Genomic DNA, 144,179 nt, shown 5'->3' with positions numbered 1-144,179 from the left:
TTCGAACAAAACAGCTGGCATGCTTGCTTAGGCCTTTATCGAAACTCTTTCTCATGCAGAAATTTCAAAACTTTAACCATAATTATCTTTGAAACGGTTAGGTTTATGAAAAAAATCACAAGAATGAAATCGTCTTAAAATTACTTTTTCTACCAGAATACATCATAAAATACAGGGTGTTCCGTAAGAAAAATCAAAGTTGGCGGCCATATTAGAAAAATGGAGGCTAAAATAATTTTTTGACTTGACAACAATTTTTTAAATAAAAAGTCCAAGGCACTTACCATTTAACTTTTTTTGATATCTCTTATAGTTTTCGAATAAAACGGCTGGCACACTTATATCAATCACCCTGTATGTCTTGAGTTTGTAGGGTGGAGTCCGTAACCATGTCAAGACTATCGAGGAGTCACTCCATAGATAGATATTTTTGATGGCAATTTTATCTGAGAAGGGAGAATGACAATGTGCTACTAATTGCGCGAGAAGATGAGCAGCACAAAGCTAAAGGCGAGGAAGAGTTACTCTTTTGAGAGGAGAGACGCGAGTCTTTGAGATTATTGGGTGAATGATGGTGTCACCAATAGACATCTGACAGCGGAAATATACGACAGCAGCGTAGCCACTCTCTGACGCATCTGCGAAGCCATGTAATTCTACGGTGCATGACAGGGAAAACTGTAACGCTCGAGGAATAGAAATTTGAGATAAATATTGAGTATCGATTAGGAATGAATGCCATTTTTCGGCGAGGTTAGTGGGCAGGGGATCATCCCAGGATAAGCCTGTGGTCCATAGTAACTGCATAAAACATTTTGCTTGCATGATGCAGGGAGCGAGAAATCCACAAGGATCGTAGATTTTTGCTATGATGCTCAAGATCGTTTTGATGGATGAGGGTCCATAGGGAAGTTAAGGTTGTAAGTGAAGCAGTCAGAGTGGGGAGACCAATGTAGGCCAAGTATTGTGAAGTGTGGCTGTTCAGAATCTTGGAGAAAGACGGGAGTCTCAAGATGCTCCTTGGGGAAAGCTTGTAGAAGACGATCAGAGTTGGAGACCCATTTACGTAATTCAAATCCTCCTTTTCGTAACAGGTTGACCAATTGATCTTGAAGTTTCAAGGCCGTTTCCTCAGTATCCGCACCAGTGATGATGTCGTCAACGTAGGTTTGCGTTCTTAGTACTTGCGCTGCCTCGGGAAAGTAGTCACCTTCGTCGTCGGCGTGTTGGTAAAGAGTCTTTATTGCTAGGTAAGGAGAGCTATTCATACCATACGTCACGGTGTTCAGCTGGTAGGTAGTAAGAGGTTGAGAGGAAGTTTCACGCCAAAGGATGAGTTGAAATTTTCTATCGTCAGGATGTATTTGGATCTGTCGATACATTTGACGAATATCACAAGAAAAAACAATATTGTGTCTTCTAAAATGCATAAGTATGTCACAAATATTGGATTGGAGCTTGCGTCCAGTAAGCAGAATGTCATTGAGAGAAACCCCTGTGCTTGTTTTTGCACTAGCATCAAATACTGTTCGGAGTTTGGTTGTACTACTACTCTCTTTAAGAACCCCATGATGAGGGAGAAAGTAGTGTGAAGAGGGAAGAAGGAAATCTTGACATATGGTCATATGGTCAAGAGAGATGTAATCATCTATGAAGTCGTGGTAAAGCTGAGAGAAGCGGGGTTGGACTGCGAATTTTCGCTCGAGAGAGTGGAATCTGCGTTCAGCAAGCGGTTGAGACGCTCCAAGAGGGGGGTGAGCTTCCTTGAAGGGAAGTCGAACGATGTATCGTCCTTCAGAGTCTCTGGTGTGCGTAGACTCGAAGTTTGCGTCGCAGAGTTCTTCTTCTTCAGTTTTCTTTTGACAATTTGGAAGTTCTTCCTGAGTCCAGAATCGCTGAAGTGAGGAATGAAGGTCAACATCATTAGATGAATGAAGGGAGATGGTGTGACTGATTAAGTTTGAACATTGTGGTGTGGGATTTGTGGGTATTTCACAGGGTGCAGAACCCATCACGATGTATCCAAAATGAGTTCCTATTACGTGGGGCATATGTTGGCCAAGAGAGTAATTTTCATGAGTTAGTAACTTAGGGAAGAGAGAGCAACCAAGCACGATATCAATGCGTCCTGGCAGGTGAAATGATGGATCAGCTAGACAAAACCGTTTAGTGAGCGATAACACTTCCGGAGAGACTGGAACACGAGGTAAGTCGACAGTCAATTTGTCTAAAATGAGCATTGGATGTTGCGGAGATATGAGAAATCCAGAAAGAGTTTCAAGATTGAGGTAAGTTTGCCCATTACTCTTAGCTGCATTTTGGCCAAGTCCAGAAAGTTGAACATTTGACTTGTAGCGTCGAGCGTTTAAAAGTTGAGCTGCTCGTTCGGTGATTAAGTCGCACATGGAGCCGGAGTCAAGTAAGGCACGGAACACATGAGATGTGCCTTGAACTGAAGTGACCTTTATCAAAAAAGTTCCCAAGAGTATAGTAGAGCTTTTAAAAGGTGGCTGAGAGTGATCTTGTGAAGTTGACGTCATTGAGGTTTGAGTAGGCTCATGTGGGTAACTCACATTTGCATTGACAGGCTTAAAATGATTTTGATCAACAAGAGGTGCAGGGAAATGTAACAAAGTGTGATGTTTCTTGTTACATGTACGACATGAAGTTTGTGAATGGCAATATTTGAGGTTATGATGGCCTAGACACGAGACACAGCGATGATTTTCTTTGACGAGGTTATGTCGCTCATGCGGAGATTTATTTTGGAACACACTGCAGGCATAGATCTTGTGTTCGTTTGAGTTACATGCAAAACACTGCCAATGAGTCGGTTTTTTAATGCCTGTTGAGTGAGATGACTGATGGGGGGAAGTGTGGGTCGTGGCCATAGCAACGGTTCTTGAGCGAAATTGTACTTGCTTTTGTGTAGTGTCTTTGGGTGCATGAGCAAAAGTGTTATTAATTTTATTCAGTGTGGGAGCGCTGTGTAGATTTGCATCCTCAGCCTGAGAGCATTCAGTGTTCAGATATTTTATTATATCTTTGACCTCGGGAAGTGAGTGAGAATTCGGCTGATTTTCGGTTGGAGACCGGAACATTTCAAGCTTTTTGCGTAAATCAGCATCCATCTTACGCAGGAGCAGTGCGGAGAGAAGGGGATTATTATTTGTAATGTCACATTCCAAAGCTTTTAAAGCTTGCGTGTGTTCAGTGAAACAATTTACAAAATGGCGAAGTCCTGTTATAGTAAATGCTGGTAGGAAGGTCCAAAATGTGATTGAGGTGCAAAGATTGTAAGCGGCGTTCATTGTGATATCTATCACGGAGGAGATTATATGCAACCAAATAGTTAGCTTCAGTAAGATTCAAACTTTTGACTAAGTCGAGGGGTTCTCCGTTAAGTACACTTAAGAGGTACTGAAATTTCATGACACTGGAAAGCGATGCGTTGTGGTGTATTGCAGTATCAAACAAATTTATAAAACTTGTCCAAGTTAGTGGGTCACCGGAGAATTTTGGTAAATCCAATTTTGGAAGGCGTACTGCTTGCGAAATCGGTGTTTGGTGAAGAGAAACGGAAGAAGAGTCACTTAAGATAGCAGAATTTGAAGGTTCAGGATGGGACATTAAGAACTCAATAGTAGCCACGATATGAGAAATTAAACTTTCAATTTCATCCAGGTCTTGAGACAATGTCTCGTCAGAGATAAGATCCTCTTCTAAGATTAAAACCCGTTGCACATTGTTGTCGAATTCTTCTTTTCTTTTACGAATTTCATTTAAATGAGCATTTAGTTGTTTAATTTGAATAGGGGTGAGTTGTTCCGTTGAGGTAGAGTATTCATCAACAGTATCTTTAAGCTTATTAAAACGAGTTTTAATTAGGGATGTTGAGCGAGTGTATGTAGATGACTTAAAATCTGAAGTTTTAGGAGCCATTGTAGTAGTAGAACACAAAATTTACCAGCAGCACACACACAATATAAAAAGGTCTTGAGTAAACACAAAATCTCAGTTTGAAGTCAAAACAATGAATTGTACATCAAAGATACAGATAATAAGTTTCTTTCAATAAAGTCTTTAACTAAATGGAGGAATGTATAGTCTATTAAGTGTACAAAAAATTAATAAACTTGAGCTTGTTTGATTGATTGGCACCAAAAATATAGTATTAAAGTAAGTAAAGAGTTTATTTCATATCGTGATCTGAGTCCAAAAAGATTATAATCGGGTAAACTTCAAAAACAATAAATTAATAGTGGACTGTAAGGAAACTGAGTAGAACATTTAGATTATAAATGGGGTAATGTTAACAAGGAATGAATATAGTTACCAGGTTTTCATCCGGCTGCGAATTAGGACCAAATGTTGGATTGGAAAATGGTAAAATTAAGATTATAAAAAAGAAACCATGTTGACTTGAGCAATAAAAACAATGTAATGAAAAGGTAAACAGTAAGAAAAAATAACATATGATAAATAAATATACACATGTTAAATGCAGATCAAGGGGGAAAAGTCTTGAACACTCATCTTGCCAAGAAACCCTTCCAAAAGAATTGAAAAACTCTTTAAAGTTGTCCCGTATTATAAAGTTTTCAGTAGTTGCTCGAATTCTTGATGGTGATAGAGGGATGAGCTGGTTAGGTGGCATTTCTTCTATCTCAATTTCATGTTCGACGTTAGATCGAACGGTTTCGCTACGCCAGTAGTTATGGATCACACAAGCTGCCTTGACTACTTTATCAACAGTGTCCAGTTTTATTTCAAACGGTTTTCTAAACACTCTAAATCTAGATGCCAATATTCCAAACGCACATTCAACAGTCTGCCTTGCTCTCGATAGTCTGTAATTGAATACCATTACATCATGACAACCACGAATACTTCTTTTCGGATATGGGCGCATAAGATTTTGCATGAGAGGAAATGCCTCATCTCCGACAAATACATGAGGCATGTTTCCAAGAGCAGGGTTGTATAACAGATCATCAAAAGAAACTAAATCCTTGGAAGGAGGAATATGGAGTGTTTTGTCTCGAACTCGCTTTCCAATAGTACAGTTCCAAAAAATATTACTGTCACTAAACCTACCCATTGATCCTACATCAATCAACGTAAATCTGTAATGCGCGTCAACGGCAGCTAAAAGAACAATTGAAAAGTGTCCCTTATAATTAAAATAACTAGAACTGCTCCCTGCTGGTTTGGCTATTGTGTAAAAACACATAATTTACATAGCCTATATACAATTATTTCTCAAAAAGACTATATTTATCAATGTGTGATTCAAATCATATGTTTTGTTTGTTTATACATATTTTAAAAACAAACTTATAATTATTCCAGTCCACTGCTACTTTCAATAAACATGTACTAGATATTTTCTATCTTTTATTTTACAATTAATTTCAATTTCACTTTACATTTTGGTCCTTCGAGCCGGATTTTAATCCAGTATGATTCATTACAGTTTTTATTATTTTCAGTAAAGTATTTTTTTTCATTTTTCAATCAACAAACTGACAAAATTACAGAGTTTGCAACTAGCTTTTCCAAGACAAAATGGACGCATTAATAAAGAAAAGAAGCACAATCAAGGCACAATTAACAAGATTTGAACATTTCTTGGAAAATTCCATTGATTCTCCCGGATTTTTTAACGAACTATGCGTCAGGCTTCCCAAGGCAGAGACACTTCTTGACAAATTCGACCTCATCCAACAGGACATCGAACTGGAGGATGACGAGGATGCCCAACAGGTAGAAAGGGAAACCTTTGAATCGGCATACTACAAAATAATAGGTAAGGCCAAATCATTCACTACGAACAATCAGAATACTTCAATTCAAATGAAAACTTCAGACAAGGTTTCAGGGCCTAAACTAAACCTACCGGTATTAAATCTGCCATCCTTTGATGGATCTTTTGACGATTGGTTTCCGTTTTCTGATATGTTTTCGGTGATGATCCATAACAATGAATCTCTAACAGATGTTGAAAAATTGCACTACCTTAAATCTTGTTTGAAAAAGGAAGCTTTTGACGTAATTTCATCTTTGGAGTTAACTTCCACTAACTATGCAGTAGCTTGGAACCTCATTCAAGAGAGGTATAACAACAAAACATTAATAGTTCAAAAACATGTTCACTCTCTGTTCAATCTACCAAAGTTAGAAAAAGAATCTGTCCAATCTTTAAGAGAGCTGATCAACAGTTCCAACAAGCACATTCGTGCATTGAATGCACTTGGAGAACCCACTGACAAATGGGATACTCTACTTATTCATTTGATTTCTTCCAAATTTGATCCTGTCACATTCAGGAATTGGCAAGATAATCTTAAGCCTAATAGCTTTCCAACAATGCAAGACCTAAATGATTTCTTAAATCATAGGTTTCATATACTAGACTCTATTCATTACAATAACAGTAAGCCTTTAGTTGCTCCACTGCCTAAACATAATGATGTTAACTTTGTCAAACATAAACCTACTTCTGCTTCTGGGTTTCAAAACAAGTCATGGTCATCACGACAGCCATGCTTGTCATCTTCAGAACCTAAATGTGAACTGTGCCAGTCCTCACATTTTTTATTTCAATGTGAACAATTTCACAACCTAGCAATACCTGATAGAATAAACAAGGTAAGAAGCTTAAATTTGTGTAACAACTGTCTGAAATTTCACAAAACTAATCAGTGTAAAAGTAAGAGTGTTTGCAAATCTTGTGGAAGAAGACACAACACTTTACTTTGCCTTAAGTCAGTATCAATTCCTAAAGACAGTTGTGGTAAGAGCAGTCAACCACACTCAGATAACAAACAGTTATCCACTGCGGATAATAAACAGGTTATTTCTGTAGGCGCATCAGCCAATGATCAATCCTCTAGCAGACCAACTCAGACTATCCTTTCTACAGCTATTGTTGATGTCATCAGTCCTAGAGGTAAGATTGTTTCATGTAAGGCATTACTTGATTGTGGATCACAATCAAACTTCATTTCAGAATCACTCTGTAAGCGATTACAAGTAAACAAAAGACAGGCTTCAGTATCAATAACAGGCATCAATTGTAATACAACTTCTGTCAACCATGTCGTAAATGTTACAGTCAATTCTAGAAATTCAGAATTCACTACACAAATGGACTTTCTAATTCTTCCCAAACTTACAGAAAAGTTACCAGGGAGTGTTTTATTCAATCATTCAACTCAGATTCCCCCTGATGTCGCTCTTGCAGATCCTTATTATTATAACCCATCAAAAATAGACATGATCCTAGGGGCTCAAGCGTTTTGGGACGTTCTTGGTGACAAAACAATACAGTTATAAGTCAATGGCCCATCTCTTAGGGAAACTAAATTAGGATGGTTAGTCACAGGGAATGTAGAAGTAAGAAAACACGTTTCTGACGACAATCATACATACTTTGTATCATCTCTAGACTTGTTAAACAGTAATATTCAACGTTTCTGGGAATTAGAAGATTGTCAATCTCAATCCACTTTAACTGGGGAGGATCTTCTTTGTGAAGAACATTATGAATCTACAACCATGCGCGACACAAGCGGTAGATACGTCGTAAAGATTCCTTTAAAGGATACTGTTTCCGATCTAGGTGATAACAAACAAATCGCTTTCAAACGGTTTGCTACTCTTGAAAACAGACTTGCCAAAAACTTTAAGTTGTACAATGACTACAGGGATTTTATGAGTGAATATGAAAGGCTAGGTCACATGCAATGTATTGGGGAACTCAGTTCAGCTAGCATGCCTCATAAAAGTTCATCACGATCTTATTTTATTCCACACCATGCTGTTATTAAGGAATCATCTACCACAACAAAATTACGTGTTGTTTTTGACGCTTCTGCTAAATCTTCAACTGGTCTTTCACTTAATGATGTTTCAATGAATGGCCCCAGAGTACAAGATGAACTATTTTCTATTATTTCCCGATTCAGAATGCATAAATACGTCTTCACAGCTGACATTGAGAAAATGTATCGTCAGATACAAATCGATCCCTCTCAACACAGCCTTCAATCCATTTTGTGGAGATCACACACTTCTGAACCAATTAAGGTCTTTCAACTAAAGACAGTCACTTATGGAACCAAAAGCGCTCCATATCTAGCAACCCGAACACTCCAACAACTTGCACTAGATGAAGTTTCAATTTTTCCAATCGCGTGCAAAACATTGCACAGTGATTTCTATGTCGATGATGTTCTAAGTGGAGCACATACAATCGAATCAGCACTACGTCTTCAAAGTGATCTTATAGAACTGCTATCCAAGGGTGGTTTTCATTTAAGAAAGTGGTCATCAAATCATGTTGACTTACTAAAGAACGTTCCTGAATCAGATATTGAAGCTCATCCTGAACACAATTTAGACATAAACAACTCAATAGTCAAAACACTGGGTTTAATGTGGGATACCGCTCATGATGTATTCAAATATTCACTATCACAAGATACTCAACCACAAAACATTACAAAACGCCAAGTTCTGTCGGAAATAGCCAAGATATTTGATCCTTTGGGATTAATTGGACCTGTCATTCTCTTAGCTAAACTTATAATGCAACAACTGTGGAAGGAAAACTTAGATTGGAATGACAAAATTCCCTCGCATTTGAATAATCGATGGCAACATGTTCAACAACTCTCGCAGCATTTTTGGAACCGCTGGTGCAAGGAATATCTGAACCAACTGCAGAAAATGTCAAGGTGGAATACATCAAGACCTAATATAAAAATTGATGATATAATGCTTATTCAAGACGACAATTTACCACCTTGTACTTGGAAAATTGGGCGAGTGATCGCAGTGCATCCAGGAAAAGACAATTTTGTGCGAGTTGCTACATTACAAACAAAGGATGGACTGATAAAAAGATCTATTTCAAAACTGTGCCCTTTACCAGGTCAAGAAATGGATTGAAATAACAAAATTTCATATTTCAAGGGGCCAGAATGTGTAAAAACACATAATTTACATAGCCTATATACAATTATTTCTCAAAAAGACTATATTTATCAATGTGTGATTCAAATCATATGTTTTGTTTGTTTATACATATTTTAAAAACAAACTTATAATTATTACAGTCCACTGCTACTTTCAATAAACATGTACTAGATATTTTCTATCTTTTATTTTACAATTAATTTCAATTTCACTTTACAGCTATAGTCACATGTTTTCCGTCAATGCTTCCAATACAATTAGGAAAATTCCATTTATCTTTAAAATCTTTTTCTATATTCATCCAAAACTCTTGCGTCGGCTCTGGCATAAACAGCGGCTGCATTCTATCCATATAGCTTCAGATACATCACGAACAATGTTTGATACAGTTCTATCGTTCATTCTATAACTGTATGCCAAACTTTTGTAGGAGTCACCAGTAGCAATGTATCTGGAAAATCAAACGATAAAATTGTATAATAATATTAATGAGAATAAGTTAATATATATATTATATATATGTGTGTTTGTGTACAAGCCGATTATGTTTTAGGTAACGAAGCAAAGAGCATGTGGCTTAAATTGAGGAGCTGTCATAGAGAAGCAATTAGAAGGAAAACGACGAAAAGTGGAAGTGCTGCAAAAAATACAGACCATGGAAATATAAACAGCAAATGCAGTTCCTCGTCAATTACATGGCAAATAGAAGCACTTGTGGAAATCTTAATCCTGTGCAAGGAGATGAGGAACCACCACATGAAGAATTGCCAGAGGATGTTTTAGAGAATGATGCAAATTTAGAAAATAGTTTGGAAAATAACAGGTCCAATGACGACAGGGCTGCTGAAAACGTCAGGCATACAATAAAGGAATGTGCAAAAACAAAATTTAATACAACTACTGTCAATGCAATGATGGTTAAAGCTCTCCAAGAACATCGAGATAGAGCCGCTTTACGTCAAAAAAATCTGGAAAAGCAGAAAAAAGATGATGACCTATTTCATTTCTGTATGTCCATTTACAATACGGTGAAAAAAATGCCCACTACAAGTCAAATAAAGTTGAAAAGGAAAATCTTCAACGCAGTGTCTGATGAAGAAGAAATCTTGTGTAGACCTACCAATACTTCCAACAACTCTATATATATAGACACTCAACCTCCGGAAGCTCAACATCAGTTTCACCCGGGCCATCGAATTCAACGACCTCAAACTGTAGACCCCAACCTGGACGATCCACTCTGCCATCATCACCATTCACCCCACATTCACCAGAACCATTGCCTTCACCATCAAGCGAAACGCCAGACATGTCCCCATCCATCCTCTTATTTCACGGTCAAAACGCCAACCTGGAATCTGAGCAGTTAACTGTATTGGACTTGAATGACTTCGTTAAACATTTTGGGAAAAATTAACTGCTTTGATAGATACTTTGTTGTTGTTGTTAATTTTTCTTGTTGTTGTTGTTTAAATATATTTTTTATTGTTTGTATGTCAAATGTAAATATATAAATTAGCTTTTCCGTAATAAGTTTTCGTTTTTTACACTAATAAACTCGATTTTTACTATTAAAAAGAGTAACTTTCCTAATTTGTGACGTTACTTATTTACTCATAATTGCTAAGACAAATAAGGCCATAAATATTTTTACGCAGTTCAATCACTTTCTAACAGTCAAAGGTTCAGTACAATCAAGTAATATAATAAAATTAAATAACCTCATAAATATTGTCAGTTTTTCTTTCGTACTGATAGGCTCCAAACAGTTGCACCCTTCTTTGAAAATGTCATCTTCAATCAATGAATGGATATAGTCAAATTGGTTCCTGGTGAGTCTTGAGTAGTTGTGTCACTTAGTTCTCTTGTTAAAAGGAATTCGCCGTGTGTTTTTCGATTCTTCATATAATCACTCTGTGATAGAAAATATTCCCAGCTGTTGTTGGACATTGTTATTTTATTTGTTTATGTTGAATGTTTGTAATCATTATTCCATTCTCTAGATTTAACTCTTACTTATGTATTATGAATTACTTAAGAAGTTTATAGACCTGGTAAACTGAATGTAGCTGCTGACTCTCTATCACGAGTGTGCTCGATGAGCGACAAAATGAACAGACTTCATCAATATCATGAAAGAATGTGTCATCCTGGTGAAACTCGTATGTATCATTGGATAAGAAGCAAAAATTTACCATACTCCCTTGATGAGGTAAGAAGAATGACTGCTTCCTGTAAGGTATGTTCTGAAGTAAAACCAAGATTCTTCAAACATGATGGAAAATTAATAAAAGCAACATCACCGTTTGAACGTCTTAGCCTGGATTTTAAGGGTCCTCTTCCCTCTTCTACAAGAAATCGGTATATGCTAACAATCATTGATGAGTACTCACGATTTCCATTTGCGTACCCCTGTCCTGATATGTCCTCTTCGACTGTTATTTGCAAACTGAAACAGTTATTTTCATTGTTCGGTACTCCTAGCTACATTCACTCCGATCAGGGATCTTCTTTTCTTTCAAAAGAACTAAAGGAGTTTCTCGCTTTAAACGACATTGCTTCTAGTCGGACTACTGCTTACAACTCTCAGTGTAATGGCCAGGTTGAGAGATATAATGGTATAATCTGGAGAACAGTAGAACTTGCCCTTAAGAACTATCAACTTGACGTGACAAAGTGGGAATTAGTTCTGGATGAAGCTCTTCACTCTATCCGATCCTTGCTTTGTACTGCCACGAATTGTACGCTACATGAACGAATTTTTGGACATCCCAGAAGATCACAAAATGGTGTTTCCACACCAACCTGGTTGATGACTCCTGGAAAAGTGTTGATGAGACGTCCTATCAGAAACTCTAAGTATGAACCAATAGTGCAGGAGGTGACATTGCTGGAAGGAAACTCTGATTACGCTCATGTACGATTGCCAGATGGGCGTGAGACAACAGTGTCTACACGCAACTTAGCTCCTTGTGGAAAACAAGCCGAGAGAACAGATTTTGATGATGAATCAACACCGGAGAACCACACAATGGAACTTAATAGCGATGTAAACTTAGTAGACGAGACCCAGGATGTGTCTCATCCCGATGCAGAGGTGATAGAAGAATCTGCAACTCAAGAGCCTCTACAAACCTTAAGGACTGATGAAACACAATCACAGAGACGAAGCTCAAGACAGAAGAAACTACCTTCTCACCTTAAAGACTTTAAATTATATTAGCGGGGAAGAATGTGATAGAAAATATTCCCAGCTGTTGTTGGACATTGTTATTTTATTTGTTTATGTTGAATGTTTGTAATCATTATTTCATTCTCTAGATTTAACTCTTACTTATGAATTCCATTACTTGAATTGTGTTAAATAAAGCCTACTCATTCAAGGCGAACAATCTTTATTCTTCAACACACTCTGCCACATACTTTTCGCTCTACTTTTTGAAACACAGTATAAAAGAACCAATTCCTCAATTTCCATATCGAACTCAGAGGTGTAGCTACTTTCGTCCATCTTGAAAAATGACAACTAACTACGTGTGCTGCGTGGCATGCCTCAGTTTTGTAGCACAGACACAGATTTTCAGACACACGCCACGCAACTCTTGTGCAAGACCACAACAAACAACCGAACGTTGATTGAGTTCTTATGCGAATTATCTGTGCTGTAATGTAAACCATGCAGTTGTGAAATGTCATGATAGTAAGGGAGTATGTTTTATCTATGATAGTACTATCGATGATAGTTTTATTGAGCGGAGCGAAGCTCTTATACTATACTACTGCTTTTGTTTTACTAATACTCCTTCTAAACGGCTGAAACTATCTGCACGAATTAATTACCATTGGTTTGGATACTGCAAGTAGACTTTCCATTAACCTAAACAAGACGTACCATTGACTTTAGATAAGGCAAATAAGCCTTCTATTTATGCGACCCAAATATATCATTGACATTGGATACTGCAACTATATATCTCATTTACGAGAAACAGATGTAGCATTGACTTGAGAAAAGCATTGGATTGATATGCTAGCTTCGCTCAACATTGCAAACAGACAACTGTATTATATACCTAGTTTTTTAAAACAATGTTTTCATATTCTTTAACATTTTCCAATTGTTCTTAAAACCCGTTTTGGAGGTTAAAAATTCAACAGAGATTTATATGGTCAACGTAATAATTACAAAGAAAATCAATACAAAACTCCTATATTCTTTTTACAGTGGAAAATACTCAGAAGAGTTGCTACTATCGTCTCTGGCAGCTGCGTAGTGCCGGTAGTGCATGTGTCGCGTGTGCTGCGTCTCAACATGCGCTAGTCAAACATGCGTGTGCTGCGTGGCTTGCGCCGCGAAACTTGGCTTGCGTGCGTTGCGTCGCGTGCGTCTCAGCATACGCCCGGCCATATTGTTGTTTAAGACTCGTCGTTACGGTGTATGATTTAAAGTATAATACAGGGTAACATTTATTATTAAATATAAGAATGGAGGATTATACAAGATCTACAACAATTAATTGTTCTATTGATATATGCATGTTTAAAAGAATTCTCTCAAAGTAAACATACAATCACACTGAACAATTAATTTCAGATGCTATAAGTAAATTTAGTTTACAAACGTTGTTTTTGCTTAATAGATACTTACTTACTTACTATAATGTCTTCGTAGTTTCTGAGGAGTTCAACCAATGTACAAATTACACATCCTGTGATCCTAATGTTGCTGTGGTGTGTAGCTTTGCATGTGCCGGTTACGGAGCATTTACTTGACAGTTTTCTTTATTTTTTTCCTAATAGTGCCAATACATAAACATGAATGCATAGTTTTTGCATTCATTTTTATGTATTGGCATAAAATGAACAAATGTTTTTGTAGAGGCATTGCAGTAAAAATACCATTTAGGATTAAGTATTTAAGTTTTCATATTAAGCCGACGCAAAATATACGCTAAAGAAATCATCAATTACGGTACCAAAAACAGGCTGGATATATCAGTGGCATGTCGGCTTCAGTGCCATGTAATTATCAACAAGCAATAACAAAGAACTGTGAGCTCGATAAATACCGGGTGTCCAGCCTAAAGTTTTCCAATAGCTAACTTTTTAATTTTAAATCCGACAAACAACTTGTTATGGGGGACTTCCCTTTATTTTTTATTCTGCATTTTGGGGTGATTTCGAAATTTTTCTAAATGGCCGCCATTTTCCAATATGGCGGACAACTTTGTTTTTCCTTATGGAACACCCTGTATTTTTATGGTGTTTTTGGATACTACAGGTTATTTTAAGAAATTTTTTTTCTTAGGTATTTTTTCATAAAACCAATGGTTAAGGAGATATGAACGGTTAAAGTTTATTTTCCGCCATAAGAAACGCCTTAAGTTTTCCAATAGCAAACTTTTTTATTTTAAATCTGACAAACAACTTGTTATGGGGGACCCCCTTTATTTTTTATGCTGCTTTAAGGTATTAATTTAATTTTTTGAAATTTCTCGCCAGTTTTCCAATATGACCGTCAACTTTGTTTTTCCTTATGGAACACCCTGTATTTTATTACGATTTTCGGTAGAAAACGTGATTTAAAAACGTTTTTGTACTTGGTATTTTTTTCCTAAACCCAACCAATCAGACTCTAGTGCATTTAAAGGTTTAATTTCACTGCTACTTCACGGAATCATATGGTCATCAGTCACAGCTGTGCAACAATGGAAATTACACATGTTCAAGTAAATTAAAAGTATGAGGTTTCCTGTTCCTGTTTATTCATTATTGTGGTGGTATATGCTGTCTTAGGAGTACAATTTAATGTGACTGTGTATAGTTCAGTGTTTTATTGCCGTTATAATGACTATTAACGAACAAGTGGATATGTTATTAATCCTAGGGGAATGCCACACAAACAAAAGAACCGCTGCTGAACTGTATGCCACTCGTTTTCCTGACAGGCGGCATCCATCAGATATGAGCTTTTTACACCTTGAAAAAAAAAAGCTCGTTTAACAGGCAACTTAGGTCCCAAAAAACGGAATCGAACACATCCTATCACCAATGTTGATACCGAAGCAGATGTTTTGGCTTCAGTTTTGGTTGACCCGCATCTCTCTACTCGAGAAATTGAAAGGTATACTAATCTAAGTAAAAGTTTAGTTTCAGTAATATTACGGAAACATAAATTTCACCCATATCATGTCATTCTTAATCAGGAGATACGAGAAACTGATTACCCTAGAAGGTTAGAATTTTGCACATGGATGACAGAACAAATCCAGTTGCAACCTCGTTTTTTGTCAACTGTTTTATTTTCAGACGAGGCAACGTTCCTCAGCACCGGGCATTTGAACAGGCATAATATGCATTATTGGTCTACTGTCAACCCTCACTGGATGCAGACTATTGACCATCAAAGAAAATGGTCAATAAACGTGTGGTGTGGTATTTTTGAAGGCAAAATTGTCTGACCTCACTTTTTCGACGGCCCGCTGAACGGACCCGACTACGCTCACTTTATAGAACACCACCTTCCTGCACTTTTAGAAATGTTTCCTCTTCAGGCCACACTGGAAATGTGGTTTCAACAGGATGGTGCTCCACCACACTTCTCCAGAGTGGCTAGAGAAGCCGTCAATGATATGTTTGAAGGATGTTGGATAGGTAGAGGAGGCTCAATTGCATGGCCTCCGAGATCGCCAGATCTCACACCACTAGTCTTTTTTCTTTGGGGTGCGATTAAAGACAAAGTGTTTAAAACCCGACCAACGACACCTGCAGACATGAAGTGCAGGATCCAAGCCGCCTGCAGAGACATTGATGAACAAACCATTATTCATTCGCAAAGAGTTATTACCATTATTCATTACGCTGCACAGTTACAGATGAACCTGGATAAGGTTATGATATGGTGTGAGGACAATAATATGAAGATAAATCCCAGCAAATGTTCTGTTATAACGTACCATCGCTCTCTTAATCCGCTCATCTTTTTGTATTTTTTGGGAGTAGACAGTATTCCAAGAACCACGACTATCAAAGACCTAGGAATTATTTTCTCACACGACCTACGGTTTGGAGATCATGTGGACCATGTTACCAAGAAAGGAAACAAAATGCTGGGATTCATCATACGATTCACACGAGGTATCCGTTGTCCCCATGCTTTGAAGTCTCTGTACTGCGCATTAGTCAGACAAGGTCTTGAATATGCTTCTGTGGTCTGGTCGCCCTACACGGAATTCGACAGGCAACGCTTGGACGCCATCCAGAAAAGATTTCTTCGTCTGGTCTGCGTTAGAAATGGCTACTCCTATAGAGACGCTCCCGTGGACGACTGTGCACAGATGCTGGGATTGCATCCTTTAGACCTTCGAAGAGATGTTGCTGACCTGTGTCTCCTATACAAGATCATGAATGGCATTCTCAGTTGCTCCGAACTTCTTCTGGAGATCGACATCAGGGTTCCAGGCAGAACTCGTCTCAGAGCATTTTTCGGCCGGCGCTTCAGGTCAACATCCTACGACGCCAACAGTCCACTCGCTAGGATTCTTCGCCTCGGAAACACGGTGTCAAGCGTTGAGGACTTCTTCTTCGACGGCTTCAAACTTGCTCGAAGAAAGTTCCTCACTGTCCTTGGCGAGCAACGGAATGAAATTGCTTAGTCAAACTTTTGTCGATGATTGTCTCACCATCAAATGATTTGTTGTTATTCAGCCTTCCGCTATTTTTTTTTGTTTTTTTTTTTTTTTGCATTCATTTACATATTATTGTAACGGGATTGTTATTTATTTATATTGTATTTATTAATATTGTTATTCATTTATATTGTTATTTATTTATATTGTTGTTATTTACTTTGTCATTTATTTATATTGTTATTAACTTATTGTTATTTATTGTTGATTTTTCTATTGTTCTTTCGATTGTCACATTGTTTGTGTTAAGTTGGAAACTGTTTGTCGCCTTTTTTTTCAAATGGCTCTGCCGTTGGAATGATAATAAATAAATAAATAAATAAGAGCACATGAAGAGCGCTTGGCCATGTGTATTGACCAACATGGTGGGTTGTTTGAGCATCTAATGTAGAACTAGGATTACTGAGCTCTCTTGTTGTGAACGTGTACATAATTAAATCTAAATGTTTTAAACTGTAAATAAATAAAGATAAGCTGTTATTTCCATAAAAACTGTGTTTTTCTTACCATTGAATTTAAAATTTTTTAGAACTCCAAACTGCTTAAACTGATTTTACATAACTATACATAGAATTTTATGTTGGGTTTAGCCTGATTGGTTGGGTTTAGGAAAAAAATACCAAGTACAAAAACGTTTTTAAATAACGTTTTCTACCGGAAATCATAATAAAATACAGGGTGTTCCATAAGGAAAAACAATGTTGTCCGCCATATTGGAAAATGGCGGCCATTTAGAAAAATTTCGAAATCACCCCAAAATGCAGAATAAAAAATAAAGAGAAGTCCCCCATAACAAGTTGTTTGTCGGATTTAAAATAAAAAAGTTTGCTATTGGAAAACTTAAGGCATTTCTTATGGCGGAAAATAAACTTTAACCGTTCATATCTCTTTAACCATTGGTTTTATGAAAAAATACCTAACAAAAATTTCTTAAAATAACCTGTAGTATCAAAACACCATAAAAATACAGGGTGTTCCATAAGAAAAAACAAAGTTGTCCGCCATATTGGAAAATGGCGGCCATTTAGAAAAATTTCGAAATCACCCCAAAATGCAGAATAAAAAATAAAGGGAAGTCCCCTATAAGAAGTTGTTTGTCAGATTTAAAATTAAAAAGTTAGCTATTGGAAAACTTTAGGCTGGACACCCGGTATATGCATTTCCTCTCAGTAGAATTCCGTAAAGCTTACTACTTAATTAATCCCGGATGTGTTTATGAGGTATATTTAAATGAAATTTTGATTTTTAGTGAAAGTTTTGACGCTGACGTATGTATTTTTAAATGTATATGGTTTTAGGTGAGCATTTGATTGCGTGATGAACATTAGTTTCGTTAATTTAACAAATATCTATAAATGGTCATAAAAATATCATTATGGACCAAAATAAGTGTAATAAGTTGCACTAATTTACGTGGGCGTTATTCATTCATTATTAAATAAAATAGTTCTGGGAAAACAGAAAACTAAAAGAAAGTGAGTAAATGTGTAGAATTGGGAACACAGGACAGATGACATGGAAGAGGTAATAGCTCAAACCACACTCGTATCTAAAATTCATGAGGTCTGTCATCGCCACATTACATCATAACAGAAGCGTGTTCGAATCAACTTTATGCGTTGGTGAGACATCCCCCTTTGTTCGTTGTTAAATGGTAATGTTTCAAACTATATCATTATTTATTTTTATGGGAACTAGAGGTCGTCCAGTGGTCGAAAACTAAAACAAAAATATGTAAAATACAGACTTCTCTACTTTCACCCCACGCTGTAAATAAATCATGTAATTGGAATTTATTCCATTTGTTTTGATTTTCTGTTAACGTTGTTATTTCGTCACCAGCATGACAACCCGTACGGCCCATGTTATTTATTTTGTAATTTTTAATTAAGTTTTGTGCATACCTAAATTTATAAAGGAATTCTGCACAGCTACAGAAAAAAATATATTTAACAGTACGCGTATATTTTCCCTACGATGCACACGAGCTGAAAAAAGGTTTTAAAGAAACATGCCTATTAATAATGGATACGGATAACCGTATTACAAAGGATAATGTGCTTGTAAAGTGTAATGATCACGTAATAAATCTGGTGTTTTTAGAGTTTGGTAATTTTATGACGTATAAAATTACCATATAAAACGATATGACTATATAAACACCTCAAATGTTCTAAAAACGAGTATACTACAGTTAGGACTGGCAACAACAATCTAATGACGTAGAAAAATGAAACTGAAAGTCACCTTTTTTAACATTTGGGTTGCTAAGTAACCATGTTGGTTGAATTTAATAACAAGGAAAAAAGAAACCAAAGACTTGTAAGTTGTAACATGTGTTCATAATAAGCCATCTACCCACAGTACGGTGGGGCACACGGGAGGGACTATGGCTAACATATCTTGTAGTGTCAGCGTTAGCCGCTAGAACCGCTAAGTTGAAAAAATTTAAATTGATTTTATAATTTTTGGTATAAAATTCACTTTTTAATAAAAAAAAATTATCATAAAATTAATTTTAAAATTTAGTATTATAAAATTAAACTGTCATAACCTAACCTGGCCTGACGATTAGATTAACGTATCTGCAATCCTAAAATGCTATTGGAAGGGAGGGAAACACGTCCGCGACGTAGGAAGTGGTGAAGGAAGTAGTAAAGGCGAGTAGTCCGGAGTGTGGGAACTGTTTATGACGATTAGATTAAGGTAGCTGCAATCCTAAAAAGCTATGGAAAGAGATGAAAACAAGTCCACGATGTAGGAAGTGGCGTGGGAAGTAGTTAAGTTTACCATCGCAGAGTGTGGGAACCGTCTGTGGCAGTTAGATATATGTATATTTAATCCTAAAATGCTACGAGAAGGTAAGGAAACAGGCCCACGACGTAGGAAGTGGTGAAGGAAGTAGTAAAGTTTGGCATCATAGAGTGGGGGAACCGTTTGTGGCAGTTGGATTAATGTATCTCTGTAATACTTAAATGCTATGGGAAGGGAGGGAAACGGGTCCACGACTTAGGGAGTGGTGAAGGAAGTAGTAAAGGCGAGCAGTGTGGAGTTTGGGAATGGATTAAAGTATCAGAAATACTAAGACTGCTTTCAGAGTAAGCTAATGATTTCCCCAGGTACTATCCATAAACAGGCAAACTACATTAGTTTACTTATTCTCTATTAGAATAACATGGAAATTAAATTTTTTTAATTTTACATTTTTTAAATTTTCACCGTAACTAATAACCGTACATACACACTTCATAATAGTCTATTTCCCGAATTATTTGTCTTTTAAAGCTCTTAAAATTAAAAATGGTCTACAGAGATATTGGGAAAGTTTATGTTTTCAGGGTCATAAACGAGAAAACCCTCTTATCACCCCATAAAATCTCGTTCCCATGGTCCGATCATACTGGTTCGCGAACTCGTTCAAATATATTGATATTGGATCATTTTTGCTTGAGTTATCGTGCTAAAGGACACATAGGAATTTGAACGGATGGTGTTTTGGTCTTTGGGGACATCAAAACGAAAAAGTAAGTCGGTCCCGGGTCCAGGTTATAATATGAGACCTACGTTAATAGCTTATTCCCTGTATGGAAGGTTCGCTAAAAGACGGAAGCCTAATTAAAAATATGTCAAATCATAAAATTAGTACAATTATAAACATGGTAAAAATTCCTATACAATTATAGCAAGACTAAACTGCTACATAATACCCAAGAACCGCCAATGAACAACCTGCTAAGGGATACAAATGGGGGATTACCACAGAACATATTGCTGTTGTGGCGTTTGTGTATCTTAACTGACATATTATTTCAATCCTGTCTCTAGCAAACAAATTTATGACGTGTGTTATGTCAAAGAAATTGCTTTCCATATTTTTACGTCAACGTTTTTTTATGTTCTTGGCATCTTTTACAGGCCGCTTGTCACATAATGGGTTGTAATTTTCGTTCATCTTAAAGATGATAGAAAAATAATAAGTACTATTTTACGAGGACATATAATACAAGAACCCGCCACTGGAAAACCTCTTATTATATTTTATAAAATTACCGCTAATTATATTTTAACTATCCGTTTAAATATATATAATGAATGTAAATAATTTCGTGTGAATGAAAACTTTACGATTACGATGCTACGATAAATAATTCTGGAAAGCTTTGAATAGTACTGAAAACAAGCATTTAAACTTTTTTATAGGAAAAATGGTAGTTAGTTTTGCAAAAGGAACGTATCCACAAGGGACACTAACCAAGACACAAACTATTTCGCTCAATTTTTCATGCCAATATGAACACACAAAACTTGTGAAAATTCATGCAGCACAAGTTGTTCAGGCATGACATGAGCAAATTGTATTTTACGAACCATTTCTTTTCAGTCGTCAACTCTTCTCAACTCACTGCATTTCTAACGAAATATATGTTTCGTCTTTGAAATATTCGTATATGCTTATACCCTGTTGCTTTATCTCCGTGTTTGAACATTTTCATTTTTAAAGGTTTAGTTTATTTTTCATCCTTTGAAAGTAGAGAGTTTCGACTAGTACTGTTATACTAGTTTACATGGTTATATATTGCTATGTAATGTAATTATAAAATGTGTTATTGTAGTACATATAATTTTAATGTCTAACTTGTTATTTATAATTTAACAAACGAGTTTAATTGAAAATATTGAATAAGGGCTATTTAATCCCACTCATAGAACAGTTACATTTAAAGAGATTTAATTATAAACTATTTGAAAAGGGAAATTACATTTGACTACCAAAGGATTAGAGGTAAGCTTTATTAACCTTTGTATTGGCTCGAATAGCCTTGTAGTCAATATTGTTGAATCGGCGATCAATCATATTATCCATCTACAACTACATAGTAGTCTTCGCACGTTTGAATGACAAATCCATTACCTGTAGAAAACAAACACTCCCGGTTCTCTAATATTATTTGATGATTTTCAGTAGTTATTAAAAAGAAACAGAATAGCATTTAAATAATACACTTTTAATAATATTTTGTAAAATCTTTAGAAGAAACAAAGTTCCAATGTTTTGGTCTGCTAAATCCACTGAACAGGTTTTTTAACATACTATTTGTAAGAAAATATTATTTAAAAAAATAACTGCTTAGGGAGTTACTAGCTTTTTTATTTTATTTATACTGTTATAGCCTATTTGCATCTTGCCATGATCTGGAAATGTCAACAATACAGAGTAGGAGCTTTTAAACCCTATGTGTGTTACTGCAAAGGAATTCTTTTTCTAATTGGAGAAGCAACAATATTTAACATTTTCCCACCATTATTATTATGTTTTATAGCTATATTATTTGTAAGAAGCCTAATCAAATTTCAAAATAAGTAGGCCTGTAAAAAAAGATTTAAAAGCTGTGAAATACATACGAAGCAAAAATGTAACTTTAAACATTTGTTTATGCATGATTATTTTCATTTTAGATATTATTTGCTGCTAATATTTTAGGAAAAGAACCAAGCAAGCTTGCTCTGTGAAGCTTATGAAAGGCTCTGATTATAAACCTTCCAATTATAAGGAAGCTGCACTATTCACAGTCAAATGAATACAAGAAGATGAAGAAAGACTACAGTCCAGATATAAAGTACTCGGTTTTAACATCTGTCTTCTTAATAAACTCATCTGAAACGTTACAAACTAAAAGTCGTAAAAATGAATTCTTCTTCATTTATCACCTTTGTGTTCGTGGAATATAAACATATACTGGAAGGTTTTTATCTACTTTACTGTGACAATACAGGTTAAATAAATTGCAATTACTAGTTTCACTTTTATAATATTAGAATTTATCATGTTTGAAGTGACATTGTTGACAATTTTTATTCTTTAAGATAGCAATAATGTCGGGTTGTTGTTGCAAACAACATGCAAATAAATGCGTAATAAATTGTAATTGGGATCAGTGGTTGAGAGTATGCTTAGATAAGTTTTATTGTTTTCAATTACGCATCTTAAATGTGTAGAACACTTTAATTTTACCTTAATACAATCTAGCAGAATAAATACACATACAAGGATAATTACAGTTAAAGAATATAAGGGCAACGTTTAAATGGGAGTCAAACCAGATGTATTTATGTGTTTAATGTATACACATGACGAATCCTGTTAAGATGCATTAATTCCTTTTAAATATGAAAATTGATAAGAGTAACATAGGAATCTCCAGAGAAACTGGGGCAAAGCCCGAAAGTCCGATAAGTATAAAAATTACTTAGATTTCCTATAATAATACCTAAAGAATCAGTAAACCAAATTTCACCCTCCTAAGTAAATGAGAAGTAGGAGAATTGGTGATGAGTGAGTGAGTCAGTCATTCATCATTTAAAAAAAGGTTACTATTTCACAAATGAACAATATTATACAGTACAAGAAAGAAAAGAAACATAAGAGAAAAAAAATCCAAATTATTAAACAGTATTATCATGTAAACTTTATAAATAACTAGTTTCGTACTGCACTATAGCTGTGATCCATCTTTGATAGATCTATATTTGTGAAAACATTTTGAATTGAAGAAATTATTAAAGCTACAACGAAAAAGTCCAATATCAGGAATTCTTAGATTTATTTTTTTATCTTTTTATTTTATTAGCTTTTATTTGTCTTTATGATGTAGTTGTTATTTATTATTAAATTTTATTCTTTCGATAAATGCTTTCGATAACAAAGAAGACTAGTGAATTAATGGGACCAATAATTCGGTAGAAGACGGAAACAGGGCAAAATGTTTGTTTTGCTATTCCTAATTGAGTATTGCCTTTGGAAACGTGAGCAACTTAAAAAGACATTTGGACAGAAATCACATATCAGTCAGGTTTTCTCGATGCAACAAAGTTAGTATTAATACTTTGCAGAATGATAGCAGTAGAGTTACAGAAACAATCCCAAACGAGTGTACACCACATGTCGAAGATCTGCCTACATCAGTTGAATCCCTACACTGTAATAATAATTCTAATCAAGTTCCATCAACAATCACTGGTCGATTGATTCAATCAGGAATGACAGATTTTGTTAGATAAAAAAACCACTTCCGAAAAACAAGTCTAAAGAAATGGGCAGATAAATTGTTTGAATGGCGGTAAAGGAATACCACCCTTTCAGTCTGGTAGAGAACACAGAGTTTAGGATGCTTTAAAGCTTACTCTGTCCTGGATATATTCCACCAACTAGAAAAAAAACAGTTTCCTCAAGCTTAATACCGCAGTTTCAAACAAAAATATCAATCGGACTTAAGCAGTGCATAAGCTGTTTGTTTAACTACGGATGCTTGGACATCGCTCAATAATGAGAGTTTTGTTGCTGCAACAGCACACTACTTCAACAGCAGCTTAGGGCTTAAGTCAGCTATGCTCGAATGTCTTTTTTTATGACAGACACACATCAGTAAATTTACTCGAGCGCCTAAAACAATGCGCAAGAGCCTAGAAAATCGAGAATAAAATTTGCGCTGTTGTGACGGACAATGCTAGCAACATTCTTGCCGCTCTTAGGATGTCAAGTTGGCGTCAAATACCTTGCTTTGCCCACAGTCTAAACCTTGCTGTGCAAGCTGCACTGGCCTTCTTAAGACACACCAAAGAAAAGGCTATTGTTGAATACTTTAAGAGAAGCTGTACTGCTCTACAGAAACTGTACTCATAACACGAACAGCTAAGCATTCCAAAACGTAAGCGTGTACAGGAATGCCCTACACGTTGGAATTCAACGAGGTACATGCTAAACAGGTTTATCCTTTTAAAAGATTCTTTAGTCTCCACACTATTTCTTTTAGAATCAAACCTGACCTTGTTACAGACAAATGAATTAATAACAAAAAAACTGTGCAAGTCTTAAAATATTTTAAGGACATCACAGACGTTGTCAGCGGAAAAAGGATGTTACACTGTCAACGGTTATAGTTTTTGTAAACATGCTTTCTTATCACTTAAATTCACTGACAATCCACCTGAAATGACAGCACTTGTAAAAGAGCTCAAGAAACAACTTTCCGATCGTTTCAAAGACATAGAAATCAACGAGTTAAACACAGAAGCAAAATTGTTAGACCCACGCTTCGGAAGTATTCCTTTCAAGACAAAAGAAAATACAATTTTTCTGCCCTCGAGAAACTTAAAATCAAAGCAAGTATGGAAACAGTTAATGTTCCTGTGACAAATCCAGAGGAAAGGGCAGACGAGCCTCAAGAGAGTGCAAACCCAATACCCCATAAAAAGGACTTCTGGAAAAGTGGGACAGTGTTGTTGAGAAACACAAAGTACCAAGAAGTAATTTGGTTGCTGGTATTATCGAGGTGGATAAATACATGGGCGAATCTCTTGCAGATAGGAAAGACGACCCAATATGGTGGGAAGAACGAAAGATGTATTAACATCGCCTCTATAAACTTGCAAAAAAAGGCTTTGGATCCAAGCAACGTCCGTTCCTTGTGAACGTCTTTTTCCAAAGGCAGGACAGATAATAACTGAAAGTTTTTCAAGATTAATAGTATTAAAAGTTCACAAGTGCTTTTATCGACAACAATCTGATGGCTTTTTCCATCCGATGATCTACTGACCTCTCATTAGTATATAATATCATTTACTGATCTTTATACATTCGTTTTAAACAGATTTTCTTAAATTGTAAATTTTTATTTACAGCAATAACCTAAAATGTATTACATAATGTATCTAAAAACGGTATCTTGACTATCTTTAGACCGATCCTAGGGCCGGAGTTGGATTTGTCGTTCCGGAGTCTAAGTAGTTCTTTCGGAATAGTTCACTCCGGAGTTACTCACCTCGAGCTATTATCCTTTTCTTCCTGCACGATTCTCTAATCTAGAGCAAATATGGGAGATTTATTGTTTTTGTCCACCATGTATAATTGAACTGTCCAATAATAATCCTTTGATTTTTAGAATAAGAATTTGACGTGTCCTAATTTCATTGTTTTTCTTAATGGAAAAAATAATTTTGATGTGATTGAAATATAGAAACTAAATTATGTACGTTTGCATATTTTTATATTTTATATTGCTTTCTATTACTCTTAAAATAAATTTGCCTTCAGAATTTCATTTAGATTGGAATGATTTTATGGGTATGGTAAGAAGTTTGTGATTTTGAACTGTTACAAAATAACACCGTTTTATCAAACCCATTTGTGGTAGCATTTCAGGTCTTATAAAGTCCTATTACTTGCTTTCTATGCTATAAAGAGTAAAGGTGACAAGTAATAATTCTACATAGACTCGGATTTGTCTACACCTTAAAGATTGGTTAAGTGGAGACGGTTAAGTCGATCCACGAGCTAAAATCTATCGAATTAAAAGCCGTTCTCGTCCCAAAACGCTAGGCTCTAACCGAGAAATGTGTACAAATTGCTCCAAGCTAGGCCTAGAGGGTCACGGAGTTATCACTTAGTTAAAACCCATTGGTATTTAACAGGATTTGAACCCCTAATGTGCTTAGTGTAAAGGTTCATGTTTTATTTAATACTTCTCTTGTCCATTCTAAAAGGCCTTGAATAAATTGTAACATACCAGGCTTTTAAGAGAAAGATTGTTGAGCGAACATTTGCATTGCAAATGACACGATAAAAATGTCGCCTAACTGAATTAGGTATTTCCACAGAAAGATCTCACTGAAATGTCTGCTTATTATTCCTTTCTAACGATGTTTGGTGTTTTTACGATAAGTCAAATTTTTACTTTCAACTATTACCACGATTACTAAAAAAATACTAAAAATAAAAAAAGTTTTTTTCTAGTATTCGTGACTATTACAATTTAAATTGAATGATTTTATTGAATTCATAACGAACTATACAAGAAGTGTACTATAAAACTAGCTGCTATACTCGTGCCTTGTAACGGAGTTAGGATACTCCCTGGTGTGGATTAACGTCCGCACGAGTGAGTACTACGACTATCCACAGTACTATCCTGATAATTAGACCAATTCGTATATACCAAGGCAAAAATGCGGTTTGAATTCTACTATAAACTGTAGGTCTCTTAGTTGCCATTAGCATAGACAAAAAGATTTTTGTCTATGCCATTAGCTGTATAGGCAATTAACAGCTGTGTCTAAGGAATGTCGGCCTTTTAGTCACTAACAAGACTACAAGATCGCGCCACTCATCCTACATTCATCTCCATTCATACTTGGCTTAAAATACCTACTTTGTATGGTCACCATTTTAATAAGAAAGTATTAAAGGATGGAGAAGAGACACTGTTGGTTCTTTCAAAATGTCTTAAAATGGTTCCACATCATCCATTTCGTTTGTAAATACAACTGACTAAAAGTACATGTTGTTATACACGTAATAACTACTGAGAAATTTCCATTAACCACACTTTTGAGACGTTTAAGACATTTCGTTTTGAAGAATAAGTAAACCATTCTTGTTTACTTTTTGTGGACATATTTTGATTTAATTTGGCAAGCCTATTTATTAAACACTTAGTAATTAACATTTCACTATAAGAACTTCCCCTTATTAGCAAAAATAAGTACTCGTTAAACCTGGGGTTATTTTAACAGGGAAAACGTCTGGTCAGTTTAAGGAAATATTTTAGCAAAATTTTAATCAGACAAACATAAATTTGTCTGCAGTTTATCTACAGTGGGAGTACTGATAATTATTTATCAAATATTTTCTTGTTGGACGAATTTAATATTGGTAGTAAGAATCAAAATTCAAAAGATTAGAAGTTGTCTAGGTTTTTAGCTTATATCGGAACGTATGCTCATCTTTAGGAAGAATAAAGATGAAATAAACCCTGGTTATACATAGGTTACAATTACCAAAAATAAGTAACCTCAACTAGCAAAATAATTATTTATTTTAAGTGACAACTGCTACAGCGTTAAATTCGGGACAATATCCGATAAAACTAATTAAAAGAAAGTTTTCTTAACTGAGTTCAATTATCTGTTAGAGAATCGTTGTTCTTCTACCGGAGAGAGTTCCTAACATCAGAATAAAATGACGTTTATCACTGACTTACTTAATATAGAGAATTGACTTTCTTTCTGAACATAATCATGTCTGAGAGAAATTCATTGGTTTTTGACATAAAAATTTAGTTTTAGATATGACAGTTGTATTACAATATTATTTCGTAGGTACATAGTATATGTATGGTATATTTTTGTGTAATTGCCAAGCAGAGCATTGTTGTGGAGATGCTAGTTTAAAAATAATGTATACATAAAAAACTTTTTTTTAAACAAAACGTTTTAAAACGCACTAAAAAGTAGAATATAATTTATAAATGTGTGGAAAGTATAAATACTTAAGATTTAAAACGAATGTACACATGATGACACAAGTGATCTCGACGATGATAAAACTCCATCAATATGCATTGCTCAGGTTGTTGTTACGGTACGAAATCTACTCGATCAACATAAATAATATTGTTTAGAGGATTATCTAACCTAACATCACTGAAATGGTTTATTTTACTAAAAAATTACCATTCTTACGAATTTCCCATTATGAAAAATAAACAAATTTTATTTTTTATAACTGTATATGGAGTCATTATACATAGATTCAGGTTTTTAAGCTTACTTATTGTAATTAGTTTTTGTATTTTGGTCACTTAATTTTTGAGTTAGATGTTATACTGTACATCATTAAATGCTTGGCTTTAACCTAACCTAAAAACGTGTTGTATAGTGTTTGAAAGACTAATTATTTATATGATTAACTATTAACAAACACCAAAATAACTACCTCGCTCTACTCTCAACTTGTTTCAAGGCTATGTAGGATATTATATAATGTGCGCGTAGGATAGTAGTCCAGTCAAATAAAACATAAAAAAGGGTCTTGCTTGCAAAAGGTCATGTAGTTCTAATTTTTTAGTATGTTGTTAGGACCTATACTACAAATAAGAAACCAAGTTTGCAAATTTCGTGTAAGCAGTGATGCTGAATTTTCATTAAACACAATTTTACGCAAAAACAACAATTTCTAATCTTCAACCTAATACCTACATAGCATGTGTTTACGAAGGGAAGAGTTATGTAGGACCTGTTTTGGAGCTTGACAATGATAACAAAGATGCAAACGTCAACTTTATGTATCCTCATTGGCCGTCTCAAACGTACCTTTGGCCAGGACACAGAAATGTTTGGAGGCATACTGGCGAGACTATTTCAGAGGCCATAAAAAGTGTGACAAAAGAATGGAAAATAGAAGACAAAGTTTTCGCCCTTGAATCGGACAATGCCAGTGTTATGGTTGATGTTGCAAGGAGGGTCGGTCTTCAACACTTAGGGTGTGCTGCACACAGGCTCAACCTAGCTGTTTATGGTGTTTTTAGTGCTCCCAAACTCAAAGACTTAGAAGGGTTGCGTTGCAAATGCAGAAAAATTGTGGGGTTTTTCAAAAGTAGTACCCTGGCAACATGTCAGTTGTTTCAGTGCCAAGCTAAGCTGCATCATAAATAACTAAAATTGAAACAAGAAACTTCAACAAGATGGAATTATTGTTGTTTAATGATGGAGCGTTTGATAGAGGTCGAAGAGCCCTTGATAATGACCCTTTCCCGACCATTTCATACAGGGACATGAGGGTGTTAGGTTTTTTTTTAATGTACCTTTTCCTACATAAACTGCTCTGAGACGATCAATTCGACCGACTGGAGCGTTTTGAATGACTGTGTCGCTCTGATGGAGCCCCTTCATGAGCTCACTGAGGAAATATCTGGGTACTGCACTTCATCTTTCGTAATTACCTTGATGAGAGGTTGCCAAAGAGCTGTGAAGGAGGCAAATCCAAAAACATCAACTAGAGAACGGTTGAAAGCTTCTTTGTCAGAAGCCCTATCAAAGCGAATGACGCTCTACGAGTCCACCAGAGAATTTGTGCTAATGCAACCATTCTTGACCCGAGATTTACATCACATGCTATTGAGGATCTAATAAGAGAGATGAATTCCAGCGTTGTTATTCAAATTGACACTGGAGTTGTTGTCGTAGAGCAAGGAACTGTGGAACATTTATTTTTCATCCTGTGAAAGTAGAGAGTTTCGACTAGTACTGTTATACTAGTTTACATAGTTATATATTGCTGTGTAATGTAATTATAAAATGTGTTATTGTAGTACATATAATTGTAATGTCTAACTTGTTATTTATAATTTAACAAACTAGTTTCATTGAAAATATTGAGTAAGGGCTATTTAATCCAACTCATAGAACAGTTACATTTAAAGAGATTTAATTATAAAAACTATTTGGAAAGGGAAATTACATTTGACTACCAAAGGATTAGAGGTAAGCTTTATTAACCTTTGTATTGGCTCGAATAGCCTTGTAGTCAATATTGTTGAATCGGCGATCAATCATATTATCCATCTACAACTACATAGTAGTCTTCGCACGTTTGAATGACAAATCCATTACCTGTAGAAAACAAACACTCCCGGTTCTCTAATATTATTTGATGATTTTCAGTAGTTATTAAAAAGAAACAGAATAGCATTTAAATAATACACTTTTAATAATATTTTGTAAAACCTTGAGAAGAAACAAAGTTCCAATCTTTTGGTCTGCTAAATCCACTGAACAGGTTTTTTAACATACTATTTGTGAGAAAATATTAAAAAAAAAAAATAAAAAAAACTGCTTAGGGAGTTACTAGCTTTTTTATTTTATTTATACTGTTATAGCCTATTTGCATCTTGCCATGATCTGGAAATGTCAACAATACAGAGTAGGAGCTTTTAAACCCTATGTGTGTTACTGCAAAGGAATTCCTTTTCTAATTGGAGAAGCAACAATATTTAACATTTTCCCACCATTATTATTATGTTTTATAGCTATATTATTTGTAAGAAGCCTAATCAAATTCCAAAATAAGTAGGCCTGTAAAAAAAGATTTAAAAGCTTGGAAATACATACGAAGCAAAAATGTAACTTTAAACATTGTTTATGCATGATTATTTTCATTTTAGATATTATTTGCTGCTAATATTTTAGGAAAAGAACCAAGCAAGCTTGCTCTGTGAAGCTTATGAAAGGCTCTGATTATAAACCTTCCAATTATAAGGAAGCTGCACTATTCACAGTCAAATGAATACAAGAAGATGAAGAAAGACTACAGTCCAGATATAAAGTACTAGGTTAAAGCACCTACTTCATTAAAAATGAATTCTTCATTTATCGTCTTTGTATTCGTGGAATATAAACATTTACTGGAAGATTGTTATCTACTTTACTGTGACGAAACAGGTTAAATAACATGCAATTACTTGTTTCTCTTTCAAAATATTAGAATTATTAAATTTTTCAAGAGATATTTTTGACAATTTTAATACTTTAAGATAGCAATAAATTCGGGTTGTTGCTGCAAATAACGTGCAAATAAATGCGTAATAAATAGTAACGAGCTGGTGGCCCGTCCTACGTACGGGAATCGAGTTGTACAATACATGCCACCTCCAATTGCATACTGTACTACTTATGTACTTACCGTACCTTATCTTACCTCCGTGACCACTGAAACTTTTATGAGGATTCTCTTCTATCACCTGCCTCTTCAAAATTTAGATCCCAGTCTGAGGATGCATTTCATAACTTGATATTTCCCGTCTATCGTGTGGTACTCTACTACAGGTAAAACTCACCTAAGAAAACATAAAAATTAGTCCATTCATGAAACTTGCAGGAAACGTAGTAATTACCATTAGGTTTTGAAATCTGAAGAGTCCCTAGTGATTGTGGGGGTGGAAGTACCATTTTATGGGGGTTGAAATTTATGGGGGTAGTGATTTTGAGAAAGTTTTTATTTATGGGATCCAAGCAAGTGAGGTTTCGTTTTCTATGTTTTCTTAGGATTCAGTATCGAGAAAGAACATAATAATACCCCCGCCGCAGCAAACCTGCTGTCTTAGCGAATTTCCATTTGGCTGAATTGATTTTCAATTGATCTATTTAAATAACATTAGGTTTAACGAGTACCTAGGTTTGCTGCTACAAGGAAACTAATAAAGTGTGTGTTTTAAGTAAAATAATTATTGCTTAGTATAAAATGAATATATTTACCAAGTTTGATCAAAAGATATCCATAAACAAGCAAACTACAACATTTTACAATATTCTCCATAAGAATAACATGGGAATTTTAAATTGACCATTTTTTTTTAGTTTTCTCCGTAACCAATAACCGTACAAAAACACTTTGATATACTGAATTGTTTGTTTTTTTAAGCTCTTTAAGAAGGTTTAGAGGAAAATTGGGAAATTTTGTGTTTTGAGGGTCAAAAGTGAGAAAAACCAATTTTTACCCCATAAAACCCCCCATAAAACCCTGTTCCCATGGTCCGATCATGCTGGATCGCGAACTCATTCAAGTTTATCCCGCCTTACACCTTTAAACCAAATTTCATCAAAATCGGATAAAAATTACTCAAGTTATCGTGTTCACGGACACATATATATATATATATATATATATATATACATATATAAAAATTTGAACGAATGGTGTTTTTGGCCTCTGGGGACATCAAAATTAAAAAGTAAATCGGTCCCGGGCCTAAGTGTTACCATGAGACCTACGGTAATAGCTACTTCCCTATAGGGAAATTCGCTAAAAGCAATAAAACCAACAGTTTATTAGAAAAAGACTAATTTTTTTGTGAAAAACTAAATATGACAAATTAATTATGGTAAAATAATCCAGCTAATATCAATTATTACAAAACTGACCATGAGTCTGTGTAACATGTTAAAGTTGTGAGGAAAATTAACAAAGAAACTGGTAGTTTTTTTAACCACTACGTGTCATATTGTTTATCAGCTACTGATGCATCATCACCATCCATGGAATGGTGAGGGTCTCTAACTCGTTCTTCTCCATCGTCGTCTTGACTTGACACTGACAGCTAAGTGAGTATGGATAGCATAAAAATATTTCCGTTCTGGCGGTGATCCTGCGACTTAGGGTGAAGATATGAGACCAAGAATGTAAAACCGCTCGGACCCCAATTTTTAAGGACCTTGGTCGCCCGTAATGACGTCATCAATATGGCGCTCGTAAGAGGGTGCTGGGTCGCTATAAATTGGTTATACTGTAATACCAAAACGCCTAAACCGATTTTAATGAAATTTGGCTTACAAGTGCTTGAATACGATGTATAATCCCAGTTTGTCAATGGTCGAGTTTGATTAGGTCATTTCAAAATGGCGGCCGTTAATCACTAAAATAATTAAAAATTGTTTAGTGTTTTGTTTTATCAACTCTCTCCAGATATCTGCAGCAATCTTTCATTTTCCTTGCAATCATAGATCGTGATGCCGTCTCTGTATTTCCTGGAATAGGCAAAATACCCCCACTGCAGCAAACCTGCAGATTAAGTGAGTTTCCATTCGCCCATAAGTTTGATTGTACCGAAATTGGATGAACGCTTTAGTCAATACAAAACTGTACCCGGTAATGGTCCTGGTCTTTCCATTTCTTCCAACCACTATCAACCCATGAAATTGCAGCCAAACGTGTAAGCAGTGATGCTGAATTTTCATTAAACACAATTTTACGCAAAAACAACAATTTCTAATCTTCAACCTAATACCTACATAGCATGTGTTTACGAAGAGAAGAGTTATGTAGGACCTGTTTTGGAGCTTGACAATGATAACAAAGATGCAAACATCAACTTTATGTATCCTCATTGGCCGTCTCAAACGTACCTTTGGCCAGGACACAGAAATGTTTGGAGGCATACTGGCGAGACTATTTCAGAGGCCATAAAAAGTGTGACAAAAGAGTGGAAAGTAGAAGACAAAGTTTTCACCCTTGTATCGGGAAATGCCAGTGCTATGGTTGATGAAGGAGGGTCGGTCTTCAACACTTTGGGTGTGCTGCACAGAGGATCAACCTAGTTGTTTATGATGTTTTTAGTGTACTCAAAGACTTAGAAGGGTTGCGTTGCAAATGCAGAAAGATTGTGGGGGTTATCAAAAGTAGTACCCTGGCAACATGTCAGTTGTTCCAGTGCCAAGCTAAGTTGCAGCATAAACAACTAAAATTGGAACAAGAAACTCCAACAAGATGGAATTCTTGTTATTTAATGATGGAGCGTTTTATAGAGGTCAAAGAGCCCTTGATAAGAGACCTTTCCTACATAAATCACTCTGAGACGATCAATTCAACAGACTGGAGCGTTTTGTGTTTGCTCTGCTGGAGCCCCTTCATGACCTCACTGAGGAAATATCTGGGGAGCAGTACTGCACTTCATCTTTCGAAATTCCCTTGATGAAAGGTTGCCAAAGAGTTGTGAAGGAGGTAAATCCAAAAACATCAACTCGTTGAATGAACCCAACGCTGTTTATTTTCTAATCTAGTGCCATCAGTTGAATTATTAACTATCAAGCAAATACAAATAAAAGAGTAATGATTTATTTTTGATGTGGTATTATCAAAAAGTAACGTGGACATTATCAGTTGTGCAAGAATAGTTAATCGCATTTTTTATCACAAGTGCTACGTGAGTACCTTTACATGAATTATGTATATTTCCAGACCGTAATGAAACTAGACGAAGTGATCATAATCAAAAGAAGACATGAGGCTATACTTAGCAGCTCCACTTTGTGAGCAGGGATCTGATTCCACTGCGTATTGGATCAAATGCGAAGATTCAATGAACCTACTGGCAACAAAAGCATTGAAATACCTATGCGTCCCTGCAACGTCAGTGTCGTCTGAGAGGGGAGGGGGAAGGCTGGCCAAGTGTGTACAGAAAGACGAAACAGATTGAGCCCAAAAACATTGATAAATTGTTTTTTTTTTTTTATTCCAACGAAAGGTTTGCCAGTTAAATTTGTTTGTTTGTTAAAAGATTTGTTTCTTTTTGCCTTTTGATATTTTAAATAAATAACTTATAACAAAAATGTGAGCTTTTTTACCCTAAAATTGTAACAATACAATATTACTTTTATAAATACTGTACAGATTAACGAGGTGGGTATATTGACTAAAATATTTGGGTTATCAGGTGAAATTAGTTGTTTGGAACAGTAAATGACTACAATAAATTCGGTGATTTAGTTCTAAATATCACCGGTTTACGCTTAATGACTAATGTTATTCAGTTTCTCATCATTAGATAAAATTAGTTGTTGGTTGGTTAAGACAAAGAGTAGTGACTAAAATTGATTCGACGATTCGTTCAACTAAAATCACCGATTGACACCGAACTAGTTATGGTTTGGGACATGAATAATGACAAAGAATAAATTGATTCTGTGATTCATTCAACTAAAAAATAACCGATTGGCGCTAACAATTTCTGACCGATTATTCAGTTATTGAAACCATTCGGTCACTAGGCGTGACCATTGTGAGGTTACTTTAGTACATCTGATCACGTTCAATAGAAGACGTTTAAGAAGAAGGTAAAACATCGCGAATCTAAATAACTCAATATACTCAGCGAAACACAAGCGGCCTTCGATCTGAGGTATAAAATAATTTCACTTGTCATGAAAGTAAGGGGGTCGTTTGTATATCCTGTCACGCAAAGAAGCTTACGCACAGGTAATGTATTTCTTTCCATTTGATGTCATTCACTTAGTAACGTCACCTAACTCACAAATCAACGGTTGATTGAATGATTGTACAAGACGAGATGACTTGCAATATTTCCTTACACTCACCTCCTAGGATATAACGTTTTTACGTCCCTGGTATATTTGATATTTATAAACAAGTTTTAATATAACACAATACATGTTCCATCTGGATGATTTAACCTTTAAGTTTTATCTCTATATATGTAAATTTTTACAGTAATGTAATATACAGGGTGTTTTTTTTAAACTTGGATCTTTATTTATATAAAACCCGCAATAGATAGAAATTTGCAGTTTACAGGAATCATCTATTGAATTCAACGTTACATTCACATTCCCCCCCTTTCCCAATGTTTAAAAAAAAACATTTTAAAATTGGCTCATAAATTTGTGAAATATCCCCACCCCTCCCCGTAACTATTTTTTTTTTTTAAATAGCAAGGTACCCCTTGTGACATATCAAATTAAAGAGCATGAAAAAAGTAAATGTTTGGTGAAAAAATATTTGTATTTAGCTTATAAATTTGTGAGATATATCACCCCCTTTCTCTCCCTTCCCTTCTATTATTAATGATACTGTAATTTACTTTAAAGGTTAAAACTTTAAAAACTGTTGAAGAAAAATGTAGCATTAATAACAATGTAATTGTTAATTTTGAAAGTGAAAAAAACAGCTAAAAATAACTATGACAATGTGTGGTAAGGATCAACTTTCACTTTTACTGGTTGAGGTTTTTTGGAATTTCCAAGCAACCTCAGTTTACTTGCTCTTTTACAAGCCAATACGAGTGGTATTAGTTAGCATTCTTGTGTTCTTTAAGTAACTGTTCACTTATTGTTGTACGATGTTTAATTAAACTGTATGTAATTATATTTTATTTATTGGTTGTGAAGTTGTCTAGTTGCAAATTGGTGTACACGTTGCACGAACGTACCGAAATAATTTTTTTTTATTTTCGATTCTCAGAAACAGAGTGCAATATCTACAGCAAGAGTGTTCAATGAGCGGTATCCAAATAGAAATGTTTCCCATCAATATGTACAACAATTAGTTTGAAAATTTCGTGAAACTGAATCAGTAGGTAACATTAAGAGGAGTGGAGTACGAGTTCTTGATGATGTAACTCAAATTGAGGTTTTGGGTCACTTTACAGCAGATCCGTCAAGCTCTCTTCGTAAAGTTGCTGCCGAAACTGGGTTATCAATTAGCTCTGTACGTAAAGTAACAAAAATGCACAAATTTCATCCCTACAAAGTTCAGATTTTACAGGAGTTATACGAAGACGATTCGGATACGAGGCTGCAATTTTGCGAAGAAATAAGTCAAATGATAACAAATAACGAAATTTCAGTGAAGAAGATCTGCTTTTCAGATGAGTGCACTTTTTTCCTTAACGGGTTTGTCTTGAATTATTCTCCCGAGTGGAGGTGTTTAGGGATAATCTAAGTAAAACTACGACGAAAAACGAATTTAAACTATAAAATAATCAAATGTATTTCTCATTAATGTTTTCATGACAAGGAACAATATTGGACAACAAAACAGACAGCTGATAGTAAATAAACATTCACATCATCTGTAGTATGACTATTACAAATAACAAAAGGCAGGCATTTTAAAACAGTTTGTTAACAAACATAACTGTCGCTACTGGAGTGACACTAATCCTCATGCATTTACTGAAGGACATTCCCAGACGCCACTAAAGTTAAATGTTTGGGCAGGAATTTTTGGAGACACTATTGTCGGTCCACTGTTCTTTGAAGGTAATTTGAACGGAGACAAATATCTAAACTTGCTGCAAGAGTCCATCGAGCCTCTCATCACGGATATAATTGAAAACACAGTAAATGAGCATGGTGAGACGGAGCATGATGAGATTTTCGTTTACTTTCAACAAGATGGAGCACCCCCTTACTATCGAAAGAACGTAAGAGACTGGTTGAATCTACATTTTGCTGGCCGATGGATTCGACGCATGGGTTCAATCGAGTGGCCCGCAAGATCGCCAGATCTTACGTCATTGGATTTTTTGTGGGGGTATTTAAAACCCGTAGTCTACAAAACTCCACCCGTTGATTTAGTGGATCTCAGAAATCAAATCGAAATTGAATGCAGAGCTCTTCGAAGAGAAACATTCCAAAAAGTGAGAGCTGAGTTTGAAAACAGGCTTTACCGTTGTATGGCGAAAAATGGTGGACATTTTGAAAACTTCCTTTAACATGTAATGGGGTATGAAAATTATGATAAATTTTAATATAATAGGGTAGGGTGAGATAGGTATTGCAGTATTTCACAAATATATCATCTGATTTCAAAAATAATTTCACCAGAAATTATTTTTTTAATACCCTTTCATTTGAAATGTCACAAGGGATTGGCATTTCAACATTTTAAGTTAAGGGTAGGGAGAGAAAGGGGGTGAAATATAAAAAATGTATAAGCCGACCGATTACAAAGATTCTTTCACCAAACATTTTCTTTTTACATGCCCTTTCAATTGATATGTCTTAAGGGAGATCTCGCAATTTCAAAATTTTAAGTTAAGGTTAGGGAGAGAAAGCGGGTGAGATATCACACAAATTTATTATTCAATTTTTTTTACCAAACATTTTCTTTTTTCATGTTCTTTCATTTGATATGTCATAAGGGGTACCTTGCTATTTAAAAAAATTAAGTTGTTGGCAGGGGGAAAGGGGGGGAATGTGAATGTAACGTTGAGTACAAAACAATTGGGCCCCCTACGTGCAAACTGCATATTTCTGTCTATTGCGGTTTTTACATAAATAAATACGCAAGTTAAAAAAAAAAACACCCTGTATATATAGAATTATAACTTGCTGAATTGAGTCCCACTTTCTTATTTGATTTGTAACTTAATGTTATATGTAATTGAATGTATGTATATATTTATGTTATTTAAACACCCTGATAAGGGAGGAAAAGCGAATTGACATCAAACATTAATTTCCAAACAGAGGCTTTTCCCAATGACTTGGTATAAATATTAAAACTGAATTCATCATCACAAAGTTTAATTAAAATATATTTCGATAACCAGTAAATTAAATGATTGAGGCCTTACTAAGAGAAAATAAAACATTAATTGATATAAAACCTTTTTTACTAAATATTACGACCTGATAGTTACTTGACAAATAGTTATTTTTTAAATTAATATATTAAAAAACAAACTTGAAGATTCCAGCTTTTTACAATGTTAATGAATACAAAGTAAATATATATATATATATGTGTATATATACCTTACAGCCTTTGAAAATGTGCAATATATCATCCTGTCTTTAATAATGGAAATAAATATGTTAGATATAAAGGGATTTCTCGAAATTAAGCTACAAAAAACATGGCCAATTTTGAGGAGTTCTTCCTCCAAAGTAAAATGGATAACATAAAATTAATTGTTATATATTAAATAAATCGTTGTGCTAATTACAAATTTTGTAGTTCCATGAAACAATAATAATAACATTGTTTTTATCTAAAGTTCACGAGAAATATTGTTTATTATGTCTGTAGCCATAAAGTGTAAAAGGGGGCTATACAAGAGCGCCATTATCATTTAAAGGAAAATAACCTAAATTGCCACTTGATGTTCAGTGAAGTATTAAATGAGTTCCTGTTCTGATAACATTAGCCAGTCCCTTAGCGTCCAATCTCTCCTTCCAAGAATACCTAAACTAGAGAAAAATATATGGGAAAATATGCTATATCCTTTTGTTTTTAAGTTGTAATTGTCTCAATAAAAACAATTTAGGCTAGTTAAGAAAACTAAAAAAAAAATAAAACAAGATTTATACACCTTGTGTCCAGCCAATTGTGTTTTTATGTTCGATATTGAAAATGAATTCACTCAGCGCCAGTGAATAAACAGTACAGATATTACATTGTAAACTTAACAAGTCTGTTATCCCCATCTCACCTTCTTATTAGGCACACATAGAAACTGAATCATAATAAACTTCTAAAATAAGTCTCATCGCTACATTTATACAGTTTCTCTATTATGCTACACATAATATTTATTAATAGTTAATTTACCCGAGCTTCGCAACTGAGAGGACGCTGAGGATAAACATTTGTCACACAGATTTCTAAACTTGTTGGTAGCCAGCGCATTAGTTTTAGGTTTCGTAAATTATAGGTAATTGGGCCTCTTTATTTGATAGATGTTTTTATTTGAAGCTAGGCTAACTTAAAAGGCCACCTGGTTAAAATGTTATGAGGAGCTGACACTTGCATGAAAATACTGTATCTTTTGAATTCATTTTCAAATTTAACGGTTACTTAAACGTTTATTTAGTTGACAAAAATACCTTTATTTAAATTCAATGTAAAAAATAATCATACAATATAGGGTACTGTATGAAGGAAAAAAGTAGTTTACATTGATTTTACATTAACTTTTTAAACAATCGATGCATACTTACGATACATGCAATTGCTTGCAATCGAAATTTACAGGTAAGTTGCCCACAGCAGATTTTTACTCCCTAGGGGCTAAAACGCGTTTTATTACTTAGAGAGTAAAAATGATACATTAAACCCGCAACACATTAATTACAAATAGCCTGTTTGCTGCAGTATGACGAAAATGTATTTACATGTGACTTCAATTGATATTTTGGTATTCAGATTCTTTAAAAATGTAAACATCGAAAATTTGGAAGCCCGTGAGGTGTAACCCTAGGAAAATATAAGAACTGGAATATGCCTATGGGTTAAACAGATATAAAAGCTACCTCCATTAGAAATCTTAATTCAAATTGGTTCAGTGGTTCTGGCGTGATTTAGTTGACACAGACAGACAAAAAGACACACACCGACACACACACACACATTAGTATAAATAAGTTGTCAAAATATGTTGGTTATTTTGTATATTCATTTCATGGGGTGTTTAAGAAGAACCTGATCTCTTCACCTGATCTGAGCTTTAATACAAGTGACGGGGCAAGAAAGGGGAAAACGATTTTCAGATTCGATAATAATCTCATTCCATTGCTTTAAGAAATAGTGTTATGATCCAGGTCCACTATCTACTGGGTCGTGAGATTTAGCAGTTATCGGCGGAAATAAAGAAGAGATAGTAAACTTGTTGGTTTTCAAAGATGCTATTATTTTCCCTTACTAAGATATGGCATACGGCAAAAATAATGGGTTTAATGGCAATAGTATGATCTACCTTACGCGTTGTGTTCAGAAAGACCAACATTGACCCCGCTTAGTCATTAGAAGGTAAAAACTACTTCATAATTTAGCCAAGTCACACGATTCCAGTTAGAGGGCGCTACCTCAGGACACTTGAAATACAGTAAAAGCAGGTAACCTCTCTTCCCTACTGGATTTAGGTATCACCCGTAATTGAAAGCCCGATGAAAAATGACATCTGGATCTATAATCGACCTCTGCATGAATCGAATCAACGATCTTCAGATTTAAAGGCAACCACGAAAACCCTTCGGATATTTAAACAGTCTTAATATGTTTATACGTAATCCAGGTGTTGTGTATGAATTACGTTATCATTGACTTGGCCTATTGCCCTCAACAAAAGTTTGATCTTTATGGAAACTGTGTTCTCGCCTTTTAAAAGTTACCCATACACAATGCAAGTTCATGTTTCTTATGAAACTCTATACAGGGAGTCGCACCTAAAGTGAACTAATAGCTAACTTTATAATTATGAGGTATAGAGTTAACTTACTATGGGACAATCCCCTTTATTTTTTAAGATATCTTTTGGTATTGGTTCAAAATTTTAAAATATGTCCGGTATTTTCCAATATAGCCGCTAACTTTTTTATTTCTTATGGAACACCCATATTTCATGATTGTTTTGGAATGTAAATGAATTTTTAAAACGTTTTAATTTTTGAATTTCTTTCTCTAAAGCTACTTGTTTAGGAGTTAAGCGTGGTACACCTAAAAAAATACCAAGTGTCCCAAGATTAAAAGTTAGCTGCCATTTTTGAAATAGCAGAATTAATATTTTTTGAGTATTTTTTGCTATACCAGTGTACATGTTGCTCGAAATCGAGCAATCGCAAAGAATTAAAGGAGTTATTTAAAACAAATAACCTATTTAAGAACAAATATAAGTCATAAATTCCATAGAGTTTAAAGAGTCGACTCAAAGATTACGTAACTAATGATAATACTCACAATGTGAATGTACTTAACAGTAAATTAAGATATATTATCAACATTTCTTGTAAATATTTTATCATTTTTCTAAAGCTGATCTGGCTTTTAGTGTATTGTAAAAATGTTTCCCCCATATAGCCGCAATAGGTTGTCCATGTTGGTCTTTGTCAATGATAATATAGTCCGCATGGTATCACCCATTGTCGCCAGTACTTACAAATTTCAGTCTTTATTTTAATAGCATCAATAACCATTAACTACCTGATTTTCTGCATAACCTCTCTGTCACAATTTTACAATTAGCACGTGTTCTTCTTCTCAATTTTAATTTCTGACAACAGCTGGGTGTTTTATAACAATTTTTGTTTCCCGTGTTAATATTATGGAAAAATACGAAACTTTAAAGGGCCCCAGTGCCTCACTACTATTTCCCTAAATAAAGTTTCCTGCACAACTTCACGTTACACTCTTTCCAATGACACCAAAAACATGTTAATCTGTTCAGCAGTTTCGGAGGAGTAATTGTCGCTAAAACTACTAGTGTATTAAATAAGTATAGATTTAGAACGTAGACGCGATTTTAAGACATTAATTCTTTGCATTTTCTCTCTTAACTTACTTGTTTAGGAGCTACATGATGCATAATGTACACCACTAGCCTTATTTTCTTTGGTGTAGGCCTAACGCGCCTTAAACCCCAATCAAGTAGCTTTAGAGAAAGAATGTCAAGAAAAAACGTTGTTTGATTACATTTACATTCCAAAGCAATTATAAAATACAGCGTGTTCCATAAGAAAAAAACAAAGTTTGTGGCCATATTGGCAAATGGCGAGCATATTTTTAAATTTTTGAACAATCCAAAAAAACATCTTTAAAATAAAGTGGAGTGCCCTATAAGAACAAACTATATCTCATAATAAAAATGTTGGCCATTGGTTCACTTTAGGTGAGACACCCCAAGTTGCAGATTATATCAGGGTGGCGGAAAAGTAACTTGCACCCCCACTTAACTTTACAACCATTTGAGATATTTGAAATCGGTTTGTGGCAACCTTCTTAGATATGAGGGGCTACAATAACTATGTTCAATTTTGAAAAATTTGCCCTTAGGGGTAGCGGGGGTAGGGGGTAGCTCAACATTTTCAAATGACAAGTATAGTCGAGTTTAGTATCATTTTACAGGTCTTGACGAAACATAAACATTGACATAAAGAAAACCAAAATCGGCTCACTAATAACAAAATGGCGCCCTAAAACGTTACAAATCCAAATAACCATGAGGGTTGCAAAAAAATTAACTTGCACCCTCTTTAACTTTTTAACTATTTGAGATATTTGAAATCGGTTTGCGGCAACTTGTTTGGATATAAAGGGCTACAATAATTATGGTCAGTTTTGAAAATTTTTCCCTTAGGGGTAGCGGGGGTTGGGGGTAGCTCAAAATTTTCAAATAGCAAGTATAGTCGAGTTTGGTATCATTTTGTAGGTCTTGACAAAACATAACAATTAACATAAAGAAAATAGAAATCGGACCATTAATAACAAAATGGCAGCTAAAAATGTTTGAGACAATGGTTATATAAAGTAGTTTTGAGCTGCCATTTTGTTATTAATGGTCCGATTTCTATTTTCTTTATGTTAATTGTTATTTTTCGTCAAGACCTACAAAATGATACCAAACTCGACTATAATTGCTATTTGAAAATTTTGAGCTACCCCCAACCCCCGCTACCCCTAAGGGAAAAATTTTCAAAACTGACCATAATTATTGTAGCCCTTTATATCCAAACAAGTTGCCGCAAACTGATTTCAAATATCTCAAATAGTTAAAAAGTTAAAGAGGGTGCAAGTTAATTTTTTTGCAACCCTCATGGTTATTTGGATTTGTAACGTTTTAGGGCGCCATTTTGTTATTAGTGAGCCGATTTTGGTTTTCTTTATGTCAATGTTTATGTTTCGTCAAGACCTGTAAAATGATACTAAACTCGACTATACTTGTCATTTGAAAATTTTGAGCTACCCTCTACCCCCGCTACCCCTAAGGGCAAAATTTTTCAAAATTGACTATAATTATTGTGGCCTCTCATATCTAAGAAGGTTGCCGCAAACCGATTTCAGATATCTCAATTGGTTTAAAAGTTAAGGGGGGGTGCAAGTTACTTTTCAGCCACCCTGTATATCAACCTGTTACAGTGATGTACGAGCTCAGTCACTACCAAGCTGTTTAATGGTTTCCTATCAATTAATGTAACAGGTAATGTTACTTTTTGCATTATACTTATTTGGTATTAATCGTATGTTTAAAATCAGATTTTTCACTAGTCCAATGAAAAAATGAAGTTAACTATACATAAACCAATGCGATAATTACTAAACAGAACGGTCTATGTCTATGTTGGTATCTTTCGTATGGTTTCAGTTGAGAGATGATTTGAGGACACATATCAAAAGACATCTGGTTTTACAAAAAAACTGTTGATCATGTCCATAATCATGTAATCATGTTAGGCTTCCCCATTACATTCACCCATGCAGTATAAAATGACTCCTTCATATCACTCATGAATAAGTTTGTCGGGATAACTCTAGTGTCATTCTTAATTGTGTTGAAAAACAACTGTAGCATAGAGTAGGTCACTTTATTGGTAATCATAAAAGCTACTGGAAATCCCTAGTTTAAATCATCGATGGTCATAAAAGTTATCAGTTGAAAACCATCATTTCCTATGCCATGGGTTCCATCCACAGTTACTTTATCTTTGCTAAATTTAACCAGCATTTCCTTTTGTGCATTTTTCCTAATTATAAGGCAAAAGTCATCTTTATTTAGGGCTAAATCTGGCTTTGATGTACCTTGAGGTTTGTACAGTTTTATGCAAGGGTCACTATTTCTAGCCTCCTCAACCCAAAAGACCGTGTTCTGTTAACATTGTATTGTAACACCGTATTGATCTTGATCCTCTTGAATGAGGGTGGGCATTCAAGAGGATCAAGATCAATACCAAGCCACCTCTGTACCTGGTGGTGTGTTCTAAGTGAGTGGAACCTGGCAGCGTCTTGAGTGGGAGGCAGTCTTGCCAGATTAAAATTTATTTTGGTTGCAGCCTTTGCAAAGAGCTGATAGCGCAGGTCATTAAGACTTTTCATCAAACCACCATACAGCGCAATAAGAATGTGCTCTCCTGCTTCGGCTACGTCGTTAGGTGTGACATTAGAGTTGGAAAAAAATGCCGCTTTCTCCATGAGGTTTTGATCCTTTTGAATTACTGTGAGCAGCTTAACTTTCCCCTGGCCAAAAACGCACGAAGTTAAATCGCATCCACTGAAGGCATGGGCTAAGAGAATGAGATGACGGTTCGAAAAAATTGAGGTTGTTGAGTACAGGATATCTGGAAGTTTGCCTCTTCCGTACTTCTGAAAGTAGATGTTACTGTGTGAGGGATTAGTGAGGCCATTGAGGAATACTAGTAAATCTACGTCTTCACCTACGATGACTACTTCTTTAAAGTTAGAGGACTTTTCAATAGCTGTAGTGACGATCAGCCTATCGGCATCTTCTTCAGCCTGAACAACCTGGATGTTTTTGGTTTCCATTTTTGACCTCAGTAGGTGGATGAACCGCACTTTGTTTCTATCGTTGGATAGGAACTTCTCTTGTGAAACCTGAAGCACGGTTGTTTCCTCAAATATAACCTCAAGAGAAGAATGTGACTGATATCGACGAATACGTTCAGCACTTTTTGTACTCTTTTTCTCAGCCGCTGTTGTTTACCCGTCAAAATACTACTGCTATGCGTGGACCATAACGTATATCAAGATATTGAATATATCGGGCACATATCAAGTCAAATGATGGTCCTTTGGGCCAAACCACTTTGTGGAGTAGATGGCCCCCATCAACAACCACAAATTTAGATATTCCTTCTGACTTAATATTTCGACAGGTGTAAATGTGGAGTAGAGAGATGATTTTGTACCCTTCCTCATTCCATCTTGGGTGAATAGAGACAAGGGAAATGGTAAAAGTTCATGTGTGAAGAAGTTCTTCAGTTCTTCATCCGACTGCTTCAGAACGCATAGCCTGTGAAACAGTGTGAGGGGGTCAATGGTCAACTTTATATTGCCGACAGTCACTGTAGTAACATCAGAAGAAAGAGATACTACTTTATTCTTCCTTTTGAATTTGACTTGTTCATAGTTTTCCCCTACAACTCTCAACATCGCTTCCTTACCAATATCTCTAGCCAAATGACAGTTGACCCCTTTCCCTCCAACAATTCCACTGCTTAAGGACATGATAACATCAATATTGGGGAATGGAGGGTGCCGAAGTAACCAGTCACGCAGCTTGTCTGTATCTGCTTCATCTCGAGTGATTCGTGAGAGTCTTATTTCTACATGCTGCTCAGTTGTATATGCCTTAACATCGCAGTACTCCTCAATCTCAGCACATATATTCTGCAGATATACCATTCCTAATGTCCATCGGGTGAGCACGGTGTCAGTTATACCACGGCCGCGTGTCAAACCTACATAGTTTTTTATTGAGCACATGAGCACCTGCTGTATAGTCATGTTCGTCCAAATACCCGACCAGAACTTTTCAGAACGCCTAATGGTGAAGAAGCCGTTGGTAGTGAATAGCTGGAGTTCATTGGAATCCATCTTGTCTCCTAATCCCAACATATCCTGCAGGTACAGATGCGCACACTTGGCATAAAATAAGTGACCTGTAGCATGGAAGAAGGGTAGCATTTTTTGTATGGTGTTCAAGTGCAATTCCCAGTCCCCCATTCGCTCTGCTTGGATAAATTGTTTCATCAATGTCACTAGTCTAAAGTAGTTAATCCACAACTTTGCAGTTGGCCCTCTGTTTTCTAGACTTTGTAAGGTATCGTTAAATTTAGTTTGCATAGCTTTAAACCTTTCATCTTCATGAACTTGCAAAATGGTAGATTTGTCATTATTTGATAGAACAGTTACGAGGTTATCGACTTCGTCCTCTGTCAAATAGATCGTTTTCACAACTTCTTGTGCTAGAGCTAGATGAGTCATAGTGTGCGCTCTTACTGCTCGTGTATACGAATGGCCAGACATCATCTTTTCAATACTATCTTCGGCATAAATCGTTCCAAACAGTTCCTTCAAACTCACTTCCTCCCATTATACTACCTATTGCTCCCATGAATGACATGAGTAGGTGAAACCCCCCTAGACGTACAACAACGTTCTTTAAATCAGGTTCACAGTTGGTGAGTATTTCTTTTGCTTTTATGTATAACGGTTGGTCGAATGTCACAATGCAAGTTTTTTGGCATGAGGCTTGACATTTCTTGTTTGCCATTCGAAGGTATGTAAGTACGGTATCATACTGAGAAGGGGGATGGTTAATGAATGGTAGACATATTACTTTAGTTTTATGGAAAGGTATGTCTTTAGTAGCCTCTTCCATGAACCCACTCCATCCAGGTAAGCTCTGCAATTTCAAGGTCTTGCCATACAGCCAAGCAGCATCTGAAGAAAGAGGCGTAATATCGTCAGTCAAATGGTTCATATTGTCTACATTTTGTATAACAATTTTAGATAAACTTCTGTTGGTTACATGTTGAAAAGTGTCCAACTGGACAGGAGGATTTTGCAAGTTTACTAGCAGAGCATTGTTTCAGACGTGGTATTTTTCCTTCTGGGAGTAGTGAGTCATAGGGAGTCACCACCATTATCCCTCCCATGGCGTGGAAAGTTCCCAGACCATCTAATGTGTTGGCATTGAAATCAGCGTTGTCAAAACTGAATTGAATGAAGGCATTTTCTGTGAACTCTAGGTTATCTGGCCGCATGATGGCTGACATTTCAAGCTCAGTAGTCTCCCTGTAACTAGCTGAAAAGCCTAGAGATGCCAGCGTTTCAACGAGATGTTTTGAGCCAAACTTGTGATATAAGTATGACCCAATGCCGTGTAGTAAAGAAGAGACAAATGAGCGCGGTCGCACCAATGATATTAATGAGTGTGCGATAGCTACACATTTTTTTCGATAGCCATCTAGAACGCCGCGTTTCTGTGTGAGAACCACCGTGTTCAAAAATACTTTTAGTGACTCAGGAATGACAGAATTAACGTCTTTCAAAAATGCATTTGATGGTGGTAATGTAGTGTTCATAGACCTGGGAGCGAATATCTTCACGTACGATATCAGCAGCTGCCTTCACAACACTTAGCCTCTCTTGCTGGGGATCTAATTCACTCGTATTTCGTACCATGTTTTTGATAGGGTCTTGTAACCGGTATTTTTGAAACAGACAACTGATGCTTTGTTTGCAGTATCTGCAATTAGAACTTCGTCCCCATATTTCTCAAATGTCCGTTTTTTAATGGTTCGAATATCAGGGGATTCTCCCTCTATCTGCTGATTAAGTTGGGATAGAGAAAACTGGAACTCATCAGAATGCTCTTCCATATACGCGAAAATACAATCCATGGCATCATTGATATTGCAATGAACATAACTTCCTCTCCCCAAGCCTTTAGATGGTGCTTTGCAAAGCCGTCTTTGGCATAACAGATGGTATCTTGCACGTAAGGCTACCAGATCAGTCTCATCTTTAATTCGTTCCTTTATTTTAATCGCCCACTCTTCACCTCGTCTTTCCGCTGCTTTTAATATGCTTTCACTCATTGCTATCTTAACCACAGTATGCACAGTATTTCTCTTTTCTGGTGAACATTTCTTCTGAGCTTCAATGAATTCTGCTGTTATAGCTTCAACACACATGAAACAATGATTTTTAAAGTTAAACTGTTCAGATGATGCTCTTGTGTTTCTCTTTTTCATATCTGTTTCTTCACGTTGAACGGCTGATTTTATCAATTTGGTATTATTGTACCGCTTCTGGCATGCTGTATGGATGTAAATCTGCTTCAAATTTCTCAATAGTCGTTCATTCTCCGAATTTTTCAATGCTGCACTCGAATATCGAAGGTTTTTAACTCCTCTTTCTTTCACCAAAACAATTTCACCTTCTTGCAAACTCAAACCACATATAAAACCTGTATAACTCATTGAAGATCCTGGCTCCAACATATTGTTAATTTATGTTCACTAACCGTACAAAACAACGAAACGACAATATACAACATTGAAATGCACTTCAATGTTTTTGTATCCCGATACAAAAAATGAAATATAACCGCTAAAAAATAACCTCATCAACCTAAATTATTATAATACTACATTTCTACCGTCAACTTGTTTACCAGTTAATAACAACAATGGAAATCAAAATTATGACATCTGTCGAAATTGAGAACATATGTTTTCAAACTTGTTTATTATTATTACTAGCTGCCACAGTTTTCTGCCGAGATAAAGAGTTTGAAAACTTCATAACAACTGCATATATATACATATAAACATGAGGGTAACCTAATGGTAGATGACAAGAATTTTTAAACTTTCAATTTTGCAGTTTTGTGCCCTCTTGTATAATATTGATGTGGTTAGAGTTATTAGAGCCAAGGCCCCACTAGAAAAACGTTTTTCGGTACTTACGTATTAAACGGAGGCCACATTTTGTCAGCGCGCTGCGGCGGTTATGTTAGGTTGGGTTATCGTAAATATTATGTGTGTAGGACTTTCCTCGCTTCGTTATGAATCGATACCAGACGAGTTATACTTTCTATTATGATAACCCAACCTAACATAACCGCCGCAGCGCGCTGACAAAATGTGGCCTCCGTTTAATACGTAAGTACCCGTTTTTCTAGTGGGGCCTTGTTAGAGTACAGGACTTTATTCCCTGAGGTCCCAGGTTCAAATCCCGCCAAATCACCAATAGATTTTATCCAAGTGGTAATGCCTCAACCCCTAGGTAATGAAAAAACCCTGAAGTAATGTGAAAAACAATCCTAAGCTCCTACCTAGCGTCTTAGGACAAAAAAGTATAATATTGATGGAAGATTTTATAAGCTTTAATAAGCTTCACAACACTGTCCAACCTACAAATACATCAGATCTAAATTATTTATTAGTCTTGTTTAAAGATATTAGGCGAATAATAACAATTTTGTTCATGAATTGTGGATAATTTTATGTCCTTTTAAAATAATATGTGTTGTCTAAATGAAAAAGTGGTGCTTCAGGGTAAACATTTGACAAACGTCAAAAAATTTTCTAATTTGGCATTTTTTTATAATTATTTGCTGGGCCATAACTTGGAAACTATTAGGTCTATAATAACTGTTTTGGTCTTAAATTGTAGGTAATTTAATCTACTTTAACAATGGTGGTAGATGTTTTTCATGAAAAATAATTCTTCAGGGTCATAACTGGACAAACGTAAAAAATGTGCAAAATTCCGCCGATTTTTTAGCTTTTTGAGAGTGATCCGGAAGGTCGCCGAGGTCGAAAACTTGGATTTATCATCTCGGTACTATTACAAACAACATAAAAAAAGAAACGTACTACCCCATTTCATGCAAGGTAGACCCTTCTTTTTATAACAAGGTTACTGGGTTATAACTGTTCTAAAATAGAATAACAGTTTGTCATCATAAATATGAAATATCACTAGCTGTTGACACAGTAACTACAAAGCATTCTATTCTATTAGGTGGATTCAACGGACTTCAAACAATACTCCATTGGGGTATTTTCATCTTTAATTTATTGATTTCTCATTTGTAATGTTAGCAGAATGAAGGTAGTACGAGTAAAGTTGTATGTAGCACATAGATAAATAATTTATCGGATAAAGTGATGAGTAGAATCCATGACTCAAAGAAATTTGTGTCGTGTCTCATTATAACGACGTATTCAAAAGTCTTAAACTAAAAGTATGAAAGGTAGAGTCTATAATCTGATTATGAATATGAAAAAAAACTATACATTAAGCTAACTAATTATAGGATAAATAGCGTCCATACTTTCGTCACTACGAAGAGATCAACATTTTATTTTATATATAAATCATTCTATTACTATGCTTCTACGCGAACTACTAATAGCTTTATCAGTTACGTGCAGCTACAAAATCATGGAAGATTTAAATAATCCGTAAACGAAAATATGGATTAAGAATACAAATGTGTCACATTTAGTATACTGATAAGAGGTAATGCTTGTTATCAAACATCATAAAGCGGAGAATAGCAACAGTTGTATCAAGAGGTTTTTTGCTATCGTGTCCATTTTGTTTTGTACGGGTTCTTTATGTGAAGTACTCAACTCTACAAAGCATTACTTGTACAGTGTTGTGCGCTGTAGGTTTTTGGTCTTCCGAGTGAAATAAATGTATTTATGATTTTATTACGATAATCTTTAACGACAAATTTGCGTGTTTATTTATTGAAAAAAAGTCTATCAATATAATACCTTTTTTTTAACTCATAGTTAAACAAATAAATACTCACGTCACATCAAAACGTGCAAACTAAGTTAATTTCTTTTTGCCCATTTTTAATTTATTATTTTATTTCATTTTATTTGAAAATAACATTCAGTGTAACAAGTACCTAGGTTTGATGCTACAGAAATGTGATAAAGTGTGTTTTATGTAAAATATTGATAGCTTTCTATAAAATGAACAAATTTGCCAAGTTTAGTCTATAGATACAGTAACAAGCAAACTAAAAGAGCTTACTTTACCGTCCATAAGATTAACCTTGGAATTTCAAATTTATATTTTTTTATTCTTCACCAGAATCAATAAATGTGCACAATTATACTACTTTATTTGAGCTCCAAACTCTATAAAATGTTCTGGAAAGATAAAGTGAATTTGTTTGTTTTCAGGGGGGGGGGGGGGTGGAATAAGAAACCCCAAATACATTATTATATATAGATATTCTAGATATCTACAAAGAACACATTCCAGATATTCTAACAACAAAGAATGATAGCTAAACATCCCCACCACAGCTAAAGTGCAGACAAAGCGAATTTCCAATTGGACCTTTACTCAAATATTCCCTAACAACTGAATAGTTAGTTAAACATCATTAGTTAGTTGAACATCTTGAATTGGTATTAGAAAAACATTAATTTGCCCCCCTTTTTGTCTTATAGAGAAAAGAACTTTTATTTTATTAAGCTAAGTGGTGAAAATGTATTGGGATATTCAGTACAACGTGATGAGCACTAATGTACGTATGAAACTGTGTGATTAAATTTGGAAAATTTACTTGAAAATCCTATTTATGTTAAAAGTTAATAGAACAATTTGGGTAAAACATATCTGTTTTGTATTACACCAGTCAACTAACTGATCTTTTGATTCACAGTGGAGCCTGGTGGACATTTTTTTTAACAAAGGCCGGATTTTCAAGTAAATATGTACTCTTTCAAGTAACTTTTCAAAATGTCACACAGTTTCATACCAATTTCACAGTAAGCAAAAACATTAAGAAAACAAAATGTTTGTTAATTGAGACACATATTTTATTATAAATAAAACATCAAGAAAAGATATATACAAACAGATGGTTGGAGTCTAATTCTACCTACTCCATAGCTCATACCATAAAGTTGTTTTTTTTATAATTGTTCTTGCTCATTTTCTGTATACCTTCTAAGTTACCTTTAGCTTCATTACATTTATTGAGTAGCATAAAGGCTGTATTATATTTTTATTTTTCCTTTGAGGTCAGCTTTCTTGCTTCTGCACAGAGCCAGTTTGTAAGATTGTCAAGGTTGCTTTACCCTTGTGAATTATTAACCAAGTTGTCTGAAAGTTTGAATATTCTACTGGTAGGATTTCAAAAATCTTGCAAATCAAAAATATGTGAGGTAAACTATCTTCTTTCTTGTCTTGAATTTTCTCAATTTCATCTTCAAGCTTTACCGATAATGACTTGATTGCAGATTGGTTCCCAGCCATACCCAAGTGTTGACCCCATTTGTAGGTAAAGAATAGACAGTATATATTATAGGCTCTATTACCTCAATTTCTGCGAATAGATTATGCAGCTCCTTCCAAACCTCATCTGGTTTTCCTAGATTTCTTACCTGAGCTCTTACTTCCTTCCTTAATGAAGATGCTAGCATAAACATTACCTCTGACTGTGTTTTGTTATTCCATAGATAAAACATACTCCTTCAGGATTATGTTTATCAATTGTTATACTTATCCATCTTAATTTTGTATTCTTTCATTTCTGCAGCTTGTGTTTCATCTTTAGGTGTCTCTGGCAAGTCCATTTTACCAGAGATGGCTTCGTAGGCATCTGGGATTCCTTTTAAGCCTAATTTTTATTAGGTATTTTCAATAATCCCAGTTGCCCTTACCATGTAGCAATTCCATTATCTGCATATCGAATTCCATAGTGAAGATTTTATCTCAAGCGATAATGATTCTATTTAAAACCTGTAACACTCTATATAAGGGTGTCTGGGCCCATAACCTATTATAAAATACTATTGTTACACGTTAATTTAATAAAATGAAATGAAAAGAACACTTTACTTGAAGAAACTTTCTTGATGTAACAACTTGGTCTTATTTACAGACTTTGGCCTATTAATAAACAACAGAAAACCATATTATAACAAAAACATTTGAATTCTAATAAGGAAGTCAGAGTACTAAATATAATGAACATAGTTTAATAGTTATTATATGAAATAGAGCATGGGTACCCTCGTTTAAATTATTCGTCATTCAATTATAAAAAAATAGTTTTAGGAGAATTGAACAATTTCATGTTTTGAGGGTCAACACAACATTGGGAAAGATAGATCTTACTCCATAAAACACAGTTCCCATTTCCATGCTGGTCCACTATCACGTTGGAATACATTGGAATACGTTTAAAGGAGGTTTACATTTTTGTACCCAATAAATACCGAATACAGTACTAATTTTTATTAATCAAGTCTTTCGCCTCCAGGAACATCAAAACAAAAAATAACATCGGTCCCTTACCTAGGTCTTACCACATCGACGTAATTTAATAGATTATGTTCTTGAGAATAAATCCGCAAAAAAAAACAACAAAGAAAAACTGTAATTCAAACATTACTTGTGGATGTATGCTGTGGGTATGTTGATATGCTTTACAACATAATTACTTTGAACGTTCGATCATAAGGTCGGTAGTGTTCAAAGTACAGTGATTTTGTGGCGAACACCTGATTGACACATGACGCACCACCTGAACTCCAGTTTTATCAGTCGTGATAAAGTGGTTGCCTTGACCTCAGCGTTTTCAGTGATGTCACAACTACTGCCATACCAATATACGCAGATATCTTCAATCGGTGGCTTATATGTTTAGTTCTCATCAATCTAAACTCACGAAGTAGGATGACATAGAGTAAAAACAAAAATGTGTTCAATTAATTGTATGAAGGTTACACCGATGACTGGATATGGTACCTTATGCTATTTAATTGTTTAATATGACTGCAAATCTAAAGAAAAAAAACTACGATTGATCTTACAACCATCCACTTAGGGCAATCTGAGTGTGGATCAAATTTTTTAAGGCGAATACTTAAACTACCTAATTCTCCAGTCAGATAGTAAACATTAATGTCAGTTATTTTATTGACCTGGATGTTAGTTTAAAGTGTAAATACATGCACGTAATCTATCCCACTAAATGTCATTGGTCCTTTGAGAGCCAATACATTGCGTGGTGTTCACCAGGAATAGCCTTCGTTACGGTAACCAGTTTTACATAGCCACTAACTCATACTGTTCGGATAAAGGGATTCTAGTGACCCTGTGTATAGATTGATAGAGTTTCAGAAATATAGAACCTGGTAGTATAAAGCTCTTACTACACATCATTGTGATACAGTTACAATCTGATACAACGCAAGACACGCTACGAGGATTGAGTGCAAATAAATTACGGTCAACACTTTTGGGTGGATATTTCATTCAACTAATAATAAAACGACTAGAATTCAGGGGCCTGTTTCATAAAATGATATAAGCTTGTAATATAAGTATTTACCTGAAAATATTAAATTATAATACTAGTATTGTGTTTCATAAAAATATAAGCTCTTAAACAAGTTATAAGTTTACCACCCCAAAATACCAGTGATAATAGTGTTTACACAAATCTTGTTTCAAAAACAATAAAAACTTATATTATAACCCACAAATTTTGAGTAATATATTATAAGCCTTTTTTGACCCATAGAATTTTTACTTGTGACGTGTATCTTCTAGTAAGATGTAGTAAAGTAAAAATATATTAATAATTTTATCAAAATAGAGATGCAATCAAGCGGATCAAGTGATGAAATAGACATAGTGATGGTTAGAAGACCAAGGACATTTATACAAAGGATTTCTTACTTTCAAATTCAATAAACTTACGAGTTTCATGAAAGGTATAGGATAAGTTATGAATTATATTTAAAGTAAAGTTATGAAAATTTCAAAAATATTTAAAATACAATCAAGCCTGCGTTACAGCACCCAACAAATAGGAACCATTCATTAACCCCCAAAGAACAAAAACAAATTGCACTCATTGGTTTGGTAGTGGTGTACAATACCATTACATAGCAGATAGGCACGCCGTGTCAAAAGGGACAGCTAACCGCGTCATAAAAAATAAAATAAAACTAAATTAAATGCAATTATTAATGAAAACTTATTGAATGACACTGTTTGCTGGCCAGAATTTAATCCAGTCAGTAATATCGCTGGCATGCCTCTTACTTGTTCAAAAAGTTTACGTTTTTAAATTCTTTATTTCAGGTTTGCTTGATATTTTGATCAAGTTAAAGTTAAAATATTGCAGTAAAAATTAACCTTAAAAATCAAACAATTTATAAAAAAAACAAGTAAAATAATGCAACAGCTGTCTTATAACTTAACTTATATTATCAGTGTCATATTTTATTAGTTTGTAGATTTTTTATGAAACAGAAAATTACCAACTTATAAAATAAAATGTATAAGCTTATATTACTAGCTTATAATATTAGTACTTTTATGAAACAGGCCCCAGGTTATATTTTTCTTTAAAAATATAAAAAAAATATCGACTATTATTTAAATAAACATTGAAAATAAGTCAAAACGCGTATATTCATGGCCATTAACTGACGCAATGTTCATTAATACCCTGAGAGTGTCTTAGGCTCATCCGTGGTTGGTATTTCACTTGAATACAATATCCAAACAAATTTTCATATAAATAATAATCCTGGTATACTTAAACGGAATATATTTGACTTAAACAATGTGATAGTTTCAAGATTACATAACTAACCTACTTATTATCAGAATCACCGTGTTATCTTACCTGTTAACATAATTTTTTGGTTGAGACAGTTTTCATTGTTTTAATTTTAATCACCTTTTCCGAAATTTTTATTAGACGCTATCAAGGACTGATATAAAACTATTTATATCACGGTCCGTTTAAGTAGTTTCAGGTGTAATCTTCACGTTAATCAATCAGTATTTTGTTAAAGATGATGATAAAGATATGGTATGTTTTTAACGAATTCCAACTAAAAATGCAAATTGAAGATATGCATCGCGCACCTTCACATTTTACTGTAAATAAATTTTCAACTTAAAATAAAAACTTAATTAAGGACACAAAGCAAGTCAAAATATATCTCATGTTTGTAAACGTTAAATACCTTAAAAAAATTATGCTTTGGACAATCGTCTAGTGGCTATAACTTTATAGGGACTGAAACTCTGCAAAAATATTCCAATACCTAATAACACTTTGTAAATGAAACTTAAGATAAAAATACGTTCAGTAAAGATGGTACTTGAATAATGCCAAGACTCTTTAGGCCTTCTTCTAATGGATCAAACAACAAAGAATTTTTTTAATACGTTCTTCTCAAAATAACCTTTACCTAATATTAATAACGCTATACCCTATTGAATGAACCTCAGATGGTTATGTTGATAAAATGTAAAACTGATAGAGTGCTGCCGTCAAACGTATAAAGATTACAAAGTTCTGAAAAAAAACTGATAAATTATCACCTGGCGTCATCGATTAACATTATTTTAGCCTAATATTTTTTTCAACCTAAAAGGTATATTTTCATATTATTCTCTTGTGATAGTATCTTGTGATAAGACTGGTTGTTTCCTTAACCAGGACCAATTCCATTTTAACTGCCTATGTTTTCCCAATTTTTGGCCCTCGAACATAACATTTTTAAATTAATTTCTAAACCATTTTATAGAGCTTAAAATCTAATAACTTTGAAGATTAAATCGTTGTGCGTTCGATGGTTACTCCCCATATTTCAAAAGCAAGTGTAAACCTGTTTAAAAACATTTTTGATCTGAAATTACAATTCCAGTTTTTAAATAACAGTAGAATCAATACCCATTTGCAACATAAACATCTTTGATTTTAGTTAAACTTAAAGATACAAGACGAAAATACTCGTATATCGACAGTTCTGTCACCTGTCAATATTGTGACTGTGGTGAGAATATCGACAATCCTGCCACTGGATTTTTTTCACATCCCATTTTAGATTTAAAGCACAAGAAACAAATACATTAATGGATGTTAACGGGCTTGCCTGTGTCATGGAAACGAATTGAACGAATGGTATATTAAAACAAATTTAAATAGTTTTTTATAGTATTTAATGTTGAGGAATTTCAACATGTAATTTTTGGTTAAAAACTTTTTTCAGATAGGCGCAACTTTGCACAGTGCGTATCTAATTGATTCAAAAGTTATTTGGTATATGGTTAAGTATGTACATAAATATGACATTCGTCGCACCTTGCTATAGACTGACAATCACACCTGCTGAAAGTGAAAAATTCAATATGATTGCTCTCATATATTTTTCACCACATTGACTATCTAGAGAATATTATGTTGTACTCGGTGTATGTAGTGGTCCCGGGGATGGATAAAACTTCATTTTAAACAACCGAATTTATTAGCTGTAATTTTTATCAAGGTATTTTTGAACAGTCTCTCGTCTCTAGGTCAGGGATACAGTTGCTTCTGGCGAAGGTTTCCATACGACGTTCATGGGAATGGGTTTGATATATTTTATATCGATCATAAAAATTTTCTTTATGTTACCGCGTGGCACGCTAAAGTAAAAAGACAAAGTAAAAAATATCAAGTCAAAAAGGATTAACCATATTGCCACCATGTTTAGAGTCCTGGATCTGAAAACCACTATATGGAATTCTATATTTTCATTCCAGCAGTCTTTATTGTCCTTGATCGGCCTCGGGTATTGTTTGTAAATATTGTAAAAGTAAATGTTTCTTCGTGTGTGTTTCTTCGTTATGTGAAAATAAATTTAAAATTTAACAAAGGCAAGTGCTCAGTAATTTATGTTTGACAAGAAGAAATAAGGATTTGAAAATGGCGTTGGAACTTGGAAACTAGTTATTTACTAGAAACAATAGGATTGATTGTCAAACGGTCACGAACCTTATTTAAGTCAATATTTTTATTGGTCATGATCGAAACAACAAATAAGGGGCCAATTGAGTAATGTGCATTTACAGTGAGTTACGTTGATGTGGACCATAACTTGCTGGAAACTACGATTTTACATCTAACTGAATGTGCAAATTGTGATTCAGAACATTAAAATGTACATCTGTATGAATCAATAAAGGAACATCTGAGACTAATGATATTCCCTCTGAAAACCTTGTAGGATTTTTGTACCGATATGCTGAACGTTATGATGATAACTTAGATTCGGGTAATTCAAAAATGGGATGAAAAGTGTTATGTTATTACCATTGCATATACCTTTTCTGAAAAAAACCGATTCTTTTGAAGTTTCGGAATACAACTTACGATTTTAGGGATCTAATTGGTTTTTTTCCGGTCGCCTCTTCATTTAAAAAAATAATATTACCATGAATTGTTATCCTTACGCAACAAATAGGGCAATTGGACCTTGTATTAATTATCAGCATAAAAATGGAGACATGAATTGAGAAAACAAACTGAAAGCAATCTTAGAATAATTACACTACCAAACTTTCAATTAAAATGTTTAAACATTTAAATACAAGGTACTTTGAAGTTCAAATAGGCCTCCATAAATATACACTATCGTAAATTGTAAATATACAAATTTAATATATAACTTATAATAGTATAAACTGTAAAGATATCAAAATTACTTATAGGAAATATCTTATAGGTTTATAACTGAGATCTTTCATATGACAAAATCAAGTAAAACCATCCTATATTGTTTGATTTTGGTCTTCTCATTTTATAACTTAAAAACCTAAAGATTTTCAAAATAAAGTAAAAAATTGCTAAATTACAATTAACGCAGAACAGGTAACCCAAGTACAACACATAAAAATTGTTGTAGGGCTCTAGGCCTACAAAAGTGAGAGCTAGTGTACCACTATAAATAGTATTCCACAAAATATATAACCCGATAGGTACAGAAGTAGGCTACTTTACCTAAAGAAATGCATTTTCTAATCCAAAGAAAACAGAAATAGTTAACGTGCCATATTCATAATCAACAATATAACAGAGAGACACAAGAAAGCAATCTTAGTAATACATTAAAAAAGCTAAGCCGAGGTGATTTAGGTGAGACCAAATAAATTTAAACTTATTAACAACAACAACATTTCCATGTCCAAAACAAAACTATAAATTGTAAATATGGCACGTTAACTATTTCTGTTTTCTTTGGATTAGAAAATACATTTATTTAGGTAAAGTAGCCTACTTCTGTACCTATCGGGTTATATATTTTGTGGAATACTATTTATAGTGGTACACTAGCTCTCACTTTTGCAGGCCTAGAGCCCTACAACAATTTTTATGTGTTGTACATAGGTTACCTGTTCTGCGTTAATTTTGTATTTTAGCAATTTTTGACTTATCTTGAAAATCTTTAGGTTTTTAGTCATAAAATGAGAAGACCAAAATCAAACAATATAGGATGGTTTTACTTGATTTTGTCATATGAAAGATCTCAGTTATAAACCTATAAGGATATTGCCTATTAGTAATTTTGATATCTTTACAATTTACGATAGTGTATATTTATGGAGGCCTATTTGAACTTCAAAGTACCTTGTATTTAAATGTTTAAACGTTTTAATTGAAAGTTTGGTAGTGTAATTATTCTAAGATTGCTTTCAGTTTGTTTAATTCATGTCTCCATTTTTATGCTGATAATTAATACAAGGTCCAATTGCCCTATTTGTTGCGTAAGGATAACAATTCATGGTAATATTATTTTTTTTAAAGAAAGAGGCGACCGGAAAAAAACCAATTAGATCCCTAAAATAATAAGTTGTATTCCAAAACTTCAAAAGAATCGGTTATTTAAGAAAGGGTATATGCAATGGAAATGACATAACAGTTTTCATCCCACTTATATTTTCTCTTGAAGAAGTAGAAGATAGAAAAAAAACAATTAAAATATCTGTTGATAAATGTAACCTACCTGTTACAGCGTTTATGAATTTTTAACTAAAACCAGCTCTAAGAATAGTGCTGTTAATTTGTATATGTATAAAACTGTATTATTTGTAGGTAGGGATGAAACTTGCATATCATGCAAATAATTCTTAAGTATCATCTAAGTCATCTTTTATTTTCATTTATGGCCTAGCCCAAACAATTGTATTATTGATAATTCTGGCTTATTTTATTTGAACTGTTTCATAATGTAAGTTTAAAGAACTAAATTTTCTACTTCCGCCCTGTTGCAAATTTACAGCTATAATGAAGTTAGAATTTTCCTGTTTAGTTCAATGTTCAAGTGGAACTATCGAGGTTTTTCACTTAAAGAGTATTATTTTACGAGAGAAAACATGAATACTTGTTCTAATGAGAGGTGAATTTAGCTATCTAAGTCGTCAAAAACAAAGGATTGAAATGTCGTCAAAACAAAAACAATTGTATTACTGTACATAACCACTCATGTAAAATCTAAGTCATTACTTTAGATTATTTAACAGTGATTATCCTTTAAACTTTGTATTAATAGTGATTCAACAGTTGTTCTGATGATTCAATGGCATTTTTATCCATTGGTTACAATTTAATATCTAGGTGGCTAATAAGAGAAGATGCATACTTGATCAAGTGTGTAAGGTTAGATCGAAGACTCAATACTAAACTGGAGGCCTGAGATAACGTAGCCAGTCTGGCTCGTTATTTTCACATTACACTTGACTCAAGAGCTCGACTCACATTAGCGTTGATTAAATAGATAAACTAGTCGATGTTTTGTTTACATTTTGCATCAACTGAAAAATAATATAATTTTTTAATGTTTTTAACGGGACATTTTTTTAAATATCCACAGGTAACGTCACTTGTAATCTATTAAACAAATTTAGGTTGACGTTAACCTTAATTTTGAAGTTAACTCCAAACTACGATATTATAGCATAACCACATAATTGTTGGTTATATGTATGAGTGTTTTACCCGGGCTTCCAAGGAAGGAAAATAACACGTGTTGAACCCTGCAGTAGCTGTAACCTAAAATATAAATATATTTTTATTAAAGACTAGCAGAGCACCCGTCCTTCGTACGGGGTTGGCATGTAAGTTTGAAATGCTTATTGCAGTTATACTCAAGCTTTGCGTTTGCAATGGGGGGAGGACACAGTTTGATAAAATTTGGTTCATAAATTTACGGTATGATATAGTATAACACATCTACCACTGCCATAATGTTCTACCATTGCACCTAAACCATAGAAAAAAATAAACTATCAAACATTCGCACAATATTACAAATTATTCATTAAATTAAAAACTCAAACCTAACTGTAAACCATCCTACTTTGACAAATCTCATTGTGTATCACAGCTTTTTGTTGCTGCTTAATTCAAACTAGTGTACGTGTTGCTCGAATTCGAGCAATTGCAAAGTATTACAGAAATTATTTCAAAACGAATGACAGTCATAATTGCAATGAGTTTAAAAGAGTAAACCCAAGAATTACCGGTGTGCAACTCATGGAAATACTCACGATGTATATAACATTTCGATATAGTCAACATTTCCTGTAAATATGTTATCATATATCATATGCTGATATTGTTTTTTGATTTAGGATTTTTGAGATAAGAATATGCCTAAATGTTAATAGGGAATGTGAGCTATCATCATGCCAAATTTCATCCCAATCCGTCCAGTAGTTGATGCGTGATTGAGCAACACACAAACATACACACAAACTTTCAGATTTATAATATTAGTAAGATTGGCCTCCTCTTTTACCTTGCATTTTCACGTTCACTTGGGCAACAGAGGCCTGTGCGAGGAACTTATCCAGCTAAGAAAAGGGTGAGTCGGTTAGGGTAAAATGTGTTTATAAAAATAATTGCAAATGCCAGGATCTAAACCCAAGACATCGCTACCTTGGGCCTGAAGTCCTGACTGAGAAATTGATCTGTATTACTTAATCGAAATACGCTGTTATAATACCCATAACTTTATTTAGGCTGTCTTATATTTGGTGTAGTAGGCATCAGATAATAACCGGTAATAATGACATTTAATCCCTTAAATATCATTATTACAGCTCAAATATGCCAGTTTACAAAGATGGGTTTGACCAATTATAGACACGACTTTCGTCGAATGAATTACTGGAAACGCATGTTTTATTGAAGGAGAGTAAAAAGTAGGATACAAGTCACTTGGGAAGACCAGATCTTTTCTCTCACTTTTGGGAAATGTTTGTTGAGTGATCATATATCACCTACTCTCTTAATGTCAGTGTATGACAGACACACATGTCCTGACTGGCTCTAATAAACACATTTCATTTACTTTAGTTACGAATAATATATAAAACAGTATAAGATTGATAAATGTCAAAAATGTACAATGTAATGTTTCAATTTAACTTACCGGTAACCGTTTTAGGCTATGTTATGCCTAGGCTAGGTTAGGTTTTTGTTAGATCAATTGTAATAAAAGTAGGCCTATCTCACATTTTTCATAGTTTAAATATTTCTTAATGTTCTTTAAATTACTAATGAAATAATGTTTCTAATAGTTTATTTTGTAAATAGTGGTAATAAAGAATATTTCTACCCACTTACCGTACCTAGGTTAGCTTACCCACTTACCGTATTAAGGTTAGGTTATCCATTGTAAATATTTCAGCAACACAATAACAGTTATAAATGTACATTACTATTTTATTTCACACACAAAGGGATAAACATATAAATATAACAACTAACTAAATAATTAAAACATATTTATTTATTACATTTGTTTCAATGTTTGTTTACTAGTTTACAATAGCTTCTCTGACAGCTCGAGCTCCAGCCGACAGCAGCTGATGCATCAAGAACGATCAAGTGGGCAGCGATGACGTCAGGCTGCCGGAAAAGGAAGATAACTTTTGGTGGAAACATCTGGGTTTAAAGTTCTAGAACATTCCATGGTCTCCATAGCAACCAAATCGGGTATAAATACAGCAGTCCACGGGCCAGTCTTCACTTCACGAGTTGACAGTCAGCGCTGCGGGTGTAAACCATTTGCCAGGCGCAAATAAAACAATAATTAATAGTAATCAAATCAAATTTGTAATTGTGAAAGAAAATAAAAACAAAGAATAAGGTCAGTCCCAATTGTGTACTCATTTGAAATATTAATAAGGTAATTTGAATTAGACAAGTAAGTAGGATAGAAATTAGAATAGGCCTACACACAAAGCATTTGTCAGGCCCCGGCAGACCGCTGGTGCTGCGGTTTTAACACTCAACACTCACGCACATTCGGTAGTTGTCTGGCACCTTTTTTAAAGAGTGCTGCGACCGAAATAACACTTACAAGTAGTGGCACTAACAATTTAACTCCATACAAAGCATTTGTCAGGCCCCGGCTGATCGCTGGTGCTGCGGCTTAACACTAAACAAGCACGCATATTTGGTAGTTGTCTGGCACCTTATTTTAAGAGTGCTGCGACCAAATAACACTTACACATAGTGGCTCTGTATAACTTAACATTATATCTCACATTTCACACATTCTGCAGTTAGGATAAAATCAGTCACGTGGCAAAGAACCCATCCCTGAGAAACTTTGATAAAAATACAAAATAAAATAAATACAATTAAATGAAATTCAGATTTAAGTCATTGAGACGTTACAACCAAAAACCTTTTATTGTTAAACCTTACATTACTCATGCGACATAAAAGGTAGCATTAGGTGTCCAATAAAATGAAATTGTTTTTAAATTTGATGTAAACTCAACATTCGTAAAGTACTACATTTTGAAATTTCAAAGCTTGTAATCCAAGTCAAATAAACTCAAGTATTGTCGGGTTAACACTCATATTCTATTGTTTTTAGGTCTGAAATACGAACCCCGGAACAATCAGTCCTCCTATAAGGGATCGGTCACTTTATTTAATCTTAGCATATCTGAAATAGTTCGGTAGAAGTAAACTTATAATTACAAATCAATCCAGTTAAATTCAAAGTTAAAATCAAATACCATACCTTTGGAATCCAAAACATGGGTATCAAAGGGTTCTTATGTGAAGAATAGTGTAATCGACTTTGCTTTAATTCGATTAAAATATCTCCAGTTACACAAATTTTTACTGTCCGAGTGAATAATGCAATCTGATAACTAGAGATGTGGATTTACTTTTATCTCATATTTATGTAGTAAATCACTAGGCTTAATACAAAACTTACGTTTAAAAAAAAAACTTATTTATTTACAAAAACTATTATTTTAATTAAATAGGTATAGTGAAATGAAATTCGTCATAGTATCTTTTTATTCATAACTCCGTTTTACAAAATTAAAACATCAAAGACATTTATTATATTATTGATATAGGCATATGTGCAATGGGCATAGGAGTTGTAATAACTGCATAGGCCAGTGCCAACTTCCATTAAGCCCAATTGAATTAAAATGGCCAAGTGGGAGCCATATATTAAAACCCATTTAATATATTGTACATGTTATGCACTTCTAATATGGCAAAATGTGCATTACTATAAATACCACTTAAAATCTCGCTCGTTAGTGAAAGCCTCTATAGTTAACATGACTGCAGGCTACCAATATTAATGGAGACTACAAGCAACCCAGGTACAGGCTGGTCGTAATGCGTTGTATTGCTGACAGTGACTGTACTTTACCTCCGTCTGGACCACATTGGCTGATATGTTGTCACAAGCACAATACTGTATTGCTTCTCGTACAAATTCTGTGTTACTATGCAGTTTACTTTTTGCACCGTTTCAGTCACAATTTATATTCATCTTGTAGGTTTAGCTTAATCCAAAGTGTAAGAAACACGTCACATATTTTAAGATAGAAATGCAATTGTATTTTGCATTATTTATTTCCTAGTAAGTTCCTACTGAGCACAGTTTTAGTTTTGAGTGCCAGGGCTTAAAAATAATTCTAAGTAGTAAATTTTGGAAATTAATATAATATAAACAATAAGTACATTTTATCAAGCTATAAATTATTTAAACGACAGTTAATAGCTCTATTGGTTAATGTAGTATTCTCTTTGTATCTTTTTCGAAATGTAATCCTTTTTAGACCACTTTACATTATTACCCCTTTTAATAAATATACCATTTACTCAAGGGGCACATTAAATCACAGCTCTATTGAGTCTCTTGGTAGAATATTTATGCTTTAGTATACATTTTTAAACGGAATGTTATTTTTTTAGATACAGTTTCCATTTTTGGTCCTTCCATCAGTAAGTGTACTATGGCTGCATGTAGTTTAAACAAATTAATGTAAGGTGTTTAAAGATGCGCTTTTATTGGTAATTCTAATAGCTACCTCATTCATTATAATTCTCACTAACCACAGCCAATAGCTCTCTAGGTAATAATGGTACAGGATGATCAAATGCATTTTTTACGGTACGATTTAAGCTTTAATTTTATACATGTTATATTATTTCCCTTCCACAAAATATACCCTATAGATCCATTATTGTGCTCGGTAAATATTGTTTACGATTTATTCTGTAAACTAATGTCTAAGATATTGGACGAACTACGATGCTGACCAATGACATACCAGGCAGCGTAGTTAAAGGTGAGATGAATGAAAAGCTTGAGTGTAAAAAATACGTGAAAACGTTGTTATTGACTTAAGACAAAATAGTTTACAGAGAAAGACGTCTGAACACTATCCTGTACAATAGAAGGTTTAGCTGATTAGCAGGCCGGAGTGAGCTGTCGTCGCTAAGTGAGCTCCAAGTGGTCTCTCGCTAAACAGCGATAATCACAGTCGGTGTTTGTGGTGCGAGGTGTCAACTTCTGCGATCCTCTCTATAACACAGTGGTGTCGGTCTGTAGTGCTTGTGGTTATACATTAGGAGAAGTCTACCTGTAGTGAGGTAGGTTCTGTGTTTGGGAGTAGATGTATCAAGGTTTATCTTTTAGGATACACTAAGATTATTGTACAATCGCAGACACACTGTAGGTCTCTAACTTGCAGAATATAAGTTCGAGTTTAGGATTAAAAAGTACTGTAGTTAAGGTAACTGTCAACATTCAAACACGTACTGATCAAATACAAGCTCTGAGCACAATCTTTTTGGCACTTGCTACAAAATAAATCTATTTATTTACACCAAACATGAGACATTTAGCTTTAGACTATTGATTTGAAATTTTACTTAGTCGTACATCCAAACATAGCTTTGTTCCAAAAGTTTTACAAACAATACTTTTTATCACCGTATAACGTTTAGTTGATATTGCAGACTGTAAATTAAACATGTCTAATTACAATTTGAACTCATACTCCATCCTACACTCATCCTTCACTCATATTTGGGTTAAAATACGCACATAGTGGCGTCCCCATCTTAAATAATTGATAATTGAATTGAACATGTATTATATCAAAATGAATTTGCATACATAACGGTAACACACATAAAATCTACTAAGTGGTTATACATCTTGATTAGACTCTCCAATCACCATTAAACTCAATAGGCAACATAATTCGCCTCATTACAGTAACTGTCAATAATGGCGATGCACTGTTGTAATAGTAATGTGTATGACTATCAATAACTTTATCAACGTCTAAATACACTGGCAATAGTCATATAACAAAGCATAGGAGTAATGCAGTATTTAACTATTATTTGAACAAATCGAAGCGGTACAAAATGAATTCTTTGATGGAATTCTTAGTATTTTTTCTTAGGAACCCTCTACAGAATTTTCTAAAGAATAATCATCTTTCTTTTCGACATTTAAATTTGTTGAATATAAGCTACTATGGCGAACACTTGGTATAACAACGTTGCATCGTTAACATACCAGATCATCCGGCAATAACCTAAATTTAAATTAAAATTCCTTTTCTAATTATTATAAAAACTTATTCAACAACAATAATTTTTATAAACGTAATATTTAACAAAATAATGTTGACAACGCTTTGTGAAATGTATAATGCAGTTGAGTTGAAACGCCGTAATTTTAATGAATCATTTATGCATGTCTCAAAACCAAAAATATAATAAGTTTATTGACACATTTATCTCTTGCCAGATGGGACATAACTGCACCAAAGAGACTATAACATTGATGGCTATTTCTATTTACGATAAATTATGAAACATCACAGGTGGAAAAGTCTAACCAAGTGAAAATATCCGTTCAGCCGGTATTATAATTTGGTTTGAAATAAATTAAGTCTAACACTTATTTTGGCCAAATAATTAGGTACCTAAATCCTACAACATATTGTACTAACTAATTGTGTGGGTAGCCGAGTGCTCGCCTTCAAATCTGAAGGTCGCTGGTTCGATTCCAAGCGAGATCATTTCATGTCATTGGGCTATGAATTAATGATGCTGTCTAACTAAAAGGTCGACGTTAGATAGTAACAAGACCAGGGTTTGGACCGTTGTCTTTCAAAACGAAAAAACGCCACTGGCGTAGAAACACACAAAATTAAAATGCAAACTTGCTATTTCACTAAACAGAAAACTAAAACAGAAACGATTTATTTAATCAGTATTTAAAACTCAAAACTTTCCATCAATGGAACTAAAATTAACCCAACTCTGTGATAATGTACAATTTTAGAACTAAAGCGAGATAGCCTTTTACGTTACGCAGGCTAGTCGTAGCGGCAACACTTTCATGATAACCTCCAATTACCAGAAGCAAGAGGTCAAATTGTTCAGAGGCATCATCATCCGAGTCATTAACTGCGTCTTCACAACTTGGAGTGTTATCTTCATTGTGAGCCTGATATGTACAGACAGTTGGCAGCTGACGAATTCATTATCAATTCCCAAAGTTGGCTAGGAATCTTTTAGGATTGACGTCAACAAATTTGGTTCTGTGACAGTATGTATTTTTTTTATAGAAACGACATTAAACAATTATTCATAATTAATTATTGCATTTTCAGAGGAACAACTTGTTTTTATTTTGTGTAGATCTAAACTTATGATTTTTTTAATACTTTTTAAATGAACGATCCAAACCCTGGTCTAGTTTTTAGCTTCGAACTTTTGCTAAATAGCATTATTAATTAGCCATTTGTTATCAAATAAAATACTGCATTCGCTTCGCTTCACATCACTGACATAACCTCAAAATTTGGCTGTCTGCTTGCTGCTCGTAGCGTTTAGCTGTTTCCCGTTTGAAATCTACGTCTATCAATGACGTCATGGACTGCACGTACTATCTATTGGTATTACATATCCACGTAACCGTAGCCACAGCGTAAAAAAATATGTATCCATTTATACAAAAACAAAAATTGTCCAATTTATTTGAAGAGTATTGAGAAGGAATACAGTATTATAAAAAAATATATCCATTCATACAAAAACCAAACTTTTCCAATAATAACAAATGGCAACTAGGTCCGGAAACGATCTTGTATGGAATCTAACCAGCTACCTCCAGATTTGAAGGAGAGCACTCGGCTACCCAGACAATTTGTCTGAATTTACTGGATTTTGAATTGAATTTACAATTTGTCCTAGGGTTTACCGTCCAGAAATTTTTTGGTTTTAGAAAAAAATTTGCTAATATGATGAATATGCTTTATCATACAAGCTTAAATTATATAAAAATTATTATTTTAAAAAGTCGGTAAATAATGGTTAACTAGTATTTAAATTACTACAAGCATTGAACGATTTATTGAAAATATGCATAGCACAAAAGGTAAGAATAATGGGACCAAGGCTTGCTCTTTAATTTGTTCTTGTAAAATTGTGATACTATACAGTATAAAGCCTAATAATATCCCGTTATGAGGTCTCGCAGCTGTATGAGAGGTAAAATCCGTTTAATGAGCTAACATGTTGTTATCGTGCTTGGCTACTTAAGCGCAATCTTTTATTATAGGTAGCCTACTAATGAGATGTACTAAACGTTAAGGACATGATTGTAATGTCAAAAAAAAAAAAAAAATCATAGCACGGCCAAAAGTGAAAACCAAAGGTTTCTGTTATGTTTAAGGCCGGGGATGGCTACATCACTCGCTGAGAGACACTCGTGCAGGAGTGTTCCTGCTTGTGTGGATGTGCGATGCTGCGCTGTGGAATTGTAACCAAATGTTTCTGTTATGTTCCAGGCCGTGGATGGCTACATCACTCGCTGTCCTATTCCTGCTTCTGTGGATTTGCGATGCTGCGCTGTGGAATTGTAACCAAATTTAACCAAATATTTCTGTTATGTTCCAGGCCGTGGATGGCTACATCACTCGCTGTCCTATTCCTGCTTCTGTGGATTTGCGATGCTGCGCTGTGGAATTGTAACCAAATTTAACCAAATGTTTCTGTTATGTTCCAGGCCAGGGATGGCTACATCACTCGCTGTCCTGTTCCTGCTTGTGTGGATGTGCGATGCTGCACTGTGGACTTGTGACTGTCAGAACCGTACATCAGAGAACAAGCTGGTTCTGGAGACTTGTCACTGTGCAGGGGACAGCATGGACCACGTGCCGCAGGACATCAACCATGGTCACCTACACGCCTTGTGAGTATACAGACTCATCATCACGCAACTCTCGTCATAATAAACAAGTCCCAAGCGAACGCTCTGATTGCCTTACCAGACCAGACGCCGTTAAATGCTTTTAGTTTCACACTTTTCCTTGACGGTTTTGCTCCTATTTATGGTAACTTACGATTGTTAACTGAACTATGCGATCAATAAAGAAAAGGGTTAACAAGTAGGTATACAGTACAAACAGGCAAACAGCTGAACACACAAGGAAGTGAGTGTTTTCGTCAAGTACAGCATTTTTAGGAGTTAATTTAGGTATCTCAATACTCTTCAAATAAATTGGAAAAGTTTGGTTTTTGTATGAATGGATATATTTTTTTATAATACTGTATTCCTTCTCAATACTCTTCAAATAAATTGGACAATTTTTGTTTTTGTATAAATGGATACATATTTTTTTACGCTGTGGCTACGGTTACGTGTATATGTAATACCAATAGATAGTACGTGCAGTCCATGACGTCATTGATAGACGTAGATTTCAAACGGGAAACAGCTAAACGCTACGAGCAGCAAGCAGACAGCCAAATTTTGAGGTTATGTCAGTGATGTGAAGCGAAGCGAATGCAGTATTTTATTTGATTAACGTCCGATCATTTGTTTTAGTTTTATTCATTAAATTTGATTATTCGCAGTTTGTATTACGCTATGAAATTAAAAACTTGTTCCCTTGTAGAGATAAAACTATGCCTTAAACTATGATAATTATGATTTACCATAACTATAATTCATAACCTTTAAGCTACCGAATGATTTAGTTCGCTTTACCAACTTGGTCTTTACAAAACTAATTTATTTTCTGTATTTAAAATATATTTTGAGGGTCCTAGGATAGACTATACATATTTATTTTGATAATAACTAATGATGTACCTTCTTAATTAAAATGTATCCTAATTATAATGAGCTTTCACTAAATTAAAGAATCAAATTAACTGAAAAGTTATAGGATAAGTTAGCCTAAGTCAGATAGTCTGTTGGAATACAGAATGAAATAAAATAGGCCTAAGTCCTACATAAAAGCAAGCCTCAGCTAAAACTTGTGGTGGCAATTAATAACGTATACGTTAAATAAAATACATATTGATACAACTTAAGCAGTTTTATTTTTATTTATTTTTATACCAATGGATAGGCTACACCGTTTAAAAACTGCGGTATACACAATAACAGAGTAATCTTAGCCTGCAGATAAGTAAATATCCATACCAACTAGTGATTATTTTACCCAAGTTAAAGTTAAACTCAATTAGCTAATCGTTTTTTAACAAAGTTAGATCATGTTTTGAAGTGATAAGTTTTGTATTGAATTGAAATTTAGTTATATCGAGTAAAGGCTGGTACAGTATTTTTGTATTATATGAATGCTACCCTTATACAGCGCGCTGTGGCGGTTATGTTAGATGGGTAATCATAAATTTTTAATGACTAATCTGGTAAGTTATCGATTCATATCGAAACAAAAGGAAAGTCCTACAAACATATTTACGATAACCCAATTTAACCTAACTGTCGCAGCGCGCTATCATATAAGTGTCCTCCGTATGATACAGTTGTCGCAGCTAGTCTGGGCGCGCGGCCGCGCTAGGGTGCGGGGTGTAGAGGGGAGTGTTTATTGCTCATTTCCAAAAACATCTGGCCCACACGGCTGTCTGGGGTTGTTCAGCGCCTCACTGCTGTCTTCATGGCTTTGGCGTGGGGGACGGTTAGTACACAAGGGTCCGCGCGCCCAGACTAGCTGCGACAACTGTACGAAAGTACATAAAGACTTTTAACTGTAGGCCTAACTTTGTCTTTACAACAGAGACCGGTTAAGTTAGGTAGGCCTACAGTTATGAAATTATTGAATTTTCCTTTAATGAACATTTCTTTCACAGGCCTTATGGTGACAACAACAAAAAGTATTAAACAATTATTTACTCCTTGCATCTCATATGGCCTAAAACTTAGAACTAAAACAATTAATTCAATACTTTTAAGATTAATATGGTATTTTTATGTTACCAATATTGATTAATATTGGTAATTTAAGTTATTCTTAATAAAAACTTTAAAGAATAAATTTTTACACAATGTGTAATTTGACATTGTTAATTAATTACCTACTGATTTCTACTATGTATGCATGTACTTTTTAACCAAATCAAACGCATACATACAATAACTTATTGCAACCTATAGCATCTTTTATGTCACTTGAACTACCTAAAGTTATCTAAAAAATAACCCCCGCCGAGCAAACTTGTAGACTAAGCGAATTTCCATTTATATGGCTGGACTACTACCAAAATATTCCCTTAAAAATAATCATATTTATGTACTATTTGAATAAGTTTAATTTTAATGAGTACTTACGATTGTTGTTACAGAGAAAGTTTAATGAGATATGTTAAATAAATATTAATAAGAAAGTTGGATTTGTTTGAATTAAAGAAATTTACCAAATTTAATTAAAATATAACATTAGAAACAGCAAACTACAACAGACATTAATTATTCCCTATGAAAATAACATGGAATTTTAAATTTGAAGTAAAAAAAAAAAAAAAATCCTGAGACGTAACCGTTAGGAATACAACAACGGGTCAATACACTAAATTATTTGTTTTTTTTTACACAAGCTCTACAAAAAGGTTTTGAAATGTTCCCTTTAACAGGAAAGTACCAAATTTTTTTTTTTTCAAAATGGGGGAAAACTAATTCTTTTCAAAAAATCCCGTTACCATAGTCCGATCATGCTGGTTAGAGAATTTGATCAAATAAATGTATATTTACTATTTGTATGAAATTTTTATCAAAATCAGATAACTTTGGCTTGAGTTATCGTGCTAATTTAATAAATATTTTTTTATATTGTGGGAATATGGGTTTTTTTTTATTTTTTAAGTGCATAGTTCATTAACTTATTGACTTTTTCCTATTTGTTAACAAAAATCTATTCTGTTTGTATGGTTTATTCCCACAAAAATAATGTTTAGGAAACGGAGTAGATATCTAGTAGATATCTGCAACATAAGCTATCTTATATGTTTTTGATTTACATACGATGCAAAACAATAGATGATTTTCTTTTTTACATTTGATCAAAGTTTGAACAGCTACCCAGCATCTGAACTAAAATACTTCCTGATTAATCTGATATTGCAACTTCTGAATACACACTCAGAACTTATCTGTGTGGCGTCTACTTCTATTTCATTCTCTTAAATAAGGCGTTTTTTCAATAAACCTTCCAACGCAAGGATCCCTCTATCTTTACCTACAAACCATTGAAGCATTAGTAAAGACCTATCTTTGAGTGTTTTTTTTTTCAAAAGGTACCACTTTAGTAAATCTGCCTTTCTTTTTTGGCAGGCCTACAATTGCTTTGTCATGACACTTTGGTCTTCCTTTTCGCTTAAATGTTATTGGCATCACTGGCAAGTCTATCATGCCTTTAGGTTCCTGATTAGATTTACTTGCACTAGGCATAATCACATTTAAATCGAAAACATTTTCTAACTCAAAAACGGTGCATTCAATTTCAACCGTCCCCGTTTCTTGCCTAATTTTGTTTTCCATAGTGTTAGCATCACTTGAGTCAACTGTTGGTCCAGGATTTCTTTGTAGGACAAGGTTTTTTTCTTTTCAAAAATTAAAAAAAAGCTTCCCCTTGTGGTAAAGCATAATCATGGTCCAAAATGTGTGCATTGTTGACAAAGGATGACTCATCGAGATTTTTCAGATTAATTTCTTGAGGAGGAACTACTTGTAACTCTTCATCAGGATCCATTTCGTGATCCAAACTTTCAACCTCCACTACAGAAACTTCTTTATCCAGTTCCCACAGGCTAATAATGTCATTTAAGACTTGCATCCTTTCAGGGAACATTCTACTAGATGCCTTCGAGGCAAGAGATGCAATTTTTTTAAGCTTTGTAGTGGCAATGCGGTACCTATCGCTTTGTGATAAAACTTTCTTCTTGGGCACAGAAGAGTGTGAAAAACTGTCTCTTCAAGGCATCTTGTGGTGTATGTTAACATCAAACTACTATTGTTCAGATAAAATTCTTTAGTCCATCTTGGTGGGATGAGAATACTGTCAAAGAGTGGTAAATCTTTTTTCTCTCTAACATGCAAGATATGGTGGCATGGTAAATTATATGAGCAAAAGAATCTGCAGCTACATTTACTTTCTGAAGTATTTAGGAGTCCTTGTGACGATGCAATGTGAAATTCATTGGTTGAAACTTCACTAATTAATTTCACCTTATCCTTGTGAGCAAACTTATCATACACTAAACCAAAAGCATATGGTATTAGAATCTGCAATTAACGGCTCTGGTCTTCATGTACAATAGTGACATTTAAAGGCACTTTCAACTGAACTTTAGCAACTTTAGCATCTCTCTCTGCTCTCAAACTCAGCAACAAACAGTCCAGATTTTGGAAGAGATCTGGAAGCCTCGAATGTCGCTGAACAACTTGCATGACTTTAGAATTGATTGATTCTAAGCGGTTATATCTATCTATATATCTAATTCCGTCAGCCCAAAATTTTACAATGAAATTGTGAGCGAACGGGAGGCCGTAGAAAGCTGTGAGAGGTCTCATTTTAAAGGTCTGAGCATGAAATTTTGGGGAAAATTATTCATTTTTCTTAATTATGCACCAAAAGGTTAATCCGGAATAAAACAATTCACATTTAAATAGCATGGGAATCTAATTTTATGTCTTTTTATTTAGTGTTAACACAGCTGTGATAAATCGAAAAAATTATAACCACAGCTGAATGTGCATTATTTTGTTATTGTAAAATTGTTAGTGGAGTAGTAAACAACAACACAAAGTGAAAATGAGATAAACTTTTTTGAACAAACAATTTGACACTTTTAAACTTAATACTTCACAATGGATTGTTCTTTTGCACAGTAATAATGTATAATGTCGGAAGACTACCACGCAGAGGTAGGCTGCCACGCAGAGGTATTGTTCCTCAAAATGAGAACAACAAAGCGCCAGATTTGGCACAATATTAATGGAAGAAGAATAAATGAGCATCAGATGAACATGAAGTTATTCCTGTGTATAGATTACTGGTACCACTTTTAAATGAGATTGCATTACACAGCGTAGGACCAACGAACGGTGGGTGCATTCATTGTGGTGCATTGCGCACAAACAAATGTTGGCATTTACTTATTTGAAAAATCCAGTGTCTTTCCCACTCCCCAGTGTCATCATGGTCAATATATATGTTGCGTTCAGCCGGGTAAAGCGGCCAGATTATTTTAAAAATAGTACTAGAACAAAATAAAGACCAAGGAATCGACCAAAATGGATACTATACATATACAACAATTGTTGTTTTCAGAGAGATTTTGTTATAGAATTAGCATTTTACAATTTGGATGATGACATTATCTCTGTGTGTTTTTCTAAGTGAATTTATCTATATTTAAAGAAATCTAAATAGATTTAATTAATAGTAATGAAGATTATTACTATTGAAAAATGTTCTTTGGTTGTATTATGATTAGAAAGTTTAGGCTACATTATAAAAACACCACATGTCCTTTGGAATTTTTATCTTAAACAGAACAGACATCAAAATGCACTATGCAGGTATGTAATAACTATTAAACATATTATAAAAAACAAAAATGTTAAAACGATAATTAAAAGCAGCCTATGAGGCTAATAATTTGTACAAAATAATTACTGGAATATATAATAGGGATTATTGCCCCTACAAGCCACTAGTATTATTTTAAATTTAGAAACTTACGATTATGTGTATATCCAAATACGACTATACGAGTAATTATATTTGAGGGCAGTAAGTACCACGAATAACTGAAAGCGGCATGGATCATAAACGTAAACAAATAATGTTATTGGCCCAAAATTAAACATTATTTTATTTATATTTAAACGGATCTCTCAAATTAGCTGTTTCAGCTATTAGTATAGGCATTCGGGCCAGTTACATCATTTGTTAATGTTTATGATCAATACCGTTTTCTGATCCAATATTCGTATTACCAACAATCGAATCTCATTAGTTGTCGGTGAAAATACAATGACTTTAACAATACGCTACAACAAATAGAACGTTGAAACTTTAAGATTGCAATGGAATATATTTGTATAAGTATATTGTTCCCGAGACAGAAGCGAGTAGATCAGTTAGAAAAGTTATACTTGCAGAGAGCGTAAAGTTAGATTGTTTCGCAAGGCTCAACTAATGTATAATATTAACTGGTCCAACCAAAGGTAAAGTGCTGCTGGTGGGAAAGTTCGTAGGGGTAATCTAGTTCGAAATGCCATTACAACATCTCCAGAGCTTCGCTAACAAGTAATCTTTTGTTACAAGAGTTGTGTCCTAACTAACGTACGTTTACTTGTTCAATATCTCATTTAAGATCTTAATTTTAATTGAAGGGATCTTCATAAAAACTGCATCCACTAATGGAAACAGAAACTTTTGTGTTATGGTAGATCACGTTTAAAAAAAAAACATCAAAAGAAGAACTTAGGCTACACATGCACAAACATGTGTTAAAAGAATTAGTACCAAGTAAATTTCGCATGCGTAAAACGACGATTTAATTTACAAACCCCTAATCTAACCTATAGTTCCCTAATGTTAACCTATTTTTAATGCTATTACAAATTTTAAACAATTTATAGTTTTTCAAAGAATTATATCAATAGAGGAGATATCGACGTACTGAAGGGTTACCAGACTTCTTACCACACAACATATCTATAAACCGTGAACAGGTGATCAAAGGGGATGATTAATCTCTAAGGGAGTATTTGCAATATTTGGTATTGAACATGCATATTCCACGAGTAAAATGCTTATGTAAAATAAGGAGAAGATTGCCAAATCATAGATAACATTTATTTCTTTGATGGGGCTGTGAAAATATTAATGGAAATATTGGTTAGAATTATGCTCCACTATTTAGTAGTCTCAACTGAACGTTTTGGGGAATGAGCCGTGCTGCCGCAAGTAAACTAATACGGTACGCTTTTGTCAGATTGTAGTATTAGCTTACTCGCGGCCACGTTATTATTAGATTGTGTAGAATTCTGTTGTTTGTGATGCAGTTAGTGACGTTTTACAAACCGTGGATTTCAATAACAAGGGACTATAAATATCCAATTTGAAACACCAGTGATTCAACTTATAATAAGTTGTGGTTTTTTGTGTAAGAAACATACAGACCAACCGTTACACTGATCTGTACCAGTACAGTATTTATTTCCAGTGTTTATGTTAACTGAATGATTGTTAGTGAGGTGTAAACGATTTCTTTGATTGGGTACAACTAGTTTTATTTAATGAAGATTAATTCATTTTCAACAAAAAAAAGGAAACACACATTTCTAAATATCATACTAATCTAGAAAAATTGTAAATGTGTTTGAAGTTTTATTTCATATAGCATCAATGGTATGTCATACGCAGTATACTCATATGTGACAAAGTCAGATTTCTAGCAATTTAAGACTATTAATGTTCTGTACAGCAATCATGTAGTCTATTCCATTCGACCCAAATTCACAAATTCTCTTGTTCTTGGTTATCAATTAAAAAAAAATTGCATACATATTTATATATAAATCGATTCATACCAAACAAATAGGATTATGTAAAAAACATTAATTTTAACTTATTTATAAATAAGTAGTTGATAATGCGTCTAAATAATTTATTCCTTCCAAAGATAAAAGATACGACTTCGCCAGGGAATAAATGAACGAATGATTTGATTGTTTAACATTATGCTCTCAAGCACGATATTCAAGACATTTTCTCCAGAATTGAATTCATGCCTGTATGTCCTACCACATTTGCACTGACTCACCCTACTAGAAGGGCAGCTGAAAATGTTCAGGCCGTTAAATTGCATGTTCAGGCCTGTAAATGTTATTAAATAAAGCTTCCTCCTATCTGTCAATAAAACGTTTTCCCAAACGTTTAATTTGGACACTGAAGCGTCGCAAACAACAACTCAGCATCTGCCAGAACGATCCTTCAAGAACTAGCAAGGTTATCAGAATACCATTGACTATTGGATACAGAAGTTGTTGTATTAATAGTCAAAGAGGAGACGTACAAAATAATAATAACACGTAATATACTTTAGGTGTGTATTGGGCAAAACAACCGACTGCTATCAACCTCTATGACAATTACGTGTTTTTTGTCTTTGATTGTAGATCCATATCCCTCGGAGGAGTAGAAGAGATCAAAGATAACGACTTCCTTCCATACAGCAACACTTTACAAGAACTGTATGTATTTACCTAGAAATCTAGGCACAAACCTACATAATGTGATAGTAATGGAAAGTTATGAATAGTTGCAAATTTAATTTAACAATATTTTTCCGTACATAGAAGTATAGAGTTTTATTGTATAAAATGTTTAAATATATAAGACCCACAGACGGACACACTCCAGCAAAATGTGTTCATAGTAAGTAAACCGAATTCATATGTACAACCAAACGGTTTTTTTTATTTACACTATTGTTTACATAACATTCAATTAAAAATCTTTCTATTTTCCAATATTTAATGTGAAAGTGCAACATTATTTTTATCAATGGCTTTATGTTAGCTCTATTAAGAGCCTACATAAGAAACCCATACATCTGTTTGAAAAATGTGGACCTTAAGAGTCAGTAAATTTAGCGAGCTTTAGGTGAATTGCCAATTTCTTCATTTAAACGGCTTTCTTGTCTACAAATGAACCAGAAACCACCTAGTTGCTGCATATTGTGGCGAAATAAATGTTTTCAAGCTACAAACATTGATTAAAATTGTTATTTTATTAATTTAATTTATTTATTTGATTTTTTATTTTATTTAATATGAAAACGTTTCTGTCTTGCAGGTACATCACTCAGATGAGGAGCCTCAGGGCTCTACAGAGGAATGTGTTCCGTCACTTACCCCAGATACAAACTATGTGAGTGACAAACTATATACAAGAGAGAGATTCTCAGACCAAAGCATATACATTCGGCCCCCACATCTCTACTCTAAATAACTCAAATCTACCATATCACAAATATTTTCAATTTTGTAAGAAAATCTAGTCACGTTAAAAATAATCTGACAAAACCAGAACTGATTTCAAGGTTAAAGTTTACCTCTGTAAGTCAGAGAGACACAAAAATTACCTCAACAACTTGGAATGTAGTGGATAAGTGAGATTCGATTTGCACTCTACCTTAACAAGTCCAAGTTTACCTCTGAATCTAAATTTTCTCAGCGGATCTTTTAAAGTTGAAACTGTATTATACAATCATGTATAATAACCTTATAATAGGAATATCTTATAGAAGGATAATATTATGGACTGTTTTACATCATATGATAACTACGTTGGATCGTACTGTGTATAATACCATGCACTAGTCTTATGACATATATTATTAGCATATTCCATTGGTACAATGGTACGCACATTTTAATGTGATATATTTAATCACGACAAGTAAAAAACGAAGTTTTATGCCATTTCCGTAACTGGGAAAAAGACCACGGAGAATGACATATTATGAATATATTGTACGTGAAGTAAGTATTCATATTGTAACGTTTAATTTATAATATTTGGCAGTTGGTAAACTTTCTAAATAATAGTTATTGAAACAAATGATCTAAGACCAGTCTGATTAAAACTATATCTTATTTGATTTATTTTACGCTCGGTTATGTGTAAATGCTGTTTTTTCTTCAGGTAGCGTTTTAATACCTTAATACTTTTCATAGATATGGCGACCATACAAAGTAGGTACGGTATTTTAAGCCAAGTATGAATGGAGATGAGTGTAGGCGCGATCTTGTAGTCTTGTTATTGACTAAGGCCGACATATTCCATGGACACAGCAGTTAATTAATAGGCCATACAGCTAATTGCAACTAAGGGACCTACAGTCTATTGTGGAATCCAAACCACATTTTTGCCTTGGTATTAACGAATTGGTCAAATTACCATTATAGTACTGCGGATAGTCGTACTACCGTCGTCCGACTCACTAGTGCGGACTTTAATCCACACCAGGGAGTATCGCATACACAGTGCATACCTATAAATATCCACAATTCATTAGTTCAATGTTATGTACGATATCTAAGAGTTTATTTCTGCTGTTCCAGAACCATCTCTCAGGTCCCCAACATGAGGCAGCTACCAAACCATCTGTTCTCACCTGTCAACCGCCTCAAAGTTCTGTGAGTTTGAATTGTTTCCTAAATGATAAGTAGCCAACCTGTAAAGGAAAAATTATCCACAAAAAGCAAAATACATTATCATCTTTCTTATTATACCTGCGGGAAATGGTAAAATAAATACCGGCGATCATTGTCTGTCACGACATTATGAGAGAGCCGATAGATTACTAGTTATAAATCGGCTATAGGCTATTAGTGATTATTCCAAATTTCCCATACGAAATTCTCGCACAATTCGGTGGCTTCAAAATTCACATACAATTCCCGTCTTACAAGCGAATTGACACTAAGGCGTAGTATTTCAAAACACAACACTTGAGTTTTAAATCAAACAAAGTACAGATGTGTCTTCTTAGGCTTTACAATGAAAACAATCATGTCTCATTTCTTTATTTCTTACATATAAAAACTCATCATTCACTGATAGTGATGTTAAAATTGATATTGCACATTTTTATTGTAAGATATGTTAGACTTTGATAAGGTCGTAAAAAGGTTTGAGAATGTATTTAAGTATATTTAAAATATGATTTGTTTTATTTTATTAAAAAAAAGTTAAGTCATTTGCGTTACGTCGTTAAAGGGACAATCTAAAAAAACCATAAGTTTTTCCTAATATCATACATTTCTTTTTAAGTTCAACGTTTAAATTATTATTATACTACAAAGTTAAACTTCCGAAAAAGTATAGACATATTTGTAAAACGGAATAAACTTTATAAAAATAGTTTACGATAATAATAACGATTTACCTCAGAGAGTTAGATTTTAAAGTGCAGGAGTCAGACACCGATATTTAACAACCTCACAAACATCTGTCAAAATGTCAAAACAATATCGTATGTAGAGTATCACGTCAGCCTTAAGTTTCCTCCAACTTTTACACACGAGATTTATTCTTTCTTAGTTGATTGAAAAAAGGTTCTAGTAATGCAGGGTCGTTACAGTATTTACAATGTTTAGGGTGCCATCTAATTTGGACAACTAAGAAGGGTTTCCTTTTATTTAATTAATCATTACAATATTTGTTAATCATATAAAACCTTTTAAAAATGAACTATATCATCAATGCATTTAGATAGGGGTTAAATATAGACGAATTACTCATCTTAAAAAAAAGTTATCTTAACATATTTGGGCCAATTCGTTAATTGTTGTTCAAAGGAAATATTTCAGACATAGACCAATTGTTGTGTTATATTAGTGGCATTCTGTGGGTTAGGATTTCCCGGCTGGTTAAGGATTTTCAATTTCGATATTTTTCTGCATGCACTCTACTTTCATTTACGATTTTGTATTCGGGTCCATGTAGTGTGTTTAACAGTTATAAACTAATTTACAATTTATTTCGTAAATAGAATAATAGTCTAAACTTAATTTTTTGGACAAGGGAATTATGTTTAAATTCATATATTAGAGGACCGCTCTAGATTTTAAAACCATGTACTTTTATTTCTATTTGAAATTTCAAATTACTACAAAAAAATTCTATGTCTGCAAAAATAACAATTTGTGGATGGATAAAAACGATTTCATCACGAGGGCCAAAAAGACACTTCTTGACCAATTGATGGACTGAACTCTTCACCTCACGCAAAGAAAAAGAAAACTATTTATTACATTTTTTTCTTGTCATGCTATTGTATTCGAACAGCTACTTTAAAGTTTTTATTTAGTTGGTTATAAATACATTTAGAATACAAGGTCATTTACATGGCAAGGTGTGGGTTTATTTACATAAACAAAACACTAGTAAATAGCATATAAATAACACGTAATTTTAAACCTTTTGCTATAGTATAGTTAGAGTTTGATGAATTCATTAATATGTTTCTTAAAAGTTAAATGTATCACCATAAGAGTTTATCGTGAAAGTTAGATGAAACAGATATAACTAGAAAACTTTACTTCAGTTGTCAAGTCAGAGTATAGTTTATGATATTAGGCTTCACCTTTGCCTTATTACTTCACATTCCAACAAACTCTCTCAAGCTCAAAAGCTTAACTTTAATAGACATATTTAATATAATACTTAATTCTTATATGACATAGAAATAATATCTTTACAAAATGCAGATTTTAAGGTAAGTTTTTATTGATTCCATAGCTTTACTGGTGTTCATACAGCCAATGTGTTAAATTTTATCAACAGCTACTTGAATCTATTTCTGACATGTTAATTTCAATTGGAATTTACGTGGAATCTGGGGAAAAAAACAAGCATTTGATCTTTCTTGTGTCAGGATATTCAACAGATTGTTTCAAAATACAATAGCATTTTTAATGACAAAGAACGTAACTTAAAAATTATTTCCTCGACATAACCATACTTCTTTCTCTGTTGTATGATCTCTCATTGAAGAAGGGTGATCCACACTGGACTGGAGAATATTCCAGCGTTCAAAGCACTCGGCAACAACTTCATCATGCACATCGTGTAAGTAGGTATACTTTATAATCTACATAGCATACAGTTGGTTCCAGTCGTGTCACGGGTTTGTGTTGATCAATGAGTCCCAACGTGTAATAAAAAACGTGGCCTTCAGAGTTTACAATAACAATTTGTTTCCGATTCCACCCTTATTGTGTTGTTTTCTCTTACAAACCGTTGTGAAAAACACATTTTTTCTCATGACCAAATTAAACGTTTAGGTGCGCGAAAAAATTTGTAAGTATACTGTCATGAAAGTAGGCTATACTATGCATAAAGATGTAAAATAATTATCCAATTACACACATACAGTTAACACCTAACCTAACCTAACAGTTAAATGTATGTATAACAATAGTATAACTGTTTGTAAATTGAAAAGGTTATATCTTTGGTAATAAGACTTCACATAGAAGTTTGAACATGTGACAGGCTTTTATAAAAGTTTGTAATACCTCTCCAAAGCCCATATTAATAACAACTAATAAATGAATCTGGAGTATCCCCAGAGACCTGCGAGCCACCTGCGGTCTTGTTTCACCCCCCAGCCTCCCCCCCATCATCACTGACACTTCTACTTACTTTGAAAGGGTATTTACAATTTGTTGTTTATGATGATACAACTGAAAACAAAATGAAACACAAAAGAAACTAATGCAGTTTTCTACTACAGTTTAAAAAATGAAACAAGTCAAAGATAACATAACCTATAGTTAGTTTTGCTTAAGTTAATTTCAATCCAAACAATCCAGAAGACAATTATATTAGTTTAATTTAATCTTTGTCTTGTAAATTGAACAAATCAATACGTGTATGATAAATAATAAATAATTGCTTTTCAAACGTTATGTGGGAATTCAAAGAACACCTCCAATATTATGTAAACATGAGAAATCATTACTTCAGTCGATAAACAATACATACGAAAGTTGTTCAAAATTGCTTTACACAATTGAAACCTGTATGAACAGTAATTGTGCTGAGCATCTTAAATTGACATGTCACATTTTCGTTATTGGACATCAGCCATTGTACAATACATTTCCACGATGAATTAATTATAATTGACTTTTTATATCACTTTATATGAAACAAATAAATTTTTATGTAATAAATTAATCGTCACTAATGTAATAAATGAGTCAATCTGATATTTAATTAAGTAATCATGCAACTGTTGACCACAACTTGCATTTTTAAACTGTGGTAATGTTAAACAAAACTAGAGCTGTCTCATTATTGTCAAATGTGTGTTCATTGGTTGGGATGTTTTATGAGATCATTGGAACTGGATGTGAAATTATTATCCTAAACAAATACCATATTAAAAAAGATTTTAAAATCAATTATTCAAAACCACCAAAACAGACTGTTGAATCAAGCATACAATATCATTCACTTAGTTTACAAAGTTTGTTCGACATGATTAACTAAAATAATGAATACTTTTATTTTACAGAGATTTTGAAAGCAACAAAATAAAGCGACTTCAAACAAATTCAGTACGTGTAAGAAGTGAACAATTGTAAGTATAACAATGTTATGTTTATATAAAAAGAGCAATTCAGCAATACTAAGTTACTTTTTTAAATTTATTATTTGTGTGGATAAAACCTGCCATTCCATATATTTTTAAAGTCGATTTATATAGTTTTTTCATATCCAAAAAATAGTTTTAGTTTGGATTTGTATGAAAGCTTAGGGTTCTTTTCAATGTATAAGATTATGTAAACATAGTATAATTTTATTTATTTATCTTATAGCGTTGTAGTACTTGGGGTTTAAAGGTTTCAATTTGATTATATAGTTTGCTGGCCTACAACAAAATAGAACATGTCGAAGGATGGGCCTTTAATGGATCCGAAATAGGAAAAATGTAAGTATTACTATACGTAAAATATAATGTAAGTATGTAATCCTTAATGCATTTTGATGTGATTATTTCCTTTATTTCTTTAAATGCTTAATTCGTTGATTACTAAAACTCTAATATGCCATTTGCTGAGTAATATGTGTTTTAATGTTAGCAAATGGATCAAATTTAAAATTTCCTAAACTACAAATCTCATTACGATTAACCTGTAATGAAAAATCAAATCTAATGTACAAACATTTGTCTGTAAAAACTAGCATTTTGTTCAAGTTGAATTGAACAGAACAAAAAAAAACAATGTTAAAACTCCACAGCAAAAACAGTAAGACAACTCAAATAAAAAAAAAAATCAGTAAATAAATTGTTAGTATTGTTACGTGGAACAAAATAATCCAATCGGGGAGACTGCGATGGAAGCAAATTGGATTACGCAGGCTTTGCTTGTTTATGTTGTGTGGAAACAGCCACTGAGGTCTCTAATCACTCTTAAAACTGGCTGCGAGCGGCTGCAGACATTAAATATGTATGATTGTGAATAGACTCTCACTCCCATCTTGAGCCTCGGGCCGCATTTCTTTGTCAAAGAAAACATTTTAATTATGTTTCGTTAAAAGTATTCCTTGATCTGTTTATAATCATATGCTATTATTATTATTGTTTACATTTGAATTATTTACAAGTTGTACACAGATTTAGTTAAGTTAATAAAGATTCTTTTGTTAAATAGGAAAATTAGTAAATTTTATTAAACAAATTATTAATCTTTACGAATGAAATAGTCTGATTATGATTGAATCAAAATAGATGTGTTTAATTAGCGTGTATTAAGAGTTTAAAGGGTATATTTGACCGGACCTTAAAAGGGAGGTCTTGTGAGATGAATTTTGTACCAGAAAAAGAATCGAAAAAGTGTCTCCACATAATTTTATTTATTATTGAACGTTTGAATATTGATTAAACTTTATCATTTTGGAGTTAACATACGTTTTAATAATTTTCTGTTTATAATAAACCTTTTTGTTTTCTCTCAACATCAAAACCAAATTGTATATTGTCAACAAAGTTAATTAATTTATATACCTAATACGATAATGATTTTCTCTGTATCCCTTTTTCACCCGTAGTAAATAATCAGTTCATAGGATTACGGTGGCATTTCAAAGATAATGATCAAGTGGAGTAACGAATGCTAATTAAAAAGACAAATGATTACCTTTATGCCTTCACCCCCTAGCATTGGTTTTATTTCTGGAGAGTGCTTTTAAGGTCTACTGTAGCTGATTAACTTTCTTCATATAAATGTGAATTAATTGTAGTTTAACAGCTGGTTACCTTCAGTTTGTAATTTAGCAACAGTCATGTTGTAAAGTAGAGATACGTCAGTTTATGAAAATAGATGTTAAATAGGATACTTTTATTGATAATTGAAACATGGTCAATGTACGTCAATTATACTCTTTGTGGTATGGATTCACAATAGACATATTTTAAATCAAGTACATTAGTAGTGTAATTTATGTAATGGGCCTAATCGTCTCAAACGAACATTCACATTAGATTAATTCATATCATGATTTGTTCCTGGATTTCGATTTATTCAGCTATAAAGTCATCTTTTAAAGTTAAAAAAGGTATTAAATTACTCATTATGCCTAGGAGACGAATGTTCAACCCTGTCAAAATGCGCAACGTACGCATGGGTCCCATCATTGTATTTATTAAATTTTTGCTTTAAAATCAAACAATTAGTAAAATGTTGAGATTTTTTATTCTAGGTACTTGTATAAAACATTGACTGCAATTTAGTCTTACGAGCGATACTTAAAGAATGAGTACGGGTAATATATCATCTTTTTAATTCAGTTAGGTATATTTCTGAAGACAATTTTTTCAATGGACAGTTTGAAAATACATCATTACAGATAAGACACACATAAAACGAGTGTAAACGGGTTACTATATTCAACATATAAAGCGTTATAATTATTTTAGGTCATTCAAAACGTTTTCGTTACTATGATTGTATGAGCTCCATTTTTTTTAAATAACATAATAAACCTAGTTTGAAAAATCACACATCTTTCCTTTTTTTCTCTCATGTAACTAAGTTGTATCAGTTTCTGTTTCGATTACAGCAGCTTTAGAGGCAACCGTGAGCTGACTGATCTGTCACCAGACGCATTCAACGGCCTCTCCAGCCTCAGGGACTTGTAAGTCAATCACCTACTGAATGATCTCATCAACTTTTAAAACTTAACGTTTTATACTATTGCACACATCTACATTATCTTTAAGAGTGGTTTGTGGTGTAATTCAAAGCAACGAGCCTCAAGGGGAAACATAGTCTGCATCTCTTTACAGATCTAAAGAAACATTTTATTCTTTAGCTATGACAAATAATTTTAATCAATTTAATGTAAGTACCTCAACCGTCTACGTGTGCTTTTTGGTGTTTATTTTTCAAAAGGGTTTATTTTTTGAAAAGTTTTAAAATATCACATTATCTGAGAAAACATTTCTTGAATAACATAAAAATACGTCTTGTCTTTGCAATAATCCTCTTGACTTTGAATAAGATATCTACAGGAAAAATTTTGGTTATGGGGTAATACGCTTTCAAATATATATATATAAATAATAAGTGTAAACATGATAGAACATCAATAATATGTTTATGTTCCCACTGTTTTGTGTGTATTCTGTCACGTCGTTTTCTAAAATAAGTGATCGGTTGTCGAGGAAATGTCATTTTTGTTCATAGTAAACGTCAAAATAGTTCATATTAAGAGTCCTCTTAAAGCATCTTTAACAATTCTTGGTTATACATTTATCTGAAGATATTGCTAAGTTTGCCGTTAAAGAATAATTGTTACAGCCACTTATACATGTTGACAACCACGCTACTCGTCAAAAATGCACCCCCCGTCAAAAAATACACGCCTATGCTAAAAACCTTGTATAGCATAAATGTCTGGTATAGGGAACAAATAACATTTATTTTAATTAAGTTTTGTGCTTAAAAGATTTATCTTTAAAACATGTAATAAATATAGGTATTAACATTTATATATTGCTGTAAAACGTATTTTGACGACCCTGATTATAAACTTACAATCATACTTGTTTGTCTGTCAGGGATCTATCAGAAACGTCCATCACCTATTTACCAACAATAGGGCTAGAAACGTTGGAAATGCTCAGACTCACCGACACATACACTTTGAAGACAATTCCTTCCATATACGACTTAAAAGTAAGTAGGCCTAGTAAAGCTGAAAGTCAAATAACGTCTTAGACTTACTTATTCGTTAATTTATAGAATAAAGGGGTAGTAGCTTACTTACCATAGACGAAGTTTAACTAACTTTTGTGGACTTATTGCAATTTAGCCAATAAATCTATAAATCGAAATTCTGGCCAAGAGCCTTTCCTTGAACAATACTTGCTTAATTATTGGTTGAACTTCTAAACACATTATAAATTATAGCGTACCTTTAGGTTAATTAATATAATATAATCTAGTTAATGACAAATTATTTAACCAATTTTTCAAAAGCGGAATCAATGTTCAAAATTTATATTTTTGATGAAATTTATAAAAAAAATTTTGCCTGATTAAAAAACTAATGAAATTGTTATCTATGGTCTTTTATATGAAGAGTCTACAAAAGGCTGAGTTGACTTATTCGTTCCACTGCTGTGCTTTCAAATATCCAGCCCGTCACGACCCAGCCAGACACGCCCGTCATCAGGTAGAGTTTTACTTTAACTTAGCGTTCGCATGTAGGCCTATGTAATCTTAATCAACATTTGAGTAGAACTATAGTTTAAGATACTACTATAGTTGTCTATACTTGTACTACTATACTTGTAGTGTACTATAGTTTCTATTGTACATATAGAAAGTAAAATTAATTCAACTTTTTACTAGGATTGCTTTCATAGGAGCGAAAGCTAATTGAGCGGACCAATCACGTTTCATGTTTTTTTTTACAAAGCAATAAATTAAAACAACGTTTATAAATATAATAAAACTATTTCATAAATGTAACTTATCAGTTTGTCTCAGAACCATCAACATCGATAACAAGTTTCATAAGGAAAGATATGGACATTACATACATATCCTTTTGTATCCGTACTTTTTCTATGTTTGCTTGCTAATTTCATCTGGTGAACCCACAGTTGTTCTAGTTGAACCAATCGAAGAAAAAATACAACACATTTTCTCAATCTTGGACAGATTTGGCAATTCAGTCCGAAATAGTCCTGCATTAACCAATATGATTAGCAAATGCGATTTTTAAAGACTTGCCTGCTTTGAGAGAATTCCACAAATAGTTTTCACCATACCTTCTTATAAGGTCTGTTTTCTAAAATGTTGTACATTTAACACATGAAAAGCATTGTCTTTCAAGCAAGAGTGTTCTACATTAAAATATCTCAACACATTTCCAGAAGCAGTTGTTCGTTCATTTCGAGCATTTATTTACCAAAACCTATCTTCATTTTCTACAAATATCATGCATTTTTTGAGAATTCATTCTAAAATAAGCCTTAATATTACGCTCTTTTCAGAATTAGGCATTTTATTGGAAACCAAAAACTTAAATAACTACTTTAGGCTTACTTACTTAGCAAATTATACACCCCAAGTCGTTTTGAACATGCTGATCAATACATCATGTCAACCAAATGTGTTGCACACAATATTATCATCACAAGGTTTTCAAATTTGACAAGTTTGTGACAAGGTTGTGAAGTATAGTTGTTTATTCTCAGTGGTAAATCGCGTTTTTGTAGATAATACATATATAAACATTAATTCAATAGTATGCTTTATTAGAAAAAAAAATCATGTTAGAAATGTCTGTTTCAACTCTCGTTTACATAAGATTAATATTACTAGTATATTTTTGATAACAAAAACACGTTGCAATTGTTATGTCAAAAGATATTCAATGTATGATTTCGAAAACATGCATCAAGGTATAAGAAAATTCCAAGTAGTTGTCAAGGCAGAAAAAACTGGCAATGAACACAGAGGAAAATACAAGCCAACATCAGGTGCAGTTACTTTGGTGATTATTGGTTAAGGATTAAAATAGGGCCTACGTTGCACTGCAGTGTCCAATTATAATCTGCTACGGTGAGGATGGTTACTCCATAGACATACATCAGTTTGATCCTGTCACCAAATACAGAAGACAGTTTCCACAGCAAGCTTTTACTCTTACCATTTAATAAATCTGAATGGCGTAGTAAATTATCTACTGCATTTCCGAGATCTAATGAATCAATTTCTGGTTGATATTTAAGCAAAAAAAAAAAAAACAGAGACCTAGCTACATTAACATAATCTGAAAAAAACCCTAAGGGCTAAAAGTTAAATTAAAGTAGTTACGTACGGTGGCCTTAACAAAAATTCACCTTGCATGGATGTAGGAATGCAGGAAAGTAGGATGCAGTTATTGCTGGGATGGGTTCAGGGCGCCGCGGAAGCGGTGGTTTGAGGGGCACCGCGGCAAAAGTAATACAACAAAATGGAAAAACAAGTTAGATGTACATAACGTCCTTTGAAAGTTATGTATAACTGAATTTTGAGTATTACGTTGTTGCATTTATGGAACAAATACATATAATTTGACTCCAATCACTTTATATTTTTGCAACGTTTTCCCAAATAAAATATCTTATAAAAACTGAGTAGCTGGATTTGCTTGTATACTATATTTAGTTTAGTAATAATAGCCTAATGTCATTAGAAGGTTACAATTATTTTTTACTAGCTGTAACCCGCGGGCTTTGCCCCGTTTAACTTCTTAATTTTCAAGATTATCTCGTTCGCATGGCTCAATCACGTCCTGGTTGAAGTTTGTTCGCTACGCTCACTCACCTTTAGGTTGGAGCTCATTCGCTGCGCTCACTTGCCTTCAGGTTAGCTCGTTCGCTACGCTAACTCGCCTCCAGGTTGAAGTTCGTTCGCTACGCTCACTCACCTTTTGGTTGCAAATTAGCTGTTGTCATAAATGTAAAAGAAATAATAGTGCTGCACCCTGTTGGTAATTCTTGTAACTTTAATGCTATTGAACATCATAGAACAGAACCAACTTGTTTAATTGAAACAGCTGTTAAGATTCAATAATTCTATTTCTCATAAGGTTAACATGGGAAACTCCAGAGCCACTGGGGTGGAGCCCGAAAGGATTTTTGAAATAAGAATATGCCTATATGTTAATCGGGAATGTGAGCTATCATCATGCCAAATTTCAGCCCAATCCGACCAGTATTTTTGGCGTTCACTTGTCACAAACATACATCCATACATCCAAACTTTCTCATTTATAATATTAGTAGGATGACAATAAATTAAATTCTATATGAAAATGTAATTGATTGGCACAGAATATTGTGTAGATTTCACTAAATCATTGTGAGTGATAAGATTTATATTGCATAAGGTATACAACACAATGAAAAATATACAAAACAAAAAAATATTTAAACCTCAACAATCAATATTATAAGACAAAGGTACAGAAATTGCAATGACAGTATTTGAGACCAAGTAGGCCTGCGTAATTTTAAAAACATGCAAGCAACCATGCTTGTGGTTTTATTGATTGACAATAAAAGAGTAAAGAACACACAACTTAAGAAATAAATATAACTGTAGATTAGTTACACGTTTAGTATGAAACCATAAACATTTGTATGGTAGTAATAGGCAATGGCCTTTGATAAATAAAAAAATTCGCGACAGTAATTCTGTTTGAGACAACCATCGTAAAACCATCATTACGATGATAAAAGGAGTTTTGGATTTCATAATTAGTCTACCCTAGTAATAAATAATGGAAGTAAAGGAATAAAAGATATTAATAATCTACTGTGCATACGAGTAGCTGCCGTTTTCTGTTTTTATCTCGTCTGGCCGGCCGATAGCCGACCTTAGGCCAGGGACACACTTACCGGCTAAACCGCCGGACGCCGGACCCGGCGGCGCCGGAGCAAGTTGAGATACACAGGAAGGCATGGGACAGGCCACACTTCTCCGGTTCGGCGAAACTGCCGATCCGGCGGGAAAATGCGCCGGCGAAACCGCCGGATATTCTCTACCTCGCCGGACCGCCGGATCGGCGGTTTCGCGGGCTCAGCGGGTAGCGGGGCATTGTCCCTTATGGAGATGAACACACATACCGGCAAAACAGCCGGAATTGCAACTGCCCCCACTCCTCAGTCATGGTTCAACCCTCAAGGGTAGTGGTTGTTTTTGATTCCAGCACAGTGTCCAAGTGGTGTATTTAGTTTTGTTTTGCTATTTAGTTACCGGTAATTTACTTTTTATTTTTAGTCTGTTTAGTTTTCTATATCATCATGGTAGATGTTGATACGGATTCACTTATTAGTTTGGTTCATAAGAAACCAGAACTTTGGGATAGGTCTTTTGAAATTTACAAAAACAAAAACAAAACTAGGGACAGATGGCGACAAATTTGTGCCACACTGAATCCAGCCTTTGAGGAAATGCAAGAAAGCGAACGACGTCACTTGCTAACGTCACTGCTAGCATCTCTTGTGGATAAATACAGCGTGAAGGCAAGAGGAAGACCACACTGCTCCGGTCCGGCGGAAAAATGCTCCAGCGAAACCGCCGGATATTCCCTACTTCGCCGGACCACCGGACCAGCTGTTCTGCCGTCCCAGCGGGTAGCGGGGCATTGTACTTTGTGGAGATGAACACACATAACGGTGAAACAGCCGGACCTGCCCCTGCCCCCATTTCTCAGTCGTGGTTCAACTCAACCCTCTAGGGTGGTGGTTGTGTTTACTTTATTGTAGTGCAGTGTCCAAGTGGGTTATTTTTTTTGTATAAGTTAATTTAGTTTTCTATTCCATCATGGTTGATATAAATATGGACTTATTAGTAAGTTCAGTTCATGAAAAACCAGAAAATGTAGTATACAATCAAATCCAGCTACTCCATTTTTATAATGGATGGGTTACTAGTTTACCACCCTTAAAGGAACTATAAGGAAAAATGTGGTAAAATAGCAAAACAATAAAAACTAAGCAAAGGGGGAATGTAAAAGCTCCGGAGAAAGGTTTAGTCTATCTTTAGGCAAATTGATTTCGACGAATAAAAAAAGATTTATGAATACAAATAAATCAAGGATCTGGTATTTGGGTATGGTAGCAATTAAGCGACCGCTCACCATTGAAGTGAGTGTGAAGGTTCTTAGTGACCACCTTGAGAAATTAGAAATTTTCCTGAACAGAATATAGTTGGGATCGTAACAGATGGTGCTGATGCTAAGGTAAAAAATTGGGTGACTTGTTAACACAGAGCAGCAATTTTGTTTTCCTCGTTAGCAGTATGCAACGTTCTTGATAAAGTAACAAATATCTGGAAGAAAAAGAGGTGAAACGTACTGAAGAAGAAAATGCTGCAGGAGAATGACTCTGCGACTGAAGAAACCATGGAAAACCAAAAGTCTGGGTTTAAACCTTAATACCAAATAAATAAACTTTTTCGCAACGATTCCAACATAATAACAGCAGACGCCACTTTGACCTTCCATAATCTTGATACAATTTGTAGTTCGTCATTATATGAGTTTGTCAACGAAATTAAAAGTGCGTTTACAGCTTCGATATCTGAGAAACGCAAAGTTGGGCTTCATGGTGTATTGAAGTATCTCCGAGATTCCCCAAAATCCTATAAAAAAATCCTACTTCGGTGCCACTTATCAGTAAAACTAAACTTAAGCATTTGGTTGAGACAACCAACATAAATAAAACCTCCTACGTTGAAAAGTAACAGTATTAAAATTGTACTAATCTTTTTTTGAATCCTCTGAATATTATTGATATCTATATTTGTCACGTTATTTTACGTACATATATCAGCAGTTCATTACTCTTTGCTTGGCAGAAATACATTGCTACAATGCAGGAAAGATGCAAGGACCGAGTTAGGGAGAAAAGGAGTGTAAGTGATGGACATGGGGAGGACAACTTCGGGGCCATCATCATGGAGGGGCAGGACAACTTTATCCCTCCACTGACGGGGGAAAATATCTTCCACCACCTGACACCACCCTTGTCCGTTCAGGAGGGGGTGGCCTTTAACACGCAGCATGACGACGACCAGAATGGTAGGTATAGATGCACATCAGCAAAATGTAGGACACATATTTACTTACTTCATTCGTACACAAATTCATCATTGATAAGTTTTTGACTACTAGGCTACTTGGATTATGTTGGTTTCATTATTATATTTTGAAATTGCACAGCATTATTTTCAAGGGCCTCACGCGTAATTTTAAATATTTGTAGTCAAGTGGCTTGGAGTAGTTCTTTAAAATATTCCTATATTAAAATTATTTGCAGAATCCTTGATTATTCAATTACAAAATAACTCTTCAGTTAAAGTAGAAGCTGTGTTCATCTGGGTTACAGTGAAAATTCAACCCCAAAGGAAATGGGCCAATCGTTTTCAGCATCACACATAATACCTTATTCATGTGCCAGTCTTATTTTGATTTGTACGAGTTGTATCTAGTTATATCCAAGTTGGGGACACAAAAAGGGTCAATCCTCAGTGAAGTGAAATTAAAATACCTATACTTTAATTTCAATAAACAGTGTTAGTTTAACTGTTCCAAAAATGATGGAGGTCTTACCAGTAGCAGTATTTAGGCCGAATTAATGGCCGTAAACATACAGTATTACTTTTGAAATATGATATAACAATATTGTGTACAGAATTATTTTATAACACAATTCTTTTTGCCAGTGCTGAGTGGAGGATGGGCAGATATTGAGGCTCCAGGCCCTACTCAGTCCCACTCAGACTCGGATGAAGTGTTCCACCAGTCCACAGCTCAGCTGCCTCAGGCCAAGCAACAAGCGTTGTGCGGGAACCTCTCTCTGCCGTGAGTTTAGTGCCTTATAAAAAAATAAAATGATTGATTCGGCAAATGAGCAAATATATTTATCTATAATGTGTTCTGGATATTTCACTTTGGTTAAATGTTCAAATAAAATGATCACTCCGCGAAAACAGTAATTTATAAAGCCCACATCGAGAACTTAGCTATACAAGTTCTAGGCAACTGTTTTTTTTTTTTTTTTTTTTTTTTTTTTTTTTTTTATTTGAGCTTAATATAGTTTTTTTTTATCTGGGATGAGTTTAATTCCTTAAAGGGACAGGTTTCATGACCATACTCTCAAAACAGTAACTCCTTTGGGCCAAAAATTACCTTTTCTTCTTTATCTGGTCATGTATCTAGTCCTCATATCTCCTGATTTGTTGTAGGCAGCCTCCAGTAGTCTGTGCTCCGGTGCCTGACGCCCTCAACCCTTGTGAAGATATCATGGGGTCAGACTGGCTAAGGACGTCAGTGTGGCTAGTTATCAGCACTGCAGTGTTTGGTAACATTGCTGTGCTTGTAGTCCTTGTTTCTGCTAGGTCTGAGACTTCAGTTCCTCGCTTCCTCATGTGTCACCTCGCCTTCGCTGACCTCTGTATGGCTCTCTATTTACTACTATTAGCTGTCACAGACCTGCGATCAACTGGCGTTTATTTTAACTACGCTTTTGATTGGCAGCGAGGTATGTCAAATGCTAAGGTGATATATTGCAAAACTAGAGAGATTGCTATTTCCAAGTTTAATTTAGGTAATCACTTAACCCCCGTCTAGAAATATGGGTGTAAGGATAGTTAACCAAGTATGGTCTTATTTGTTGTTTTTGACAAACAAGCTCATATATTTGATTTTTATCATAGACTAACCAACGATTTATTCAGGACAAAGGTGCAACTGCTAGTGTTCATCAACTAGTTATTGGGGTAGACAAAAGTACATAAATTTAAATTATTCTGTTAAGTACTTTTGTTAAATTTGGAAAAAATAAAAAATTGAATTTGAGAAAACTAAGGGCGATTCTAGGGGAAGATAAAGTCATGACAAATGACTTAGGCCAATTCCTTGCAAAGGGGTGTTCCTGAGTACCAATAAAGCTTGTTGGATGTCCACTCCATCATGACGTGGTGTCCTCAAAAGATTCTTGAATATCTTTAGTGCCACCTCACCACCTCCTTTAAAATATTTGATTTAAGGCTTAAAATGAGCTAATGAAACAAATAATTGGTATAGATTCACTATTGAATGTTATAGGGAACTTTAAGTTTTATTGCAAATGGTTAACCAATATCAATGTACACACTTGTGACCCCCTAGTTTAATCTACGGGAGACGACTGACATAATTAAATCGGCTTGACTCTATACTCGGATCGGTATTGTTGACTATGGTAGTAGGGGGTGATAACTAAGTGTTCCTTCTCCTATATTTGACAGTGCTCTTAAGCTACGAAAATACCTTGGAGACTAGCGTAAGATTGACCTTGAAGAAGGGGGGGGGGGATAAAGCCTCTATCTATGTGTGTGCCTGATTCTAAAGCAGTTTACATAATTCTAAATGTGCTCAGTGACACCCTAATTTGCACTAATTAGTAGTGTGAACTAATGATAATAATACCATCTTTTATAAATTTTTCAGGGAGTGGGTGTCAGGTTGCTGGGTTCATGACAGTGTTTGCCAGTCAATTATCTATCTTCACCTTGAGTTTACTGACGGTGGAGCGGTGGTTTGCCATCCGCCACGCCCTCTACACCAACAGAGTAGACCTCTCTCTTGCGACCAAGATCATGTTTGTAGGCTGGGCCTACGCTCTAGTACTAGCCGCCCTGCCTCTAATCGGTGTTAGCAGCTACTCCAGCACAAGGTTCGACTAAGAAATGCTCTGTTTTGCCTTATACAGATTTTACTACACATGAAACTAGAAGTTCATGTATAGCACTATACTTTCAGGAACTACAGGTTCATAAAGAAACTCATAAGACCTGTGATTTTGTTATAATTAGAAATGTTCTGATTGTTTAACTGAAGCTATTATTGTCGATGCTTTAGAAGTCAATACACAACCCGCATTTGTGTTAATCTCACTTATTCATTTTGATACTTTTACCATCATAAGAGGGAAATAATGAAAACAGTTGAATAGTAATAGTAAATAACTATAATTCATTAATATTTAGAGTAGGCTTCAAGGTAGTTTGGCCCACCTATCACAGTAGAATGACGTAGGAGGATGGCGGACCAATCAGAGGACAGCTTACCCCTTCCCTAACCTCACCTAGTTCGATTTTTCGTCTCTTTCTCTTATTTCATCCCTCTTTTGAATAATGCAGAAACAGCCTTCCACGATTCGGGACTGGATCACATTAGATGGACGACTGTGTCTTTTGAGTTGTTTCTTTGCCCAAGGCTCACATCCAAAAATAATAACGGAGTAAGCAACAAACATCGGTACTCACCACTTGCTGCCTACCGGTATCCTAACACTTCTCATCAACCTGCTCAAGTTGGCCACAACCTTTTCCGCTTTTCTGTTTAAAAGTGGTCCCGGGACGTGAGCCGAACATCCAGTCTCATCCTCAGGTTCTTTAATACGGGTTTTGAGACAATCACTTCCCACCAGGGATCAATAATTCACGGATAACACTACCAGAAGCAGAGGAGCCACAGGTTCCTTGACAAACATAAATACAGATTTTTTTTTATATTTTGCATTAGGTGACCATATTCTTAAGTAATCAGTAAATTCTATGCAATACTTTATGACATGATTCAACAGTGTATATTCTTACCATCTTAAGATTGTTTCAGCATTTGTCTGCCGATGGATACCCACAACACCGTGTCAGTTGTGTACATATTGTACTTGTTGGCGTTCACTGGAATTGCTTTTATACTCATATGCTGCTGTTATGCTCAGATTTACCTTTCACTGAGGTAAGATCTACTTTTAAATGTTTGACACTAGAAATTTATAAAACTGGATATTATTTTGGTACGGGAGTAATTAGTCTACATTACCACATTAGTTACTTTTTCTTATTTTACTAAAATGTTGTCTCTTCCAGTTGTAACTAAACAAATGAATATCTTTTTTATTCAAAAACAGGATTACATTTTTCATATACCGAAATAACCCTGCCACAAAGAAAATATTGATGAAAATTGGCGTGCTACGGATAGTTATATTTACAGCCCCGTTAATAGCTTCTCAAAAACAGGTTTAACAGATTAAATTACTTAATTAGTATACCAGTATATTTGCTATGATGAAAACTGCCGAGGACCGGATACAATTATCCCTAGGATACAATAGGGAATACAACTACAATTTTTATCCTACCAAGATTAAACGCCATTTATAACTGCAGCTATATAAAATACACGATTTCATGTAGAAGTATAAGATGAGAAAAACCTATAAGCCAGTTGAAAGTAATGAGAACTTTAGTCTGGACATTCATCAGTTATTATACAAATCTATATCCTATTCCCTTGAAGTTATTACCTGGTCTGGGTAAGAATTACTAATTAGCTACTACGTATTCTTATGTTCATTCAAAGTCTTGCACCATCGGCCATTTCACCTAGGTTCTCCATATCCCTATTCACTTCATCCATCTATTAAGTCTTCTTATTGATCTTCTTCCCTCTATCACCATTGACTCTAATTTTCTTGCGAATGTTCTTTTCGCACACCTCATAGCATATTTTACCTTTTACTACTAAGATAAAGATATTTAGATAAAATAGTTTTTCTGTGTTTGATAATTTGTATTTTGGCATTTTCTTGTAGTTATGAGACCCGCCACCCACCAGGGGAGCGCACTGTGGCTCGCAAGATGACGCTACTTGTAGGCACCAACTTTGCTTGCTGGGCTCCCATTGCCTTTTTCTCCCTCACTGCCGTGGCTGGTTATCCACTTATCGATGTCACTCGCTCCAAGATACTCCTAGTTTTCTTCTACCCGATTAACTCTTGTGCGAATCCCTACCTTTATGCCATCATGACAGCTCAGTATAGAAAAGACTTGATACAACTTCTAGCTAGGTAAGTTTCCAAAAGGTTTAATAGCTTTCAACAAGTGATAATAGTTTAAAAGAGTTGACATTTATGCCTATTATTGACATACTGAGTCTCATTACTCTATTTATATTGGTAAAAAATATATTTAACCGTTCCTAGACTTTTCTACCACACTTATAGTATGATGTGATGATAAACACAATCAAACTTTTAACACAATACATTTGTTATTCAGGACTATTTTCTTTGGGAGAATTAGTGACCAGTTTTATAGCTATCAATGTTGTCAACGACAACTAATTCTTTTAGTCTCAGGGAGGAAATGTGTTGGCCCTTCAAGGCTTATTTTGGAAAAACCATTTTTGCTTGAGTTTGACAAAATTATCTTCCTGTAAGATTGCCCTTATAACCTCTCTTAACTAGCGCGTGTTGATTTTAGATATGGACTATGCACAAGATGTGCCCAACAGTACAAGATGGTTTACTCTCAGCCTGGCAAGAACTCTACCCAGTCTCACTTGCCGGCGCCGCTACTGCACACAGATAGCGTACAAACTGCTGAGGTAGCAGTGTGACAAGTGAGTAACTTGGTGTGACAATGCAGTTGTCCGTTTGCAATATAGAGCGGAGCTAGCATATTAATCCAATACTTTTCCAAAGTCAATGCCACATCTGTTCCTCGTAAATAAGATTAAATACTTGCAGTATCCAATGTCAATGGTATATTTGGTTCATATAAATTGAATGTCTATTTACGGTATTCAAAGTCATTTATAAGTCTGGTTCACGTAAATGAATTGTCTACTTGCAGGAACCAAAGTAGAGGTGGGTCGGTATTTCAGTAACCAGTATTTTGTAAATGTTACTCGGTGTAGTCAAAAGTAACTATTTTTGTATCTCTTGCTGTTCTCGTACTGGTTTAGAGCGCTGTTTGCTTGCGGTTCATTTTCAAACTAAAATACTGGTTACAAGGATCCAATAGTCAATGTTGCAAGTCAGTATTTTTGTATCTGTACTCGTCTCGTACTGGTCTAGGAGCGATGTATGCGGTTCATTCACAAACTACTCGAGTGACAGTAGACAACTGATCCAGATCCAAATCGTCTGCTCTGCTCTGCCGGCTCTGTGTACATAACCTAACTAGCCCTTGCAAAATACTAAACCCATAACGAGCCAATAATTGAAATATATGGTTTAGTTTTTATTTAAAGTTGATTTAGTTAGCCAATTTGAGTTACCTTTTTAGGGTTTCTGTTAAAGTTGATTTAGTTAGCCATCAATTTGGAGTTACCTTTTTTATTTAAGTTTTTAGTTAACATTTTGACAGCATTGTTGTGCATTATTTCAGTTGTGTGAATGTAAAAGCCTTCTAGCATGGATAACAAAAGAGAATCGAGGGATAATTGGCATATTTTCTATACAATAGATCTAGTTGAGTGTATTGCCACCTGCAAGATGAGCCATTCTACTTTGTCATTTAAGGGGTCCGCTTCTAACCAAAACAACCAAAAAACATTTGCAAAGAAGACAGTAACAGAACAGTAATTCCACCAACTGACATCAGCTGTAAAAGCTCATAGCCCAGTAACTTTCAAAGCCAATAAACCCTGTCACCCCTGCTCAGTCATTGAATCACTTTCGTCAGTACAAGAGGTAGGTACTTCCACTTCCAGTTCCAACTAATCAATACAAGGTAACATCTAATCGGGTGTGGTCACCCGATAGAACTCGACATATCTAATGTTGGAACGAATAACTGCCCTTGAAGAAGCAGTAAAACACTCTCTTGCGCTTTTAGACTCACTTAAACCAGGAACCAGGCTGAAAACAAGTCTAAAGCACTGTGGCAAACAATAAACCGAGAAAGAGAAGCGAGATCAAATACTGAAAACCAAATCCATCTTCAAGTCAACAATAATACAATGGACGACCCAATAGAAGTTTCAAACAGTTTTAATGATTTTTTCTCATCAATAGCCGACCAAAATAACAATAACTCTAGAACCAATGCCTTAACAGACCACTTACCAGCAACACATCACACACTCCAGTTCAGACGGGTCACACAAGAAGAAGTGCAAAAGCCATTCAATCTTGAAATTCATCCGGAACTGATGAGGAATCAGCTAAACTTCTAAAAAATTGTAAAAATGAAATAGTAATACCCCTGACAGACCTCATAAACAAATCACTCTCACGAGGAAAATTTCCAGATAAATTAAAAATAGCTTAAGTTTACCCAAAATACAAAAAATGGACCAACGATAGAAAGAAATAGCTGCAGACCAATCGCCCGAATATCAACGTTTTCATAAATAATCGAAAAGATAGTAAGATACTAGCTCAACTCCTACACCATCTTCAAGAACACAACCTTCTCAATTGTCAACAACATGGATTTATCAAAGGCAGATCGACAGCCACAGCCTTAATACATATGAAATGTTTTATGTTAGTACATATTTAAAGTAAGGTTTCTGCATTCATTGTGTTTATTTCTTTGTCTAATGTTAGTTCAGATGAAATTGATCAGTGAACTGAGCTTCAAGACAAACAGTCCTAGTTTTCATTGTCTGTGCCCTTTCTTGCATCGAACTTTAAAGTCAAGACCACTGAGGAAAGAAGATTAATTCAATAAGCGAGATGATGCCATTTATGGTAGAGCACGTCCTGGATGAAAGATAAGTGACAATGGTTCATTATCTAATATAATTTTGGTTCTTTACGAGATTGAATCTATTACCGAAAATTTAATTGTAAAAATGTGTGACTGCGTAGATGATATTCAGAGCTTCTCTATCAAGTTGGCTGTAATTGGTTTAAGAATGAGTCAATAATCTGGATGCATATGCAATATTGGTCTCTCTTGGCCATCGATATCATCACTGAGTATTGCACCAATTCCAGTTGGGCTAGCGAGAATAACTAGTTTTTATGGGACAAAATTAATAAGAACAGTATCACTACATAATGTTCAAAAGGAATGATCATTATAACATAAGCTCTTCTTTATAGACATGTAATCAAATACCAGAACTTTATTTTTTCCCTTGTGCTGAATTTTTATTTTAACAAATTCAATAAATCTTCGGATATTCCTGTATTTAAATCTAGAATCTTTACACCACCTTTGCATTGTTCCGGTATCTGGAAAAGACAATTTTTAATATCTCGTAAGCTGTTGTATAGCGCTGCGCTGGTGACCGGTAGTGCATTTCTATCGACAGTTGTTTCTCTTCTTCACTCCAGCTGGTTTGCTTTTTGTGGAACATTTCCATTCTCAAAAGAGTCTTCTTAGGGTATCGCTTTTAATATACTGACTGGCAGCTAAGAAAACAGCTTCTTTAACGTTATTTCTCTTCTGTAACATTGCTTCAAGCTATGAAGGTTTTTCTTTTTTTAACCATATTTTTATAGCTTAACTTCCCTACGGGTTTCAATTGAGTTGAAAGCGGTCGATGCCGCTGTTAAATTGTCATGTCATGAAGTGGCTTAGTTGCTTTTCATTTTACCGGTGTATCTGTTGGGTTACATGTGGTTTCTGTTGATGTTAGTGGAAATTCAAAACCTACAACATTGACTGTGGAAATACAGGTGAATTTATCGCTGGTGATGAAGGACGTGCTACAGCGAGACAGTGGGGATCGGCTGTAGTGAGTGCAGACTGCTGAGTAACAACCGGTGTATATCTGTAGTCCATTACTAGTCGTGTTGGCACAGCCTCCTTATTTAGTTTACTTCTGATATTACTTGTAAAGCAGTTGGGTTCAAAATGCAGTTCACACACTAAACGTGAATGTAAACGTGAAAGGCAAGAAGGCCTTTCAGTTTTTCTTTAGCTGTGTTTGCTACCTATTTATCACATACACTCTTATTTTTAATAGGAAATTTGAAAAATCTCAAAATTGGACTGTTAATGCGAGTAGACAGACAACAAATAAAAGATCACTTCTTAATACCTCACATTGTTCAAGGAAGTATACACATCATAATACAATCGTAATTCACTACACACGTTCTTCACTCTTCTTCTAAACTTCTAGTTAGTTTTATAGTTGTGATATCTCCTAATGAATAAAAAAGCACAAATAAAGGATAACCATAACACAATAAAAATAGCAAAAAATACGTAAACATATAATAGCTGCGGTCATATCGGCAATTAAGTCTTAAGTTGTGAAAACATTCGCTAGGCCAAACACGGAATTTGATATCACAAAAATGGCTTGGCTGCAATATCTATTTTGTGTAGATATGTAATATTTGGTATTAGTTACAAAAGCTCTAACAGCAACCAGGTGGTAGCAGGAGAGGAAAAGAGATGGCAGGAGGGTACAGAAACATCACCAATGTTTACTATTAGTAAAAGTCACGGTTGTTGATGTTTTTGTTATTGTTGTTTTTACCATTGGCAATGTTGTTGATATTTTCACCGTTCTTGATTATGTTATCCTCATATTGTCAATATTGTCTGCGCTACTACCACTGTCACTACTTTCTGTATTATTGTCATTTTCACTACTGTCAATGTCAATGTCATTATAACTGACAATACTGATCACAATAGTTTCAGTGTCACTGTTGTTCATACCACTAACTGTGACACTGATAGTACTACGAACAACAGTTGATTTTTAAGACTCTTTAGATAATGGAAATGTTCCACAAAAAGCAAACCAGCTGGAGTGAAGAAGAGAAATAACTGTCGACAGAAATGCATTACCGGTCACCAGCGCAGCGCTATACAACAGCTTACGAGATTTTAAAAATTGTCTTTTCCAGATACCAGAACAATATATAGGTGGTGTAATGTAACTAAATCTTCTAGTTTTAAATACAGGAATATCCGAAGATTTATTGAATTTGTTAAAACAAAAAGTCAGCACAATGAAAGAAATGGGAAAAATACAGTTCTGGTATTTGATGACATATCTATAAAGAAGAGCTTATGTTATAATGATAATTCCTTTTGAACATTATTAGTCCAGGAAATATAGATTTTGTCTAGGAAAAAATTAAAGTCCAGATTTTTTTTTTCATGGACTCCACTTTTTCCATTGTTTTGACCGCAAATGTGAGAACCGTGTCATCCGCGTACATGGTGGTGTGTCCATCTTCCCCAATTCAACTGGGTAGGTCATTTGTGAGAAGGAGGAAGAGGACTGGGCTAAGTACTGATCCTTGGGTACTCCTCTTTGCACGTCCACAGCTTTGGATTGGGCCTTATACTTTGTGTTGTTCTTTATGTAGGCTAATTCCACAAGCTGTTTCCGGTTACTAATGTAGCTTTTAAACCATTCTGCTGCTCTTCCTCTCACACCTAGTGTTTACAGCATGAGTGGAAGAAGTTCGTGGTGTAGGCAGTCGAGTCGAAAGCTTAACTAAAATCTAAGAAGAGACTTGAGGTTCTGCCTTCTTTTAGTTGGTCTAGTATGTGATCCGTCAGTTGTATTAAGACTGTGGCTATCGATCTGCCTTTGATAAATCCATGCTGTTGACTATTGAGAAGGTTGTGTTCTTGAAGATGGTGTAGGAGTTAGGCTAGTACTATATTTTCGATTATTTTTGAAAACGTTGATATTAAGGAGATTGGCCTGTAGCTGTTTCTTTCTCTTGTTGGTCCATTTTTGTATTTTGGGTTAACTTAAGCTATTTTTAATTTATCTGGGAATTTTGCTTATGAGGGTGTTTTATTTATGAGGTCTGTCAGGGGTATTAGTATTTCATTTTTACAGTATTTTAGAAGTTTAGCTGATACCTCATCAGTTCCGGATGAATTTTTCATCTTTAGAGATTGAATGGCTTTTTGCACTTCTTCTTGTGTGACCCGTTTGAACTGGAGTGTGTGATGTGTTGCTGGTAAGTGTTCTGTTAAGGCATTGGTTCTTGAGTTATTGATATTTTGGAGTGTTCGGTCGGCTATTGATGAGAAAAAATCATTAAAACAGTTTGAAACTTCTATTGGGTCGTCTATTGTTTTATTGTTGACTTGAAGATAAATTTTGTTTTCTGTATTTGATCTCGCTTCTCTTTCTCGGTTTATTGTTTGCCACAGTGCTTTAGACATGTTTTCAGCCTGGTTCCTGGTTTATGTGAGCTGTGTTGTTTTCTTTCCGAAGCATTTCTAAATGCTGGTCGTACTCTTTTTTTTTAAATAGCTGTTCTAGTTTTGTCTTCCATAAATCCGGTTGTTTGCTCCTTTTCTAAGGCCTTTATATTTTTAAGTCTAGCCGATTCTTGATTCTTGCACTGTCTCCTTTTATGTTGTTTAACTCTTGACGTTTTAAGAGGGCAGGCATGGTTTAGTGTTGTCTGGATGATGTTGCTGAAATTGTTGAAGGCTTTATTTACGTCATGAGTTTGTATTATAGTTTCGCAGTCTTGTTCTTGTAGTTGTGTCTTAAAGTTATTTATTGTTGTTTTGTTGAAGATTCGTTTATTTTTTATGTTGTTGATTATCGGTTTTCTAGTGATTATTTTTCGATTTGTGCGGTATGGTCAGATAGTCCTGATGTTATAACTGAGATTTCTATTGGTTCATTATCAATGTTTAAGGATATCCAGTCTATTGATGTTTCTGAGTCGTCACTCGTAATTCAAGTGGGGGGTAGCCTCAGTCTTGAGATATCAAAGGAGGTTAGTTCTTCAATTTTTTCGTTTTCATTGTCATCAACTAGGTTGTATAGATTGATGTACCCCATTATTCATGTTTGCTTATCCGTAGTGAGCACTGTTTTCAGTTGTTCAGAGAGTATTTTTTGTGACATACAATCGACCGAAATGGAATACATCCTACTGAAGAAAAAATAAAAGCCATACGAGAGGCACGGTCACCTACTAATGTCAAGGAACTCCGATCATTTTTAGGTTCTATTAACTACTATGAACGATTTATTCCGGGACTTCATGCCATTTGTAGTGATCTCCATAAGCTGACTGGAACTAACTCTAAATGGAAATGGTCTGAACATGAAGAGGTGACGTTTAAAAGAGAAAAGAAAATTCTATCAAGTAAAGACACAGTAGTACCATATGAAGAAATGAGACCATTGGTAATGGTCTGTGATGCATCAGAAAATGGATTGGGAAGTGTACTAATGCACAGATTCGAAAATGGACTAGAAAGACCAATTGCTTTTGCAAATCGCACACTACTGCCTGCTGAAAAACAATATTCAAATATCGACAGAGAAGCACTAGCTATTATCTTTGGACTCAGGAAATTCCATCAATATGTATATGGTCGGAAGTTCACTTTGGTAACCGACCACAAACCTCTACAACGGATATTTGGAAAAATGTGAGATCTCCCAAAAGTAGTAAATAGCCGTTTAATCAGGTGGGCGATCCAGTTGAATCAATACAACTGAAATAATGAAATAATGAATTTATTTCCTCCAATAAAAACATACAGTAGATACAAAATTGGCTTGGAAATTAACTGGCCACTTTATCCAGTACATGTGGCCAGTGTACAAAGAAACTTATCAGTGAGTCCAGTCTTCCACTTAATTGATTACAAGGTCGCCGCTGCCTGTGACGATCATTTTCTTAAAAATTAAAACTTAACTTTAACTTGTTATGTAACAGAAAATAAAAGTATCTTTTTAACAAAAATTGAATATCACTAATAAATATTACTTAAAATAACATACTTCTATACAATTTACAATGATGAAATTCAAACAGCCTATTGCAAAATACTCCTGAGACGCCAAGTATCCTCAATTTTAAATAACCAATCTTTCACTTTATTTGAAAATAGGTTAATAGAATTGCATGTTTTTATTTCAATTGGTAATTGATTGTAGATGAAAGGACCTAGAAATAAAAACGAATGTTTAAAAATCTCTTTGTTGACCTTGGGTGTTCTAACAATCATTTTATCTATTCTTCTCGTGTTGTAGTAAAGGTCTTCAGTTCTATTATTCCCACTTTGCATGAAAAAAGCTTTTAAAACCTTAAAATTATAAAGGTTTTGAATTGGCATTATTTTCATCTGTTGATAAAGAGGAAAAGAACTTTCTCTTCGCCGTTTTCTTAATATTATGCGCAAAAAATGATTCTGAGTGGTTCTTAATCTATTTATAAAAGTTTTAAATGTTCCGCCCCAACAAATTAGCCCATACTGTAATCTTGAATTTATTAATGCATGATATAATGTTTTTAATAAAGATTCTTCACAAATATTTTTTAAAAAGTAAAACTTCCTTATTGATTGTTTAATTTTTGAATGAAGATCCTGAATATGTTTTTCCCATGTAAATTTACAATCAAAAGTTACTCCTAGATATTTAAAAGAATTGACTTTTTCAATTTGTTTGCAATTACAAGGAGGTCCCTGACAGGTGTCTTGGTGGTAAATAATTGGAGAAATAAAATCAAAACCTCGAAAATCAAAATTAATGTATTTGGTTTTGCTAGCGTTTACTAGCATTTTATTTTTCACACACCAATTTTGTAAAACATTCAAATCATTGTCTATCATTGTCTTTAGTATATCCCTGTTTTTGTGGGAATAAAAGAAGCCAATATCATCTGCAAAAGCTTGAATATATCCATTAAACTGTTTAATTAGTAGGTCGTTAATGAAAATGAGGAAGAGAATTGCAGAGGTAACCGAGCCCTGTGGAACCCCGACCGTGACAGGTGCAGGAGCGCTAAGGCAGCCCGCGACCCGCACCCGCTGCTCCCTGCCAGACAGGAAGCTGCGGAACCATCGGAGCGCCACACCTCTGATACCTGCTGCCTCTAATTTTTGAAGCAAGATGTTGTGGTTTACTAGGTCAAAAGCTTTCGTAAAATCAACAAAGAGACCCGTGGTTTTTTTACCTTCATTGAGACTTTCATAAATTTTATTTGTAAAGTTCAAGAGTGCGTCCTCCATGGATTTTCCGCGTTGGAAACCAAATTGCGCTTTTGATAAAAACATAATTTTGTCCAGATACTTAACAACTCTCTTAACCATTATTTTTCTATAACCTTAGAAAAAACAGAGATTAAACTAATAGGTCTTATATTCATAATCATTATTGAATTGGATTTCTTAAATATAGGAGTGATAATACTTAACTTTAACATTTCAGGAAAAATGCCTTGGCTAAAACTTAAATTAACAATATGTGTCAAAACAGGGGCTAATTGCTGTGCAGTGCTTTTAACGAAAAAAGTACTAAATTTATCAAAGCCTGAAGATTTTTTATTTCTCAAGCTGTTTATTGTATTAATGATTTCAAACTCATTTGTTGGTTCAACAAAGAAAGATTGACAGTGTCGGTGGAGACCTAATTCTACTAACTATGACATAGAGTACAGAAAAGGAGAAGATAACGTGTGTGCTGACGTTCTATCAAGACTTCCGATTGAAGAAGATCCAACCTGAGGAGGCTCACATTGGTTTTTTGAATGTTGATAAGGTTAACACTATCATGTCTTATGACCTTTTAAAACAAAATTCATTGACAGATAAAGCTATTAGAATGGCAAAAAACTTTACATTGAGGAATACATGGCCCTCTGTTGTTCCTGAAATGTTAAAGTCGTACAAACAGAGAAAAGATGAATTGAATGTTGAAGATGATATATTATTGTGGTTTGGAAGAATCGTAGTTCCAGAATGCATGAGAACTGATGTACTGAAGATATTGCATGCAGGACATCCTGGTATTGCATCAATGAGGTCTGTTGCGCGACACTATGTGTGGTGGCCCAACATGGATAAAGATATCGAAGTTTATATCAAGAAGTGTACATCTTGTCAAGAGAATAGAGATAATGTGGAAGAAGTACCATTATATCCTTGGAATGTACCTGATAGAGTTTGGGAAAGGGTACACATTGATCTGGCAGGGCCAGTCAACGTATCTATGTGGTTGGTAGGTATTGATGCGTTGTCTAAGTGGGCAGAAGTGGACTGTCTTAAGACAACAAACTCTTATACAATCATTCAACGATTAAGATCTTGGTTTAGTCGATATGGATTACCAAGTGAAATTGTGACAGACAACGGACCTCAATTTGTGTCAAAGGAAATTGAAACATTCTTCCAGAAAAATTCTATCAACCACATAAAAACAACTCTGTACCATCCTAAAAGTAATGGACTTGTTGAAAGACTAATTCGTACATTGAAAAGACGGTACTACACAACAAAGCAGGAGGTCGGAGATGGAATGCTAGCTCTTTAAAATGTTCTTTTTAGCTACCGAAACTCGCCTCAGAAAACAACCGGTAGGGCTCCGGCAGAATTGTATTTCGGACTACCAACAATTTTTGACAATATGAAACCTAATCTTAGGAAAAAGATGGAAATGAAGCTTTGAAAAGAACAAGGGAGAGACAACAAGGAAGTTCGTACTTTTGAAGAAGGAGAAGATGTGTGGATTAAGAATGAACATGGAAATGGTTGGTCAGCTGGAATGGTGAAAAATAGAAATGGACTGTATTCATATGATGTACTTTGTGGAGGTGTTATAAAAAGAAAGCATGCCGACCAGATGAGACAAAGAATGGGAGCTGTAGAATCTGCGTAAAAAGGAGGGGAAAAGTGTTAGATAGTTAAATCTGTAAGTGATTAATTCATCAGCTGATTTATTATTATTAAGTTTGTTAGTAAATATTCTGTTTACATTGATGTGTTTAAGAATTAAATAAAATGGTTCTTTTGTATTTTGAATATCATTTAGTGTAATTCTATAGTGCCATTTTGTCACCAATACTTAGTAGTTTAACACATACAATTTTTTAACACTAACTTCGTTCCACTCTGTATATCTTAAGGTTTAGGCTCAGTCCGCAGTGTAATCACATGCATAAGGACTCATCATTGCCCACCTCAAGATTACAAATTGGGCTTCAACTTTGCAGCCTTTTTAATCAATTTATGTGGTATCTAGTATTTACAATAGATCTATATATATCCACTATTAGATTAGGGCAACTTTTAGGTTTAGATTGCTGTGGCCCTGCATACAAAGTGGCAAAATATATACTGCCCACCAATCAGTCTAACTTTCCCATGAGGCATATCCTTACGGTCTAGTACTTACCTTGTAAGTTGCCACTCACATTCAAATATGCACCCGCTATACACGAAAAGGATCACCCACAACGACTATCAGTATGACTTATCGGTTAGGTTGTACCTACTGATTCACCACATACCTATAAGACTATATGCTCGACAATAGCTTTTACCCTTCGAGGTAAACACAAACTATCCATTCACAACCACTTTTACTGGTGACGTTAAAAGATAATTGTATTTGGAAAGCAAACAAATTAATCATGTGTCAAGATGTGTTGACTTATGAGGTTGTTTTAGTCTTACCTTGTGGTACAGTTGAGAATTGAAACACAACGTCACAAAGCCTTCTGCTCTTACTAAATTACCAAAACAGTCAATTACTTTGTTGATCGATAGCTCAATCGCTACTAGTTTAGGGATGATTTTAAACTTTTTGAGAAAAGAAGGGAGGAGCGAGTTCTGTTCTCATTTTGATTATAAAAATGCATAAAGCATAATAATCATAATAATAATTTTATTTTGTCTGTATGAGAGTACTAGGTTCATAGACCGTTTAAGCTTTGTGGATTAATATGATATGTTTCCTGGAAAATTTTTCTAATTTTGCTATCTTTCCCACCAGAAAAAGAAGATATCCTGGAGGGGATGAGAGTGTCTGGAACATGTGGTTCTGAGCAGAGTCACAGGACGAGAGTGTCAGTCACGTGTTGAGAGCTCCATGTGACACAACGTCAATCAAGGAGGACCCTGAGGACATCTACATTGTTGAATAAAGGCGATAGGACTCTAAAGGTGTGATAAAAAAGTCCACAGTAAAAGGGATTTATGGTGAAGCAGAAGCCTAAAATCATAGATTGAAATTTTGTGGCTTTCCAGCCGGGGCTTAGTAGCTTTGATTATGAATATCTTGTGGTAGACATTATGTTCGTAAAAATTGTACGGTAGCCAGTTTTAAAGATTTTGATTTGAGCCACTGTTAGAGAGCTATGTGAGAAATATGCTACTGTACAATGTTGTAATATTGTCGACAGTAGGAGTACATCTATATTCTGATTCCATTTCCATAACCATGGCCACACTCTTGGTTGTCAAATTCCCTGCAACTTGGACAGAAACCGAGTAGCATAAAGATTATCTCTCAGTTTTTAGTGCAAAGATGGTTTATATCGGATAGGTTTTGTTTTGAGCTAAATAGCCTGTCCTCACATGGAATAATGTATGATGTTGATCCATTCTTAAGCCAGGCTCAATATCACATACTTTTGGGACATATTTGAACCTAGATATTGAACCTTTTATGACTTTTAATAGACAGACTTATTTTTGTAAGAATGTATTTTTGAAAGTAAAAAGAAAACCCACAAAAACTGATCTGTAAATAGCCAGGACATATTAAATGTAAGTAAAAAACGGGCCAAAATGATATGAAACTATAAGTAACATCTGTTGAAAACTTGGTGTAAAGTTTAATTATTCTATGTTTAAGGGTTTAGAATAGTAAATATTTCTGGGACTTTCTTTACAAAAACAATTTTAAAAAATCAGTAGTTTAAACTAATGTAAATAGGTTGTGTAAGTATAGCATTTACTTGAAATGTATTTTTATTTTAAATAAATAAGCTATAGAAGATGAATTTGTGGTATTATTACTGTCATTTGAAAAAATACTGTGTCTTGAACCTAGAAATACACCAACCTCAGACAACCTGGCTAATTAACAAACATAATGACTCTCTCCCCCTCCCAATTATGACGAGATTACACAAAACTTGTTCTGTAAGTATTACTTGACATAGTGTTACTGGTATTAATTAAGTTTACAGCACAGCTGATGATTGGCTAATGGCTATCAAAACGTTTGTTAAGAAGAATTTTACTGACACAATTATCAATTATCAATTATTTAAGATGGGGACGCCACTATGTGCGTATTTTAACCCAAATATGAGTGAAGGATGAGTGTAGGATGAGTGGCGCGATCTTGTAGTCTTGTTAGTGACTAAGGCCGACATGTTCCTTAGACACAGCTGTTAATTAATAGCCCATACAGCTAATGGCAACTAAGGGACCTACAGTTTATAGTGGAATCCGAACCACATTTTTCCTTGTAATTTACGAATTGGACAGATCCAAAAAATCGTTTTATATTAATCTGATCATAAACTCAGCTTCTGGATACAGGCCATTTCATCTATAGCCTTAAAAATATAAAATTAAATTAAATTAAATATTGGGAACTAAGAAATTTGTAATTAAGGTATGAGCCTGTGTTAACTAGAAATATTGAGATGTATGAAGAAAACAATCTAAATACTTACTCCTTTCCTAAGTAGGGACTGGTAGAAACAAAGTTTTTATTTTACAGTTTGAATATAAATAGTTTAGTTTTAATTCCTCTTAGGTACAGAGTACAAACACCCCACATATTTTACTAAGCTTTTAAGCTGTAGCCCAAGATAATATACTTGAGCTCAATGCTGTTTTGGTGAAGGTAGTAGGCCTACTATGGGGATTTCTAAATCCCACAAAGCTAGCGTTGAGTAAGGGTTGATTAATATTTGGTATCATAATCCCATTTTGTAGTGCTAAAACTACAAATTTATCTTTGCGATAAAAAGGTAAAGATGATTGAGTCATATTATATAATAAAATGGCAACGTTTTATTTACAGATTATACAGTCTAGATTATTGTTCAGTCCCCAGTCATGAACATGTGGACAGGACGGTCTGATGTCAACATTCTGGAGGTTCGATCAGAGCCTACAATGGCCGCCAGTTGTGGGGCATCATAGCGAGTGTACATTACACTGACACTGAGTGACCCCTCTCCAACGTCCTTGTCAGTCTGAAAAAACATCAGTTACCAATAACACATTATGGTCATACAATGGCCGCCAGTTGTGGAGCATCATAGGGAGTGTACATCACACTGACACTGAGTGACCCCTCTCCAACGTCCTTGTCAGTCTGAAAAAACATCAGTTACCAATAACACGTTATGGTCATACAATGGCCGCCAGTTGTGGAGCATCATAGGGAGTGTACATCACACTGACACTGAGTGACCCCTCTCCAACGTCCTTGTCAGTCTGAAAAAACATCATTTACCAATAACCCGTTATGGTCATACAATGGCCGTCAGTTGTGGAGCATCATAGGGAGTGTACATTACACTGACACTGAGTGACCCTTCACCAACGTCCTTGTCAGTCTGAAAAAAACATCAGTTACCAATAACACATTATGGTCATACAATGGCCGCCAGTTGTGGAGCATCATAGGGAGTGTACATCACACTGACACTGAGTGACCCCTCTCCAACGTCCTTGTCAGTCTGAAAAAACATCAGTTACCAATAACATGTTATGGTCATACAATGGCCGCCAGTTGTGGAGCATCATAGGGAGTGTACATTACACTGACACTGAGTGACCCTTCACCAACGTCCTTGTCAGTCTGAAAAAACATCAGTTACAAATAACACATTATGGTCATACAATGGCCGCCAGTTGTGGAGCATCATAGGGAGTGTACATCACACTGACACTGAGTGACCCCTCTCCAACGTCCTTGTCAGTCTGAAAAAACATCATTTACCAATAACCCGTTATGGTCATACAATGGCCGCCAGTTGTGGAGCATCATAGGGAGTGTACATCACACTGACACTGAGTGACCCCTCTCCAACGTCCTTGTCAGTCTGAAAAAACATCATTTACCAATAACCCGTTATGGTCATACAATGGCCGCCAGTTGTGGAGCATCATAGGGAGTGTACATCACACTGACACTGAGTGACCCCTCTCCAACGTCCTTGTCAGTCTGAAAAAACATCAGTTACCAATAACCCGTTATGGTCATACAATGGCCGCCAGTTGTGGAGCATCATAGGGAGTGTACATCACACTGACACTGAGTGACCCCTCAGTCACCAACGTCCTTGTCAGTCTGAAAAAACATCAGTTACCAATAACACGTTATGGTCATACAATGGCCGCCAGTTGTGGAGCATCATAGGGAGTGTACATCACACTGACACTGAGTGACCCCTCTCCAACGTCCTTGTCAGTCTGAAAAAACATCATTTACCAATAACCCGTTATGGTCATACAATGGCCGCCAGTTGTGGAGCATCATAGGGAGTGTACATCACACTGACACTGAGTGACCCCTCAGTCACCAACGTCCTTGTCAGTCTGAAAAAACATCAGTTACCAATAACACGTTATGGTCATACGATGGCCGTCAGTTGTGGAGCATCATAGGGAGTGTACATTACACTGACACTGAGTGACCCTTCACCAACGTCCTTGTCAGTCTAAAAAAACATCAGTTACCAGTAACACGTTAAGGACATACTATGGCCACCAGTTGTGGGGCACCATAGCGAGTGTACATTACACTGACACTGAGTGACCCCTCTCCATCGTCCTTGTCAGTCTGAAAAAACATCAGTTACCAATAACATGTTATGGTCATACGATGGCCGCCAGTTGTGGAGCATCATAGGGAGTGTACATCACACTAACACTGAGTGACCCCTCTCCAACGTCCTTGTCAGTCTGAAAAAACATCAGTTACCAATAACCCGTTATGGTTATACGATGGCCGCCAGTTGTGGAGCATCATAGGGAGTGTACATCACACCGACGCTGAGTGACCCCTCACCAAAGTCCTTGTCAGTCTGAAAAAACATCAGTTACCAATAACACGTTATGGTCATACAATGGCCGCCAGTTGTGGAGCATCATAGGGAGTGTACATTACACTGACACTAAGTGACTGCTCACCAAAGTCCTTGTCAGTCTGAAAAAACCCAGTTACCAATAACACGTAATGGTCATACAATGGCCGCCAGTTGTGGAGCATCATAGGGAGTGTACATTACACTGACGCTGAGTGACCCCGCACCAACATCCTTGTCAGTCTGACAAACATGACATGTCAGTTACCAATAACATACTCGGAGTCTATTAATCAGGGTACTATAGCAAAGGAATGTGGGGATGAGGGGTATGAGTACTAATGAGGGAGGGGACGCGAAAAGTGGCTCAGCAGTTGGCTTGATAGTACACCATAGGCGCTGGGAAAGAACAGATGGAAATTTGTATGCTAAAAACACAATGCATGTACCAAAATGAAATGTCATCAGATGCTCTAAAAATGTGTATAACAAAAATAGGGAAAGTGAGTGGTTGGTATTATAATAACTGGCCTTCCATGATTATGATCACTCTTAAATTTAATGGTAAGGAAAGGTAGACAATGCTGTGGAGTGTAGGAAACAGTTTGCCGTTTAATATTTGACTACCCTGTGTTAGATGATCAGCAATGCACTTCGATGTCAAGCCCAGTGGAACAATTTTATGGTTAATTAAATGCCTGGACCGATGTGGCCATTGTAGCTGAAAATAAAAATGATCTTAAAGTGATAATAAAATATACTAATAAAAGAAACAAGAAAAGTGGGCTTACAGATAAATGAGATTAAAACAAACTAGGCCTACATGAAAATAACTAGACGAGATGATGAAGAAGACCACTTAGAAGTATTAAACTACAGGTTCCACAAAGCAAACACATTTAAATATCCGGGTGTAACAATCGCAAACAATAACAGGGAAGATGTTGAAATTCAAATCAGACTCACGGCAGAGAAAGTTATTCAAAAGTAAACTTCTATCAAGAACCACCAAAATGAGAATGTATAAAACCATAGTAAAAAGTGTAGGGTGCTATATGGTTCAGAGACTTGGTCTTTCACCAAAAAATCACAAATGAGACTCATTACTTTTGAAAATAAAATATTGAGAAGGATTTCTGGACCAATAAAAGGCGGAGACTCGTGTAGAATAAGAAAAACTAGAGAGTTGAGGGAACTAGATATTGAGGAAGTGGTAATGAATAGAAGGTTGAGGGTGAAGATGGGGTAGGTCTGTCAGAGGTGAGAGAGATATGGTAATGAAAGTGATAAGAGGTACTCCGGAGGGCAGGAGACCATTTGGAAGACCAAGGATGTGATGAATTGGCGAGATAACAAAGGACCTAAAGAGTATGGGAGCAGAACTAGAGCTGGCAGAAGACAAGACAATCCTGGAGGCACATGGTTGGCGAGGCCAAAGACCGCCTTGGTTTTCAATGGCCACAGGAGTAAGTAAATACTTGGAATTTTGAAAAAGCCAACACTCCTTACCACAGAGAAAACACAAAGCTTTCTCAAACAAGGAAGGAACACAAAGGAAAATACCAGTGCACAAAAATCCCATCCTTGGTATTTGTATTGAAACAATGAATTAAAAAAACTATGAAAGTACAATAATTGTTGTTCTATGACTATGCCTTTTATAAGTTCAAATACTTTTCTTGAACCAAACATTTGTTTCTATATAGCATGAATGAAGAAGTGACAAGAGGTAACTGGGTTCATCAGACAAGAAGCTGAACACTTAAACTACTCTGCTAATGTACTGACCTGCATCAAATTACACAGCTCACTGTAGAAGTGGGGTATGGTGGGAGGCTGGTAGAAGACAATGTGTCTGATTCCCTTCAGACGAATCCTGCGGAAGAAGTGGAACCTCTCACTGTACAGCAGAAAGTGTGCACTGGAGTGGAAAAACATGTCTCTCGCCCTCGCTATTTTTCCATCCTGAAATTTTAAAATTCCAACAATCATTCATGAATGAAATAACTTAACATATAATTTGTTGTACACCTTAGTGCTATGAAAATTTTAGAAAAAAAACCCAAAACAAATATAATCTTATGTTGTTATCACTTATCATGGTACAATAATTCAGACTCGTAACGTGTCTTGTCATTAATAATAATTAATCAAGTTTCAAGAAGCCAAAAAGCATTATTAATTTGCATATCAGAAACTAAATGGTTTTGAAGGCATACAAATAATTGTGAGTGAAGATGTAAAATATATATTCAGGCTTTGAAATAAAACCAAAACCTTTTTTTGCGTCTAATATATTCCTACATGAAAAAGGGCAGCACTTGCTGTAAAAACTACAAATTGTAAATCTCAAAATTAGCTTAACCCCTTCGTCGTGCTCCCGTGAGCCATTGTGTGAAGCGACGGCGAATCCATTATTTGCATTACTTGGTTATTATGGCGTCCGCCATTAAAACCAGTATTTGCCGAGTTAGTTCCCAAACAATCCAACAGATCGCATATGCTTCTTGTTCTGCGAGATTCTGGCTTTCATTTGATTGTATTTTTGTCGTCCACAGCCTGCCCAATCGGCAAAAACAATCGATTGAAAATTATGATTTACCAGCTGACGTTGGGAACGTTGTCTTGGCAGCTGTCTGTCTTGTTTGTTTACATCGTCATTTCACAACAGTGTTTATATCATGTTGAATTATATTTTTTGTTTGGAAATAGTTGTTTTATGAAATAAGATGAGTAACTTTTTATTTGTTGATGAGTGTGGAAGGGAATTGGACGAGAGTGAAATTGCTAAACTTATTAGTGAATGTGACAGAGTGACTCAGACAGTAATGGTTATTTGTTTGAAGAAAGACTTGAGAGTGACGATGAATTGGAAATAAACAATGAACACGTAAGTGAAGCATGCAATAGTATAAGTATTGCTGACTGTGAACCTCAAGATTTAGCTGATAATGGTGTGACAGAGCATGCTAGCCCTAGGCCTGTAATAAATAATGATTGTAATATGTTTCATATTGACACTTGATTTATGTTCTTTGCATTTATTTATTGTCATATGTTTTTTGTTATTAATTGCAATTATTGTGAATTTGTTTGCTGTTTATCTTGTCTTTATAAATTGCAAATACAGTCCTTTTTGATTTGTAATAGTCTTACATTATTTCTACATTTGGTGCCGAAACCCGACTTTTTCATGTCAATAAGAAGATCAGAGAGGGAAAGACACCCTCCAGACAGATATACTCCAGTAATTGGGTATAACAACGACAAAACTGTTAATCCAAAGCCAAGTAAAGACCAACCATCAGTTTCTGCCAAATCTAGTACTCCTTCTAGTAGACGACGATTAATGGAAGTGGAGTTGAAGAGGCTGGAAGAAATACAGAAATTGGAAAGAGCTCATGAAGAAAGAGAAATGGAGCGACAACGACAAATGGAAGCTTGAGAACTAGAGCGACAGAAACAACTGCCGACGGCGAGAGCTGAGCTTGAGTCTGCTTCAGTGTGTGGCAGTCAACAGTCAAGCCGCCCTAGTAATCGATCTGAAACCAAGGTAGGACTTAGTGTAAATCTTGATGATGATGAAGAACCGCAAAGCAAGGTTGAAAGGTGGTTGAATGAAAAAGAACCAACAGTTCTTAAGTCCTCATCAGGCATCATGACCTCAGCCGTGCAAAAGCTTGCGGATACCTTCCAAAAAGCCATACAGCCTGTTTCATTTCGTCAAAAGCTCCCAAGCTTCAGTGGCAAGGCTGATGAATGGCCGATATTTTTTTCGGCGTATGAAAAAACTGTCTATCTTTTTAGTGAGGATGACAACCTCATAAGAGTAAGGAATTGTCTAGAGGGAGAAGCATTTCGAATGGTTAAGCCTCTTTTTGTCTCAAGTCAAAAACTTAAGTCAATTATCAAGACCTTACAGATGCGTTTTGGTAGACCAGAACTCATTTTGGAGTCAATGTTAAAAAAAACTCGTAGGCTACCTTCTGTCAAGGAAGACGACACTACAAGTCTTGTTGAGTTTTCGACAAATGTTTTGAATTTTACTGCTACAGCAGAGTCATTACACCTAGAAAATTATGTATTAAATCCTTACTTACTAAATGAATGTATCAACAAACTTCCCTATAGTTTAAAATACAGGTGGGCTGAGCATGTAAGTAATAATGCTCTAAGCAATACCAACCTGAAGGAGTTTTCCACTTGGTTTGGTGCATTGGGAAAAACAAAGCAAAAGCGTAGCAGACTGACTAAGCGGAGCAAATAGGAAGATGACGCAAGAATGAAAACATGGAATCATGGAGAGATGGAATTTGAAACTTATAATTTATAAAATTAATTTTGTTTAGTAGAAAGTGAATTGTTTGTTTGTAGAGTGTTGAAGATCTGATTCTGTTTGTGGTGTTGAAACTGGTGAATAACAACTGCAGTATAAAGTTGAATTCATTTAAATATTACCACAGAGAGTGGTGAAATAAGTAAATGTCATAGAAACTAGGGTAGAATAAAACGTTAGTTCAATTAAGATATTGACGTTGGATTTTATTTTTAGATAAGGTCTACTTCGTTTTGGTTCACTTTAAGTTTTTAAGTAATACTTTAAGTGACGAGTGACTTAGGCTATGCAATGAGTGAAGACGATGATGATCCTGGTTTGCCTAGACATAACCAAGCTCAGGGCAGTAGGCCTACAGTAGGCTCTGCGGAAACGCAAGATCGAGGTAGTACCAGTGGGACTTCTGGGCTTTTGTTTAATACTAAAACCAAGACGACAAATTGGAAATATTTCCATAAAGATGACAAGGATTCCAGTAAGGCTATTTGTAATGTATGCCAAGCCAAAATAGGCATAAAGACAGGCAGTACAACAAGCCTGCAGAGGCACTTAATTGCAAAACACAAAAACCAGGCAGATCATTTTCAAAGTCGAAGCAAAAAAAGACAAAAAAAGATGACAAAAAACAGCAAACCTTAGGGCAATGCCTGGACATGCAAACGACTTGGCCATCTGACCATCCCAAGGCAAAATCATTAACAAACAAGATAGGTATATGGATGGCCAAGAATCTCCACCCATATTCCCTAGTAGAGGAAGAAGGGCTAGTTGATGTGCTTAAGGAAGCCTCTCCGAAATATAAACTGCCTTCTAGGAATACTTTTTCAAGACGGGTAATACCCGAACTTTATGAAACAACCAAGCTAAATATTTCTTAAGAAATCGAAAATGATCTCACCAATGTGATGACATTAAGTTTTACAACAGATTTATGGACATCAAGAAGTAACGATCCCTTTATTTCCTTAACCCTCCATTACGTGTCAAACGAATACAAGATGAAACAATTTTTTCTAGGGAATGAATATCTGCCCGGTGAGCACGATGGTCCTCACATCGCAGAGGAAATCAAACAGATTGCAACCGAATGGGGGATCCAGGATGAAACAGTTCCCATATTTCCAGTAACAGACAATGCTGCAAATATGGTGGCAGCCATGAGACTCCTGCCATGGACACGTGTAACATGTTTTGCGCACACACTACAACTGGCACTAAAAGACGCAAAGAAAAATACAACTGGAATGATGAGTATGCTGTCTACAGCCAGGTCTATAGTAGGCCATTACAAAAGAAGTTCATCGGCCCAACAGAGACTTCATTCCTATCAAAAAAATCTAGGCAAGAGAGAAGTCGAGTTAGTTCAAGGATGCGAAACTCGTTGGAACTCGGAGTACCAGATGCCCAGTCGTCTGGTACAACAAAAAGAGGCCATTTCTGGTGAGTTGATATCGTCAAGGAGCAACATTAACAACCTGTCCATTACCGAGTGGAAGATGGCTGAGGAGTACATTGACATACTATGCCCTCTAGACGAGGCAACTACTAAAGCGTCAGCCAGCAAGTTGCCGACTATGTCTATGGTTTATCCATTAGTATCGACGATAGAAGACATCTTGGAGAAAAGATTGCGGGAAAAGAAACCTGGTGCAGCCTTTTGTAGGAATTTACTATTATCCATGAAGACTAGGTTTTCCCATGTAAAATCAGATAACCTCTACAAAGCGTGTATGGCAGTTGATCCCCATTTTAAGTGTGTTTTGCTCAAACCACATGAGAAATTACTTTTGAAAGATAGGTTTGTGAGTGAAGCCATATCTTTCTATGAAAAGCAGACAAAGACAACAGAGGTTCAACAGAGTCAAACACCGGAAATAGGTAAATATTACTAGGATGATTATTTTGAGTAGGCTTAGGCCTATAAAAAATAGCTTTACTTAAACAGATAATAAAAATGCTTAAGCTTAATTAATAGGCTACCTACCTAAATTCTGAAACTTTTGATCTGTTATCTACATTGAAGTTTTTTTAAGAAATTTTTACGAAGTCAATTAAGTCAAGGTTGTAAAAATAAAATATTAAACTTTAGTAGCCTATAGTCTTGGACTTTTAGGGCAAAGAATACTGTAGTCTATGGACGCTAAACCATTTGTCCACTTTCTTCATCGTTGAATCCATGGAAGAAAACTGCACAATAATCAATCACGTTTCTGAATAAACAAAATAATTTTTATTTTTGGTTTCAATGAATAATCAATCAATGTTTACCATGTTTTCAGACAAACCTGGGAGCAGTAATGTCACTGATTTTTGGAAGAACTTTGAAATCCTAGCATCAAGTCAATCAAGTTCAACAGTAGTCGAAGAGACTGAGACTGCAATGGATCATTGGCTGTGTTTGTCTGAACTTGATGTTTTTTTCAACGGACCAAGGATCTCCCCACAAGAAGACTCTCTTGAGTGGTGGAAGAACAACCAGCATAAATACCACTATCTTGCACCCTTGGCTAGAAAGTACCTAGGAATCCCAGCTACGGAGGTGGAGAGTGAGAGGGTGTTCTCCTCTGCAGGCAACGTTGTCAATGTAAGAAGGGAGTCCCTGACAGTTGAACATGTAAAGGAACTTGTGTTCTAATCTTACATCAAAATCTAAAATAATTTTTAATCTCAATCTCATATTTTAGGCCTATGTAGGAGTCTTTTAATTTCTTAACCTTGGTCCAACTTGAGACTTATAGAACACCAAATATAGATTGACACTTGATGAAACCAGCCTATTTGGCCTACTTTTTGTGCAATAATTTTATTTTATTTGAGATGTTTCTAATTATACATATCTGTTCTTTTTTGTATTTACCATTTAGCAATTTTTAGCATTATTTCATTAGCATAATCAAATCATTATTGATTTTCCTTTGTTGTTGTATTTTGTCAGATTTACTGTAGCCTATTGGCTATTTTATTTGTAATTTTTACGTCCTTTTGTTGTTATTATTATTCTTAAAAAAACTTTATTTGCATTTGATATTTTATTAAATATTTTTGGTAATGTATCATTGAGTTAGGCCTATATCTTATTCTAGGTAGGCTAAAAAAAACTTAACGTGAGACTGACCAAAAACTTAAGACTGATGACAAACCATCATGAGACTATGATGATGAAATAGACTTTAGTATATAGATCCTTTTTTTCCAATTATCTAGTCGATTGAGCTGTTTCAGATTTTGACTGTGTTTTTCTATATTATTTATTTTATACTTTATCCTTGTTATTTTCATTGTAATTGTACTCTATATTCAGATGTAACCTACTGTTGGATTATTTTATTTCTTTGTATGTCCTAATTAATTATTAAGTTATCATCCTTTTTTCTTATTTAAGAACTTGGTCGGTATGTTATTGTTTTTGGTTATCTTTTTTTAGTTTATTATTTTGCTTATGATTTTAATTTTGACACCCCATGTTGATTATTGGTTGCAGAGCTTCACCATACCTCGATGCTATTTTGACGTCAAAACAATTGAAGAAGTTGAACTCCATAGGTTTGTCGATGCTAGTGACTGGCCTATGCAGCAGTTTCATATCTAAGTGTGCCAGAGGTACCCGAAAACTGCCCAAGAAATACATGACCCCTTGGCCGAATCTCGGCTGTCTACCCAGGTCACGATGGCCAAGTACGTATAGATATGTATTTGGTTCACTTTAAGTTTTTAAGTAATACTTTAAGTGACGAGTGACTTAGGCTATGCAATGAGTGAAGACGATGATGATCCTGGTTTGCCTAGACATAACCTTCAAGCTCAGGGCAGTAGGCCTACAGTAGGCTATATTTATATGTTTATTAAAAAAAAGTATATGTTTATTAATTAAATAATATGACAAAGTAGACATCACAACATCAAAAGGAACTTATTGCCGGCCTCCTACTAAAGTTGCAGTCCTTTCCGTTGGAGGGGAAAAGATGTAATATGTTTCAAATTGACACATTGATTTATGTTCTTTGCATTTATTTATTGTCATATATGTTTTAATTAATTCCAATTATTGTGAATTTGTTTACCTTTTGTCTTGTCTTTATAAATTGCAAATACAGTCCTTTTTGATTTGTAATAGTCTGACATTATTTCTACAATGATTTTTTGCATGACCAGCCCTCTTGTAGTTATGCCCGACCTATGTCCCCTCAAAATGAGATGCAATATGTGCCTCATAGGCCTAGTCCTGTGTCCTGTGATCAGCAAAGTTCTGATGATGAAACCCCTGTTGAATTTATGGATAAAATTTACCGAGGTAGGGTAATTGCACCTGCACTATCTCCTACACCCAGTGAGGAGGCTGATGACCCTAGTTTTATTGAAAACCTTTTACAGGCTATCCTGGTAACAGGGCAAGCTTAGCCAGAAATTTAGGTCCTTCTCCATCTGAAGTTGAAGTATTCAATGCGTTTGTCGAGGATGATTTTTGGCAACATGTTGCTACAGAAACGAACAAATACGCCGAAGAGACGATTGAAAAAATAATGCAAGTGGTTAAGATAAACAGTTACTATCTGAATGGTTTGAAACGACTCCTGATGAAATGGCATGTTTTTACAGTCTAGGCTATGTGTTTTGATGTCACTTGTGAAGAAAAGGACCATTCAATTGTATTGGGCCCCTACTGCTACTACTGAGACTCGGTTTTTTTGAAAAGTTATGCCTTTTCGTAGGTTTTTGCTCTTATCAACAATGTTTCATATTTGTGATAATTAAAATAAGCCTAACATTTACATGTTACAAACTGTGGAAACTGAGGTATGTCATTGATTATATGAATCAAAAGTTTTTTCTTTTTCGGTTAAGTTTGGCTGATGAAAATATTGCAGTAGACGAAAGCTTGAAGAAATTTCGTGGGAGGTTGGGGTATGTGCAATTTAACCCCAAGAAAAGAGCCAGGTTCGTCATCAAATTTTACAAATGTTGTGAGTCAAGCAGTGGATACTATTCAAAATTTAAAATATACACCGGGGCTGAAGTGAAACAGTGGAAGGGGGTGGAGACACTGCTGAGGAGGATAACCTTTTGGTGAGCGAGGCCATAGTGATTGAAATGGTCAAGGAATGTTCCGGTAATGGTCATACTCTCACAATTGACAACTGGTACTCCTCACCTCTCCTCTACTATAGATTGAAACGGATTGGTTTCAATGTGATTGGGACGGTGAACTTGTGGAGGACAAATATGCCTGACAGTTTCAAAAGTGAAAAGCTTGATGTCGGTGAGTATGAAGTTGCATTTAGCCATGACATGACGGCTCTTAGATGGCACGACAAGAAAGAAGTGTGTCTCTTGTCTACTTTCCACAGTAAGGGGGACAAGAAAACAACTGGAAAGAGAGACAGCGTCAGCGGAGAGGTGATTACCAAACCTGAACCTGTTCTCTATTACAATAGCTCGATGGACGGTATCGACCGAGAAGACCAACAGCTTGCTTCTTTTCCTACCATGAGGAGATATGCCAAAGGGTATAAGATTTTTTGTATATATTGGACATAGCTCTCTTCAACTCTTATGTTGTTTTTAAAAAACTCACCAAGAAGAAGATAGGATTTGCTGAGTTCAAAAATAAATTTACGGAGCAAGTGTTCCACACCAGACAACTACCTGCCTACAAACGAAGAGGGCGGCCATCAACGACTGAAACCCCTCTACGGCTTCAAGGAGCTTCTTGGGGTCATTTCCCAAGACAAATCCCACCTAATGAAGTGAAGCAAAACCCATGAAGACGCTGTCAAGTTTCTAGTGCACAAGGGAAGCGTAGTAAGATATTTTGAACTTTTATAGTAAAAAATTTAAAAAAGAAAATATTTTTTTTTTAAATTTTTTGTTTTGTTTTAGATAGTATAAAAAAAATACTTCTAACCAATAAAATGTTTATTTTTTTATCTACATTCAATTCTGATTAGAAAAATAACAGTATTTGATATACAATATACAAAATTCTGTGTGCAGATAAAAATATTGTAAATTGTGTAAAAATACACAGAAATTATTAATTTTTTCGCTCGGTTAGGTGTAAAAATAAGTTTAAGCGAAGGGGTTAAAGCTTTAGAGAGAGCCAATCAACATTATTAAAAACAGCATTTATAATGTTGTCTTACGTAGCCTATAACTATTAGCATAAAAGAATACAATGTTGAATAAGGTAAATTCAAATTCTTTTGTTTATCAAACTGGGGTTTTTTTTTGCTTAGCTAATAAATAATATGTTTTATCATATATTATTCAGAGTTTTTTTGTATTTTCAAGAGCTTAATCAATACACAAAACTGTTGTTGTAATAGTTAGCTTAGTTTACCTCAATTGTTAAAGTTCCCAAATCATAAGAAATAAAATCAACCACTGTCACAAACTTTGGACACAATAGCCTGCTGATAGAATGCGTACTGTCTTATATGCTATTTGTTTACCCTCGTAAATGTTTATAAGTCAATAACTGAGATCTAACTTGCTACTTTTGACAACATGGAAATAGCTTACCTTTGAATATTCACAGATCTGGACAAAGCTAACCATTTCCTTCTTGAAGTAGTTTCTTATTCTGACATAGTCGAAGTATGAGGGTACATAAATGACTGTGTGGCTCATCAATGGCTCCTTATACTGTGGCAACACTTTGCTGATAAAATATTGGAATCTGGCATCTATAGAGTCGGTAGCTGAGTCACAGTCTATTCTGTTGAAGACCTGAAAAATGAAATGTTCAGCTGACATATGAGACTGAGTGCTTAACCTATGCATTATAATGTGCCGACTATTTTACATACAAACAAAAAACTAGATATGTTTTTTAAAACTAATGTTTTGCCAGTGGAGAAAAACAATGATAATGAATGAGGGTTTGTTAAGCCTTAAGCCAAACATTAAACTATATTGTATTCGTACAATTATTTGTGTTTGTATTATGGTAGCCTGTATAGCACAATATACATTTAACTTAATGTCAACAAATAAACAATAAACAAAAAAAAACTCGTTTTATTTAGTCAGTGACAATGCTGGCCAGCCTTTACAGTTTTATCACTTTTTATCCCATTTTAATCATTTGATTAACATGGCTAGTTTTGACTATTGTGATTTTGACTATTTTTAAAAGTCTTTTGACATACCGGTACCACAATGTATTAATACATTATTTATGATGTGGTGTCATACAATGACCTGACGAAGTTCTAAGGAACGAAACTATTTGTCATACCAGCAACTGTGGTTGGATAAGGTAATCCTTTTATATAAAAGGGTCGTTTTCACAATCGATTGTGCAGTAAAATCTGTCACTAACCTGGTCTATGCCTTTGATATGATAAACATAACTGCCTAAGCAAACAACAATTATTACAGACTTCTTTTTAGTAAACAGGGTGGAAATGGCCAATTGAGTGACTATGCCAACTAAACCCACAGAAAAATAAAGATTAAACATTTCAAAAGTACTGTACAGTACTATACAGATATTAGTTATTCTTAATTGCTATTATTTACTGTTATTGTTTATAGTGCATGTATTCTATAACAAGTCTACTGTACTCAATAGATAGTATTTAAGACTTGTTTACAGTGTATGGACTACCTGAGGTAGCTGCAACACAATCTGACAGATGGTGCCTGTTTTGACTGGGTTCATTACCCACACTTTGCCTGCGTAGTTGTGACACTTGCGGGAGAACAGAGCTGATATCTGGGGTAGTGGATGGCTACTGAATACCAGAGTCTGTCTGTAGTATCTGGCTCTACCACTCAGAGCCCAAGGACGAACCTGAGAACAACAACAAGGTCTATAACATGCATTTATAGTGTTAAGAGTTTTCACTAATGTACCAGCAGACAATGTCTTTTATATGTAAGTATGATACATTCCTTCCTAATTTTAGAAAACATCTGATACTTAACTAATTTTTATGTAATAGTATTGGCAAAACTGTGGCTGCATGACCTATGCTTGACATGACCTCAGATGTCCTCAACACAGTGGCAGTTTTCACCAAACCCTTCTCTGTTGAATTCCGCTCCAGGGATGAATAGAAACATCTCCCAGGAACGGAAAGCTTCCTCAGGTACACAGAAAGGCTCCCTCATTGATGATTAGGCTTCAGAGTACCAGAACAGAACTGTTTGCAAAGCAAAAAAAAAAGAAAACACACACTGTGTAAAAGGGGCCTTACCCAGTTTAACACATTAGGCTTGGCCTTTAAGCTAGGTAAATATTCAAACAAATATGGTATGAAACTGATACTGTAAAACCCAAAGTCCTTAACACTTACCCTGGCGAAATTTGTTCCATGGCTATCTTTGGGCTGCATATGTAGATGATCCCAGATGTGGAGAAGATGATCCCAGTTCTACCAACAGAAAACAAGGATAAATTACAGCTGACCCTTGATAATCTGATACTTATGGGACCAAGAAGGTGATGGTACCAAAAACTCTGGAATACAAAATATTATAATAATAAATTCAACCTATAGGCTGAGAAAAGTCAACTTATCATACCTTATTGTGTACTCCTCTCCAATTAGAAGGTGTTTAAATCAGTCTGTTAAAGCAATATTTTACTACAAAGCAATGTTCATTAAATAAAAATAAAAATAAATTGATTGAGCTTATTAACTCTCACGTAACTTTACCTCGCAAGCCAGAGTTTAACCAGTTTCAAAGGAACCATAACTAAACTAAATCAATAACAAAATTAAAAGGGTGCACACTTATTTCAGAATATTTTTGAAAGCAGTGTTTTTACACAACTTTCAATGAAAAATTAAGAGCGTCCTTCAGAATCTGCCTGTTTTACAGTTGGACCGCTTGGAAAAGCTAGCAAGTTGGGGAATAGTTTTGGCAAAACAGCACTAGGATTAAAAATCTCTGCTGCACAAACCCACAGACTTCGCGCAAATTTTCATCTGCCTGATTGTATTTTCACTCAAATATTTCCTTAAAAATGTCAGATTTATTCACTATTTAAATAAATAACATTAGTTGAACAAGTACATAGGTTTGCTACTTAAGAGAAGATAATAGTTTTTTTTTTTTTTTTTTTTTTTGTGAAATGTTAAGTACAGTATGTAATAAAAAAAATTTCCAAATTTGATCAAACTATTCCCTTTATGGGAAATTTGTTATAAAGGTTATGTTAATCTAAAAGTGACTCGACTCCTCTGCACTTATTTAGGTTGTTTTCAATCAAAATTTCTTTAATGGAAATTATCTATACGAAGAGAGGATCCCAACTGGAAAAAGCTATCACACTTGGACACAACTTTTTATTACACTTACATAGTTAATACACCTCGATACAAAACACGTACCGTTTCTGGCAGCGCAGTATTAAAAACACAATTGAGAATTTCAGTCTAAAATACCAAAAACACTCAAACAGTAGGCAGGGACTGCGGCTTTGCAATTTGTCTCAAATTGTCCTTTATTGGAGGTGGCCATAGGCTTATCCCAAAGGTGTCAAATATATGACTTACCTGCATGAAGATGACTTCGGCTTGGTCCAGAACTAGCAGTTCTATAGACGCCAGGAAGTCATAGTCTCTATCAGCTTGACCTTCAGCTCCTACAATGACTCTGAGTCCTAGTGGAGAGGCAATAATGATGTCGGCTGAGTAAAAATCAGCATACAGCTGCAAAGCAACAAAAGAACAGTAAGATGCGTAATCTCAACAAGTCATGGAGCAATTCAAGTACATAACAAATTTTAATTCTCATTAAGAAACAAATGACCTAGTGATTCAAAAAGATATCACTTCAACAACGTTCACCTCCCCCTAGAAAACGAAATTATCACCTCTACAGGACATGTAAAAGATCTAAAACATGAATTGGAAAGGAAAAATGTAAACCGAACCTTGTCTTACAAAAACCTCTAAATATATTTGATTAAAATTGACTCTTGCCTTCAAACTTTTCTTGGTAACTGAGATTCCTATTTTGAAATTATCATCAGTGTCCCCAGCAAAGGTTTTTTCATAATCCTCAGGCTTTGGATTTCTCCGTGGCATGGCTATCTCTCCAGAGTTGAATTCTTCATAGAAACGTTTTTTATTCAGTATATTGTTGTTTCCTTCTTCTAGGAGCAAAGAAGCTAACATTTCAACAACCCTAAAAATGTTAAAATACAAGATTAACAAGAATAATTCCACAACCACTTTTAAATGTGTACTTTTCAAGGAGAACTAAATACGTATGAGGTACTATTATTGACTTCTGGGTGGATACGGGAGTATATTATATTCCACCTGTATAGATCAGCTGTGCTAATTGTTGTATTAAAATCAAATATATAGTGAAATGAGTCATTTGTCATGGGCAATTGGCCAAGTCTTTATGATCAGCTAAACAGCTGATGTATTATTTGTTTCTATAGTTAAGAGATTATTGCATTACCTACCCTAACCTGAACTTGGTTCAAGCTTCAGCCCTATGTGATGGAGCACTAGTAAATATAACCTATTTTATCTAACAATCAACTTAAAAGCCATCAGATATTCATAATGCGCGTCTCGTTTGAGAGATAATTAAAAATTAAAATGCACCATCAAATGTGGCTGTGAAGCTTGGCTTTTTCCCTATTTCATAATTGTTTATGTGAACCGAGCCTGACAGTAGTAGCTATACATAATCCCTAATACTTCAGTACAGTAGAGTGCCGCTTAATAAAACTTCCTGGTTAACCAACCCCCCCCCCTCTTAAAAATAAAAATTAAAAAAAAATGTTCAAATCGGAGGTTATTGTACGTCAATAAAATTATTGAGCAATCTTCATAAGTTGGAAGCGATCGGCAGAAATCAAGAGTCTTTGCCACAGTCACAAGTGTTACTGGAGGGACAGTCCCTCCAGTCGGCGTTTTGCTCGGAACAGGAACATGTCAACCGTTGCAGTTAGTACGACAGGACTGATAGTTTTTGTAAATTGTTTAAATGTATTCGTCGTGTGTGTTATGTGTTTTAACTTCAACGAAACCACTTCAGCTGAGATTTTGTAGTCTGACGATGGCATTGTAATGCTGAAACGGCCGTATAATAGTTACACCAACATTTTGAGCTGCATTGAGGAAGGTAAAGCCTATTTTAGTTATTATTCAGCTCAGGGGCTAAAACATGGACTGGTATTAGTTGAATCATAGAGAACCAACGTTATATAATAATGTGGTACCGATCATCCCTATTGTTACTAAATTTGTTAAACATTAAGTGGGGCATTAAGTGTACCCGAAAACCATTTTCATTGACATCATTCTGTCTTTCACAAATTCCAAGTCATGACCCTGAACCAAGCAGTTGTTGATATTGGACCAAGAGAATTCAGTGCTGGGTTGACTTATGTTGCATTGAGCCCGTCCGAACTATATATGGGCTGCTTTTCGACCCAGGATTTCCAAAAGAACGTCTGAAAAAGAAACTGGTTGAAGATAAACGTTTGGAACCACTGTTTTAAAGACTTTCGAGTTTTAGTTTAAGAAGTTCACATTCATTGAAATTAATTGACCAATCAATTAAAGTTATCTCTACACAATCTTTTGTCTATTTGAATTTGTAGGTACTGTAAACATAATTTTGAAGCTTTATGGTGAGGGCTGATGGCATTATGGCTAATGGCTTGATGACTCAATTTTGTGGACGCGTCTGCAAACGCCACCTAGTTTATATGGTTCTGCCAAATGAGATCACTGGATAGTCCATAAAGGGACAAATAATACAAGCCAAAGCAATAGTATTAAAAAATAATTCAAAGATGGCGATAACACTTGCAGCAATTGATGAACGGACAGAAAACGTGATATAAAAAGAATATGGACAGTAAAAGAGTAGTAACAGTAATCATTATTACTATACTTACTTGAGAGCAGAGTTTCTAAAGGGAACAAGTATCAAAACCTTGGGCCTTATCAATCCTTGATCTCTGAAGTCATCAGGAACATCCACTCTAGAGTCCTGTTTAGTTGCTAATCTAGAGTTGTGATGCACAACTTTTAGTCTTGTTTTCAAAACATGATTTATTGCATGTAAACAATAAATGAATCGAACTTCCTCACCATTATCTAATGTTCGTTCTGGAAAGTATAAGTCTTGATAATTGTTGACAATTGAAAATAGTTCCTTTTGCAAAGCAGTCAATTGGTCATCCTCAGTGACTGTCACATTAGCACACTTGTTATTAGCTTTATGGATGTTGCTGTGAATTTGTGACTTGACGAATAATTGTTTACACTCATTCAGAGAGAATTTGTCAACTCTTTGAGGCACACTACCTTCTTTAGCAAAGTGGACATCTCCATCAATTCTAATTTTTTTCTTGGCTTGTGATTCTTCAGACCCAGCTTTTGGTAGGGTAATTTTCAACTGCCCCAACACAGGCCAACATTTGACAGTTTCTTCAACAATTTGAGGAGTCGAAGATACACTTTTAAAGAGTTCATCGCTTAAATCATATTGAATATGATTATCAAAAGGGTCGCATGACAGAACACTTGTAACCTAAAAAAACATTGTTAATTAGTTAGGCTAAAAAGAGAATTATTTATTGATTCAGAGATGTCAGTATAAATAAAAAAAAACTTCCTAAGAGTGTTTAAAGGGTGTGTGTGGGGGGGGGGGGGTTCAAATGCAGTAGGAGTCATAACTTTAAATTTTGTTCAAATTAATATTAAAATGTTCTTGTGTTTAATTTTTATTTATGTTGACGAATCTGCAAAGGGAATATGTGTTTTTGAAGAGCTGTTGATGTGTTAATAAGCCTGAACATATGTATTGTGATTCGTTATGTACATAATGTGGAGAGGGCAGGCCCGTTTTTGACTATGTCAGCGCCCTAGGCACAACAAAAATAATAGCGCCCCTTTGCAATATATAATAACAGGGTGACCACCAACCGGGAAATCCGGGGATTAAGCGTGAATTTTTTTGAACTGGGAATTGTCAATTTACCGCGATGGCGCATGACAACAGTGACATTTCTGTGACCGCGGGAGACAATAATATGTCTCCACAAGGCCGTGAGGGGTGATCAGAACTTTGCCGCGATCGCTTGAGACGATGATAATTTCCAAACGACCGCGGGATATAATCATGATTTTACCGCGGTCGCACAGTAAGATAATGAGATCTACAGAGCCGCGAAGGATGAGCTGAATATTGCCGCCATTGCATGAGACGATGATTATGTCTAAACGACAGCGGGATATGATCATGATTTTACCGCGATCGTGCAATACGATAATAAGATCTACAGAGTCGCGAAGGATTATCTGAATACTGCCGTGATCACAGAAGACGAAGATAATGTCCACACAACGGAGACGATTACGATGTCTTCACTACCGCGGGAGACGATTACGATGTCTTCACGACCACAGGAGACGATTAGCCTACGATGTCTTCACGACCGCAGGAGACGATGACAATGTCTTCACGACCACGGGAGACGACAACAATGTCTTCCCAACAGCGACATATGATTGCGATGTCTTCACAACCGAGGGAGACGATTACGATATCTTCACGACAGCGGGAGACGATTACGATGTCTTCACTACGGCGGGAGACGATTACGATGTCTTCTCGACCACAGGAGACGATTAGCCTACGATGTCTTCACGACCGCAGGAGACGATGACAATGTCTTCACGACCACGGGAGACGACTACGATGTCTTCCCAACAGCGACATACGATTGCGATGTCTTCACAACCGAGGGAGACGATTATGATGTCTACACGACAGCGGGAGACGATTACGATGTCTTCACGACCATGGGAGACTATTACGATGTCTACAGGATCGCGGGAGACGATTACGATCTATACAAATTCAAATTCTTTATTAACTCATAACATCTTTTGTAGTACCGGTACAATGTACATAGATAGGAGTTCGGTCAATATTTATAAAACTAATACTAAACTGTTATATTTGATAAAACCAATTACAATTATTAAAACTTTAAAAATATAATAGTACAGTGGAGTCCCGATAATCCGAACTTCGGTAATCCGAAACCAAAAATTATATTTTTTTTTATAAAAAAAAATTTTGGAATTTTTTTTGCATTTTTTTTATTAAACTTTTGACACAGTTAGCTGTACCTCGTCAAAGTATTCTGTAGCGGCTGGGCGAGATAGACTTTTTTTGTAGAGTATTTTAGTAAATATTTCACCATTTTTGTTATTACTGTAACGGTTGTTGACAAACTTATGGGAGAAAGTATGTGTCAGAATGCTGATACCATTTATTGTTATTACTGTAACATTTTACATTTTCGTCCGCCAAATCACAAATGGATTTTATTAAGTGATAATGCTGCAGCCAATAGGTCTAGCCTTAAGTAATGTGAAAAACAATCCCGGGCTCGTGCCTGCGCCAAAAAAAAGTAGTAAGACAAAAAAAAAATAAAAAAAAATAAACTTTTAATCCGAAATATTCGGTAATCCGGGCCCATTTCGGATTACCAAATATTTCGGATTAAAAGTTTTTTGTTTTTTTAAATTTTTTTTTGTCTTGGTCTTGGTCCCAACCATTTCGGACTAACGGGACTCTACTGTAATACTGTACAAAAAGAAAAAAATATCTGTCAATTATTAAAACTAAGCCCAAACTACAAGACTATAGTCCGCGCGCGATAACTTTGCACTTGGGATTTTTGGTGTTCCGTGTGAATTTTGTATCGGCAACGTCGCACCGCCGAGGCGAGCGCCCACTTCTTGTCGCTTTGGCTCGATATGTGACAGGTATAGGATGGGGTAGCGAGCCCTGCAGCGTTGCCAAGTTGTGCAAGTCCCAAGTGAAAAGTTATCTTGCACGGAGTATAAATACCAGTCTGGTCTGTATCAGGATAGGATATTGGCTTTTGTCCTGTATATAATCCAACTACAGCAATCTTTCTTAAACCAGTTTAGACTAAACTTACTCTAAACTTACTTAAATTTAGAGAAAACTTAAGTCATGATTTTGGCCCAAAATATAGAAGGATGACAAGTAGCTTACTTTACAAAGATTTTCCATTCAGCAGACTCAACCAGTTTAGTACATTTTTTAATAGGAAAATAACCGCCGAAGTAAGTTAGGCTAGTGCCGTTGTGAAGCAAGTCAAGTACCTGAACTGTATGCCTAACTGGTTAACAGAATGACACCTTGGAACCTAAAGTTAAGCTAGTGTCTGTGATAATTTAGGTTTGCTCTGATATTTTACCACAATAAGTTAAAGCAGTTAAATTGTTTTACAGCTGTTGGTAATTTATACTGGACAGTATAGGAAATGTTTATGTCATTTCTATTATTCCTAATGTGGTAGGGGATGTCAGTGCTGCCAACTTTGTTCATTTGACCCAAGATGGATCCTCATTTATTGGATAATACCTATTTGTACGTAAAGAAAAGTAGACGACGGCGACGGAGGTGGGCTGTACACCTGGTGAATGAAAGTCGTAGGGTTGGCAGCAATGACAGTGTTGGCAGTACTGTGGGGTTGCTAATGTGATGGTGATTCCTTTTTGTACAAAAATTCCCATATCAAACCCGGGTGATACCTTTGATACAAAAATTCCCGTGTCAGTCCCGGGAATACAAAAGTCATATTATTTCTACGAAACAATAAGGTTGTATTATTCCGCGGATTTAAACAAAAATGTAAATCTCACCCAGTAATTTTTTCCCCAATTACCTCTCTAGCCCCGACGAAATGCCGAAACTTGGCAGAGTGTGAGTCCTCCGCCCGGCACTACCGACGGAACGCTGAAAAATGATGGAGATTCCGTCGTACATAAAAGGGTCCCATTTGATCACATGTTAAAACACTCTCCAGCCCAATAGATTTCGCCCGACGGAAAACGTCGTGCATAAAAGAGGCCATAACATGTCATTGCGACGTTGCTACACACCAGACCTTGTGTCAGAGGTGGCTTTGGCATCGTATGTGTTATTAAATTACTTGAAAGTACAAAAAACACTTCTTAAAACACATGAAATCAATATTTACACTGTTGACTCACAAGACGTTAAATAGGCCTACATATAAAATATGGTACCGTAAGTGGTTTTACAATCGATTTCGATTGGACACACCAAGCATCATCATACCCAATAGGCGAATATATCTAGAAGTATTTTTTTTACTTTAAGTTACGGTAATTAAATACTTTCTGCTCCCAAAAATGCTTAAAAAACTTTGTTTGTTTGGACAAGCCTAGCCTATAGGCCTAATATTATTTTTGCAACCATGTTGAATCAAAATTCCAGTATTATATGATTATTTTGTATTAGTCGCAAGACATTCAATGTATGTTATGAGTTGACATTAACTATTTATAATCCTAAGAAGAATGAAATTTATGCTCGACACATGCTAGCAAACCGCAAGCATAAGAAAAGGAACACCTGGACAAGTATCTACAAGAGCTTAATCTTCTAAGTAAGGACTGTAATTTTCATGCCATAGCCATAAGTTAGATGGGAATACTTATCGAGATGAAGCCGTTCAAGATTTAGTGGAATTACATTCGACAAAGACTATTGGAGATGGGGACGCCACCTATGAGCGTATTTTAACCTTAATATGAGTGAAGTATGAGTGTAGAATGGAGTGAGATGCCTTGTGTAGCTTTGTTACTAGCCTGTTTCGAATTATAAGCACTCTTTAAGGCAATTTCTTGACAAAAGAAGAGTATATGCTCGAAACGCACAGGTCGGCTGTCGGGCAAAGACCGAGTGCAAGGCACAACACAACTTGGCAACAGTGGACGGTTTTCTGAAAGCTGATTGGATGCCGCTTGCCCTCACCCCACCTGACTGAAACTGGTTTCGGTCCTATTTTGTAATCCATTCGACTATAGGTAGTTTACTGACATTTTAACTGCACTCAATGTTTTATCAGTTCTATGATCAAGGCCATTAGCCTATTTACCGTCAGGGTGTAAAGATAGGTCTATTCCCCCTATTGTGAACATGACTCTCTCATGCACTCTTAGAACCTATTGGTGTGGCAATGGAAGCCCTTTTAAAAACAATGTTTATTATACTTGTTTAGAATACTTAAGATGGAATTCCAGCCGCGCTACTTCACTGGGTTCAGCTGCGCTGGCCTGTAAAAATTGTATAGCTCTCTTCTCTATTAGCTCCTGTGGAGGATAGCAGAAACAGCATTCCATGATTTGAGACTGTCCAACAGCCATTTTTAGGTCCCTTCTCACACCCACATACCACATCACACAAAGCACGATAACAAACAAGTAGAATACTGGGTGATCTAGAAATCTACCATCCTACACACAACTCCATCCATAAGTTACTTGGCAAAAAAAACCTAGACATTAGTATGGTCGCCATTTCAGAATAAAGTATTTAAGTACCTCTCTGTAGAGGAGAGTTGCCAAAATTGTAGGACTAGGTACCGTCTCCTAAATCGTACATTACCACCTCGATTTTAAAACAAAATAGAGTGACTACAGTGCTCGTGCGGCGTAGTCAGTAGGCTACATAAAAAATACTTGTTAGTGGCAATATTGAGAAAAAGTTTGGTGCGTGTCCTGTAATTCACTCAGATTTTATAACAGTTTTTGTGTTTTGGAACAACTCCTTAGTGTTATTGTAGGTTGTTTGTAAGCACATGAGGACTGCCAAGGTACGTAATAATAAGAATATATTATTTTCTGAATCTAGCATTAATACAGAGTGTTTTGATCGGTCAGATTGTGTAATGGTTGGCTCTACTGACTATTGTCATTTTAGTTTATTATCATGTGTTAATTGTTTTTGTTTACTTGGAGTTGATTGATACTAATAAAATACTTTTACCTAGATTATTCTATCATGATCAATTCTGATTTAATGGGTTTAATACATGGCGCAGTCGGTATTTGCATAGTTTGGGGTAACCAAAGGCTTTGGTTGTTTCAACTATTTATGTATTAATTAATATACTGACACTGAAATTTAACTTTTTTACCTATACAAACATATCAACAACTTTTGTGGTATCTACCATTATCAAAAAAGTTTATCATGGCTCATACACAAGTAAGAATGCCTGAACTTTTTTCCTTCCAACCAGCGGAATGGTCACCATGGAAAAAACGTTTCGAAAGATTTAGAACAATTAGTGATTTGGATCAATCATCTGAAGAAAAACAAGTGAGTACACTCATATATGCAATGGGCCCAAAATCAGAAGAAATATTCTCATCCTTCAAAATGACCAACGAAGAAACAAAGTATAAAACAGTCATGGACAAATTTGATGGGCACTTCAATCCAAAGAAGAATATTATTTATGAAAGAGCCAAATTTCTACGTAGAAAACAAGGACTAACAGAAACTGCAGAAGATTTTGTGACAGATTTATATTCTCTTGCTCGTACCTGTGAATGGGGAACGCTTGAAGATGAAATGTTATTAATGGTCATTATTATTGGTATGCGTGATCAAGATTTGAGTGATAAACTACAATTAGAAAATAAAGTTACATTGGAATCTGCAATAACTTCACTTCGCAAATCAGAAGAATTGAAACGACAAAAAGAAGAATTGACCCTCCCATCAATCGAAGCTGTAAATAAAAATCAACGTGCTAGATATGATAATGCAATACATTCATCCAAAAGAGAAAATAGGGATCAAGGGAGATTAACGTATTCAAGCTCAAATGTCAAGAGCTATCCCAACTCTTGTATTTGGTGTGGTTCAACCCCTTCTCATCAAAGAGGTCTGTGTCCAGCAAAAGATCGCAAATGTTCTAGGTGCAAGCGAAATGGCCACTTTTCACACTGTTGTCTTCAAAACAATGTTCGAGAAATAGACTTGGATCGTTCAGATGACTTTACCCAAATCGCTAATGAACCAGACCCATCGAAAAAATTCATTGGGTGTGTGTATTCTAGTAAAACAAAAAATGATCCCTGGACAATAAATGTAAGACTTAATGAAGACACTGTCAAGTTCAAAATCGACACAGGAGCTGACGTGACAGTAATACCATCCAACATAAAGCTAAGCAAAAAAATTGCAGTCCAGCCTACCCAGAGAACTTTAAGTGCGGCTGGAGGATCGCCTCTTTCTGTTCTTGGCACAATCACTGCAAAACTCTCTTACAAAGGACAATCGTGTATGGAAAAAATGTATGTGGCTGACAAATGCACAACACCACTACTTGGCAAACCAGCAATAGAAAAACTAAAAATAATACCGGTTATTCGTGAGGTATCGAAAACTAATTTCAACAAATCTGCTAATGATTGGATCAAAAACTTTCCTGACCTTTTCAGTGGTCTAGGAAAAATGAAGGGGAGCTACGAAATTGAACTTAAAAATGATGCAAAACCTTATGCGATATCAGTTCCTCGACGGATTCCAGTACCTCTTTGGGAAAAAACAAAGAAGGAGATTGAAAATATGGTGAATATGGACGTTATAACACCCGTTGATCACGCTACTTCTTGGTGCGCACCTATGGTCGTGGTGCCTAAGAAAGATAGAACTCAGGTTCGAATATGTGTGGACCTTACTATGCTTAATAAGAATGTGTTTCGACAAACTCATCCTATTTGGGGCATTGATTATACGATGGCTCGAATAAAAGATGCCAAAGTCTTTTCCAAACTGGATGCCAACCATGGGTTTTGGCAAATAGCTCTTGCAGAAGAATCTCAAGATCTCACCACGTTTTTAACTCCTTGGGGCCGATACAAATTCAAAGTTCTTCCATTTGGTATCACAAGTGCTCCCGAGTATTTCCAGAAACGAATTCAAGAAACCTTAGGATCTCAACGAAACTGTTTAGCTCACATCGATGCCATACTTGTATGGGGTTCCAGTCAAGAGGAACATGACTTGATCTTAAATGAAGTTTTAAATAAACTCAGAAATGCTGGAATTACATTGAATAAAGACAAATATGTATTTTCTCAGCCAGAAGTACAATTCTTAGGACATCACCTTTCATCCCGAGGGGTTCAAATCAGCCATGAAAGAGTCAAAGCCATTCTTGAGATGAAACCTCCATCTGATATAAAAGAAGTACAACGCTTCTTAGGAATGATTAATTTTTGTGGTAAATACATACCAAATCGATCAGAAATACTAAAACCAATCCATGATCTACTTAAAGAGAAAAATGAATGGTTTTGGGGAGAACAACAACAACATGCGTTTGAAAGTATAAAAAAACTTCTGACCTCAGCACCCCAACTAGCATTTTACGACCCTCGCTTACCAACTCTTGTGTCAGCAGACGCTTCTTCTTATGGTCTCGGCGGATTGCTTCTTCAGAAACATCATGATGGTAAATTCAGACCTGTTTCTTACATTTCAAGGTCACTTACAGAAGCTGAAAAATCATATTCAAATATTGAACGTGAAGCCCTGGCAATCACATGGGCTTGTGACAAGCTCAGAGACTATATAATTGGTCGAGAGATTGTAATTGAAACGGATCACAAGCCACTTGTAAAAATCTTATCATCTAAGAATTTGGATGACATTACACCTCGCTTACAGCGAATGAGGCTTCGCATGATGAGATACTCATATTCAGTGACATATACGCCTGGAAAACACCTTGCACCAGCAGACTGTCTTTCAAGATGCCCCATTCCAAGCAAGGAAACATATGACATGGAAGAAGAAATTGAAGCTTTTGTTCAAAATGTGGTTGAAAACATACCTACGACTGATGAAAACATAAACAGGTTACGGGAAGCTCAGCAAGCAGATCCCATCTTCAGAAAGATTGCAGTATACTGTCATACTGGATGGCCAGAAAAATCACAACTTCCATCTCAACTAGTCCCCTACTTCTCGGTTAAAGATGAGATATCACTGATGGACAACTTACTTTTACGCAATTCTAGAATAATAGTACCATCAAGTCTTTGTCAAGAAATGCTTCATAGAATACACGTCGGTCATCTAGGAGCCACCAAATGTCGAGAAAAGGCTAGATTCAGTTTATGGTGGCCAGGAATGGCATCAGATATAAATATGATGGTAGCTTCATGCCCAACATGCATCAAACACAGAGAAAATCGAAATGAGCCGCTCATTCCTTCCGAGTTTCCAAAACGTCCATGGAAAAAGGCAGCAATGGATTTGTTCAAGCTTAATGGCAAATGGTTCATTGTTATAACAGATCAGTTCTTGAGATATTTTGAGATTGCAACTCTACAATCGCTCACTGCATCTGAAGTTATTGAGAAATGCAAGTCAACGTTTTCTCGCCACGGTATTCCTGAAGTTTTATACTCAGATAGTGGAACGCAGTTTGGCATCACTAGTGCAGAATTCAGAAAATTTGCCAAAGAGTACAACTTTTTATGCAAAACAAGCAGTCCTCAGTTTCATCAGAGCAATGGCTCAGCCGAAGCAGCTGTAAAAATTGCAAAAGCTGTTCTAAAGAAGAACAAAGGAGATCCATATTTAGCTTTGTTGTCTTACAGGAACTCTCCACTGGCCAACGGTTACAGTCCAGCACAGTTATTATACGGACGCAGACTACGGGACAATTTGCCTACCTTACCATGTCATCTGGAGAACAAGCCAGACTTCAGTCATCTCCGAGAGAAGGAGAATCATTATAGACAAAATTACAAACGAAATTACGATCGACGACATGGTGCTCGACCCTTATCAGATATGAACCCAGGAACCAAAGTTTGGATATCTGATTTGAAACGTGAAGGAAAAGTCGTAGAAAAGTTAAACTCACCACGATCTTATAAAGTACTGACGGACAAAGGAACCATAGTTCGAAGAAACCGGTTTCACTTACAACCAATGCCAAACATTCAAAAGGAAAGTTACCACAACCATCAAGCATCAACAAATAGTCAGAAGGATCATTGCCTCAACCATCAACCATCAACAAGTAGTCAGAAGGATCATCGATCTGAGGAAGACAACGGTATGTGCTTAACAAACTTTTCAACAGATAACCGTAACAGTCAACCATTAACAAGAGGTCCGATGGATCATCATGAAGACATGCCAAACTTTTCAACGGTTCCTCCAAACACCTCTGGAATGTCTTCTGCTAACATAACAACCCGATCAAGACGACTTATAAAACCTCCCCAGAAACTCAACCTTTAAAGAGGGAGATGTAATGGTTGGCTCTACTGACTATTGTCATTTTAGTTTATTATCATGTGTTAATTGTTTTTGTTTACTTGGAGTTGATTGATACTAATAAAATACTTTTACCTAGATTATTCTATCATGATCAATTCTGATTTAATGGGTTTAATACAGATTGTGCCTTAAAGTGTGTAGACTACTCTTAAATAAACCCACCTTCAGAGATTTCCAATTAACTTAAAAGTTACCGGTAACTTGTTCTCGGGCGTAGATTGATACGATTTAGAATTAGGCCTAGTTTTTTGTTTAGTATCATTAGACCCTACCGGTAGGCTAAATACAATGAACAGGCCTAACTTAACTTATCTAGTTAATGTTACTACACAATATACTAGGGTTCAGTTTCTTAAGTTAGCCTAACTGGGGGACCTACACTACTATCGATTGAAAATATCAATTTGACTAAGTTAGTAAACCTTCATTCGCCTTTTTTAGGTTATATCAGCAAGTTTGGTTAAAGGTTATAATAAGCCTAGTTTCATTTTGTAATTGATAGGCACTAAGTTAGGCTATAGTACAAAAAAAAACGCAGAGGATAAGTTATGCGTCCGGTAACCGGACGTCGATTAGGCGTCCGGTACCGGTAGTTACTGTCATAACCTAACCAACCTAACTTGCTGATAATGAAAAAAAATTGAATGAAGGTTAAATTCTGTTCAAAAATAAAATTATAATTGCCAAAAATTCTAACAAAAGATGAAGGAAAATTAACGTAATTCCTTAAGGTAAATTAAAGAAAATTACTCAGTTAAAGAAATGGCATTCAAAGCAAAATCTTTGACAAAAAGTTAAGGTTTCGGATGGGATTCGAACCAGGTAAGTTACCGTACCTCTTGCATAGGCCTATCAGCCGAGCGCTCTATATACTTCACAACGAACACCAATGGCCGTATATCGTATCGTTGTGGTAATGGTGTTCCAGGGCCCCCACAACCCGGTGACGTCACTGCCAGACGCCTAATCCACGTCCGGTTACAGGACGCGTATCCTCTGTGTAAAATAAATCCAATGAAAGTTAACTTATTGAATTGATATTTTCAATCGATAGTAGTGTGTAGCCCAGTTAAGAAACTGTACCCATATACTAGCCAACTTACTTCATCTGTTTCATCTTCAGAGTCATCATCAGTACCCAGCTTTGTTTGTAATGGTTCATCATCTTCTGAAGCCTCTTCCTGAGGATGAAGACTAGGACTATCATTCGCTTTTACAATAATTTCTTCTTCAGAAATAGATTCTTCATCACTAATAATTAAATCGTTTTTAGCGGGGTTAGAAAAACATGACACAAGCTGGGTGAATGAATCTGGTTCTGAATCACTACTATGAAGTTCCTCAGGCCTGTTCAACTCTTTACTTTGCCTTTCAACCCCCTTGCCTGGATGGTTTGAGTAACTTTTGTTTCCTCCATGTTTATGTTTAAACACTCTTTTACTTTCTGAAGAAGTTCTAGGCCTATGTTTCCCGTTTGACTTGCCTTTAACCTTCGATTCTCCACTGTTTTTTTTATTGAATTTTCCTTTAGTAAATCTAACCATCGTAGCCTAGTTCATAAACTATAGGCCTAAATTACCATCAATAACTTTAAAAATCTTCAATTGGAAAAGATTAATTTAAGGTAACAGTCACACATTTTTTAACCGGCCTGCAACTAACTACAGTAATATTAATAAGAGCTCACCGCATTACACCTAGGACCTAGGACTAGAACACCATAACCAACCTAACCCCAAAACAAACCAGAATCAGAGAAATAAATATAGAATAGAAACCGAACTAAACCGAAACCATAACCTCAAAAATAAAGTGCTCACCAACCAACTGGCTAATCATAATCAAGCAGGATCAGTGTTGCCACCTCGTTGTTGCGATTTTACCCTAAAGGCAGGCTAAAATTACCCTAAATCTACTTTGAGTTACCCTAAAAATTACCCTAAACATAAATATTTGTGTTTAATGCTATAAAACATTGTTAAAATAATATAAATCTTACATAAGGTGTTTAATTAAACTAAATAAGGTTTCAATATCAATCAATATACGTAAAATTATACTCGATTCTCAAAAACAACCCGAAAGAAGGACAAAATGTTGATATTCAGCGCTCTATCGTATGTATGAAAAATATCGAATCAAGAATTATCATATTTTTTACTGTATCGATCGACCCATTACTAGCCTATACTTTTTTTTGGACAATCATACCTTTATAATACAGTACGGTACCATCAAAGCCTTGATCTATAAATATGGCAGTAATTTTTTGACACAGTTCGTAAAATAATCCCAGTGTAATTCAATTCAATCACATAATTAAATATCAAAAAGTAATGAATAATATTTAATATTTTATTATAATGTGTTATTGACTCAAATACAATCTAAAACATATAATTCACAACTGATAAGATCGATTAACTTATTATGAAAAATGAATCATAGCATTTATTTAAACCGGTTGAATCGAATGACAGTTTGGCAATAATATGTAATGTACATTTTTTGCCAAATGTTCAAGTTTTTTTCATGTTTTTGGTTAAATTTCCATTGTTATACTAACTTTTTGTTTTACCCTAAAATTACCCTAATCTACCATTACCCTAAACTTTACCCTAAGACTAGTAAATTACCCTAAAAAAGGGTAATTACCCTAAAAGTGGCAACACTGAGCAGGATACAGAATTTTAAAAAAATGACCAGGTGGTAGGTTTTTTTTTACATTTTAACCACTTTCTTGTTTGACATGAAAAGGCGTAGCTTTTAACTATGCAACCCTGTTGTTTAGCTTTCGGTTCCTTCCTGACAAAAGATCTGTTTAGTTATTCTTGGTTAAAGAACTTGAATTAAAGTAATGACACCGTACACCAAAACGGCACGCGGAAGATTTCTCAGGTGCCGTTTGACGTCACTTTGATGGAACACCTGAACACCATTACCGCAACGATACAGTTCTGAGCCATCGGCCTCGGTGGTACATATAGTGAACAGCGTGACGGGCTGAAAATCCGAATGTACCGGGTTCGAATCCCGTAATTACTTATGTATATCGGCCGTACTGAAAATTTTGCATCGCCGTCAAGAGGTCCCTTTTCGCTTTCCACATCACATTTATTGTTGTTACGTATTACCATGTTAAATTAATCTGCTTCAAAATCAATTCTTGCATTTGCATAAGTACCTGGTTAGACCACAGACAATGGAAACCATAAGTAAAAGTATTATATTGTCTGTGGGTTAGACTTTCACCTCATTGTTCTTGTTGATTCTCGTTATGTTTGTCATTGCTATTCTTGTTATTATTGTATAGTGCTATTTTTTCCAATCATTTTATTATTGTTATTATATTTTCACAGTGCAATCTGCCAATATACAGGGTGAATTTTAAATGAGTTCCCCCCCTACTTTTTTCTACATTTCTTAAGATATCATCTCCGGACCACGTCAGATCATTGTTGAGTAGTAAGTACTTCATTTTGACTGGGTTTACATTTTTGGCCGCCATCTTGGATCCGCCATATTGGATACAAAGTTTTTTTTTCAAATGTAAAGGTAGGGTTGTGACCCATTATTTCAAACAACAATTTTACGCTGATTACAATGCCGCAATTCGTTTTTAAAAATCTTGATCCGTTCTAAAGTTATGAGGAGTTTTTATAACTTTATTTTTAGCCCATTTTAACATTGTGCATTAACAAAATAAGCCCATAATCTCAAAATAGTGTTAGATAAAGATAAGTATACACCACCATTAATTGTCGACATATTTTCACTTGGTTATGACGGATGTAAATTTTCCAGCCGCCATCTTGGATCCGCCATTTTGAAATGTGATCAATTAATTTAAATATGAAGGTGGTGTTGTGACCCATCATTTTGAACTACTTTTTTATACTGGACTCAATGCCGCAATCCGTTTTTGGTTATCAAGCTTTCTTGATAAAATATTAAAATACTCTTATTTAAAATTTCAATATTTCAAAATCCAAAGATGAAAATGAAAAACGGATTGCGGCATTGAGTTCA

The 144,179-nt window shown here is 35.1% G+C and overlaps 5 protein-coding genes across 6 annotated transcripts in view; 2 read left to right on the top strand and 3 right to left on the bottom strand.

Moving 5' to 3' along the window:
- The window catches only part of LOC128984138 (uncharacterized), a 2,650-nt gene extending 2,000 nt beyond the window's left edge, over positions 1-650 (bottom strand). Inside the window, exon 1 of the mRNA XM_054403426.1 lies at positions 610-650. Within this exon, the coding sequence (XP_054259401.1) occupies positions 610-650 (41 nt within the window). The remainder of the gene's footprint in view (positions 1-609) is intronic.
- Positions 651-875: 225 nt separating this feature from the next.
- On the bottom strand, positions 876-3,131 carry LOC128984137 (uncharacterized). Its single transcript, XM_054403425.1, has one exon. It carries the CDS (start codon positions 3,129-3,131, stop codon positions 876-878), a length of 2,256 nt encoding a protein of 751 aa, XP_054259400.1.
- Positions 3,132-69,246: 66,115 nt separating this feature from the next.
- LOC128986197 (follicle-stimulating hormone receptor-like) lies at positions 69,247-110,539 on the top strand. Of its 2 annotated transcripts, none has more exons than XM_054406403.1 (18): positions 69,247-69,422; positions 77,667-77,741; positions 78,346-78,420; positions 79,617-79,691; positions 82,054-82,128; positions 83,582-83,647; positions 83,930-83,998; positions 86,131-86,205; positions 87,131-87,248; positions 87,655-87,747; positions 92,931-93,153; positions 93,798-93,936; positions 94,320-94,615; positions 95,566-95,791; positions 96,736-96,861; positions 97,721-97,975; positions 98,391-98,529; positions 109,600-110,539. In XM_054406403.1, exons 1-17 carry the CDS (start codon positions 69,283-69,285, stop codon positions 98,524-98,526), a joined length of 2,262 nt encoding a protein of 753 aa, XP_054262378.1. In that variant the 5' UTR covers positions 69,247-69,282; the 3' UTR covers positions 98,527-98,529; positions 109,600-110,539. The 2 variants fall into 2 exon arrangements, with proteins under 2 accessions (XP_054262378.1, XP_054262380.1); XM_054406405.1 differs by having other exon boundaries at positions 69,247-69,426.
- LOC128984135 (uncharacterized protein K02A2.6-like) lies at positions 107,431-108,138 on the top strand. The gene has a single exon (XM_054403422.1). The coding sequence runs from the start codon at positions 107,431-107,433 to the stop codon at positions 108,136-108,138; it is 708 nt and encodes a 235-aa protein (XP_054259397.1).
- Positions 110,540-111,628: 1,089 nt separating the features above from the next.
- On the bottom strand, positions 111,629-141,949 carry LOC128987124 (U3 small nucleolar RNA-associated protein 25 homolog). Its single transcript, XM_054407840.1, has 9 exons — positions 141,254-141,949; positions 129,877-130,514; positions 127,934-128,138; positions 127,505-127,660; positions 126,299-126,376; positions 125,608-125,793; positions 124,518-124,724; positions 115,451-115,627; positions 111,629-111,823 (listed from the first exon to the last, which is right to left on the bottom strand). Exons 1-9 carry the CDS (start codon positions 141,692-141,694, stop codon positions 111,671-111,673), a joined length of 2,241 nt encoding a protein of 746 aa, XP_054263815.1. The 5' UTR covers positions 141,695-141,949; the 3' UTR covers positions 111,629-111,670.
- Between the last annotated feature and the right edge of the window lie 2,230 nt (positions 141,950-144,179).

Source organism: Macrosteles quadrilineatus, unplaced genomic scaffold, assembly GCF_028750875.1.
Source record: "Macrosteles quadrilineatus isolate MER2022 unplaced genomic scaffold, UCM_ALF_1.0 Scaffold_2__2_contigs__length_208266976, whole genome shotgun sequence".
NCBI classification, from domain to species: domain Eukaryota; kingdom Metazoa; phylum Arthropoda; class Insecta; order Hemiptera; family Cicadellidae; genus Macrosteles; species Macrosteles quadrilineatus.
This window is presented reverse-complemented; position numbering and strand designations above follow the sequence as displayed.

Excerpts from the sequence above, each read along its gene's own strand:
- LOC128984135 (XM_054403422.1), top strand. The coding sequence starts at position 107,431 with ATGGCAAAAAACTTTACATTGAGGAATACATGGCCCTCTGTTGTTCCT.
- LOC128987124 (XM_054407840.1), bottom strand. The coding sequence starts at position 141,694 with ATGGTTAGATTTACTAAAGGAAAATTCAATAAAAAAAACAGTGGAGAA. Across the intron at positions 127,661-127,933 it reads TTACCAAGAAAAGTTTGAAG|CTGTATGCTGATTTTTACTC; the intron begins GCAAGAGTCAAT and ends GTTGCTTTGCAG. Across the intron at positions 115,628-124,517 it reads AGATCTGTGAATATTCAAAG|GATGGAAAAATAGCGAGGGC; the intron begins GTAAGCTATTTC and ends TTAAAATTTCAG.
- LOC128984137 (XM_054403425.1), bottom strand. The coding sequence starts at position 3,131 with ATGGATGCTGATTTACGCAAAAAGCTTGAAATGTTCCGGTCTCCAACC.
- LOC128986197 (XM_054406403.1), top strand. The coding sequence starts at position 69,283 with ATGTGCGATGCTGCACTGTGGACTTGTGACTGTCAGAACCGTACATCA. Across the intron at positions 69,423-77,666 it reads CATGGTCACCTACACGCCTT|ATCCATATCCCTCGGAGGAG; the intron begins GTGAGTATACAG and ends CTTTGATTGTAG. Across the intron at positions 86,206-87,130 it reads CTCTCCAGCCTCAGGGACTT|GGATCTATCAGAAACGTCCA; the intron begins GTAAGTCAATCA and ends TTTGTCTGTCAG.